This window comes from Enhydra lutris, unplaced genomic scaffold (genome assembly GCF_002288905.1).
Source record: "Enhydra lutris kenyoni isolate GAN:26980312 unplaced genomic scaffold, ASM228890v2 scaffoldscaffold12, whole genome shotgun sequence".
Classification (NCBI taxonomy): domain Eukaryota; kingdom Metazoa; phylum Chordata; class Mammalia; order Carnivora; family Mustelidae; genus Enhydra; species Enhydra lutris.
The window spans coordinates 52,905,121-53,027,016 of NW_019154096.1; the positions used below are offsets into that span (position 1 = coordinate 52,905,121).

At 53.0% G+C, this 121,896-nt stretch overlaps 1 protein-coding gene across 5 annotated transcripts; it reads left to right on the forward strand.

Moving 5' to 3' along the window:
• Nucleotides 1-43,427: 43,427 nt before the first annotated feature.
• On the forward strand, nt 43,428-121,568 carry LOC111145099 (paired box 2). Of its 5 annotated transcripts, none has more exons than XM_022499736.1 (11): nt 43,491-43,533; nt 47,027-47,195; nt 48,006-48,203; nt 74,391-74,476; nt 76,147-76,266; nt 81,835-81,903; nt 100,883-101,058; nt 103,459-103,585; nt 118,637-118,738; nt 120,864-120,950; nt 121,447-121,568. In XM_022499736.1, the coding sequence occupies exons 1-11, from the start codon at nt 43,491-43,493 to the stop codon at nt 121,566-121,568; spliced, it is 1,299 nt and encodes a 432-aa protein (XP_022355444.1). The 5 variants fall into 5 exon arrangements, with proteins under 5 accessions (XP_022355448.1, XP_022355444.1, XP_022355445.1 ...); XM_022499737.1 differs by having other exon boundaries at nt 121,428-121,504; XM_022499740.1 differs by lacking the exon at nt 81,835-81,903 and having other exon boundaries at nt 43,428-43,533; nt 121,428-121,504.
• The last annotated feature ends 328 nt before the right edge of the window (nt 121,569-121,896 follow it).

Here is a 121,896-nt window from a genome sequence, read left to right on the forward strand (position 1 = left end):
CCTAGGATTAAAGCACTAATGAGGGACATATCCAAGGCTTAAACTGAGGCATTCTGGCTCCAGAGACCTCATGAATTAACCACTAGGGTGTGGTAAACTGGAAAAGGGCCCCTCAAAGAAATCCTCCACCTAATCCCCGGAATTTGTGAATTTGTTACCCACCCAGTAAAAGGGACCTTTGCAGCTGTGATTACTTTAATGATCTTGAGATCTGGAGATTATCCTGGATTATCTGAGTAGGCCCAATGTAATCACAATGGCCCTCATAAGAGGGAGGAAACAGGGTCCAAGTCAGAGAAAACTGTGATGTGGTGCAGAGCCAGGAACCAAGGGATGGGGACAGCTTCTAGAAGCTGGAAAAGGCAAGGAAACAGATTCTTCCCCAGACCCTCCAGAAGGAACCAGCTCTGCCAATACCTTGACGTTAGCACAGTCTGACTGATTCTGGACTTCCGACCTCCAAAACTGTAAGATCATAAATGTTGATGCTTTAAGCCACTCAGTTGCAATGGTTTGTCCCAGCAGCAATATGAAACAGCCACAGAGGGCCTCTCCTGCTTAAAGGGAGCTGAATCCTTCCCATGGGCTCAAGCCAGGCCAGTCCCCCTGTGGTCTCCTGCCATGTTTCATGCTTCTCTGGTTCTTAGAAAATCTCTTTTCTCTCCACCTATTTAATTCATTTCCACCTACCTCTTGCAGGAAGTCTGCACCACTCACCCTCGGTCACACTGCCTTGTGCTCTCTCTACAGGGATCCAGGTTTTGCACCTTCTTACTCAGCACTCACTAATATCAGTGCTAATGCACTGGCAGGCAGCCCAGTGACATTTTTTATGAATGTGTCTCATCGAATCTGAGGACAGCAGGCTGGAGAGGCCCTTAGAGAGTCTATCCCTTCATTTTATGGATGATGAAACTGAGTCCCAGGGAAAGAAAGTCAGCTACCCAAGGTCACATAGCCCAGGCTTAAAGACAGGCCTGACTTCCAACTCATAAGCTCACTCAATCCACAGACGCTTACCAAGCCCTCCTTATAGGCCCAGCACTGAAGTAGGTGCTGGGGAATCACTAATAATCATAAACAGATAAGGTCTCTGCTCTCATAGGGGTTTCTGGTTGGTGAGAGAGAGAAACACTTAGAGAATAATCACACACAATTACTCACCATGATAAGCGTTAGCAAAGAATGTTCCACAGAGCAAGCTGTGGGAGTGTAAAGCATAGATGGGAACTATTTTAAGCTGGAAAATCAGGGCTTCTCTGAAGACTCAACCATGGACCCAAGACATAATGATAAGTACAGTTAACTAGGTCTTTCTAAGAATAGGGGGAAGGGGTAAAGTGTTTTAGGCTGAAGGGATGACATGTGCAAAGGTCCCGGGGTAGGTGGGAGCCGAATAAGGGAAAAAAGAAGGCCAGGATGCCTGAAGAGCCAGAGTGCTGGGGAGTAAGAGATGAGGTTACAGAAGTCCACAGAGTTCAGACCACAGGCGCCGGGGAGGTTGTGGTAAGGTTTTGATCTTTTTCCCAATGACAATGGGAAGCCATAGGAAGTTTTTAAGCAGGGCAGTGACATGATCATATTTGAGTTTTATGGTGTTTTTCCCCACCAGGGCCTTCTCTTATCTCTATAGACATGTTAGAGATCATTATTACAGGGAGTTTTATGCCTGTCTGTATTTCACTCCGTGCCTAGCCTTGTACGAAGCAGGTGCTCCATAAATATGTGTTAATTAACCTCTCAGCAGCATGTGACGCTGTTGATCATTCCCTCCTCTTGGAGCTCTCCTTCTCTGGCTTCTGTGCTGCTGTATTCTCTCCACCTTCTGACCACTCGACCCACACACCACCCCCATTCTGAGCTCCTCTCTTCCGTTCGGCTTCATCCTTTCTTCTTCGTCCACACTCCCCCACCTTCGTCATCCTGCTGCCTCCAACAGTATTGATCTCTTCCTTTTGGGCAGCATGTAAGGTCCACAAGGGCTGGAACTTTTTCTGTCTTTTCAATATTGTGTCCCCAGAGCCTGGCACAGGGCCTGGCATACAGCAGGTACCCAATAAATGATTTGGTGGGAGTATATTCTGTATAATTTTGTTTATATGAAGCACAAGAATAGGAAAAATGCATTGATGAGAATCAATGCAAGAATAGAGGTTACCTTGGGGAGACAGTGACTGGGAAGGAGCACAAGGGGACTCGGGGAGAGGGGCAACTGGGAATCTGAGCTGAATGGCAGCAGCCAGGTGTCTGCTGATGTTGAAGTCCATTGAGCTATAAGCCTAGGATTAATGTTCTTCATGTGTTGCCTATCTCAATTAAAAATTAAAAATTTGCAACACCACTGCTCTCCTGAGAGGGAATTGCTGATTTCTAACTGCTCTGTGTGCCCACCTCGATCTCCACCTCATAATCTTTCCCAGCCTCTCAAGTTAGGTCTCCTGCTAAGTTCCCATTCCTCTGTTGTCACAATTCTGTTCCCAGTAACTTAGTTCGCAGACCTCCAAGCCTTCTTGTCCCCATCCCACCTCTTCCTCTATCCTGCCTCACCTAGCATTCCAAGACACAGGAATCCAGGTGGTCCTGTGGTTATGCAGAAATGGAAGATGGCCCCATGACTTTTATCCCCCACCCCGGGGGTACTCCTGAGCTTATGTAACTTGGCAAAAGGGAGATTATCAAGGCGGGGTTGACTAATTACAGAGCTTGTTAAAAACAGTTTTCTCTGGCTGCTGGCAGAAGACAGGAACTTAGGACCTACAACTGCAAGGGACTGAATTCTGCCACCAAGAATGAGCATGGAAACAGATTCTTCCCTGGAGCCTCCAGATGAGACCCCAGACCAGGTGACACCTTGATTTCAGCCTCATGAGACTGTAAGAAAGAAATGTATCCAGCCCGCTCAGACTTCTGACCTATAGAACTATGAGATTAATAAATAAATAAATAAATAAATAAATAAATAAATAAATAAAGGGTGTTGGGGATGTCCGGTTGGCTCAGTTGGTTCAACAGTCTGACTCTGGCTCAGGTCATGATCTCAGGGTCCTGTGATCTGGCCCTGTGGGTCAGGCTCCCCACTCAGTAGGGGTCTGCTTGTCCCTCTCCCTCTGCCCCTTCTCTGAGCCGCCCCCTTCCCCGCTTGTGTGCCCATGCTTTCTCTCTCAAATAAATAAATAAAATCTTTAAAAGAAATACAAATTTAAAAATAATTTTAAAATGGGTGTTGTTTTAAGCCACTAAATTTGCAGTAAATTGTTACAGCAGCAATGGAGAATTAATACTTATCTTCAGTCCTGTCTGTTCACAGGAAGGTTGGTTTCCATCCCTTTCTTTCCATGACTTTGATCCTACCATGACCCAGACCCTCTGATCTCACTTCTGCCCACCTGAAATATTGGTCTCTGGGCCTTTCTCCCCAAACCCATCCATCTGGCTCAATACCACCAGATTAATTTTCCAAAGTCACACACCCCGATCCTATCTTTCTCCCACTCAGAAAGCTTCCACAACAGTGTACCTTGGTGGTTATACTCTGGAACCAGAATGCGGGGTCTAAAGCCCAGCTCTGCCTCTTAAGTAGCAGGTGACCCAGATCAAGTTGCTTAACCTCATCCATAAATTCGAAGGGAGAGAACCAACCTCACAGGCTGGTTGCAAGGGTTAGATGAGACACACATGCAAAAAATTGGCATGCATGACCCAGCACCACTAGGCACTCCAGGCTATGGATGCTGGTTGTTGGCATATCACTATCAATGACTCCAGGCTGCCGACTGATCAAACTCTTCAGCCTGGACTTCCATTCACACCCCATGGCTGTACATGCATGCAGACAGACAGACAGGCACACACACACACACACACACACACACACACACACACACACTTCTCTAGCCTTTTCATCACTCCTGTTAGTCCCAACCTTTTCCCTCCATGTTCATCACTGCCCCCCTCCTTCACACTATCCCCTTCTATTCCCGTGGTCTCACTGATTCACATACCTCCATTCTCTGCACCCATCAGGGACTGCTGAGAACACAAGCCTGGCCGTGTCGCTTGTGGGTTTAATTCCTTCCATGGCTCCCACTGCTGTCAACATAAAGTTCAAAATTCTTCCCCCAACAGGTGGCAGCCTGTCCTGCCAATACCTCCAGCCGCCTTCCCTTGCTTTCTGCATGTCTCTCTCATATTCACCAGCCCCTCTGCCATTGGGCCAACCACCCTGCTGTTCCCTCTTCCCCAAACATTCTTTTTTTTTTTTTTTAAGATTTTATTTATTGACGTGTCAGAGAGAGAGAAAGCAAAGGGGGAGCACCAGGCAGAGGAAGAAGCAGACTCCCTGCCACGCCAGACGTGGGACTCTGGGATCACGATTGGAGCTGAAGGCAGACACTTAACTGACTGAGCCACGCAGGCCCCCTTCCCCAAACATTCTTCTCTTCCCTCTTTGCCTGGTTAATGCCATTTGTCCTTGTAATCCTCAGTTTAGTGGGGAATTCCTCTGGGAAAACTTGCCTGACTCCCTGACTAGGACAAAACCTCTCTGGGGTGCCTGCGCGCCTTAGTCGTTGGGCGTCTGCCTTTGGCTGAGGTCATGACCCCAGGGTCCTGTGATCGAGTCCTATATCGAGCTCCCAGCTCGGTGGGAAGCCTGCCTCTCCCTCTCCCACTCCCCTGCCTATGTTCCTTCTCTTGCTGTGTCTCTCTCTGCCAAATAAATAAACAAAATCTTAAAAAACAAAAACAAAAAACCTCTCTCTCAGAGGCTCTCTGGTCCAGGGCTCCCTTGCAGACCTCACAGGAGAACTTACCTCCTCCTGTACTTATTCAACTGGCCTAAGGTACACAAGGCCTGGGGCCGTTTCTGTTTCTGATCACCATCGTGTCCCAGGTTAGAGCACAGTGCCTGGCCCAGAACCTCTCCTCAGCAAATGCAGGTTAAAGGAATGAATGAGTGAACAGAGTACAAGGACTCTGCTTTGGCTAAGCTGGATTGCTTTTCCCACTGATGCTTTCTTGTCTGCACACCCTGCTCACTCATGTTCCTCCACCTAATACGCTCCCTTGCCAACTCTGTTCTATAAATCCAGCCCACCCCTGGCAGTCTCTGCCAAGTAATCTTGCTCAATATATGAGCCTACAGTGGCTTCTACCTCCATCCCTCCCTCCACCCCACCAAAAGCGTCTACAGTTGGTATTCTTTCTTTCTTTTTTTAAGAAAATATTTTATTTCTTTATTTGACAGAGAGAGAGATAACAAGTAGGTAGAGAGGCAGGTGGAGAGAGAGAGGGAAGCAGGCTCCCTGCTGAGCAGACAGCCTGATGCGATGATGCGGGGGCTCGATCTCAGGACCTTGAGATCATGACCCAAGCTAAAGGCAGAGGCTTAACTCACTGAGCCACCCAAGCACCCCTGTATTATTTCTTTCTGATCATGAAACAAATATACGTACATTGTAGGAATTTTAGATAACACAGCTAGTGCCAAAAAATATAAAAGAAGAAAGAAAAACAATTCAAAGACCGTGACCCAGTGATAACTGCTGCTCTTGTTGGAGAGTCTGTCCACTCATTGTCCCTTTCCCAGTCATGGAAAAATGTGTAAATTTGTAACTCACAACAAATCAATGAGGTTCATGTTGATCTCATTTTATAAAAAAAGAAAAGAAAAAGGAAAAAAAAAAGGAAGGTAGAAGGTTGGGATAAGTTTACTAACTTGCTCAAGATCACACAGAACTAGTGAAGAACAGGGACGAGCTTGGGATACTCGCTGACCCTAAGCCCCTTGTTCCTACCCTCTGTCCTGCCCTGTCTCCCCATGCATCTCCTCTTCCTCCTCTTGGACTCCTGCTTTCTCCCTTCAGACCCAGAGCCAAACTCTCTCTGGCACATATCCTTTAAACCAGTAATTCTACTTCAGGGCTAGTCACGTTGGCATTCTTTGCAATAGTAGAAAAGTGATAACAAGTGAAATGTACATCCACGTTGGTTTGATTAGTCCCAGTACATCCTTGCCATGGAGTACTGCACTGCTGTTCTGAAGAATAAGGAAGATCTTCACGTATCACTCTAGAATAAGCTCTAAAATAATTTGTGCCCTGGTCCCCCCCTCTGGATGGGGATTGCCCAAATAAGGCTCACATTTTCCGAGACTGAAGACCTGGTCTCTTCCACCAGACTAGTAGGAATCTGTAGTCACTCCAAAGCTGGGGACTTTTGTTCCAGCCCTGGCTCTTGCATTTGCAGGACATATAACCCTGGACAAGTCATCTGACTGCTCCGAGGGTAAAGTCATTCCATCTTCTCCATCAGGCAGAACCAAGAGTTCTCCACCAGCCTCCTAACTTCCAGATCTTCAGTCTGTGCCCTCCTCCTAGAATATAGTTCTCTTCCCCCTCCCCTATCTTAGTAGTTCCTACCCATCCTTCAAGACTCAGCATTTATGTCACCCCTGAAGGAAGCCATCTCTGATCTCTTAGTCAAGGTCCTGTTCTTTTGCTGTGGACATCCCTATCACAAGCCCCATCACACTTAGCAGGACATGTCCAGGGTCACCTTCCTGGTTAGACTACAAGCCCCATGAGGACAGGAGCCGTACCATGTTTCTCAAACCTAGAACAGTGCATGGCAGACATGCGGGCTTGGTAAATATTTGCTCTGAGAGTAAATGGCCACGTTGCCTTTGTCCAGAGCCTCTCCTCAGATACTGTATCCTGACAGACTTTAGCAGCTTCCCCTGGGCCTCTCATGAAAGAGCATTGTCTTTGGGGATGTGTCCCCTCCGTTCCTATTTTTCTCCAAGGTCTCTCAGTCCCCAGGGGCATCAGAGCCTGAAATCTTCCCCACAATCACATCCTCAGTCTCCAAAGCAAGCTTCTGGAGGTGTCAGCCCAGTGTAAGTCTCTCCCTCAGGGAAAGGCCCACCCAGGCCAAGGCCGGGCCTCAGACCCGTTCCCCACCTCCAACCCAGCCTGAGAACACAGTGACCCAGCCCAGCCTAGCGGGCCTGGCCCATCAATCGTGCTCCCAGGGGTACAAACCAATTTCTCTTGCTTTCCCGAGCCCGTCTCCCTGGCGGAGCCTGGAAGAGCCTTCAATCGCATTAATCCCAGCCTGGCGGCGGTGACGAAGACGGATTTCTCCACCAAACGATCCATTTGTATCTCTCGTGCACTCACTTGGTTTTTTTTCTGTGCGGATGTTCAAAATATCATGAAAAAGGCGTTCGCTGGGTAGCTGCGGCGCAGCGAAATAATAGAGTGATCCGGCAATGCGCTCCTGACCTTGCAGGACAGCTAATCCATCCGCACATCTATCTTAATTATTCCCGGTTACAAAAGAGAAACTCCACCATCCATTCATTCCAGGCTGGCAATTCCATTTTCCACCCCCACTCACGCCCCATCCTTTCTCCACCATTCCCCTAGCCAGGGAGGCCCATTCACCAGGGTGAAAACAGACTCTCCCCATGGCAGCCCAGTCCAGCCAGGCCTGGGCCCGTTCCCAGGCCGCCCGACCCCTAGCCTGCTGCTCCTTGACATCACAGGAGAGGCCCCTCTGACTCCCTTCCCCAGATGGCTGACTGATGTCCACCGGAGGAAGACTAGCTACCAACAGGACTGAGTAAGGTATAGCAGGGACACACACACATATACACGCACACCCTGAGACCCTCACAAAGGCAGCCCTGTGTAGACTCAATGTCATCCAGACTCTGACATTCAGACCACCTTTCACACAGACACTAGCAGACAGGCCCACCCCCTCTCCACCCCAAACCAGATCATTTTAAGTCTCTTGCAGTCTTGGCACAGACACTGGGACAGATGCTAGGAGGGACATTTTGACTAAAGGGGGGGCTCCATGGGGAATGTCTTGGTCTCTCTGTCTCCCTCTCCCAAAGCCAGAGACCCCACCCACGTATCCTTTCAGGCCAGCTCAGGGGACACAGCCTGGGCACCCGGAGGAGCAAGGTGAAGCAGGGCAGATGGAAAATGCAAAAGAGGAGGAGAAAGAGGAAGGAGTCTGAGCAGTGGTCAGGCAAATGGGAGAAAAAGGAAGAAGGGAAGGGAGGGTGGGCATGTCGATTTGTGGAAGTGTCTGTTTGTGTAACACAATTTGAGCTAATTGTACCAGATTCACTTTGGGGATGCCTGTGTCAGTCTCTAAAGCCCTTTCTAATTCTACCCCTTCACGTACAATTTTCCGATCCCTCATTCTAATGATTTTAATGCAATCAGCAAAACTAAGCATGTAATTGTCTTGGCTCTGTGCTTGGCCATGGTGGCTCCAGGGAACCCCAGCTCCCAGTTCCCATGCCCTCCTCCACCAATTCTTCCCTGCCTCCTCTTTCACTCCTCTTTTCTGCCTTCAGTCAACAAGGGCACACTGAGGCTTCTCTGGCTCTAGGGGCTGTGAGAGAAGTAGAAGGAGGAGTTTTAGTCCCCTCCCCTCCTGAAGCCCAGATCTGACTAAGGAAAGGAGAAAGGACACTGGGGGTCTAGGCCTGAACTGGGCAGTGGGGACTGTCTGCTGGCCCAGCCTGGCCAGATTATTGGGCTTGGAGAGGGAGCAGGGCTTCTCGGGAGAGCTCCGTGGGCTCTCCCTCCCCTTCTCAGAAGCAGCAGGCAGCCTGGGCTGGGCCTGTGGGGCTGTGTGCAGGGGAAGGGCCATTTGTCCCGAGACAATGGCAGAGAAGGGGTCTCGAAGCGGCTGTTGAGAGCCAATTTGTAGTGGTGACGGCCGAGGTTGCTCCAAAGGCTGGGAACAGCTGGAGCTCCGGGTGACTGATGGGTGGGCCCAGGAGAGGGGCCATTGGTCTGGCAGACACAAAGGCCCCGATGGTGCGCGGATGGAGCCCGTCAAAATCATTAAGGGCCGAAGATGGGAGCTGTGGATTTCAGATGGGACCAGTGGTTGGGGGAAAGAGGTCAGGAGCCAGCCCCTCCCTCCCTGAAGCCCCTCCTCCACCCCCATCCCCTCAACCCCGCCCCGGCTTCGGCAACTCTGCCACCCACGCCTCCGTGACCATCTTCTTTGCACCGACACCTCACGCCCAGGCTCACGCTAAGTCCCTGGCCTCATTCCATTGAGAGTCCAGGTCCCAGTCCGATTTCGGCAGCTCTGGCTCTGGGGCCAGCCCCGCGCCTCTTCGGGGGCCTCATCCACCCTCGGGCACTGCCTTTTCTAGCAGGCGGCCTCATGCACTTCTCAGGAAACAGGACATCCTTAGTTCGGGACCAGGAAAGGGCCTTCACCCCACACACCTCCATTCCAAAGGGAAGAAACCGAGGCCCAGGGTGGTGCTCACTTTCGGTCCCTCGGTGAGAGATGCTGCTCCCGCCTGACCTTGCCCCAAGGCAGAGCGGGGCGGGGAGCCCGGGGGACCCCCCCGCCCCTCCCCCGGCCGGCGGCGCCCGCGGCGGGAGAGAAGCAGTGACCCGGCCAGGTGGCGATGACGCGGCCGGCCGCGCTGGTCACTCTTGGCCGCTCCCCGAGCGCAGCCCGACCCCCCTCGCACGGGTCACGGCGCCGGCAAAACTCCCTGACACAGAAACGCCGCGGGGCCTGCGCGTGTCGGGAACAATCCTCCGCCTGATGGGAAGCGACAGCTCCGCTCCGCCTCCCTCCGCTCCTTTCCCTCCCGCGGCTCCTCCCCTGAGCCTCGCTCGCCGCCCGCCGCGGCCCGGCCGGGGCTGGGGCGCCCCAGCAGGTGCCCACCTCCTACCCCCCACCCCGGCCCCTCGCTCCAGCCCAACAAGTCGCCGCCGCCGCCACCACCACACCACCACCACCACCACCACCACCACCACCACCAGCACGCCCTCCCCGGCGGGTCCTAGGGTGGGGGTGGGGAGGAAGAGGAGCCTCCCTAGGCCATGAGCCCTAGGGGCTGGGGTGAGGGGGAGTGGGGACTAGAGGGGCGATCCAGAGCCCTCCATGATGGCAGGGGGAAAACAGGCAGCAGGACCCCTTGTATGGTGCCACCCCACTTCTGTTGTGACCATGTTCGCCTAGAAAAAAGACTGGAAAGAAATATCTCGACTTTAGAGGGGGGTGTGGATTGACAGGCGGGGTTTCCTTCCTTCTTTTTGCTTCTCTGTATCTCCTGGGCTCTGTGTGTGCCAGTGTGTGTGTCTGTGTTTGTAATAAACACATACGGAAGCCATGCCAGGGCAGAGGGGCTGTTGGAGGGAAGCTCCTGCCCCGACTCCAGGCCCTCTTGAGGCCCGGCACTAATTCAGCCACAGGGAGGGAGGCTACTGGACTCTGGAAGGGCTCTGCCGATCAGACAAGGCCGGGGAATGACCTCTCACAGGGGACCCTGCACTTCCTCCCACTGCACCTGTGAGGCTGAAGGCCTGTGAGGAAGGGCCACTATCTATGGGAGAAAGGCCCAGAGGGACACAAGTCATCTCTCAGCATTTCCTCACAAACGGACACGCAGAAGCACACTGACATACTGGCAACACCCACGCACCTATACCACACCCTTGTAGTCACACCCAAGAACACACTCAGAGCCACAATGCTCTGGTACTCACACACTCAGCCTGCCCTTCACAACCCCAAGTACTACATCCTTCTCCAGCTGTTTTTCTGCTCACCCAGCCTTCTTCACGCTGCCGGTGGCCCTCTCCCTCTCCCTTAAGCTCCTACTCCACTTGGTTTTGAGATAAGAGGGAAAATTTGCCTGCTCTCCCACCTGCCCTCAGCCCCAGATTTGGTATGGAAGGAGCAGTGCCTGAGGGAGAAAGTGAGGGATTCTCCTTCCCCATCTTCCTCACACACCAATCCCGCCCCCACCCCCCACCCCGCAGATGAGGCCCTCCTACCTTCTATCTGTGAACCTAGCTCTACCACAGAGCCTTCCTCTTCCTCCCTTCCTCCTACCCATCCTTTATGGCCCAGCCTGGAGCCCAGGCTCTCTAGAAAGCCACCCCTCCGGAGCTACCAGCCCAAGGCCTGACACTTGGGACTTGGGAGTCCTGGCCCCCGACTTTCCCCTCAGTCAGGTGACATTCCTTTTGCGCCTTCACCTTTGATTCTCTCTTCATGGTTATGAGTCCTGGGAGCTCCTACAACACAGGGGTCTCATCATGCCTCCCCCCAACTCCACCGATCTGCCTGGCGATCTCTCACCTGACTCCAGGATAAATGAATGAATGAGCTGAAGGCTGTTTGTGAACACAGCTTGTCCGTGCCATTGAGTGTGACTGTGTGTGAATGAAGAGGAAGTAGGAACAGAGGCAGGTGCATGGGGTAAGTGCCAGCACCTGTTCCCTCTGTGAAAGTACCAACAACAAACAGTGTATGCCTCCCAACTACTGGACGTGGGAGGCCTCCGTTGGAAAAGGAAACAGACTCAGAGGGGTTACAGGATTTCCCCAAGGCCATAGCACTAGGCATGGCAGAGCTAGCCAGATTGTCAGACTCAAAGGCAGAGGATGCTAACTGCTTCTGCCTCCCTCCTCAAGGCCCAGGATGGAGTGATGGTGGCAAGGAGCTGCTTTCAGATAACCATCCTGCCCCACCCAAACTCTCCAGTGAGGGGCCTCTGGTCTCCTCTCCATCCCTTCTTTTTCCCCTTGAAACTTTTCTTCCCCACTTTCCACCCTCTCTATTACATCATCTCTGTTCAGGACCACCATCTCCTCAGTGTTCCTTTGGCCTTGACCACATCTCCAGGAGCAAGAAAATAGGGGCTACAGTCTCTGCTCCATCACTGATTAGCTGGTGGCCTTGAGCACATCACGATCACATGTCTTCTCTGGCCTGGGTTGCCCCAAGTGCGTGCTGTGGGATGGGGCTTGAGTAGGAGCTGTCTGAGGTCCCCTTCAGTGTCAATCTGTGTTCCAATCTCTGGTGAGAGCAGGGCACAAACAAGCCAGCACCTCACCCAGCCCAGTCCACCCCCAGGCCTCCCAGAGGGGCTTGGGCTCAAAGAGGGCTGGGAAATGCTGTGAATTAATTACCATCAGACCTCTGGCCGCTGTTCATCTCTGTAAACAAACATTTTAATATGCAGTAATTAATTACATCTGCCACACCAACCCTCCTCTCGTTCATCCTTCTTCAGCTTTTCTTCTGCTCACCCTGAACCAACCCCCTCCTCCCAGTTGGGGCCCTGAGAACCCAGGCAGGACCCCCTACCATCCTCCCAGCGTACCCCCTCCACCAGATGCGGGCGGGGGGGGGGGGCTCACATCTGCCACACTACTCTGCAGCTTTTTGTTCCTCTTTCTGTTACTCTAATACCTGTCTGTCTTTCTGACAGTCCTTTGTCTCTAGTTCTCTCTGCCTGGATTTCCCTCCCCAGCAAAGTTTGTTGCCAGGGACACATTCTGGGAGAGAGAGGAAAATGAGGAAGCCGGTGGATCTGCCTCGGGGGCCAGAGCACGTGAGCACAGGCTGGGACTCCTTCATGTTCCAGGACCAGGCTCATTTACAGGGATTATTGTTCCGGGGTACCCCTCCGGGCCCTAAGAGCTCCTAAGAGTCCTCTTAGCCTCCCTCCCTTCTCCTATCCCACTCCCTGCCTCCACAGCAGGTCAGTGCGAAAAACACAGAGGTGGCGCTTCCGCCCCAGCCCACATCACAGTTACTTTTTAACACCTCCAAGGACCAGGGATACCACCACTGGATTCCCCTTCCGAGTCACAGCCCGCCCCAGCCCTCCCGGTCCTCTGTCCCGGCCACGGAATATGAAAGATGCCCCTAGAGGGTGGAAGGGAGTGGACCCCTTTTCTGGAGAGGGTCATCGTGTCCTGCCTGCAGTCTGGATGGGAGCGGGAGTGACCGACACTGGATCAGAGGCGAGGACCCCAGATGAGAACGAGACGAGAGGGACCAGGCACCTATGGCTCGGAGCAACAGAAAGGGTGGCCGGGGAGGTCCCGCCCAGCTCGGCAGCGCTAGGGGAGCCGGGAGCGGGGTGGGCGGGGTAGGGCGGGCGCCACCAGGCGTGGCGCAGGGAACCGAGCAGAATGAAATGCAGATGCAAAACGTGCTCGTAAGAGTTTCCTCTCTCTCCCCATCTGCCAAAGCCGAGATTTTAATCTTTAATCCATGAGCAATCAGCGAGCAGCGGCGAATGGCACATTACAGATGTTTTACTGTCGCGGGCGCTCGCAGCTTCCGCGCTTCGCACAGGCGCGCCCGGCGCCCCCGCCCCGCCTGCCCCCACCCTCCCGCTGTGGTCCCTCTTCCTCTCCCTTTCCCTGGTCCTCTTTTAACAATATCCCCCTCACCTGCACGCTCCCGGCCTGCTGCGGAGGTGGGAGTGGGGCACAGGACCATTAACCTTTCCTAGCGGACCTGGAGCTCCGCTAGTGCGGGCACAGGCAGGGGCACTGGTAGGGCAGGGGAGGCACTCTGGATTGTGTCGAGGCGGATTCCCGGTCGGTCCAGATCCGGCAACCGGAGAACAGGGGCGTCAAGTGCCCCGCTAGCTGAGCTGTCCCACCCTCACCCCTTTCCCCGACCCCACCGACAGGGCCGCTCGCGGCTCCTGCGATTAGCGCTCCAGATGTTCAGCTGCGCTGGGGCTCCAACTTCCAGATGTTGGGCACCTCTGTTCTCACGCATGGGACCACGATCCCCTTAGCATGAAAAGGGAGGAGAATACTTTCGTGGTCAGATCTGGAAGACCCTAGGGAAATCTGACAGGATGAAGTCTTGAAAACCAGCTGATAAAATCCCACTTTGGTTGCGGCAGAAGTCCCTCCTACCTCTTGGGAGCTTAAGCAGGAGGCAGAAGAAGACCTTATCGGGCTCTGAGTCCAGTTTGCTCCCCATAACCCCACTGGGATTCCTGAAAGCCACAGGAATGTACTATTCCCCCAGCGCAGAAATCCTTAACAGTGATCCCAGTTTTCTAAGGAATTATTTGTGTGATGATTTGATTACTATCTGTCACTTCCACTAGTCCATCAGTTCCATGAGGTCAAAGATTGTGTTTTCACTCATCATTGTGTTCCCTGGATCTTAATACTGGGCCTGGCACATAGTAGATGCTCAATAAATATGTGTTGACAGAATGGAGAATTCATGAGGTCTGCTGTAGTCTTGGGATCATATTTTCTTGGGCCCTTATCAGTGAAGACAGGCCCTTCACCCCCACGTACCTAGCGCATGCTCCCTCACACCCCTCCAAAGACTTCCCAATCTGTAGCTTTCATCTCTTTAATTAATAGCCCATTTCCCTCCCCCCACCACCTTACATCCATGATGGGTCTTTAAAATTAAATAGAAGGGGGCTGCCAGAGTGTGTCCGACACTAAGTCAGGGCTTCTTTGGCAAGCTGCCTTCTCTCCCCAGACCCCGGGAGCCTGGGGTCCCTCCGATTCAGTCTTCTCCCCCTACTCTTAGACATCCTTTCCCTTTCCCCCACATGACTCCCTCTGTTTGCATGCACAGACACCATAACCTCTCTTGACATTTCCCTTCCCTAGTGGCCCCAAATGTACCCCCAGTCCAAGTCCAGTCCTAACCTAGTCCAAAACCCTATTTCACTAAGCAGGGTCCACCCCATCCTCGGGACCTCACTCTCTTGCCAAACAGCTTCTGGTCTTCTGAGAAGAAAAGAGAAGGGAAGAAGATGGAGACTGGAAATGCAGTGGTTAAAGAGGTGGAAAAGAAAAGCCTGAGAGGAAACCTAGACAGGTGGAAGAAGAGATCTGCAGCATAGGCCGGGGCAGAAAGGGGCATACTGAGAGGACAGAAGCACGCCTGAGAGAGGGAGAACAAGAGAGGCAGAAACAGTGATTGGCAGAGGTCTTGGGAGAGGCCCAGGCCTGCGTTGGTGGAAAGAGGGATGGTAAGGAGGGAGGGTGCTGGAGTCTGGGTGGGGGAGGGGAGGCTGAAGAATGGAGCAAGAGGAAGGACTCGGCTTCTGGAAGGAGAGCGCCAGGGCGGGAGAGCGGAGGGACCAGGGTCTGAGATGGGTCCATTCAGCCCCGCGTCTGGGCCTGCCCAAGCCGGGGTGCCGGTCGCCCGGAGCCTAGGCCGCAGGGCCCACAGGCGGCCCAGAGAGGCGGCAGTGGCGGTGAGGGAAGCCGGAGTGAGAGGCAGCGGAGCCGCGTGTGTGTTTTTATTATTATTATTTCTGATTAAAGAGGAATTCATCTCGTATCTGCCTCCTGCCAGGGGCCGAGGCGCCGCCATTGGGGTTAACGGTGCGGAAGAATACAAAAAAATTTCATTGAGGAGGATTATAAAAGTTACTAGCTGGAACATTAACAGAAGAGTAACTTGTAAAAAATGCAATATTACAATATTCACAAGGACGGCAGAGCGTGGTAAAGCTATAAAATTCAACATTAAAATCTTCCACAGCCTAGATAACCTAGTTAACAAACATGGTATTGGAACTACTTTTCTGTTGGGGCTGAGGGATACGAGAGCCGGGGGCTGATCACACCTCGGCGGCGGCGGGAGGGGCGGCCTGTGCTGGCCCCGCCCCTCCCCAGCCTCAGCCTCCTCCCCAAGGAAATGGGGATACCCCCTCCGTCCAGGGTTGGAAACGAAACACTTCACAACCTCGGGTAGGGCTGTACACTTATGAGGTTATTTTTTGTGTGAAGTGCTAATTAAAGCCAACTATTCACCATGGACTTAGTCCTGATGAATAGGATATAGGTTTCTGTAACTACAGAATGTGCGTATAAAATGTATCAAGAAAGAATTGTATGTGTGTATGAATATACGTATTTTACGTGAGATATGCCTGTGTTGGTGCAGGATGTGTGTCTTCAGAGTCTCTGTATGCATGCACATCATTCTGGAGAACGTATGAGTAGCATGGAAATGTGTACGTAGGTGGGGTATGCAGGGCACAGAGCTTTGGGGGTACAGGGTGCGATGTTTAAAGTGTATGTATGTCAAGTGAGTATGTAGGGTATATGTGTAGGTAAGATATGTGTCTAGACACCATAGGTATTTGCTAAGTATATGTATGTAAGTGGTGTATTTATGTATAGGACTTTTTTTTATGTATAGTGTCATTGCAGGCATATTCTATATCTTTGCAAGATGTATATTTATGAAAAAGATATATGTTTGCTTGGTTCTGTGTGCATGCATGTGCCAGGCATATACACGACAGGGCATTATGAGGTTGTGAACACAGAATGTGTGTGCAGATAGCAGAGAACATATAACACGTTTGCTGTATGTGCAGAGTATGTCCTTATGCATAAGCTCTGTAGGGACAGTATACATAAATGTGTTTGGGGCATGTGTGTACGAGTGCAGTATGAGTGTGTGTGAACAGAGGGGATGTCTGTGAATGTGTGTCCAGGTATTTTGTGTATATTCAATTATTTGCAGCTCATATTTATGTGAGCAGAATACATATATGTGGAAGGCATGCCTATGTATAAGTTATATGTTTGTGAACAATATATAGACATCATGTGAGATGTCTGAGTATGTGGAATGTCTATAGATGTCACAGGCCCCCGAATACTTAATAGACTTTGGAGACAGACAGATTGGGACTGAATTATAGCTTCATCATGCACCAAGTGTATGATCTTGGGCAAATTTAACCTTTGGTGGTGGGGCGCCTGGGTGGCTCAGTGGGTTAAAGCCTCTGCCTTCAGCTCAGGTCATGATCCCAGGGTCCTGGGATCGAGCCCCACATTGGGCTCTCTGCTCAGCAGGGAGCCTGCTTCCCTCTCTCTCTCTGCCTGCCTCTCTGCCTACTTGTGATCTCTGTCTGTCAAATAAATAAATAAAATCTTTAAAAAAAAATTAACCTTTGGTGGCCCTCGCTTCCCCAATGGCAAAAACAGGGATAGTAATACCATCCACTTCATAGAGTTGTTATTGGAATCAGATGAGTTAATACTTGCTGTAGCAGGCAGACTAATGGCTGGTTGCCCCAAAATGTTCATCTCCTAATCCCCAGAATCTAGGATTATGTTACCTTCCATGGCAAAGGGATCTTGAAGATGTGATTTTGTTAAGGATTTTGAGATGAGAAGATTGTCTTGGATTATCTGAGCAGGCCCAATGTCAACACAAGTGTCTTTACGCCAGGGAAGCAGGAATATCAGAGTCAAAGAAGATGGGAGGGCGGAAGCAGAGATCAGTGATGTGGCCATGAGCCAAGGAATGTGGTGGCTTCTAGAAACTGAAAAAGGCAAGGCAACTCATTCTCTTCTAGAGTCTCCAGAAGGAAAACAGCCAACCTATTTTAGACCTCTAACTCAAGAACTGTGAGATAATCATGGTGTTGTTTTAAGCCACTGAATGTATGGTACTTGGTAACAGCAGCAATAGGAAAGTAGCACACTTGTAAAGTGCTTACAACGGTGCCAAGTACACAGCAAGAACCTTGTAAGTATTTGTTAAATACATTCCTTGGACATGATGCTTGAGGCTGTAGGGGAAGCCGAGTGTGTTAGTCAGTTGACAGGTTTGCTATCCCCATCTAAGGCTGCCTTTGGCTACCCTGGGCCCTCCAAGATTCTGGATCCTGCCAGAGCCTTTGTTTTGCCAACATAGGCATGGAAACATTCATGGGGGTGGAGGGGGTGTTCCCTCAGTATCTGCCTGTTTCTTCTCCCTTAGTCATGCACCGGAGTTCAGGCTAGTACTGGGGATCCAGCCATGTGGCTGAGGGGGCAGGGGGAGGCAGGCTGAGAATCTCTGGTCTTCTCAGTGTACTTGCTCTTTGGCTCAGGCTTAGCAGGAGGACAAAGATGTCATGGGGGAAGAGAAACTTGTGTGGGAAGCTGGGCCTTGAGTTCTATGGAGTAGGCACATGTCCTTGGGCACAGAGAACTACACCAGGCCACTGGTCATACTCAGCCACCATTTTAGCCAAAGAACTCGAGCCATCAGTGAGGGAAGTTCTTGCTCATAGGCCCTGGTTGTCCCCTTACCTCTCTGCTTCTTTTGCTGTCTTTCTCCATCTCCAGCTTGGGACCCCTGGGTAATGCTCCCCCCATGGTTTCCAGATGGCGACAGGGATTGTGGAGACACTGCCACGAGATAATGGAGTAACTGGATTAACTTGCACCACAATATAGTTTTAACTCATACAAGTAGATGTGATGTATGCGTCTCAGTTTCCTCATCCACAAAAAGGGAACAGTAATAGTAATCCTTTCCTGCCTTCCTCACTTGCCGTTAAGAGACTTGAGAGAGAGCATGCTCTACAATCATTCCATCCTGCTAGTGCCTGGGGCCCTGGAGCCAGACTCACTCACATTTACTTGGAGAAAAGAGGCAACTCTAGGGGTGCCTGGGTGGCTCAGTTGGTTGAGGGACTGCCTTCAGCTCAGGTCATGATCCTGGAGTCCGGGGATGGAGTCCGCAGTGGAGCCTGGCTCCCTGATCAGCAGGGAGTCTGCTTCTCCCTCTGACCCTCCCCCATCTTGTGCTCTCTCTCTCTCTCTCTCTCAAATAAATAAATAAAATCTCAAAAAAAAAAAGAAAAAGAAAACAGGCAACTCTAGTTGCTCTTGGGCATGGGGCAGCGTATAAGGATAGAAATAGGAAGGCTGAGTCACAAGGGATCTGAAGGACCATTGTTGGCAGTTAGGCATCCATTTCTTCTCACCACGGAAGAGGACAGAGGAAGTCTGTGCAGATGCGTCTGGACTCTAGGAGCCACTGGACCCTTGTGACAGACCCGAGGGAGGTATGATAGAGCATTCTTGGGATGAGCCGACCATGGGTACAAGAACAGGTTGCAGAGTTCTCTATGTGTGTTGAGATGGTTAAACACTAAACTCTGGAATTAGAATAACCAGGTGAGGATCTTGGCTCTACCATTTCCTAGCCAATGTAACCCTGGGCACCTTAATTAACCTCTCCATCTCAGCTTCCACATCTGTAAAACGGTGTCTGATTCGTAAAGTCGCAAGGATTAAGTGTGACGCGAAATATTTATCACAGTGCCTAGTATGTAACAAATTCCCAATAAACATCGTTGTTGACAAAGATAATGTTAAGCATCCTTCTCCTCCCCTCTTCTGGAAGAGGCAGGATGGTGCTGTGGCCTATATGGCCTATGAACCAGAGGGACCTGGTTAGAATCGAAGCCCACCGCTAACTAGTTGTACGAACTTGAACTGCTCTACAACCGTCATCCAAAGGAGCCTCAGCCTCCTCATCTGTATAATGGAGTCAGTAATAACTACCTCCAAGGGACACACCATGAAGATCAGAGTTAATGAATATGTGACCCAAAAGCCGAAGCTGGCCTTTAGCTGGGTTTGTCCTGCATCTACTGTGAATAGGTAATTCATGCAGTTACTGCCAAGGCCAAAATATACTGAGCAGTACCCAGGGGAAAAGCCTTCCTTCCACCCCTGCCCCTTTCCTATTTCCAGTCTCTTGTATACCTTCCAGAGCTCGTCTGTTCCGGCACAAATGTGTGCATGCGTGTATATGTGTCTCTTTTTCTCTCAGTAGATGGTACCTTACACATTGTTCTATGCTTAACTTTTTCACTTAATTCACCTTGGAGATCTTTCCATTATCTTTTTTTTTTTAAGATTTTTATTTATTTGACAGAGAGAGACACAGCAGGAGATGGAACACAAGCAGGAGGAGTGGGACAGGGAGAGGCAGGTTCCCGTTAAGCAGGACGCCCGATGAGGGCTCGATCCCACAAGCCTGGGATCATGACCTGAGCCAAAGACCGACGCTTAACAACTGAGCCACCCAGGCGCCCCTTTCCATATCTTTATATATAAAGATTCACTTCATTCTTAGTGAAGGCTGCCTAATATTCCATTGAGTAGGTGTGTCATAAGTCATTTAAGTAGGCTTCTAATAATGGACATTTAGATTACTTCTAATCTGCAAACAATCTGTAATGACTATCTTTACACATTTGTTGTTTGCCTTATACACCATGTACCTGCTTAGGTTTTGTGTGTGTGTGTGTGTGTGTGTGTGTTTTCTTAATTTGTGATAGCTTCCAATGAATTTCAAATAAAAACCAAGATTCCTGGGTGCTCTCAAAAAATCAGACAACTTCGGGGCACCTGGGTGGCTTAAAAGTCTGGTTGTTAAATGTCTGCCTTCGGCTCAGGTCATGATCCCAGGGTCCTGGGATTGAGCCCCACATTGGGCTCCCTGCTCAGCGGGAAGCCTGCTTCTCCCTTTCCCACTCCCCCTGCTTGTGTTCCCTCTCTCCCTGTCTCTCTCTCTGTCAAATATATAAATAAAAAATCTTTAAAAAAACCAGACAACTTGGTATCCTTGGCCCCCACTTCTGCGTGGCAGGCACAAACATTAGAGGCCTCACCCTCTCCGTTTGCCCAGAACCCCCCACCCTGTTGTCTTCCCAACCATTTCTGCTCACACAGGCATCTGTGCTTATGAACCCCAAGTAAGGCTTAGGATCCATCATATGTAAATAGTGTCTAGCAGCCAAGAAGTGTTCGTGTTACCGATTCCTGGGGAAAAAGTCATCTACAGTCTTGTTCTAGGGACACAGGTTTTTGTAGTGTGCAGTGGTCCTAATTGTCGCAACAGGAGAAGGAGCCACACTCAGAGGCCCTGGGATCATACTCACAGGCCTTTCATGGCTCTGGGAGGAGGGAGGGGATTCCTTCCCACACATCCTGCCCCATTTAATGAAATGAAGACCAACCTGCCAAGAGATCTATCCTGGTCAATACAGTAGCCATCAGCCACAATTAAATTAAATAAATAAATTGAAATAATATATATTTTATATATAAAATAAAAAATCAATTCCTCGATTTCATGTGGCCCTCTTGGAGTGCTCAGTTGCCACATGTGGCTAGCGGTCCCCGTATTGAAGAAGGTAGGTATAAAATATCTATCCTATCACAGAACTATAGTTCTATTGGACAGCATTGCTCTAGACTGTAATCTCCATGGAGGCAGCACTGGGTCTCTCTTGTCCACCATTGTAATTCCCGTGCCAGGCCCAGAGCTGACAGAGGAGGCCCTCAGCAAGGGCTGTTGAATTAATGACTGAGGAATGGATGAATCCACAAACAGCCCACAGGACAAAGAGCCACAGGCTTCTCCACAGCGACCTACTGAGGCAGGCTTTTGACGGGAAAGTGAAGATGGGCTAGGTCAGAAGGAACCTCAATATGGCTGCCTCCAAGAATGCCAGCAAGGTCCCCTCAGGACAGAAGCCCCAAAAGGAAGCAGTCACCTACCCATGGTTGTTTGAGCCAGAAACCTGTGTTCTGAATGTTCGTTCCCTCTGTCACTTTTTGTGAGGTCTCCCTCCTTAGAATCTAAATATTCCAGTGTCTGAGCCAAGGAGACCTCACTAACCCTGTGGGTCAATGCAGAGCCAGTGCGGGTACAGGCTAAGACGGACAGAGAGGAGAGACATGAGGGAGCCTAAGACTCTGGGTGAGAGGACAAACCCCTGTGTGTTTGGAATGTGTCCTCCTGCACCTCTGGGCCTCTGTATGTGCTGAGGGCTGTGTGTATGTATGAGGGGTCTGTGTGTGGTATGAGGGGAAGCTATGTGCGTAGAGAGAGTGGCCCCATGAGTATGGTTAGGCTCCAATGTGGGGGAGTGTATTGGGGGTTGTGTGTGTTCGGGGCTGTGTGTGGTGGATGTGGTGTGGGCCTCTGAGTGCGCTGGGGTGTGTGTGTGCTAAGTGTGGTGTGTGTAGCTGTGTGTATGCCTTGTTGGGGGGGGGTGTTTGTAGTGTGTAGTAGACTGTAGTGTGTGATGGGCAGGAACAGTGTCTCTCACGGGGCCTTGCTTCATCTGCTCAGACACTGCATGGGCCAAGGGTGGCCCCTGAACTGACCTGGAGAAGACCTCCTCAGTCCTGGAGGAGGCTTCAAGCTGTTCTGTTACAAACTGCCCTTCTTGCTTCTTGGTTCTGGCAGGGAGATGGGGATGCCGCCTGGGGAGAAAGTGAAGACCGAAAGAGACAGGGAGACAGAGAGAGAAAGAAAGATATAGGAAAAAAGAAGACCTGACCAGGCCCTGGAGACCAGGTGAGGGTCTGGGGGTGGGGAGGAGGAGTGAGAGAGAGACGGAGGAAGCTAGTGGGGAGGGAAAAAGCAGAGACATAGTGGATCCGAGGCCAGAGGGAGAGCCAAGAGAGGGAAGAGAGCTGGAGAGAGAGGAGAGAAAGAGAGATTGATGGGGAGGGAGGAGAAAGAGAGAGAGCGGTGGGGTCCAGCCAAGGCAGGGATCTAAGACCAGAGTCGGGGCCCACGTCCTGGGGGGGGGGCGGGGAGAGGAAGGGGGGGGGGGGGGGGGGGCTCGGCGGGGGAATTGCCGGGCGGGCGCTCGGGCGCTCCGAGCCGCGAGGCTCCCCGGGGAGATGGCAGACACTTTGCGGAGATGTTACTCCGGAGTTGGAGACGATGATAAATATGATAATTTGTATAAAATCTGAATGGGTCTTGTTTTCAGGGAGAATGCCTCGGATGATGAATGGGCCCGGCTCTCAGATAGATGGCTGATAAAAAGTGTATTGGATTGTTGAGAGCGATTTTAATTCTCATTCTGTACCTGCAGATGCCGCGGCTGCCGCGCCCGGCCTCTTCCTCCCTCCTGCCCACCGCGCGGGGCGGCCGGCGGCCCGCGGCCCGGCCGGCCTCGGCGGCTCAGGAGGCTTCTGAAATGACTCTAATTACAGAGTTATTAATTTTAAGAGGAGGGTGAGCGGGGGGTTTATGATTATTAATCGAGCGCCGGCGCGCGGCGGGCGGGGCGGGGCGGGCCGCGGGCGAGCGCGCTCGGAGCGGGGAGGACGCGCCAGGCCCCCGGGCAGCTCCAAGCCCGGCGGGCTCCTCGGCGGCAGCGGCCAGGCCGGCGTCCATGGCGAGCTGCGGGCGACCGAGTCCTCCCGCGCGCATTCCGCACTTCTCTCCACCCCTACCCCTAATCCGACCGGGCTGTCCAACCTCTCCACCTGGCCCGCTCGCCTGAGCAGCCGAGCGCCGGGCTCTGCGCACCCGGGACCCGTGGGTCCGCAGCCTAAGGCCCGAGAGGCGCGGCTTTGCCCGAGGAGGCGCACCTCCCAGCTCTCAGCTCCCAGCTCCCACAGGTGCTGACGAGTCCCGGTGAACCCCGAGCCTGGGACTGAGGCAATGCGGGCTGCTTCGAAGGCCTCCGATGATAACAATGACATTTACGGGGGTCGCTGTGTGTGCCAGGAGCTGTGCCGGCGCTCTAATGCTTTAATTTCCCCGTGCAGAAGGGATGCACCTCCCACTTAAACTTGAAAAGTAACTTGTCTTTGGGAAAGGATCTATTTCCTTCAGGGATGCGGCAGGCAGCCGTCCCCCACACATCCCCTCTCCCCCCTCCCCCCTCCTAGCCAAGTACACAACTTTACTTGCTGAAGACCTAGGGTGGGGGACAGGAAGGCAGCGGCAAGAGAGACAGCTGCTCTCTAATCCATCCCGTCACCAGCGCTGGGGGGGCTATTGCCTCACACCCTGTCCATCTTGGAGGAAGGTTTTCAAAAGACTAGGCTGCAAACTGGAAAGCAGTCACCTAATAGTCCATAAGTGGCTTTGCTCTGTGGGGCTGGCACTTTGGCAATAGTATCTTCCTGGCTACAGTGACTATTTTTTAAAAACTCACAGGTAAGGGATTGGTTAAATTCCAGTAGAAAAAAAAATGTATATATAGGAGACCTCTCAATATAGGCTCAGACCTCTCCTCTCACAGGCACACATTCATCCCTGTCTCACTCTACCTGGATGGGTTAAAAGAGTGTAGATAGTTTTGACAGGCCTGGGGAATTCCAGAACTTCTTCAACTTCTGTCTTTTTGCAAAGATAACTCCTGCTCAGAGTGGGGAAGGAAAGACCTCTGTGGGCCTAGAGAAAGGAGGGACTGTAAGTAGTTCCCACACATAGCGGGAAGGGCAGCTCTCGGGCCACAGGAAAATCAATGCTGGGGACATCCACAATGCCTGTTATGGGGACCCAGAGAAGCCAGTAGAGAGGATGGGCTCATGAGCAGGGTCCTCTGCGCTTCTGTGCAATTCCCAGGGACACCTTGGTCCCCTGTAGGGGAAAACCCAGGTCAGTCCTGGAGCATGGGGGTGGGATGCCCTGGAGAAATCCTCTCACACCCATTCAACCTCTGAGCCACAGCCTACGTCCCTTCTCCCCCTGACTTCCTTGGGGACACTAAGAATATCTAGTACAGCCTGTGTTTAAGAATGTAGCTTATGGAAGCAATATCTGAAGTACAGATCCTACTTTTGCTATCTACTCACCCTGTGATTGTGGACAAGTTACTAAAACTCTCCGTGCCTCAGTGTCCTCATCTTTAAAATGGGGTTAATAGTAACAAATGTGAATTAACAGAATTAATATATGCAAAGCACTTAAAACAATGTCGGACACTCAGTAAGCCCTCAGGCATGGTTTGTTGTTATGATTAACTTTGCTCCAGTGAGGCACCTGGCCTTCCCTCTGGACTGACAATTTTTCCAGAGTATCTCCATGTCCCTCTTCCTGGTACCCCCTGACACTGGTGCCTGTGCAAGAGAAAATGCAGTATGAGTGCGTGCAGAGGCCTGGGTCTGGGCTGGGCATGGAGAAGGAATTCATGTGGTCAGACATCTATGGCTGGGGTTAATATACCCTTTGTTTAATACCCTCCAACAATTCTGTGAGGCAAATATTCTTGTCCCCATTCTACAGATTGTGGACATGTAGGCACAATGAGTTCAAGGGATATGCCCAAGATCACAGAACTAGTATGTTTTAGAACAGAAAAAGATGGGGTCAATCTCAGGACGACCTGGCTCCATTTTTCACTCTTCAATACTGCCTTCTTTGTCTTGGGGTTAGTGAGAAGCTACCCCCTTCTTGTTGTATGAGGCTGCCTGGTAAGGATGCATGAGGTGAGGAGGAAAGTGTTGCTTCCAGACCTGATATGTGGATTTCCACTTCTATAACCATTATGAGGGGGACGATTTAAGAAAGGGGGGTGGTGAGTGTGGGGAAGGGTCACAGTTGAGACTGAAGGTATTCAGAGACCTAATTTATCATTTTTTTCCATCACACACACACACACACACACACACACACACACACACATCCACTCTGTGCCCAAGTACTCACCATCCTGCCTCCATCTCTGACATCTCTTCTCTGTCTCCCTCAGACTCTTTTCAACCTTCCATCTTCTCTTGTCGGGAACATTGTTTTCTCAGTCTCTGCTGCTCTCTCTCTCTACCTCCAGCCCACTGTCCACACATGGAGATTGGTCTTTCCCCTCCAAATCAGATCTTCCTCCTTCCCTGCTTAAAGTCCTTCAATGGCATCCCATGGCCAAAAGGAGAAATCAGAACTTAGCAAAAGTGTTCCTTGATATAGGCCCCATCTACCTCCCAGTCTTATTTCTTTTGCCTCACCTCTGACGCCCTATTGCCCTCCCAGAACACTTAGCCATTCCCCAAGTAGGTGGGTTGTTGCCCCTTCCCCATGTCTCTGCCCCTGATCTCCTTGTGCCCGGGGAATATCCCACCCAGCTGCCCCCCCCACCTCTAGTGGACATCTAATCATCTTGCAAGATCCCATCCCCTTTATGAAGCATTCTCTGACATCCTCTGTGTCCTACATCTTGACACTTTCTGGAGTTTCTTGGCAAAGCTTTCTTTTTGCCACCAGATAATGTCCTCCTTGAAAGCAGAGGCAGTGTCTGACTTACTTCTGGAACCCCGGAGTCCATCACTGAGCAGATCAAGGTGGACTGACCAACTGACTGATGCCCTCTGAGCTGGTTTAGCTTGGTCACTGCCTCCCTACTTTCCCCAGATTGAAAGGGTTCTGGTTTAGGTATCAGTTTTGTCCCATCTCCCTACAAAAGTAGAAATGGACTGGACTGTCAATCTTCTTCCTGAAGGTCTTTTCCCCCAACTCCTTTAGTCTGGCTCTGTAGCTGCTCCGGCCTGCCAGAGAAGACAGAGGACAGGGCAAGAGGGAGGGGAGAAGTGGACTGGACTGGACCATACCCACCCAGAAATCCCAGAGGCTGGAAATTTTCCTGGTGCTAGTTTCCATCGGCTGCCTGGCAGGTGCCAGGAAACCTTCTTCTCCTCTCTTGGCCCCACGTGCACAGAGGCCCCCAGAGGCCCTGTTGGGGTCTCAGTCTCTAGCCCGACGTCTTGGGGGCGCCACAGCACAGGGGCTTGCAATGAGTGAGACCAGACTGGGAAGGGGACATCCCATCTTTGTCCGTGAGGTGACCTCGTCAGACCGCAGGGCGGCCGCTCCCTAACATCCTTGTACCCTCCTTTCCCTGCGGTACACATTTCCGCTTTTCATTCCTCTCTACTCTTCTGCTCCGCTACCCGCCTCCGCCCAGGTCCCCTCTCTTGTTCCTCCTTTTCCGCACTCTGCCCCTGGCAGCTCACGGCGGGGCCTGGCCCCTAGAGCGAGCGGAATCTGCGCAGCGCCTCTGTCGCCGCGGGGAGGCGGTTCGGGAAATGCGCCCTCCACTGGCGCCGGGGCGCGGTTCTCCCTGCGTTACTTTTTTCTCCAAGCTGAGCCTGGCGCGCCAGTCCGGGCGCTGGGGATCTGCAAGAGGGGGCCGGGCTGGCGAGTTCTCCGAGGCCCTGCTGAAGAACGGGGTCCAGGGGGTCCTAGGTGCGGGGACGCTGAGGGGTCTGAGCTAAGCGGCCGAAGCCCGCCTGCCCCGGGTCCCCGCCTCCCTTCGCGCCCGGGCAGGAGGTCCTAGGCTCCCGGGGCGCGCCCAAGAGAGCCTTGCGCTTTTTATCTCCCATCCCCTTCTCCGCCGTGGATCCAGGGTGACCCCCCCCCCCCCCCTACACACACACACAAACACCATGCCTTTCGGGGTCAGATACTGCGGACTCAGCCCCCTGGAACTTCACCTTGGAGTCGGAATCTGTGCCCGACCCGACCTAGAGCCCCGAGTGCGAAGGCTGCGCGGCCCTCCAGGGCCTCCCGGGTCTGCGACCCTGGCGAGGGATCCTTGACCGCGGCGGGGCGCGTTTTCACGGCCGAGCCTGCGGCAGAGGAGTTATTGTAGACAAACGCATTTGCTCTTTTGGTTTTCTTTTATTTTCTTTATTCTTTTGTCCTCACCTTCTTAAGCTCCCCTCTTCGCCCTCCTTTCTTCAACTTCCACTTCCCCTCATTTTGCCTTTCTTTTCGTTCGCTTTTAGTCCTCACTCTCCCCACCTCTCTCCGTCCGTCTTTTTCTGTATCTCCCTTGTTTATTTGTGCCCCTTCTCTGCCGCTGGGTCCCTGACTTTCTTTGGGTTTCCCTTCCCGGACCCTTCGCTCTCCGCGGACTAGGGTTGCGCCATCTCTCTGCCTCTTTTTTTCCCCTGACTCCGCACCCCTTTTCACTTTTTCGTTCTCCCGGCGGCCCCAGCCTGGCGGGCTCGGGTCCGGCTCCCCCGCAGCCGCCGCCACCACCGCCGTCGCCGCCGCCGCAGTGATTTATTCGCCTCACCCGGCGGAATCAGGTGCTGAACCGAGCTCCGGAACGAGGGTACAGATTTCTCCCAGGAAGGGTTTGTGAACTAAACGATGCTAATTACGGTGTGGGGGACGCGCCGCCCGAAGAGGGGAGGCGCGCCAGGCTGAGCGCGCGGGGCCAGAGGAGAGGCCGGGGCCCGGGCACGGCCCTCCCAGGCCGCCTCCCCGGCCTCCTCCCCTGCGGCTGTCGCCCTGGCTTTCGCCTTTCCCTGGGAACTTTCCTGTCTGAGTTAACTATTAACCGCTGGCGAGAGGCAATTTTCTTCGGAATTCAGCGATTTCCTTTCCGCGGTGGAGGCAGATTAACATGCAAATGCGAGATCCTCGGCCTGAGTCTGCGCGCGGGCGAGGATGCCTCCGTCCCTCCAAACAGTGTCCTTCGCGACCGCGGAAAACTACAGCCCCGGCCTCCGCGCCCCCCCTCCCCCCGTGCCGACGCAGGAAGCCGTGACCGAGCCAGTGCCCCGCAGGTGCCCGGTGTGAAGGTGGAAAAAGCCGAACGCTCGTGCTTGGGGGCGGGGTTGAGGGGGAAGCTTAACCTGGGCAAGCCCGGGGAAACTCAGACTCCGGGCTGGGCACGGCCATCCGAGGAGCCTGTGACCAACGCAGCCTGGTCTCTACTCGGAGCCCCGAATGCGGGGACGCTCCTGGGGTCGTTGGCAAACTTTCCCGCCTCCAGAACCCCAAGACTGCGCCTCACTTCCTCCCCCTTCGCCACTGACGAGCACCCCTACCCACATGCACACACACCCTGCTCTGGCTTGTGACCGCCACAAACTTTGTCAAACTTGAGCCGTTGGGCACAAACTGCTCGCCTTTTCCTCCTTTTCCTCTTTTGCCCGGGCCGCTCTTCCTGGTGCAGGACGGGAGAGGTTCTCGGCTTCCAGGCATGGGAGAGGACAGTTTATGAACGTGTTGGCCTGGCCTCGCTGGGACGCTAGCCCCTGCCTCTCCCCAGGCCGCCGGACCCCCAGCGCGTTCCACCGCAGAAGGCGCCGCGGAGAGACTTAGCAGGGCCCCCGCCGGCAGCCCCGGCCCACCCCTCACTATTGCGCCGCCGTGCTGGGCGTGGAGCCCCGGTTCAGGACTGCCAGGCCCTTGGCAGCCGTCCTCTCTGCGCTCCCAGTCTTTCCAGCTTATTTCTCCCCAGCCCACGCCCGGGGTTAGCTCTCTCCCGCCCGACTGGCCGGCTCCGTCTCTGGCTGGGCGGCCTCTGTCTCTCTGTCTCTCCCTGTCTCTCTGACTCTGTCTCTCTTGTTTGTTTCAACGCGCGGACACTGATTGCGCCTTATGAAGTTCTAACTGGTTTTGTGTCAGGAAGATCTTTCTCGCTGCTACCCAGCCTGGCGTGACGGATTAAACATCAACTAGTTAAATAAAAATTAATATCAACTGCCTCCTAACTTCTAATGTCATGTTGTTTATAACTAATGAACTGATTAGGGGATAAACACATCACGAAGACGTTCGGCTCTCCTGCCTGGGCTCCGCCGCCGCCCAGTGCCCACTCCCTGGCGCAGCCTGCGGGCTGCCAGGCCAGAAGGTGGGCGGGGGTCGCAGGGGCTGCGAGCTCCCGGGGGCTTGCTTCTCTGACTGCCTTGGTCTCTTTCCTGCTCTTTCCCTGTACATTCCTCTGTACATTTCTTTTTCTCAGGCTCTCCTCTTTACCTTTTCTTTCCTTCTTTCCTCTGTCTTCCTTCCCTTTCATTCCTCTCTGGCCTCTGCTTCTCTGCAAAGACCAGTCCCTCAGACTGTCCCTGGTTGTGTCTGTCTCTCTCTCTCTTCCTTTCTCTAGGAGGTAGGTGGGAGCCTACCTCTCTCTTCCCACCTCTCCCCCACCTCATTTGGATTCAATTCTCCCCCAGCACAGAGTGTAATGATTAAAAGTGTCCTCGTGACTGGGCTTCCGCCCTGCTACAAAGCAGGAGGCTGTCACCCCTCCCTCAGCACCTAGGGAATGACTGACACCCCCTTCTCAGCTATTTAGGGGAAAGAGAAGGGAGCTAGAATAGGTGGGGTTTGTTTTTTTTTAAATTTCTCTTCTATTTAATCTGGAAGAAGAGGGAGAAAATAAATGTGATTTTTAAAACTTTCACCTTTCCTCTTGTCCCAGAAGCAATTAATACAGGTTCAAGTGTTCAATTAAATATTCAAGGAAAGAAAAAGTGCTTTGGTGTTCTTCCTCGAGAGGCTTCAGAGCTATCTCAACACACACCCATCTCACCAACCCATCCCAGTCTGATCTGAGCAGCTTCCTGCAAGGCCCTTTCCCTAAAGATACTTAAACCAAATCACAATTGCCATCATGACAACAATAAGTCAGGAGAGCAAGTAATCACAGACCTGGCCTCAGTGATTTTTTTTTTTCCTAAGAAGCCACAACGTTTAAACTTGGTTTGCCCTGGACCACAGGGTCTGACAAGACAATAACAACAGAAAAGGCTTTTAAAACCAATTTAGCACATGTGAAAATGTAATTCTAATGAAGAATCAATAGACTGGTGGTTCATTTTTCCTGGGACTCCTTGGAGAACCTGAGAGAGACTTTCAATCAATGGGGCGCGCAATGAGCAAAAGGGCCCAAGAGACAGTGTGGAACAGGGGTGAGGGCTGGAAGACAAAGAGAAGCAGAGCCTGAGGGAGGAGGCTGGAGGGAGGCCGAAGTACAACTCTGGACCCTTTGACTGGCATCACTTTGCAGGCTTCCAGAGTCAAGGTATCAGAGCCAATAGCTAAGAAAGTTCCTTCCCCTTCTTGGTCTGCCACAGGCTACTTAGCACAATGACCTCAGCTGCCTTCCCCTGGGCTTAGGCCCCAGCCCTGGCACTGCCCCAACCCTGGGCCCCTTGTTCAGGTAACTGTGACGAGCTGGCTCAGGGGCAGGCAGGGACAGTGATCCAAGTGTGTGTGTCCCCAGTTCAAAACACCTGGTTCCCCAGTGGGTACCTCCCTGCTATGTGTGTTTCTGGAACATTGGGGTCTCAGTTCCTTTGTCTGATAATGCGGTAACAAGAGAAATGAACGTGTGTGTAGTCACACTTCACGTTTTATAAATCACTTCCACACAAGTTATCTCTGGAGAAACGCGTGAAAGGTGCAAGGTTTATGAGCGCAATCTTCCAGGGTAACAAAGGCACAAAGAACTGTGCAGAGAAGGTGTGACTCAGCAGGCCCTGGGTGTATGGCGGGGTGTGGTTCTGAGTAGGTGACAGGGTAAGAGGTTGTGTGTGTGTGTGAGCATTCATGAGTGTGTAAAATGGTGACCCCCATGAGTGTGATTTGTGTGTGTGACTAGGGTTTCATGTATGCACATTACTCTCCCATCCTTGTTCTTTGGAAATGAATGTTGCTCTGTGCATAACAAAAAGAAAAAAAAATTCCGTTAAGTTTTTGTGCTCTTGGAATGGAAAAATCACTGTTTAATTTTTTTAAAAAGAAGAGAGAAAAAAAACCCCAGCAAAGTCTGATGCTTGGAATCACAAATGTTGGTAAGATTTTGCCATGACTTTCCTGCCATGACTCTTCTGCATTTCCTAAAAATGCAGAAATTCTTGTTCCTGTAGGAAGATTTTTAGAAGTTGAGGAGCAATGATAAAGGTTTTTGCCCCTGTGCCACACACCCCACCCTGTCCCTGGTCACACCATCTTCCTAGAGGAACTTTCACTGAAATGGATGGGACTCCCAGAGAAGAACTTCCAGTTCCTTACCCAAGGGGGCTCAGTAGGCCCCACGAGCCTGCCCTTTGCTCGATGGCCTTCTGCCTGAGGCCTGGAGGTGTCTGGACAGGGGATAAGGCCAGCCGCAGACCCCTGCTTGCACATTGGGCCTTACCCAGCACTTTTCTTTGCAGCCTCTCGGTGTTACTCAACGCATGTGAGCAAGACTTTGTGAGCATGGGAGGCCCAGAGTAGGACAAGTAGGTGGAGTTATAGAGCAGGATAAATGAGAAAGGGGTACATGGGGGGCTAGAAGCAGGAACATTGTGCTTGAGGGGTGTGTGACTGTGTAAGTAGAAGTACAAGAGAGTGCATATGTGAAAAGTGGTGGATGAGAGGTTTGAGGGAGAATTTGTGACAAGGGTGTGAAGAGCAAATTCCAGATTGGGAGGGCATGATGTGGATAAAGCGAAAGTGAGACTCGGATCAGGGCTGAGTGTGCTTGGAGATGGTGTGAATCTGAGGGTGCAAGGGATTGTATATGCAGTAAGAAGACCAGACTATTTTGGAATACTGTGGCTCAAGTGGGGGTTTGAGTGTGGCAGGACCTATGGGAGGGGTCTGGCCATTTCCCCTTTCCTCCCTTTCCTGCGGCCCTGATCACCTCTTAAGGGCAAAGAAGCCAAGACTTTGCCCTTCTATTCTAAGTTAAAGGGAGGAGGAGGAGAAGAGGAGGAAAGGGGGGAGAGGAAGAGGAGGAGGGGGAGGAAGAAGAAGAGGGGGAAGCAAAGAGGAAGAAAAAGGAGGAGGTGGAGAGGGAGGAAAAGGAGGAAGAGGAAGAAGAAGGGGAAGAAGAAGAAAACGAAAAAGAATCGGCAACAGGAGAGCTTGTGAAGAATTTAGTGAGCAATTCCATAATGCATTGGTGACAAGGACCTTCAGGGAGCGACCATGCGTTCTGACAAAGTTGGGGTGCGTTTGCAGGGCCTGGAAACTGAGGCTGAGACGGGGGTTAGGGGGTGGCAGGCTGTGGAACCCCACATCGGGAAAGCGGAATGGGGCGAAGCTGAGAATGGGGGCGGGAAGGGGGCTGCACAAAGTGGGGGAGTGCACGAGAGTGAAGACGCCCCTGCGTGCGAGGCTGGGCGGCTGACGGGGAGCGTGTGACAGTGAAGAAGAGGGGGTGGGGTGAGAGGGTGTGCCGGCATCTAGGCTGGGGATTCGGTCTCTGCGTGCCTCTGGCAGCGCGGGCGCCGGCGTGCCGGCGGCTGGCTTGGGGCCTGGGTGCGTGTGCGCGCGTGTGCGCGGGGCGGAGAGCCGGGGGCTCCTCCGCGCGTGGCTGCTCCTCCGCGCGTGGCTGTGCCTCGGCGCGGCCGGCTGTGCGAGCGCGGGCGCGAGCGGACGCACAGCCCAGGCAGCGGGCAGCCGGGGTTATCTGAGCCGCTCGGTCTTGGGTGGCTGCGCCCAGATCTGGGGGCGGCGGCGGCACAGGCTAGACGCGCTGTCGGGCCGCGGCGGAGCCGAGAAGCGAGACCCAGGCCCGGACGGCAGCGGCGGGGCGCAGAGCATGGAACAGCGCACGGGCCGGGCAGGTAAGAGCGAGGAGCGACTGGTCAGCGCCCCAGGCAGGGGGTGGTGCGGTGGTGGGGTGGTGGGGGGGTGGTGGGCGGCATGTGGGAAAGATGGGGCAACCGGGCCCGAGGGCAGACCCCACTCCTTCTTCCTTCTGTGTTTGCCCCGTGGCGGGGGCCAGTGTAATTGCTGGGGACTGGGGCTCTGCGGCCCTCCTGTGCTCTCCCTCCGGGTGTCCTCTAAATCTGCTAAAAACTTTCCACCCAGAAAACGTGAGTTTTACAACTTCTCTTGGTCTCTTTACAGAACCGGGCTTTTCCATTCTGTTGTGCCTTTAGGACTTTATCTTTCCGCTTTGCAGTGTATAAATGTTTTGCACAACTTCCTCCAAGTTGGGTGCACAAGGAAGGCCTTGGTTTCTAGTGGGAATGGAGTGTGGGTGTGGGTGTGCATATGTGTTAGCGGATGGGGACACGCTGTGTGCACATGTCTGTGTGCACGTGTATGAGGGTCTTGTGTCTTTGAGTTTGAACTTAAATGTAAGCACTGATGTAGATGTGTCTGATGTTTGGAGAAAAGGCTCTGCCACCAAAATAAACTTAAGGGAGGCCTGAGGCAAGGGGAGGGATTGCAGGCCCCAGGGGACCCAGATGGAGAGCAGAATCTGAACCCATTGACCCACAGAGCTAAGGGAGTGGAGGGCTGCTCCTTTCCCCACCCCCCTTCTCTCTCCAGGCCTGCAAATTCAACTCTGTCTGCCCACTACGTGCCCTAGAGTAGCACGGGGGGGGGGGGGGGGGGGGGGGGGCCCGATGCGGGCCGGGGGGGGGGGGGGGGGGGGGGGGGGGGGTGAAGCCAGGTAGCCAAGTTTAGTTTTGGATTGGTGGGGAGGGACAGGGTTGGATCAGTTTCCAAGTTTTCCAAATAATTCCACAGAGGTCAAGGACCTACTCTGGGCCCTTTTTTGCTTCATTCTTCACCTTTCCCCTGTCTCCCCCACCCCTTTCGCCAGACCCCAACAGCTCAGGTTCTGTCTTTCAGCTGATAATCCAGTTTCCACTCTCAGGATTGGTCTTCCTCTAAGCTTCTTGGCCCAGTCCCTGGGCTGCCTCCATTCCCCCTTGGGCGCCTGTACCCATTAGGAAACTGGGGCCCCCAGGAGTGTCAACTGTGGTCTCCTGGGCTTTTAGGGCTCTGGGCCACCCCTCTGCACCAGAGGTTTAAGTAGGGAGATCAATAGCAAACAGTTGTAATGATCTAATTAATTATGGCAAAATTAAAAGCGAGTACAAAATCAATCTCTGATGGTGTTGAAGATGGAATTCAATTGAGAGCCCATCTGTGCACCCCCTCGACCGTATAAATATGCAGCCCAAGGACAGACCTAATGGCTGGGCCTTCCTGGAAACCTCTCTCCCCCTTTCTTCCTCTCCTGTCCAGGCTTCTCCCTCACTCATTGCATCTACTTTGCTTCCTACCACCTCCTGCCCCCACCCCTCCTTGTTTCCCTGTCCCTCTGCTCAGGCTCTCGACACTCCCACTCTTCTGTTTTCCCTCTCCAAAGGCGGCTCTTCCTGCCTTGTAGGCCTGAGGTGCACAGACGGGTTCCCAGTCCCGGCAAGTCTCCCAGCCGACGATGCAGCCAGGCCTCCTCCCCAAAGCCTCGGGAAGGAGAAAGCAGGGCGGGGTTGGGGGGGGGGGATCCCTGAGCTCTGTTAGGGCCCTCACTCCAAGTTTCTGAGCACGCAGGATACTCCAGAAAGGACCAGGGCACTTCCCCAAGGTCGCCTGCGCCTACCTGTGCCAGGCCTGGTAGCCACACTCCTGGCGCGGGTGGTAAAGGGACCGGGCGGACCAGCTGTGCACCGCACTCCCTTTCCCTTCCCTCCTTTTCCCGCTTTGGCCGGTGCGGGGATCGCAGTCCAGCCGGCGGCGGCCTGGGGGAAGAGTGGGGAGGAGCAGCGGAGCTGGGCAGGAGGCAGGGCTGTGTTTGAGAGAAGGAAGCCACCGTTCCCTTCGAGGCGGCCCCACAGAGCCCCGGAGTCTTCCGCCCTCGGAGCCGCTTTCTTTCTTTTCATGCCCCCTGCCCCGGCCCTAATTTCTACTTTAGGCACTTCTGGCCGGGGCACAGCTCCCCGGGGGCTCTGCGTCCCCCAGGCGGCCCCCGAGCCCCTTTGGCCTCATCCGGCTAGTTCAAAATGACAATGACACGCACGCGCGAGCAGGCGTGTCTGGCTGACGCCCTGGCGCAACCGCCGCAGCCGGGTTTGCGAAGGATGCGGGTTTTATGTAGTGTCGCTGAGCCAGATCTGGAGCAGCGAAAACCACCAGGAAAAGGCGAAGCATGGAGGAAGGAGAGAGAATCTGCAACTAGGTCAATTGTGGTCTTTGGCTTTCATCGCCTATACCCCCAGAATCATAAAAAATAAGACGTTTATTTGATGCCTGCCGGCCTGTCCTAGTTGGTTTTCTGGCTCTCTGTCCCTGGTCCCCTGCCTCTCCCTCCTGGGGCTCTGGGCCCACTCCCTGGCCCACACTGAGTTCCCAGGTTTCTTTCTGCCCTCAGAGACCCCTCCCACTCCCTGGTCCTCTGCCGGACCCTCAGAGCCTGGGGGAGACACAGCTCAACGCCTCCCCTCCCTCTTTTGCCAGGCCTCCTCACCCCGTTATTAATTGCTGTGTTGACCTGCAGGATTGATTGGCGGCCCCGCAGGAAGAGGCTGAGAAGGCCTTGGCCTTGGAGCAGCCTCTGCGGAGGGCAGAGGGAGGAGGGGGGGTGCTGGCTGGAGATGGGTCCTGAGCTCCTATCTCAGCCCAGCCTGGGACACAGCTGTTTGCCCAGACACCCTTCTCCATCCACCCACCCCCCACACACACACCTTCCACGAACCCTTACAACATTCTCAGGCGATCCCCTCACCAAGAGATGTTCAGCCCTCAAGGAGACCCATCAGAAATTCTCCTTAATTGATTTAGAAATGGAAAGAGGCTTCCTCCCTCCATTAGTCAGTTTCTTCAATCTGTTCGTTCGCCGCGGGTCTAGACCTCACCGCTGGTCCAGACACGACGGAGAAAACTACTGGGACCCAGGCTTTTTTCTGTCCAAGATTTACTTTGCGTCTCCCCCCCCCCCAGGAGCAGTTACAGAAAGTTAAGAAATAATCCTGGATTCAGTGACCTTTAGAGTCTCAAACCAAAGCACTTTTTCCAGGAAGAGCCCTTGTCCTGGCTCCTGAGGGATTCGGTGCAGCCCTTTTGTTTCAAGTTCGGGGAGTGGGTGGCTCTGTACCGCGGAGGGTGGAGGGCGGAGGCTTGCAGCAGCCTGGGGCTGGGGTCTAACCCTACAGCAGAGACCCTCCCTCCTCCCCCCACTCCGCCCCCCTCCCGTCTGCTTAAACCTTCGCGCGCGCGCACAGACACACGCGCGCACGCGCGCGTAGACACACACACACACACACACTCTCTCTCTCTCTCTCTCTCTCTCTCTCTCACAGGGCCCCCACAGCCACAGCAACACCCTTTGCCCCATCCCAGGCCACAGGCCCACGGGCCAGGCACCGGAACAGGAGCGAGCCCCCCAGACGTCCCGGCTCTGGGCTGGAGTGGGCGGAGGTGGCAGGAGAGCCGGTCCCCAGAGAGCCCCCTGTGCTTTGGTTCTCTCCCAGTTTCTATCAGCCCCACTCTTTTCCCTTCTCCCCTCCGCTCAGGTCCTTTGTCTCCAGCCACTTCGCGGCGCCCAGCAGCTTGTTCCCCGCCTTGGCGGCCCTGCCCAGCGCTTCCCTGTGTTCGGTTGGCGGGGCTCCCCCTGCCTTACCCGCTCCCGGCTCTGGCGCGTTCTCCGCCTGCTCCTCGCATCCACTCGGCTGCTGGGAGAGGAGGAAGGGAGGGCGGGCGCGCCGCGGATGTATCCGACAGAGTAGATTTGGTGCTTGCTCGCAACTCCGGCAAAACTCAGCCCTCCGGGGTGCTCCCGCCCCTCTCTAACTATTCCTCTGCGCTGCAGAGCCGCGCGCCCGCGTTTGGCCCCTTCCTTTCCTTGCACGTCGGCTGTGGCTCCTTCGCTCCCCTCTGGCCTGTCCAGCATCTGCAGTCGCGCTCTCCCCGCTGTCCTGCACGCCGCTCCCTTTCGGCGGCCCCCCAGCTAGCTCCCGCCTGCCCCCTTCCTCTGCAGCCCCCTACGTATCGGTGGCGGTAGCGGGGAGCGCCGGGGCGGTCTGGGGCCCGCCCGTACTGTCTCTCCCTCCACGCCAGCCAGGTCCGGCTGCGGGCTCCAGGCCCGGCTGAGAGCGGGTGTTAATCATTACTTGGCCCCCCGGCACAGCCTCACTCGCGCTCTCTCACCCGGGCTTGGGGAGGAAGGGAAGAGGTGTTGGCCGGCTGGGGACCCCGGCTACGTCCAAACCAGCCTCTTCGGGCCTTCCAGAGACAGGTGTCTTCTCCGTTCCCTCAGCACCCTTTTCATGTCCCTTTTCTTCCCCTCCTCTCTCCCCGCCTTCCACGACTCCCCTTCAGCAGTCCTCTCCCCACTGTCTCAGCTCCGCTCCGGCTTTGGCAGGTTGACTGAAGGTCCTGGGAGGACCAACTTTCTTTGTTTGGAACCAGACTGGACGGGATTTCCTTTCCCACGTCTCAGTGAATCGTCCAGCCACCTCCCAACGGTTTTGGCAGACTGGCCTGAAGGGGACCGCGCCTGAGGCTGCAATTAACCTGGCTGTTGGGGGGGGGGGTAGGACTTTAACGGGTCCTCTAGCATCTGCGCTGAGGCAGCAGGGTGAGGGTGCAGGAAGGAGTGAGAATGGAATGTCAGGAAAGACAGAGCAGAGTGGTAAACATGGACAGGGTGTGGTATAGTCAATGGAAGGAGGAAAAATCCTGAAAGGGGGGAACACACGAAGGGAGGCAGCAAGGAATCCTCTTGTTTCCTTTATAGGATAGAAGTTGGATGGAAAGCACCACCCCTTGGCTTGCCTAACCAGCTCAGATCCCTCCTTCCCTTTGCGGAAGGGTAAAGGCTCAGAAAGCTGAGCACTTGCTCCTTAACCTACCACAGAAATGTTTTGTTTTCAAAGTGCTTTGGTCCCTGGAGTAGGCAAGACAGGTAATCATCCCTATTTTACAGGTGAGAAAACTGAGGCCCAAAGAGGGAAAGGGACTGTGAATGTGGTGGCTGCTGCTTCTTCTGGGTTGTGGGGTGAGTGGCCCCTTTAGCTGTGCAAGTCCATGAGTGTCTGGGTGGGGGTGTGTGGGACAGGCTGTATGCAGGTCTGAGCTGGGAGCCTCACGGCCTCTGTGGGCCTCTTGGCTCCCACCCTCCACTTGTTTTCGGTAACACAGGGCTCTCCACTCCTACCCTGTAGACCTACTGGCCCAGTTTCTCCTGGCTTGACAATTTTTTCAGCTCCCCAGTCGGGTGGCCCACTGGCGGCCGCCACCTGGCAGGCCCGTGCCGCTAAGAGGCCGCTTTGGTGGCCAAGTGGCTTGCATTGTCGTTTTCCCTCAAAGGGGCTGCGAAGGGCCGGGCAGGTCGCTGGGACCTCTGGCGAGGAGCAGCCGGGTTCAAGGGGGAGGGGCCGGTGAGGATAAAGGCGCAGCACGTGCGCGGGGCCTCCACAGGACCAACAGACCGAGCGGGCGGGGCCAGCCGGGAGGCGCCCCCCCCTCAACCCGGGCTTCACACAGGGAGCCCAAATATTGGGAACAAAAGCGGGAAAAGAAGAGTGAGAGCAGAGGGAGGGAGGGAGCAAGGGAGGGAGCGAGGAAGCAGAAATTAGGGGGTCTTAGATGAAAAAAAAAAAGAAAGTAGCTTTAGGGGGAATGTGCCGTGGAGTGTGAAATTGCAGCCCATGGTGCTCCATATTGTACCAGAAGCTCTTCCAAAAAAAAAAAAAAAAAAAAAAGCCATCCTCCAACGTGACCAGAGGGCTAGGAAGGGGGAGGGGCGGGGAGAGAATGGGGAGGAGGAGGGGAGAGGGCCGGGCGGGAGCGGGTCAGGCCTAGCTGGAGAGGGGGCCGGGTGCGCGCGCGGGAGGCCTGGTTTCTGGTCGCGGAGAGTGGCGCCCCGGGCTGCGCCAGGACCCAGAGGGCGAGTGGGCCGCGGCCGTCCCACACTTGGATTGTCAACGAACTTTTTTTCTCTTTGCTTTTTTCTTTTTTTCTGGTGGCGGTGACTTCCAAAACCGGGACTAATTCAGGAAAGGAGCTCGGCGGCGAAGCTGCTGCTCTGCTCTACCTTCCCCTCTTCCCTCCTCCGTTTCTGCTTCTCATCCCTTCGGACTAGTTTTCTCCCCCCTTGGTTCTAAACAGCTTTTTTTCCCCCCTGAACTTTAATGCGTTTAATTTGGTCCGCGCAGTGGGGAGCATTTCCTAGGGAGATACATTTAATTTCGGAATTTCTAATCCCCTCCCTCAGAGGCCTGGCCCTGGCTCCCTTTGCCGCTCCCCAGGAGGTGGAAGGAGTGGAAGGAGGAGGACAAGCCCAGGCCAAGGGGGAGGAGCCCGGCTGGGAAGCTCCCTGGCTGCCCCTAGCCTCCTAGGGCCCAGCTGCCTGCCCAAACTGCTCCAGGTCGGGGTGGAGGTGCAGTGAGGGGTGAGTCTGGGCTCTGGGTCAGGGCTCTGCCTACAGCCAAGAGGTAGCCACCCCTTTGCCTTTCCTCACCCCGACAGGAAGCACTGGGCCAGGGAACGGGAAACCAGAAAAGGAGCAGAAGGGTGGAGAAGAGAGCTGGTGTAAGTGGGGGAAGCGGACAGGGTCTACACGAGCACTTCACTTCATGCACAGTCTGTCCAGAAACGCATCTGGTAGCTCGGAGCACTAGTCATGCTTGGCTTGGGATGCCTGTGCGTTTGTCCACTTGGGGTGCAGGGGAGGAAGTCAAGGGGGGTCCTGCTTCTCCCACACCTACACCCCGGGGGAGCAGATCCTGGACTGTGAGAGTCAGGCCAGCTGCAACTCAGCCGCCAGAAAGGAGGCAAGGGTTGGGGCAGTGGGAGAGCCTGGCAGGGAAGGGAGCGGAGAAGGCGAAGGAACGGAGATCCACAAGGAAGATTTATTGGGCAGATCAGATGCACAGAGGCGGCTAATGAAGCAAATCCCGAGATGGGTATCAGAGCAACTCCCCAAAAGTTTATTTGCCTTTAAATTTCCGCAGGGAGGCGGGCGCCTTGTTTGAAGTGTAAATGCCCCTAGGTTGGGGGGTGGAAGGGCCGCTTTGAAAACACCAGAGAGAAAAGGTTCATTTAGAGGCAGACGGGAAAAGCAACCAACCCTGACAGGTCGGAGCCCGGGTTGTGTTTGGGGTTGGGTTGTTTTCTTTATTTCTCTTTCTTTTCCTCTTTCCTCTACTTTCTTCTTCCCTTTTCCCCTTTCTTGCTTTTTTTTTTTTTTTTTTTTCCTCCTCTACTAGACTCTATAGAAAAAGAATGGGAAGAACAGGAAGGGGAACATCAGAGGGAGAGGCCAGTGCCTGGAGAGAAATCTATAGGCCAGCTCCGGAGCCAAAGGAGAAGGAAGAGCCTGGGCTAAAAGCATTTCTAATCATCAGGGATCATTGCTCTTTAACTTTCTAGACCCACGAATGGGCTGGAGCTGAGGAGGAAGCTGCCAGGGGCTGGATTGGAGGGAGGATGAGTGTCCAACTAGTGCAATGCTGGAGAAGGGGTCCCAGGAAGTGGGGGTGACCAGGGTGGGAGTGATTCTGGGACCTCAGAGGCCATCTGGGAAGTGAACTGTCACGGAAGGGTCTTCACTCCTTGGGGGGTACATGGGAAAGATAGGTGTGCGAGTATAACTTGTAGCACACTTGTGCATTAAGTTCCCCTTTCACAAAATGTGACATCCCTCTTGCCCAATACATGGAAATGCCTGTTGTCTGCATCCACACTTCTTCATAGTATGTGTAACATAGAGATATGTCTAGCTGGGTCTGGAAAAATCAATGAGTCTATGTGTGTGTGGGGGGGGACTGTCTACAGTCTTATTCCTCCTGTAGTTCCGACTCCCCAAGACTTAACTTTCTGGACCAATGTAGGGAAACCTGGGGGCAAAGGGGTCCTTGAGTTCTGAGCTCCTTTTAATAAGGATCCTTCCCCTGTGCCTTTCCCTCCACCCAGTCTTGGTTAATTACCTTCCTGAAGGAAGCCCAAGGCTGTACCAGGTAATACAACCTGAAAGCTCCTTTCTCCCAAGCCTGGGAGCCTTTCCCTTAGGCTGCCCGGACTGTGTTTTCTTTTTTTTCCCCGCTCCCCACACAAAGTTAGTGCGTGTACGTGGGGTTGGGAGGCCAAAGCAAACCCGGGAGCGCCATCTGCAGGTCTCTAGAGGAAGAGACTGACCTTCGGGGCTAGACCCTGCGCCTTCACCCTCCAGCCCCAGGGAACTAGCCTGGCCGCCCACGGGAAGAGGGAGTGAGGGTTGGGAGGGAGGGGGCTGGAGAGAAGTTTGTTTTTTTGTTTTTTGTTTTTCCCTCCCAAAAGTTACTCCGCAGGTGGATTAAGCAGATTAGGCTCCGGAGGATCCAGGAAGGGGGAGGGCAAATGTCCAGCTGAGTCAGCCCCCTAAGGAGTGGGTGGTTCAGAATCCTATAGGATTGAGCCTGGCTGGATCCCCGCCCGAGGATTAAGGGCATTCTGAACACCCCCCCCCCACCCCCTGGGTGCAAGAGGCCCAGTAGAAGTCTCCTGGCTGAGTGGGGTGGTGTGTCCCCCAGCCTAGCTGCTGCCTGGGCACTGGCCAGCGGGACGGCGTTGTGAGGCTGCGGCTCTTTCGCGGACGCCAGGGTCTGCAGTCAGGGGCCAGAGGCGCCCCGAGACCAAGCAGCAAGAGCGGAGCGCGGGCTTCCCTGAGCCGCCCTTTCGCAGACCCAGGGAAGGGGGGGGGGAGGGAGAATGAGGGAGAGAGAGTTAAAACATCAGCTGAAGTGCCAAGATGATTTATGAGACGAGGGAAAATATTTCATAAAGATCTCCCGGATATTCTGTACTTAACCAGTTAGGAGACAAAGGGCTTCTCCTGCCTGGTGCGTACTAGGGGACCCGAGCGAGCGCGGACGAAGGCTGCGGAGGCTGGGCCAGCGGCTCCGGCAAGAGCGGGGCCCGGCCGAGCGCGCTGCGCCTCCTGCGCTGCTAGCTCGGGATCCGTCAAGCTGGCAGCGGGCGGCGCTCAGCCTCGTTCGCAGCCTCTTCTCTCCAGCCGGGGAGAGCAAACCTCGGCTCCCGCGTCCTCTGCCGCCAGCGACCAGTCGCTCTGCACTGTCTCCCTCCCCAAGCCCTTCTCCCAGGCCACCCGAGGGTCCAGAAGCCAAGTCCCTGGCTCTCCCACCGTCCGCTGGGTCCCACTGAGGCAGGTGGGTCCTCGCTGGAGGTCTCCAGCTCCATCCTAAACCGAGCGTTCTGGGCTACCCAGACTCTTATGGCCAAGGGGACGAGGGAAGTCCTCCGCGCAGCTGCGCGTGGAATGAGAGAGGACAAACTGCCGGGCACTTTGCCCCTGAATGAGAATTGGGGGCGCGTGGGTGGGGAGGCACCTCAGGAGGGAAAGGCGAAAGGGAAGGACCAGAGAGAGGAAGGAAGACTCAGGAAGGAACGGAAGGGAACTCAGAGCTGAGAGGAGGGGGGTTAAGACTAGGGATGCGGACTGGGCTCCGGGCCGCGTGGCCCACGCGGGCACTGGCCGGTGGATGGCAGGGCTAGGTGAGTTGGGACTGTGAGCCTGGCTTCCGAGAGCGGCGCGCTCCGCGGCACTCGGTCGTTGCCTGAATATTCATTAGACTGGCCGCTCTTTATCCTTATCTAACGTTTATCTTATCGGCGAGTTTCGTTTCTCAGTGTAGTTTTAATCCCGGGCTCCCCTTTCCCCTCCCCCTGGCCCGCTCCCCTCCCTCCCTCTTCCTTCGCCCGCTGCTTCCTCCCTCCCTCCCGTTTCCCCCTCCCCTACCCTCCCCTCGCCGGCACCGGAGTGACAGGCGCGGGGCCCTCCTCGCCAAAGCTCGGGGCTCCGGCGCTGGCGAATCACAGAGTGGTGGAATCTATTGCCTTTGTCTGACAAGTCATCCATCTCCCAGCGCGGGGAGGAGGAGGGGGTCTGGAGGGGGCTTTGCAGCTTTTAGAGAGACACACACCGGGAGCGGAGGCTCCAGTCTCAGGCCGAGTCTTCTCGCAGCCGCAACCCACCTGGGGCCAGCCCAGTGCTGCCGGCGCTGCTCGGCTCCCTCCCTCCCTCCCGGCCCTTCGGCCGCCGCGGCGTGCGCCTGCCTTTTCCGGGGGCGGGGGCCCAGCTCGCGCTCTCCCCTCCCGGAGGCTCCCGCTCGGACATCCCGAGGATTGTTACTTCTCTGCCAACTTCGCCAACTCACCGGCACTTGGAGCGGCCCGGCTCCCCTCCCGGCGCCCTCGGGCCGCCCCAGCTCCTCGCCCTCTCCGACCGCCGCCTCTCGGAAGACCGAGTTCCAGGGCAGTGAGCGAGCCACGTCCCCCCTCCCAGCCTCAGCCGTAGCCTCAGCTGCCGCGCGCGCCATGCGCCCCCAGATCCCCCCGGCCCGGCCCGCCGCCCCGGGGCCGCTCTGCTGACCGCCCAGCCCCGCGCCCCGACGGTGGGAAGTTGCGGTCGCTGCGGTTGCAAGCTCCGATCCGCCCAGGAAGCGTCCCCGCGGGGAGCTCACCGCGGCGTCCCCCGCCCGCCCCGCCACAGCTGGGTGCCCGCTTACCTCGCCCCCCTCCCCAACGTCCCTCCCTTTTCTCCTCAAGTCCTGAAGTTGAGTTTGAGAGGCGACACGGCGGCGGCGGCCGCGCTGCTCCCGCTCCTCTGCCTCCCCATGGATATGCACTGCAAAGCAGACCCCTTCTCCGCGATGCACCGTGAGTACCGGCGCCCGGCTCCTGTCCCAGCTCGGGGCTCCCCGTCCTAAACCTCTGCCGTCCTGTCCCGGCGCGGCCCTGGCCCCCTGCGCTCAGGTCCCATTTTGGAGACTGCGCTGTCTTCTCCAGGCCCCCCCTTTCGTTATTCCTCTTCCCCTCATTTTCCAGCGTTTTAAAGCCTCCAGTTTCCCTCTTCTGCCTTATGTCACCAATACTTATCCCTCTACCTGCCTTCCTACTTTCCCTGGTGCCCATCACCTGTCTTCCTTTCTTCCACCTCCTCCTTCTGAGGTCATCAATCCACAGCCCCCAGCCCTGGCTCTAGCCATTCCACTCCCTGGTCACCCTCTTGCCCTGGACTGGGAGAATAATTGGCAGGCAGTTTTAGAGGGGTTTGTGTTGTGTTGTTTTCTCTGTTCTCTCCCTCTCCCTGTCTCCCTCTCACCTACCTACCTCTCTCTCTCTCACTCTCCCATCCCCCCCACCCTCCATTCATCGCTACCTTTCTCAAACTTGAGTGTACTTGTCCAGGAGGAGACTCCTAGCTCCGGCAGCTTCAGTGTCAGGACAATCAGGCAGAAGAATGTGGGGGTGGGGTGCCCCCAACTGACCCTCAGCTCCCAGCATCTCCAGGCCCTGGCAGCCTAGCCAGGGTTTCTTGTGAGCTGGCTTGTAATAGTTCCTCTTCTTTTCTTTCCTCCCTCCTTCCTCTCTCCTTCTCCTTCCCCTTCTCTTCTCCTTGAGTTGGGAGGCTGAGACTGGCGGGACACGGTGGTCATCTTTCTCCACCTCTCCCTGAGAGATGCTCTAAAAACAAAGAAGGGTTCCAAGGAGAAATCGAAGTCATGAAGAGATGGAGTAGAGGAGCCTGCCAGGCGGCCCCTGGGCAGAGCCAAGCTCTGCTTGCAGTTCTGGAAGCTCTTTGCTGGCCTCCCACTTCATGGTGAAGATAGTCCAGCCAGTGACCTGGCCAGTGGGTAGTCAAAGAGGGGGAAAATGAGGGGAAAAGAACAAAAGGAAGGCAAACGCCCAAGCTGGGGAGAAAGGAAAGAGAAATTTTGAAAAGGTGGAAGAAAATAAAAGAAAGAAAACAGAAAGGATGTTATCCAGGAAAGAGAAGGGGAGAAAAAATGAAAAAAGAGGAAAAGAGGAAATTATTTTAATGAAATTTGAATTTATCTAATTCATGTCCTATGTCTTTAGCTTGGAGAACAATTCAGAGTTTTTTTTTGGCAGTCTTTTTTTTTTTTTTTAGATAAATAGATTCTAAATAGAAAACTTCTCCTCTGTAGATTAATAATTGAGGATGATTTGTAACTTTTCACCGGGAAACTTTTTTAGCCCTGGCTTGGATCAGTGCTCCAGAAAAGAGAGCCAAGGAGGAAGACCTCTGTTTTTCTCTAAGCTTATAATTAGCATTACAGGGGTGAGCTTAAAAAAAAAATACTCCTGGGGTAAAATATATTTTTAAAAATAATTTCCAAGTACAGGTAATCCGAGTCAGGAGCCTCCGGCCGCCGCTGGTCTCCACCAGCTGAGCCAGAAATCCTGTCTCCTTTTCCGAGCGAGTGGAACCGGGTCCTCTCGCAGTCTTCGCCCAGCCCGCCGGCCTCCCTGCCCGGCCGCCTCTGCTCTCGCTCTTTGGCCGATTCCGTGGGGGATTTGCTGAGTCCCAGCCGCCCACTGGGTGTCACTTTGAAACCCAAAAGGGGGCAAGGCGTGCTGAAGGTGGTCGGAGGAAGGGAGAGAGCGCGGCGCGGGCGGGCGGGCCAGCAAGCAGCAGCAGCCCGAGTCCGCGCCGGCGGCAGTGGCGCATTCCAGGCCCGACTGAGGGGCGGCTCCCGGCCCGAGGCCCTGGACTCCTGTCGGGCCCCTTCCCATCCCCTTCCGTTAGATTGGGGACGAGGGGCCGGGCCCGGAGCCCGGGGGAGGCTGAATTATTCATCTTTAATCTGCCCGCAGCTGCCGCCTTTTCATACCGGTAACGCGAGTTCTCCCGGGGCCTAAATTATTGATGGTCGGGGTTTGGAGGGAAGGGAGGGGTGAGGAGTGGGGCTAGAGGTAGGAAGAGTAGCGGGAATGAGAGGCAAAAATAAGAGGTTCTAGCCTCCCCCAGCCTGCAGATCGGAAGCCTCTCCCCAGGGGTTTCACCGGCCCTTGCTCTCAGTACCCCCAGGAGGGGATGGGAAAGAAATGAGCTGAACCCAGATGTTCCCGCTTTCTCCGAAAGTCGCCTGAAGCCAGCAGGACCCGGGCTGCAGGTTCCTGGCCAAGTCAGGCCCGCCACTAGAACTCTGCGCTTGGATTGCTCAGGAACTGCGGCTCTGGGTGATTGCTCTGGGTGCAGGATTTCTAGACTGCTGTAGGCCAGGGAGAATGGGGCGCTGCGCAGCATCCTCGGGCCTGATATCTGGTGACCACTTTGGCTCCGAGGTTGGAGGACCCCGCTGGAGACCCTGCGCCCTCCTCCTGGCCAGGAGAGCAAATGCCCTTGCTTCGTGGTGTCCTGGGAGGTTGCCGAGGTCTAAGAGGTCGGAGGGACGGGAGCTGGCTCTGGCTGACAGCACGGGGTGTCCTGTGAGCCCTCAGCCTGTCTAGGCGACCTGCACCATGCTACCTAGGTGAGGCAGTGGCTTCCAAGCCTGGCTCAGGGCGGCAGCCTGTATTCTCTGGCTGCTGCCCATGGGAGCCCCGCGCGGCAACCGGCTGCTTCCCCGGCTCTGAGCATGGACACCGGACCCCTGCGTCTTCAGCCTTCCGTCCTCCACCTGGCTTTCTTTGAACTTTAGACACTAGGGATTCAAGTGGGAAATATGACCTCGAAATATCTAAAGATAGAAAACATAAAGGAAAGAAAAAATCCCGATCGAAAGCCAGAATAAAACAAAAACAAAAACACAGGGAAGGAGGCAGGAACACCAACTCTGATTAAAAATAGATACAAGAGGTAGGGAGCAAAAGGAGGGAGTCAGACATTTAGCCCCTCTCTCTGCTCAGAGCCCTTTTGTATTGAGTCAATCGGTCCCAGACCCCACGCCCCAAGTTATCTGCCTCCAAGCCCTAACACACACCAACGACTCCCCCTTGCTTGCGGCTCAGGCGGGATCCGCTTGGCCCTGCTTCTGCTCTCTGCTCCGCCCTTCTTTTCCTCTCCTACATTCTTTCCTGCTGGCACTAATTCCCCCTCTGCCCTCTTCTCACCCTGCTTCTCTATTCACTTTCTCCCTTGAGAGGTGCTGGTCTTAGAGCCGTGTTCTTCCCTGCTCTCAGCCCTGCGTCTGCGTTTCTGCGTCTCTACGGCCCGGCCCGTGGGTTTCAATCCCCAGTCGCCCTGCATTGCTCGGCAGCGGCAGACCACCGTTCTGCTGCGCGTCCCAGATCATGCCCCTCCGCCCTGCCTACTCCCTTTGCACGTCCTGGGCCGCGGACCCTGACTAATGGCCGGTCCCTGCTGTGTGTGGGGTGTTGTGTTTTTTTTCTTGTCTCTCCCCAGCAGGGCACGGGGGTGTGAACCAGCTCGGGGGGGTGTTTGTGAACGGCCGGCCCCTGCCCGACGTGGTGAGGCAGCGCATCGTGGAGCTGGCCCACCAGGGGGTGCGGCCTTGCGACATATCCCGGCAGCTGCGGGTCAGCCACGGCTGTGTCAGCAAAATCCTGGGCAGGTGAGGGCCTCAGAGCCACCCCTGGGAGAAGCCTTGCCTCCTCAGCCCGAGGGCCTGGGTCTCCAGACCAAGGACTTGGCTCAAAGTCCAGGATGCCAGTGGGAGACGGGGTATCTGGATACTGGGGGGAAGCTAGAGAGCTGCTCCTTTTGGAGAGAGTACTCAGGTGGTGGCCACGGGCCCAGGAGTAAGGGTGGAGAAGGGTCACTCAGCTCCTGCCCAGCTTTAGGGTTCTTGAGAAGAGGCTGCCGGATCCCAGACTTCAGACAGGGAGGGAGTCCTCTCCAAGCAGAGTTCATGCAGACTGGGGGGCTCAGAGGAACAGGGTGGGGAGCATAAATGGGTCCCCAAGAGGAAAGTAAAAATCAGCGCTGGGGAGGGGACAGGAGGGTCCTGGTTCTCACCAGGGCTCCATGCTCAGTAGGAAAGGGCTGGAGGTGGGGGCCTCAGCCCTGGTGGGCCTGGAGGCCTGGAGGCCTGGAATCTTGCTGTTCCTCCTGTTCTTTCTAAATAAAAGGCCGGGCTTTCAAACTCCCAGGGGCACCTATTCCCGCTGGTGTGCTCTGCTCTCAGTCCCCAGCATGACTGTCTTCCTGGAGGGAGTGTCCCTCTCATCCTCCCCTTCCTCCTTCGGTCCATCCCTCGCCCCAGCCAAGCACACCCTCTGGAAGCTGGCTCAGCCAGGCTGAGTCTTTTCCCTCCACGCTGCTGCCTCGGGTGGGAGCGTGGCTCCACCGCCCTGAAGCCTGCAGCCTCCCTGCCCCCTGCCATGGCCTGTTCTCGCTGACCCCGCCGGCCTTCCCGGCGCAGGTACTATGAGACCGGCAGCATCAAGCCCGGAGTGATTGGAGGTTCCAAGCCCAAAGTGGCGACGCCCAAAGTGGTGGACAAGATTGCTGAATACAAGCGACAGAACCCCACCATGTTCGCCTGGGAGATCCGAGACCGGCTCCTGGCTGAGGGCATCTGCGACAATGACACCGTGCCCAGCGTCTCTTCCATCAACAGGTGAGCAAACCAGCCTTCTACAGGGCGGGACTCCAGCTCCCAGCTCCTGCCCATCAGGGTGTCTCCCAGCTTGTGGTCTCTGTTCTTTCTCCGGCCCCTGCCTGCGCTCCAGGCTCTCAGCCCCCGAAGTCCTGAAGTCCTTCGGGCAGGGAGAGGAGACCTGGGAGGCAGAGAGACAGACAGACAGACAGAGCTGTCTCCAGCTCAGGGCTGGGTATTCCCTGCCAGGCTTCTCCCGCCGGCGTCCTGGAAATGAATCCAAGTGTTTGTGGTAATTAAGACTCCAAGATTACGTGCCTCGGTATCTAGAGACAATCACAGCCTAAGCTGAAAGCCTTTAAAATGACCAGTGTCTATTCATCGCTTCCAAACAGACTTCCCTTTCTAAAGGCATGCTCCCTTCCCCAGGGGCAGCCGCCTGTCCTGGCTTCCCCACCCTCCCTGCCAACTCCCACAAAGCTTGCCTCCCAGGAGCCCAGGCCTTGCTAGCCAGCTCCGCACAGATTTCCGGCCTATAAACACGAGTGTCCAGGCCTGAGAGCAAACGCTAGCCACCAGCCAGCAATTGGCAGGGAGCAGAGGAGCTGGACATGGAGTGGGACACCAGGCAGGCAGGGAGAGCTCTAGACCCCCAGGCTCCACTTTGGGATGCGTAGGGCTAGGGAGAGGTCTGCGCAGTGACAGGCTCAGGCACATGGGCCGACACAGGCTGGAGTTGTGCAAGGTAGCCTCCCACTCCCCAAGCCACTCCAGCCTGCTCTCTGGGACAGTACGCATGGACGCTCCACGTGTGTACACACCGTGCAGGTGTGCAAATTAGGCCTGTGTCAGCTAGAGCAGGCACAAGGAGCAGTGGGATGCAGGTACCCAGGATGGCTTCAGCATCGCAGAACTGTACTATCTGACATCAGCAGAGACCCTGTACAAGTTCCAGACAGCTTGGCCAACCTTTCAACCCCTGCCCCCCATTTTAGGGCAGCTTCCCAAGTGAGAAGAAGGCTGAGGGTTTCATACCCTTGTTATTCTTTGTATTCTTCATAGACTCATTATCAGGACAACTAATAATTCAGATGGTGCCTTTTTCTGAAACTGGCATCACGTATCAAGTTTTTTTTTAAAATATTTTGCAAATGATATGGAATTATCCCAAATCATCCTGAAAACAGCAGGTAAAATTAGCTGGTAGAATGTACCTTGGCTAAAGAAGATTCCCTCTGCCACACTCGTGCTGTAACGTACTGCGAGGCGACCCCAGAAATTATCCCAGTGTGTGCCATCTGTATTAAAATGGTTATTCAGTTATGAACAGGGTAACATAATACTGATCAGCTAATTATACACCCTCCGAAAACCCTCCAGCTCCCCGGGCCTGGCTCGCTAGGTACTGAAAGCATAGCGGTTTGACATTCAGACACCTTCGAAGGAGCTGGATTAAGACTCTGGGTGGTTTGGGAGCGGAATGTGTCTTTTGCATTTAAAAGCCAGAGGAGGCTGGGGAAGCTCTGGGGCTGGGACAGGATTGGTGGTTAGGAAAGGGCAGGGGACGAAGCATTTGTTTTCTGAGCCATCTGGAGATTCAGCCTCTTGGCTGTCTGCTGGTCGTGGGAGCGAGCTGGCACAGAGATCTGCATGATGAGGAACGATGTTGATGGGACTGGGCGCTGGGGTCCTGGGGGACAATCAAGAGAAATGCTTGTCATCAGTGGTAGGATTTGCAAGGCTTTGGAGGACCCCAAGACATGCACAGTTAAGGTGGTCTGTTTTTCTTGACGGCTGGAGGACTGGAAAAATCAAGGCACTTCTGGGGCCAGCATCCCTTACCTCCCATGCCCCCACTGCCTAGAACTCTGCCCTTCCTCTCCCCAACGTACACCTTCACTGGCTCAGATGTTTTGGGGACCTGACTCATGCAGGAGTTTGGGAAAGCTCATTCTGAAAAGCCACAGAAAGCAGGGAACAGGTGACCCCAGGATTGATCTCAGAAGCCTGGGGGTGCACTCCCCAGCCCTGGGGGAAAGCAGAGGGGTGGGTAGGGAGTAGGAAAAGAACGGCCTCAGCTTGGTAATGATGACAGCTATGGAATCTGCTCATCACGTGGAACCCCACCACCTGAGGGGCACCAAGGCTTCCTTTGGGTGTGTAGAAATGGCCCTCCATGGGCAGCTGTTGCTGGAGATGGAGAGGGAGTGGGAAGAGAGGAACAGGGAAGCCACTGGCAGCATGGAGAGCCAGCCCTGGGTCTGTGACTAGGCTTCCCGGCTTGCTTTGCCGACAAGGAGCAGTCAAGGTATTCTTGATTTCGCTCTGGGACAGTGTCCCACCATGGTTCCAATTTGGGAAAGAATTCTGAGGGCTTCCCCTTGTGCTGCTGAGTTGGGGCTGGAGGGATGTGTCTAGGCCCGCATGTCCTCGGCTTCATCCCTGTGGGTGCTTGGCTCTGAAGGGGGAAAGGTTTATCTGAGATTTAGTTTCACCCTGAAGCCTGATAAAGGCGGGATGTTTCTGTCAGCATTGGTGATTTCAGGAACTTTGTAAATTTTTACTCACTATAGGAAGGGTCTGGAGATTTTCCTCTGTGCAGGAAGTGTGGTGCCTCCGGGTGGTTCTTGAGTATAGGGCCTTACTGTTGGTGCGATGCCCACTTGTCTTTGGTACTTTTAACCGTCGTAAGGGTGTGTGTGTGTGCCGGTGGCTGGCAAAAAAGGAAGTCCACACACGTTCACCCACCTGAGCCAAATTGTGAGTTGTTTTTTTTTTTTCGTCTTCTCCTCCCAAAACAGATGTTGTTGCCACACTTGAAATGTGCTGCTGTGGTTATAAACGAAATTGCCTCCATGCCTTAAAATTGGTTTTGATTTTCTCTGATCCTGTCGTGATAAAGGCTTGGACATCCCGTCCACGTACTCCACTGGTAAATCCTCAGAGAAATACCTCTCTGAGTCAGCGGAGTGGGTCAGGGATGCCTCCCAAACACACTCCTGTCTCTAGAGACCACTGTTGAAAATCCAGGGGGATGACTGGATTGCTTAGTCTGTGGAATTTCTGTGACTCAGTCTCGATATTGGATTACTGACCGCTAAGCATGGAGTTGCCCGCCTCTCAGCTTAATTGCCGTCCCTGTAGTGGACCGAGGTTTATAAACAGGTGACTTGAGACTGAAACCTGGTGGGGGAAATGGCCTGGGGGCGGGGCGGGAAGAGATGGAGGGAGATCCATGCTACTGAAGGGGGAAAAAGTCACCCAGTTATGTCGCTGAGCAACTGACCAGGCCAGAAGGGATTTCCTGTTTATATGCCAGCGTCTTCTGATTTGGCCGTTGCTGTGGGCAGAGATTAGAGTTCCTTTGAAAGAATCAGTACAAACTCCAGGTAGAGTCTAGCGTTACCAAGGATCCCCCGAGGGGGATCTCTTAGAATGAGCCAACGGAAAGGCCATTGCTCTCTTAACTTTTCCAGCCTGCCCTACACTCTTGGGATCAGGGCCTTCCCTGCCCCTAGATCTTTGGAGTGGACTCTTCCAGAGTCAGTTTCTCACTGATCACCTGCTACCCACGCTCTCCCTCAGCCTGTTTGGCTCTAAGTAAGCATGTTCATTTTCCCAGTGGTGACAACACTGGCTTCCAGGCTGCAGCCCCGGTGTTATGCAAGGATTCCATCCTGTGTCATTCGAGGGCCTCATCAGAGGTCTGGCAGTGGGGTGACAGTAGTGGGTCAGCTGTTCATTGGAAGGCCAATCCAAAGAAGCTGGGAATGCTGAAGATATGTTCAGGGCTGGAGTTTATGTCTCTTTCTCTGAAACTCAGGTTCTAGAACATTGCACATTTGACTCTTAGACTCTTAGACCTGGCTTGGCATGAATCTGGGCCAGAAGGGTGGCTTTACCTGCCACATCTCCATGCCCTTGTAGCTGTTGGGCTGTTGGTCTCATGGCAAAGAGCCAAGGCAAGTTGGTGGACTAAGAAGGAGGCTCTGTCCTTAGAGGAGGAGGAGAAATAAGGACAGAGAACTTGCCTTCTGTGGCCCGGGGCCTACCAGACTGGGGGCCACAAAGAGCAAGCAGATGCACCAGATTCTGTCTGAAGAGGCTTGTTCACCCATCCTTCCCCAGAGAAGGCTCTCCTGCTGCCTAGATCACCCATCACTAGACTAACATGGGAACTGGGTACGACTGTTGATCTTACTTCTTCAAATGAGCTGGAGCTGTCCTCTTGAAAAGCCATTTTTTTTAAAAAGATTTTATTTATTTATTTGACAGACAGAGAATACAAGTAGGCAGAGAGGCAGGCGGCGGTTGGGGGGGGGAGCAGGCTTCCTGCCGAACAGAGAGCCCGATGCGGGACTCAATCCCAGGACCCCTGAGATCATGACCTGATCCGAAGGCAGAGGCTTAACCCACTGAGCCACCCAGGCGCCCCTTGAAAAGCCATTTTTAAAAAAAGATTTTACTTATTTATTTGACACAGAGAGACAGACAGTGGGAGAGGGAACAGAAGCACAGGGAGTGGGAGGGGAGAAGCAGGCTTCCCACCGAGCAGGGAGCCCGATGTGGGGCTCGATCCCGGGACCCTGAGATCATGACCCGAGCCAAAGGCAGACTCCCAAAGACTGAGCCACCCAGGCACCCCTTGAAAAGCCATTTTTGTTCCCTTAGTTACAAGAGAGGGAAACTCCTCCTAACTAACTAACTAGTGTCCCAACTATTTTGAGAACTCAATAAAACAATCACATCAAATATGAAGAGGCATAAATCTTGTGTCTGCACAGGTAACCTACTCAATTGCTTTTATTATCGTTCAGGCTGCCTCCATTTATTACCGTCCACAGCCTGGGCAAAGAAGGTTGCATGGAGGGTGGTCTCCGGGTGCAGTCCTCCACCCCGAGAGGCAACGATCAGCCCATAGAGCCAGGGATTTCGATGGAAGCTCAGGAAAGGCCCATCTGTCTGCATGAAAACCAATCAATAATTCTGTAACCAGAGCCCTTGTCACAGGGAAATGGACAACACAACAGTTCAATACAGGGGCCACAGGGGGAATTAGCCAGGGGAGATGGGGCTGGGCAGGAGCAGCCCCTGGAGAAGGGAGACAGGGTGCCCGGAGCAGGGAAGATTGGGGAGGGAGCAGAGCTATGTGTATATCAGCAGAAGGGGCCAATTCCTGTGCAAAGTAGATCCAGGGACTGAATTTAGCGTCGGAAGTTGGTGTGGGAGGGAACAGTCGGGAAACGGGCTTATTCCAGTGCCTGCAAGAGAGTGTGGTTGTACATGGGATGGTATGTGCTTGTAGACCAGAACATCACAGCTCCCAGAGAAAGAGGAGCCGTGGTAGTAACTGGTGCAGAAGATGAATGCCACCCCTCCCCCCACAAACCCCACCAAGAGCCTACACTCTGAAGAGGGGCTTGTTCGGAACCCACAGGGGATAGGAGACCTCCTTTCCCGGCTTGTCCGCAGGACTGATGAAGGAACACCCTAAGCCAAGAGCTCCATTTTCTGCTCCCAGCTTCCTAGATCTCCAGCTCTGTGACTTCCTCTCTTAGTTCTCAGGTTTGTCCTCAGTCCCTCCTTGTTGCTACCTGGAGTTGGAGGTCTCATAGTGAGAGGAAATGATGCCTATGTATTTCTTTTTCACTTCCTGTTCTTTCTTATTTATTTTTTTTTAAGATTTTATTTATTTATTTGACAGACAGAGATCACAAGTAGGCGGAGAGTGAGAGGGAGAGAAGCAGGCTCCCTGCTGAGCAGAGAGCCCGATGCGGGGCTCCATCCCAGGACCCTGGGATCATGACCTGAGCCGAAAGCAGAGCCTTTAACCCACTGAGCCACCCAGGCGCCCCTGTTCTTTCTTTTTTAAAGATTTGTTTATTTATTTATTTGAGAGAGAGAGAGAGAGAGATTGTGCCAGAGAGACCATGCAGGGGGAGGGGCAGAGGGAGAAGGAAAGAATCCCAAGCAGACTCCCTGCAGAGCCCAAAGTGAAGGGAGTGGGGTTCGATGTCACGACTCTGAGATCATGACCTGAGCTGAAATCAAGTGTCTAATGCTTACCCGACTGAGCCCTTCAGGCACCCCTTCACTTCCTGTTCTTTAAAAGAGTGCAGTGAAGGCTTCCAACCTGGCCAGCCACCTCTCTGAATCCCTGCTGTTTCCCCGCACACCCCACTCCAGGTGTCCAGAGTTCAGATTCTTGCAAGGGAAGCAGTTACAGGTGCAGCTGTGGCAAGTGCAGCGCACCTGGCCGTGTGGGTGAGTCCAGAAAGGAGAGAGAGGCCCCTGACAGATCTGGGGCATGGGAAACAGTAACTCACTAACCAATGTCCCTATCCCAAGTGAAATAAACAGCTGGGAAATGAAATTTACTAGTACACCATGGGGTTGAAAGTTTTCCTCCCGTGGAATCTGTTGTTTGGGTGCTGGCAAGGTACAGCCTGAACACGGTTCACAATGGTTTCTAGGCACAGAGGTTGACATTGTCAGTGTGTATGGCTGTGTGTGTGTGCTCTTTGGCAAAAAGGCTCCGAGGCCAAGAGGAAAGAGAGGAAGTTCTAAAGGATGTGTCCTGCAGTCACAGACAAAGGCTGGACACTTTGTGCTTGGCCCATCAGGTCAATCAGTGAGGCAGTCTTTGGGCCAGTGGGTGATAGTAGGGCTCAGCTGAAGATTCTTTGTTTCATAATTTGGGCAAACTGAAGTCAAATTTTCCTTCAATCTTTGTTTACGCTGTAATACTCCACGGTCCATTTAGCCCCCCAAAAGAGGGGCCTGGCTACAGTGATGTCACCTTTGTACTGGAGAGGTGTGAGGTCAGCTGTCCGTCTTCACTTAGACACTCACTTTGTCCCAGCCCAGTCAGCAAAACTAGTTAGGGACCAACTGTATACACAACTAAAAAGATGCTCTTCACAGTGGGTCTCTTTCCTGTACATTCTGACGCCGAGACCTACCAAGGGATATAGGTTCCCCCCGGCAGGAGGCGTGACAGCAGCACGGGAACACAGTCATTGGCAGAGCTCTCCCAAGGGCCAGGCCCTGGGCCCAGCTGCCATGTCCTCCCCCAGGAACCCAGGAGCTGAGGAAATAAGGAAGAGGCTCTGTGTAAGAAACACATAACTGGGGACTGGAGAGGCCTTGGAGACCAGGCAGGACATGAAGGCACAGGCAGATGCCTTGGGCTCCGGGAGCTGTCAGAAGTGGGAACGAAGAGGAGAGTGACAGGGCACTGGAGGAGAAGGAGCAGGGACCCATGCCATCCCCCGCAGTTAGGAAAAGGAGATATATAGAAGGGAAGAGGGAGACGGGAGAGGCCATGGAGCCAGGCTCCTCTTGTAGGTCATTCTCAACAACCACAAAAACCACAAAACAAACAAACAAACAAAAAACCAACCAACCAAACAAAAAACAACGGACTCTTTCTTTTGGATGTTGAGAGATAATATAAGAAGCAATTTTGTGTGTTTCACGTGAGAGTGTGAGAAACCGAGAGTGGGCGTTCTAGAGGGGTCAGGTTGATTGTAGGGACATGGAGGGAGGAAAGTGGGGCTGCGGGAGCTGGGACAGAGCTGGTGAGAGCTGGACCATAGGGCTGGAGTATGCGGGCCCAGCCTAGAGGCAGGAAGATTTGGGTTTTGAAAACTCCTCGCTGGCAGATGAAAACATGGCTTCAGGCCTGATTCAGTCCTGGGACCCCGGTCTGCAGCCCCAGTGCTGTGTCATCAGACTTGGCTTCTCTTCCCTGCTTCAGACCAGAGCTCTAACTGTGCAGGAGCGGGAGTATGGGGGATGTTTCCAGAGCCCCTTAGTCCAGGAGCCCCTGAGGAAGGTAAGTGGGGAGGGGAGAGTCCACTCTCTACTGTGAGGGCAAGGGAGGGTGAGGCACGAGTAGGAGGGGAGGATGGAATTCAGAAGGAGGGCTGAAGAGTGAGAAAGGAGGTGGGGAGGCTGAGGGGTGAAAGGGAGAGGCCTCGGAGCTGGCTTGGCTGGATGAGAATGGAGCGCATGGCCAGAGTATAAAGCAGGGAGCTCTGGAAGCTTTAAAAGGGGGTTGGATCCCGTGTGTCTCCACCAAGGGCCTCTCGTGGTGCTTGGAGGTGGTCAGAGGGAGCCTGAGCTCCGGGCAGCTGGTAGACCAGGCTGAGGGGGACTTCAGGGAACTCAGAAGGTGGTAAAAGAGAAAAGGGAGGCCAACCAGGAAGGACAAAGGGGGTAGGACATAGGAAGTGGCGTGGGAGGTCAAGTTGCAGGAGCTGGGGCTCGTGGCCAGCTGCACCCCGAGGCAGGCTGGTGTGGCTGTCGGGTCACTGCAATGTAGTCGCTGTAGCCTGGTCCCCAGCAGAGGGGACAGTCGGAGAGAGGCCAAGAGGGAGGGAGGGAGGTCCTCACTTCCTAGGTGTTCCAGATTTGAGGCCCTCTACCCGGGAGCCTCCAGCCACTCTGCCCTGGACTTCCTCCTTTGCCTGCCTGTAGCCCTGCCCGAACTGCTCTGCAGTGAGCTCCCCCAGCAGCCATTTGGGGATAGAGGAAGCCAGAGGGACGCTATAGGCACTGCCTGGCATGGGGAGCAGAAAGGCCGTAAGACAGGGCAGCAGGCTACGAGGGGAACTGTTCCTACCCGGTAGGCGCAGTGAGGTCAAGAAATCAGAGAGGAAGGGCTCAGAGGTTGGGGAGAGAAGGAAGGAGGGCAGGGAGGGAGGACGTCAGTGGCCACAGGGTTGGAGCCCCTGAGGCGGCCTTCCCCTGCCCTGATGCTCCCTCTTGGGGAGGGTGGAGGAAGCTGCAGGAAACCAGCAGCCTTGTAGGCAGTATCTCGCTTGACAGGCCACAGAGATGGTCAGGGAGGAGACACTGCTTCTACCTCTTGTGACTTTCCACCCTAATTTGAGAGGGCGAGATGGTGCCTGGCTGTGTCAGACGGAGAGAAGTTGGTGACCCTGCGTTGAGGGCCTCTGTGTGGCTCTGTTTTGGAAAGAGCCTGTGAAGTTTGGAAAGGACATGTGCTATCTATCTAGCTGAATCCAGCGTTCGTGTCCTGGGAAGCTGTCTAATTGGTCCTGGTATTCCAGGGAGTGCTTAAAAGGAGTCAGTCTTATCAAATAGAGGGCTAGTGGTTTGCTGTTCACAGAGTTTCTGGCTGAAGGGATTGTTTGGTCTCAGAATGAGAGCCTCTGCCATCGCGTGGGTGACCTATTTGGGACGTTAGCAAATGTTCTCTGGCAAGCGTGGGTTGAATGGACGATAGATCACCCGATGGGCTGACGAGTGGGGGTCTGGTCAGGTGCAAAGGTCCCGACACACTTAGTCTATGTGCACACACGTGGGCATTTTCTTTGCTAGAGGTGAGGGTGTAGAGTAGCACGTAATGGCCAGGCCGTGGGTGTATGACATGCCTACCAGGAGTCCTGGTAGCAGTACATGGTTTGTGTCTGTCAAGGTCCTCAAAGGGAGTGTGCGTGTAGGTGGGGACACAGGTCAAGCTGATTATCCCCTTTTATCATCTGCAGAGAGGACACCTCCCGTCCCTCCCCCCATCATTTACCTTTTTCCTTCCTCTCTCCTCCTCCTCAGGGTTGCTGGTTTGGGTTAGGGGGCCAATCTCTGTAGACTCTAACTAAAGAGCTAAGAGAATTTGATAAGATAAGGAAGGCCGTCCTTCCTCTGGGGACCAACAGAGGTTTCATGTTCCCCTACTCCACTCGGCTTCTCTAGGGAGCTCACACCAGGGCAGGCAGCCTTCCCACAGACTGGGACTGTCTGGCCTCTGGGAGAGACAGAGGAAATGAGGTATTCCTTGGGGTCAAGACTCGGGTTCCCTTCCCAGTCCCCATGGGTCTGGGTGGAGGGACAGTCTAATGGAGCCCCTGATGAGAGAGAGAGAGAGAGAGAGAGAGAGAGAGAGAAGGGGTAGAAGAGAGATGGTCTAAGACAGGAAGAGGGAACTGAGAGCCAGAGCTAACTCTGGGCCAGCTCTAGCTCAAACCTGTTCTTTGGGCCACAGAAGTAGACTGAGTATGTGTGTTGGGAAGGGAGGTCTTTTTTTTTTTTTTTTTTTTTTTTTTTTTTTAATTAGGGAAGAGGCTCTGAAACCTTTTGGCCAGTCTGCTGGGCTGAGCACTCAGCTCTTTGCAGAGGATACAGCCCTGGTTCGATCCAGTTCCCCCTAGAAATAGTGGCCCCCCTCACTCTCACACGCCCTGTCCTCCAGCCTCAGCAAGTACACATTGGCCTCTTCCCCTCCCTCACCTCCCCTTAACCTGGCCCTGAGGATCAGGTAGTTCCTGGCCCCAGGGAGGCCGCCCAGAGACTCCTTAGGAGATGACCTCCCAGGGTGGGTACAAAAAAAGTTGAGAGAAATTCATTTCATGGCCAGTGGCTGCTTAGAAAAGGCGATTCCAGCATACGAATGTGATAAATGTTAACTGAGCATTAATCGCATTAAAGAGGGCCCTATAAACTTTTCATTTCTAATTAAATTCGTCCAGTGATGCTGCCCAAGCGAGTACTCTGGGCCTTTGTTTATGTGGAAAATTAAAATGCAAATACAATGGGATTTATTTCCAGGAGTGGAGGGATGGGCCAGCCCCTCTGGCTACTGGCCTCCAGGCCTCTTGGGCCAGGTAACTGCTTCTTTGGATGTGCCAACCCCACCCCCACCCACCTTGGGACCCATTGTGGTGAGAAGGGAGAGGACAGAGTTCAAGGTCAAATAGAGTTAGAGATGAGGAGAGGATGTGGCAAAAATTGAAAAGAGGAAGAAAAAAGACAGTAGATGACCCCAAAATCGAAGAAGGCGCTGCCCTGCCCCGCTTCCCCTGCCCACTGCCAACTCACGGCTCTAAGAGAGGAGATCTCCCAGATCTGGCTTGTGAGTCGTGTCACCACAAGCTTCCACTGCAGCTCGGGGTTGAAGGGTGTGCATGGGAGGGGAAATTTGGAGGAATCAGCCCTGCGAGGCATAGGTGGACCTCCTCCTAAAAGAACCAAGCGGTCACCTGCAGGGAGGGCCCTGGATTTATCTCCAGCCGTTTGAGGGGCAGCTGCTGTCCACACCTTGGTTTCACCGAGCTCTTCCTACCAGTGCCCAGCAGCATTGACGCAGGGCAGCGGAGCCGAGAGGCACACTCTGGGGTCACCGCTCAGGCACACCCGCACGCACGCGGCCTTCTCATGTGTGGGGACAGCCGGTCACTCATGGGAGTAAACGACTGTCCCCTGCACGGAGTCCTTCAATGCCGGGATGCCTTTGATAAAAAGCAGTAACCCCAAACACTGTTGAATAGAACGATCTAAAGTTCCTATTTACCAACACATAAATTAAGTCGAGTGGAGAGAAAACACGGGTCAGAAAAATCATGTGGGTAGATCAGTGGAGACACTGAGGGATCACCGTGCTACTGTATGGATAAGGAAGCTGTAAACAGCATTAAAAAGGAGAGAGGGAAAGAAAATGGAAGTGGAGCCCTGATAAAAAGCAGAGCACTAAATCACACACGGGGGTACATGTACAAAGTCACAAACCAGATTTACGCCAAGCGTTGCAAGATCTACAGCTTGGTCGGACTGCACGTGGAGATACTCCGTGCCCCGGCGTGCGGGCGTCCACAAAGCGGATGAGGCCGTGTCAGCATGAAGGGAGTGCATTTGGCCGTAACCTGGGCCCTCCCTGTTTCCCCTCCCATGCACACCCTTCATCCCTGTCAGACCAGTGAGACTGACCCCTCAGCTCTACAGTGCAGGGATCTGATGGGGCCAGCTTTGCATACAGCCAAGGAAACAGCCTTAGGAGGTCTTTAAAGGTCTTCGAGCCCATGAATCTTTGTGAGCCAGACCCACGTTCTAATGGATGTCCAAGGCTGCAACCCATCCCCAGATGGAGTCTGCTTGACTAGTTTTGGTAGAGAGCTTGCTTTAGTCTCTTTTATTCTGAGTCATTCTCCTTTTTAGCGTTCACTTGTGTCTCTTAGAAATGCATGTGCACTTGCTGACAAAGAGGTAAATGTGACAAGTCCCAAACAGGACGAAAACCCAACCTGTAGGCAGTCCTCTGTGAGGGTTGTCAATAAGAAGCCAAATAGCTGGCGATTTAGAGACATCTGCATAATTGATCAGATTTCTTAGTTCTTATCTAGGCATCAACACTCATTTTCATTTCACTGGTGTTGCATTTCATTGGGAAACACCTGTTTGCAGAGGAAAATAGTCTAGGTGACAAAGCGTCGTGGTTAGAAAGCGTCTTTGATGCATTTGGGTCTGGTTTCTTGCTTACAAGGAGACGGGTCTGGACTTGAGGCAAGTGGAGAGTTGGTATTTAGAGAATTTGGTATCTGAACAAGCATAGCCAGTGGGTGCTCTCCCTGGAAAGCTGGTTGGGAGGGCAGATCACTTCGTTCAGATGAGGGTAAGCTGTCCGGTAGGCCTGGCTTCCGTAATGGAATCCACGGGACTATCTTAAAGAGAGTATTGGGTTCTTAGGAGGCATGGTCTTTCATTCTTTTATACTTTCATCTGTCCATTCAGAAACCCTTTGCTGAGCACCTGCTATTTGCCAGGCTGTTCACACAAACCTATGTAACCCAGACAATGTAAGAAAGTGGGCTCTGGGAGCGATGGCTGGAGTTCGAGTCAACTTCCCTACTGACTGACTATGTGGTTTTAGGTAAATCTCCTCTCCTCTTTGGACCTCGGTTTCTTCACGCATCTAACATGGGGCCCACCGTACAGCTCTCTCGTAGGTTCTCAGGAGGGTTACCCGAGTTAATCCACACACCTCAGCACTGCACCCAGCACCTAGCAAGTGTTCGATACATGTGAGTTGTTATTATGGCGGTCATAATCACCAAATGATCTTGCTCTGTGTCTGCATCAACGTTTGTGACTTCTGGCTTGTGTGTGCACAAACAGTGACCTCTTTTAAATAAACAAGCTTGAGCTGAAAGGATATTCTGTGAACAGAAATGTGTATTGTGAACGTCAGTAAGAATTATGGTCCACTACGAGCCCAGCCGGATTTAGGAAAGGACCTGTTCTATGTGTGTGCAGGGAAAAAAGCCCACGATGAGTCAGTTATCTGACCACTGAACAGAATTAGTCAGGTAATTGCCCCCTTTGTCCTCGTTGGTTGAGACCCCAGCCTCTATGGTTGTCTGTGTGTGTGCGTGCATGTGTGTGTGTATAAACTTCCTATGCCTGCACACTCCTACTAAACTACTAGTGGTTGAGGAGTTGAAGGTTGGCATTTTCTGGGCTTCATGACATTTTCATGGGTTGTGGTGCTTTGCATTTTGTCATTTTTTAAAAAAGATAAAGTGAAACAGTCATGAAAAAAAATCCTTATTTTATGGGTTTGAAGGGTTCCTCTGATTCTTAAATGCCATAGAGGGAAGAGAAGGAAGGTAAACAGAAAGAGGAAGGGACGAGAGGAGAAAAAGTAAAGGTAAGATAAAGGATAAAGAGAGAGGAGAGGGGAAGTAAGCCAATATTTGACAAGTACAAACCAACCTGCTACTCTTGTCCCACATCTCTGTATGTTTCAGGGAAGCGTGGGAGGTTGATAATCATTGCAGTTATTTTCGCTGTTAAGACCTAGAAGATTTTAAGGAGGAAATTCAGGAGAAAAATTTTACTTTGGGCTTAATGTATTAAGCGCAATAGCTCACAGTAACTAGACAAGTACAAATTCTACTTACTCTGCGCATAACAGGAGCAAAGATGAAAATGAAAGTTTTCCAAACTCACGATGATGTGCTCTGGCTCTCCATCTTTATGGGAAGGTCCATGGACTGAGCCCAGCACCCAGTCCCATTCTTGCCTATAGCTCTCCCTGCCCCTTTGGCCTGGGTAGGTAGCCAAGTTCAGCTCAATGGACTTTCGTAAGATCCACACCCAAATGCCTTCATATTCACTGATCTGATTCCTTTCTTACCCCTTCCTTATTTCCCAACTTGACCCCTTGATTTCATTATCCCTTATTTATACCTATTGCCCGACCAACGTTCTTCTTTTTTAAATTAGAAAGGAAATCTTTTAAATGAGCTAAATTTGGATCTTGAGAACTCAATTATCTTTGGATTTTTTTTCATAACTGTACAATGTTTAAGGGCCACCATTTTCCTTTCTGCCTATTCGTCCTCACAGGGCCGGATGCAACCTTGGTCTGGAGATGGGCAGTGGTGAAATCTATCATATCCCAGCTCCTGCCCCTGTCCAAATGGACCAGAGGGCCAAGGAGGGAAGCAGCCCCTTTCTCCATGCTACCTGACTGCAGTTTTTGCACTTCTCTGCTTAAACCACACACATACCTTTACTCATCTTAGGGTTTTATGTATATTAACACACATGTGGATGTGCTTGTACACATGCATAGGCAAATCTTATGGCTCCTTTACTTGGTAAGCCCTTATATTCATAATAATAGTAACTAACAAGTGCTTACTATAGCAGAAATCATTATAAGCATGTCGCATGTATTAATTGATTTAAGCCTCGTAAACAACCCCATAGGGCTTTATAGGATTGTTTGTAGATGAGGTAACTGGAATACAGTGACATTAAATAACTTACTCAGGTCACAGGCTAAGCAATAGAACTAGGATTTGAACCCAGGCAATACTGGTTCTAAAACCCATGTGCTCCTCCAGCACTCCCTACTTCCTATTACTTTTCCATCAGAGGAAGGGCAGGTATCTACAGTCTCTTGTGAGGCTCTGTATATCTTACAGCCTCATGCCCCTCTCTTGACAAGCTCAAGAACAGAGACCCCGCACCCTGGTAGGAAGCCACATCTATGAGGTGTTGCCATACTCTCCTGTGCTGTGGGTGTGGCCCTGTGAGTGCAGGGGATGCTGGGAAGGAAGAAGGTGCTGATGGCCAGAGTCACGGAGACTAGTGGACTGGGGAGCTAGAGTTCATGCTGGACTTGGGTTCACGTTCATTGGAATTGGGGAGTTTACTCCCATCCATCCTCCTCTTGTCATATCAGGGACCCAGACTTTCAGTAGGCACTGAGTCCAGCTTCGGGCTTTGACCCTTCAGGCAGATGTAGGCAAGGTGGTACCAGGACCTGTGTCAGAAGTGTTCATGGATCAGGGGCAGCTGGCTTCCAACAGGACAGAACTGTGCATTTGGTCCTCGAGAAGAGATCCCCCCCATCTCTAGAATCTTCCTTCTGGAAAGCAGCAGGGCAAACGACTAAGCTGGAGCAAGGTAAAAAAGCTAAAGGATGGGCCCTCTCACCCACCTCCCACAACCACACTGAGAAATCAATTACCGAATCCTACACCACCACCCAGATCCAACATCATTACTCAACCCACATCACCAAGGAGACACCCATTAACCTAATCTCTGAGACATACATTACAAAAAAAAAAAAAGATGCTGATATAATCAACGAACACAATAATTCAAAGCAGAAACCTAGCCATTGCTGCTAAACAATACCCACATTCCTCCAGCTCAGTGTTACACCAAGTGCCGTCACCTCAATACAATATCACAAAATACCAAGTAACAAACCTTAAGCCAGCTGCAGGAATGCATCGGGGCACAATGCACTACAGCGTACACCCAACACAATTCAAACTCTCCATCCCACAGGCACACCCATACACAAAGGCTGAAATCGTGTGGCTGCCAGAGCAACAGCAAAGGCTGGTCACGCATGCGCAGAGCTGGAGCCGGCGCCGGGCAGTAGAGCCCCCAGCCCCTCTGCACGCCCAGCAGAAAATGGTCACGGCCACGGCCTCCCCGAGCTCAGTGCCCAGCCAATCCCCAGGCACAGTGCAGCCTGCCAGAAAGCAGCAGCGCCATCCCGTCTCTCCAGCAGGTGGATGTGTCCAGACCATCACCTTCAATAAGGCCTCTGGGCTCTGGTTGCTAGTAAGAGAATAAACTGTCCCCTGAGCCTGCTTCCTGAGACAGGACAAATCAGCTCTATCCTGGCTGGGGTTTAATAAGACTTTGCTGTTACTGAAAATGACAGAGCTCCAGGGATGGAGGGGGGGGGGTGCCAGGAGCGGGGGCTCACCGAGCTGGGTGCAGGAATTCCCCTTCCTCCACCAAGCCCTGCCTTCGGTGGCCATTCCAGAGCCGAGGCCGTCTTGCTGGGTGTTCACTGAGTATCGATTCAGTCTGCAAGCAATTTTAATATTTCTTCAGGGACTTTCCAGCAACAGCACAAGTCATTAATTCACCCTCCCAAATTGCTTATTCAATAGCAGGAACATGGCTCCTGAATAAAGTCCCAGAATTTATGTGACTCGCACGAGTCAGGAGGTCAAACAACTGTTATGGAGCGAAGTTAAAAATCCAAATAAAATATTGACACTTTTTTGGGGAGGGGGGAGTAAAGGTATTTAAAATAGGTTTTTGTTGCAATACCCCCAGGATAAAGAATGGAAGGAGACTGAAGACAAGTTGAAGTTTATAAAATCAATGGAATTTATTGCACATCTACTTGGCATTTAATAATTCTCTCATTTCCACATCCACCCCTACCACGTCCTAGCCATAGACAGAAAGATACACATGTGTACAAGTGCACATCTATGCACATCAATACCGATGCATGGACCAATATAAAAACACAGTTGTGAGAATCCCAGATGCTCTGGAAAGGGACTGGTGCAGAATGTGACTGTGGCTTACATATTTGACAGAAATAGGCATAACTGGAGCAGAAATTCATGAAGTAGGTTTTGGCAAATATATCTAGTATTATAAATTGTGGATCAATGCATCAGAGCCGACATGAATATAAAGATACACTAATCACAGTAGTAGTTTCTAGAAACATAGAAACACTTCGGTGTGCGGTACCATTACACACTCACGTACTCGATTCGGAAACTAAATAAGTAGATAAATAGATACAGAGAATTTGGAAACTCTACACCCTAAACCTCCCAGTGCATATAAATACGGAAACCATAGCCACTTAACCTAAAATTGTGGTTCGTTTGTAACATAGACGCACTGCTCATCAAACACAGGGGAGAGGCTAAGCATGTTCAGAATCGCTACTATATGCAGTTTCTGTCCGTTGTCTACGCATACGTTTGCTCAGTTGTCCAGAACATAGATGGGAAAAGATGAGGCCCAAATAGTTAACAAACACAGATAACTATTAATAAAGAAATTCCCAGAAGAGGTCATATTGTTCAGTCTAAAGACATTGGAGTCCCAGGCCTGCACCCAGAGTCTGGCTCCGGTGTTATTAAGCACTTGACCTTAGGCAAATTGCTCAGCCACTCTTGTCTGCTTGGCATCATAGAGAACATGCCTGTTTAACAGAGTTGTAGCTAGGATTTAAATGAGCAGATGCATTTGTCACAGTGGCTGTCAGTTAGTGAATATGAAATAAGTTCTAGTTACTTCTTTTACTACTATTATGTGCAGCTCTTCTATCGGGCCAGCCTCTCCTAGAGTCTACCGTCTGTTCTGGGTATGAGCTATTCCACCCAGTGGTTAGCTAAATGGGTTCTGCAGCCAGGTTCCCCGGTTTAAATCCTGGTTCTGCTGCCTAACAGCTGTGTGCCCTTGGGTCAGTTACTTAACCTCTCTGAGCCTCGGTTTCCACATCTGTGGAATAGGGATAATAATCTTCCTAAGAAGCTGTGAGAAATAAATTAATTCATGTAAAGTGCTTAGCACAGTGCCTGGTACACAGTGAATGTATATTAGTACACTTCATTCCTGAAGATGTTATCCTTATCATTATTAATAATAACCTTCATTTGTTATTCAGCAAATAGTTTTAAAGCGCTAACATTCTGCCAGGCACCATTGCTAGGTGCTGGAAATACATTAGTGAGAGAAATGGTGTGATCTCTGCCCGTGTAGAGCTCAGGGTCTAGGGGAGGACTCAGTGTGAATTCAGTAAGCAAGGAGACAAGCTTTCAGCTCTGTGCTAGACCCTGAGGGCAAGAGGGGTGCGGAGAGAAAGAGATTGGAAAGCCAGGGCGAAGCCAGATTGGGAAAGATTTTGAAGGCCAGGCTGAGGAATTTTGAATTGATTCTGTTGGTAATAGGAAGCAATTGTAGGGTTTAGCCACGTCACATTCTTTCAGGAGACAGACCGATGGATTGTTTTCGAATTCTGGAGTCACTGGGCCAGAGGTGGGAGGGGAAGAGGCAAGGAGGTCAGGCCCCACCTCTGCTGCTGCTCAGGGCACTTCCTCCAGGCTTTCTTCTGCTTGCCTAGGGAGGAGGGCTTGCCAGGGAGGGACACGGAGCATGGGCAGGGAGGACTTGGTCCCAGCAGGGAGGCTACACGGCACCCCTTTCACTATTACATCCTGCCAATCTTCTAGCCTCTGGACTTCCCAAGCAGGATCATGGGGTGGACAGCTGGTGGACCCCAGTTCTAGCCCGGAAGCCCTGACAGATGAGGGCAGGGCTGGTGGTGAAAGGAGCTAGTCTGGTCACGCTCTGGGCTTGGCATGCACTGCAGACTGGTTTCCAAATGGTTAGTTAAACACATTGCCCCTTAATTTTTAAACCTATGCATATCTTGAAGTTAAATCAATCCATATGCTTACCATTCATCATATAAACCATCACTATTGCCCCCTTGGGCCAGCCCCATGGCCCATCTAGCTTGGTAAATTGTATCTGGCCTGGGCTCCCGGGGACACGTGGTGGAAGGATTATCGCCCGTAGTGCCAGTCTTAGAAGGCTAAGTTGATGTAGGATATCTAAAGAAATACTATTTAAGGTGAAAGCCAAGGAACCCAGTGGGAATCTAACATCTGGCAATGTACAAAAACCTATTTTGAAATTATTTTTATTTTTAACCTCTAGTTTAGTTTCCACGGAGGAACTGTGATAGCTTCTTGAGTTTTGCTTCCTGGGTCAGTGGGAGTCAGGATCAGCAGATGGAGAGAAATGTTGATGGACAGATAGGAGTAAGGAAACTTTGAGCCTTCTAAGATTTTCTCTCAACCCTCTCAAGGCTCCCCTATATTACCACAGGGGTGGTTTCTTCACCCCCTGGCTTAATCCAGTCTTCTCAAATATTATAGGATTTAAGAATAATCTGGGCAATTTGCTTAAATACAGAGTCCTCGGCCTTAACACCACCAGACATTTTAATCAGGAGGGCTAAAGTGCACCCCAGGGGATTCCAACGCAGGTGGTTCAAGGACGGTGGTTTGAGGAAACTCTTCTGCAAGCTTTTCATCTCTTGGAGCTCAGTCATGCCTTCTGAGAAGCAACAAAGGAGGCAGAAGCTCTTGGCGCATTTGCGGGGGAGGGGGGGGGGGGGGGCGGAGGGGAGGTGTTAAACTCAGAAGCCCAGCATTCCAGCTCTACCATGCTCTAGCCAGAACGGAAGTTCCTGCCGGGAAGCGAAAGCTTCCTGTCCGCGGCCATGTTCACGCACAGACCCTGCCCGACCTGTGGGTGGTTGTCCGCGCTGAAACCTGCAGGGGTCTGAGTGGGCATGGGCGAGCCACCCTGACCTGCACAGACTGCTGAGCAGGAGCCTGGGAAGATGACTTTGCATCAAGCATTTCCGGGCTGCAGTGGGGAGAGCAGGTTGGACGGATGCTGTTTCGTCTGCGAGGGGGCGGTCCTAAATGTGAGGGCTTTGGTTCCTGGGATGTACGGAGGGGAAATCCTAGTTCCTCAAAGTTCTCAGGAGGATGGGGAGGCAGGAACCATTTTTAGGGGAGGTGAAATTCTCCTGAATAATCTATGACAGTTCACTTGAAGTTCTGCCATGAAAAGTCTCCTGCTGTCTGTGCTGTTCCAACTTGACTCAGGGCTCAGCCTGGGACATGTACCCGGCAGAGGCAGTTCTCAAAGGCCTGTGTTGAAACAGTTATGTGCAAAATGTCCTTTGCTGAAGCAAATATCATTTTGTCCTCTGGAATGATCCAGCCTCTAATACCAGGAAGCCCGAGGGTGCAGAAGGAGACCCTGCCCACCACTCCCCTGGCTCAGTGGGCTGTGGGGCCAGCAAGGCTGAGACATTGTCGGCCCCTGGAGTTCCCTCGATTTACCAAATCAGGACAGACTTTCCCCCTGCGAGGAATGAAATATTTTCTGCAAAAACTCTGAAGTGGGCAGTCTACCCTAGGACAGTTTGAACTGATTTATACATGTGCATGGCGCGTGTATACAGACACCTGACTTCTTGCCCTAAAGACCCTTTCAGCAAACCAGTAACATGGCCAAGCCTGGGACCAACCTGCCATTCTGCTAAGAAGTAATTTCATCGTGGGGAATGCCGTCTGCTCCAGGCAGCCAGATAGGATTTTATGGGGACGTGTTTGGAGATCCCATGTATATATCACGTTGTCAGCGGCTGGTTCCTACAGGTGTTATTACTCCCATTTTAGAGAAGGGAATACTAACTCTCAGGGAGCCCCTACCCTTTGTTTCTCAGAACACAATAGAAGAGGCTGGAAATAGAATCCAGGAGTTTGGATTCTGGGCTACAGGGTATTTCTTTTCTGGAGATAGGCTAGCGTGGTGGTTACGGGTGTGGGCCTTGCATTTAGTTTCCTTGAGTTCAAAGCCCAGACTTGGCCATTTATTAAATGGGTGACGTTGGGCAAATTGCAACATGCCGTATCTCCAAAATGGGTTGTTGTGAGAATTAAGTAAGCTGTTTGGGGCATGTAGAGCATTGCCTAACGCATAGTAAATACTCAGTAGACAATGGATTTTATTCCTGGGGCTCCTGTTAAGGAAGCATTGCTCCTAGAAATCCTGACCAGCCTCGCCCTGGCTATGCTGTCACCTAACTCTCTCCAAGGTGAGCTGTCTGAGGTCACCTCAATGCTAATAGGACCTCTCCTCGTCTCCACCTCAGGGGGAGTTTTTGCACACCATTTATTATCATATAATACAATGCAATATAGTATCATACATAACATAACATAATATGATGGGTAGGTTAACTTGGAAACCCTGAGGCGGACCGTGGATGGATGGATAGATGAATAGATACATTTGTACTAAGTATACATACATTATATCATTCTATTGATTTGTAAAAAGTTCCCGGTCTGCCTGGCTGTAATGAGATTTTTGAACTTTGCGTGGCGATCAATGAGTGGAATATTATTGGCCTGGAGAATTGATATACCTGCTCTCAGTGGCTTGTTCTGCTCCTAGGCTGCCCCGGCCCCCCAGGTGTACGATTCCAGCAGACACTTAACCTTTTTTACAGTGTCATCAGGCTAAAAGGAATCTAATAGTGACACAGGACTTGTGCTCAGCACTCTGCCACTATTGCTTTCCTGTCACAAATAATTTATAGCCTTCTATTTCCATCCCTGAGCCTGCACCCCAGCCCTGCCTCCTGCTTTCCCCCAGCTCCCAGGAATCAATAACCTCACACAGCCACAGTGGGACTACGGGGTGCAGAGAGACAGACGGACCCAGAGAAGGGAGACCCGTAGACGGGCAGAGAGAGCCACGGGGCAGAGAGACAGAGAATGACACACAGAGGAAGGAAGGAGAGGAGGAAGAGGAAGTGGGAAAAGGAGGAGAACCAGAAGAGGAGGAAGGATTTCCTTGGTGCTTTTTAGAATGTTGAGAGCTCCTCGGTTTCTCCATGAGTTTAGCAAACTGTTAATAGGAGACTCATTACCTGCTTTCATTCTAACTCACAGAGCTGATGAAACTGTTTTGATCTCCAGCTTGGTGGGAGGTGGAGGCCTCCTGGGAATTTAACCAAGGAAAGAGTGACTTCACCTGCCTTGTCATTTATCCTTGGAAGCACAGTCACGGCCCCCTGGCATCTACTGGGCCCCGAAGAAACTCGGGCTCATGCTGTCTGTGGATCCCTCCCAGGGATCCTGGGTGGAGGGCCCTAGTCCGTCTCACTGAGCGTCTCTCTGATGTGCCTCTTTTGCGGTCAGGCTACGACAACTGCTGCTGTTGCTTCTTGTTTTCTCAGTGCTCTGTCGGGGGCCCCCATAGCGGCGGCACTGACCCGGCTGGACCATGTCGGCCTTCGAGGCCTCCTGCCTGCACCTGGCTCAGTCCCTAAATAGAAGGCAGCTGGTCCTGATGGCCACCCACAGGAACATGGCTACTCCTAGACGTTGTTATTATTATTAGCACTAGGATTTACTGAGCCAAGCATCATACTAACCATCTGACATGCATTATCTTATTTAAACCTCACAACAATCCTGGGAGGTGGACAGTATTATTATCCTCTTTTACAGGTGAGGGAGTAAGAAACTGCCAGGGGTCTCATTAGAGAAAGTCCCCTGAGCTGGGACTCAGACTCAGGCAGACTGGGCCCAGAGCCCACCCCTTCATCCCTTTACCCTAGTCACACCCTTGCCAAGCTCCTCAAGTGCCTCCTGCTGGGCTCAGGCCAAGCCAGGAAAGGTTGGGGAGGAAGGGCCCATCCCTGTGAAGGAGAATATGCTGGAAAGAGAAGTAGGGAGCAGGGGTCCTGACAGGGCCGTTTTCCCATGGCAACAAGAAATGGCACTTGCTAGCTGCCTAGTAGAGACATGGGCTCCCGGACTCCCCACTGATCCCCCAAAGATCTTTACCTGCACACTTGACTTGAGGGCCAGACCCACCTGGGGCCGTGGAGGACATGCATGTGTCTGGCTGTCTTGCAGTGCCAAGAATGAAAAAGATGGGGAGAGAATGAGGAGAAATGGGAAAGTAGTATCAGACAGTCACCCACAGCAGTCCTACACTTTTTAAGCTTTTTAAGATCTTTTGAAGCTCTGGTGATAATCCCCTGCGTTGTCAGTCATGTACGGGATTCCAGGTCAGCAATCAATAACCACCAGGTATCCACGATTCCAGTTCTTAAATTTCCCCAGATCAGCTCTGGAGTCTAGCAAGTGTCCACTTCCTGGGGGGGCATGGATGGACACCAAGAAGACGAGTAACTCACACAGGCGCCCTGCCCAGCTCCTCTCCCACGGATCCCCAAGCCGCTATCAGGGAGTAGTGATTTTCCATCACTTGCTGCCTCGACTAAATCTACACCAGTGCCCCAGGGGTCAGAGGTTCTTGGTAACAAAGATAGAAACTCCGCAAGGCAATCCAATTATCTGAGTCAACCAGCCCCAGCCCTGGGGTTTCCTTAGTCCAGGGCTCACCAACCTGCAGTCCAGAGCCCCCACACAGCAGGCCCAGTGAGATCCCAGAAGATTTTGCTGCAATGAATTCAGAGTGGCTGCTCTGAGCTGCACAGCCCCCTTCTAGACTTTTCCTATAGACCATTCTCAACGGGCCTCAGCTCCTGTCTGATCTTTCCCATTGTGATTATGCTCCAAACCTTCCCCCAGCTCTAGGAAGATGAACTTGCCTTTTGCTGTGCTGAGAGAGAGGAGCTGTAAAAGCTCCTTTTCAGAGCTCTTAGCCACCTCAAAATGCACCATCTCTCTCGCCAGCTCTTCCTGCTGCCTCTCCTTGCTCTGCCTTGTTCTCTCAGTCATCTGCATCCTGCCAGGCAACTTCAGGCTCTCCCCCTAGTTCTACCTCCTCAGCCTGCCAACGTATCCAGGTCCTTCCTACCTTAAATGGCCTTCCCTCCCCCTCAGCTGCCAGTTCCATCCACTGGTTTCCACACTTCCTCTCCTCTCCTTTCCTACAGACTTCTGAAGGCACTGGTCTACTTTCACTGCCTCCCTCTCCTCCTGTTCACTCCCTAACCTCTTTCTGTCCTGTCCCAGCTGCTTTGATGAGACCGCCGTCCCCCAAATTCCCAAATCTGTGCCTCTTCTTATTCCCAGTTCCCTCCAGTCTTTACATTGTCATTGATGCTGCGAATTATACTCTCCTTTTGGAAACATTCTTCACCAATGACTTAGGTGAAATGGCCCCATCGTGGTCCTGCCATTTCCAATGTGACCAATTCTGAGCCCTCTGCGAGGTCAGGTTCTTTTCCTCAGCCTGTGAAGGTGGGTGCCCTCCAGACACCCGCTCCTTAGGTCCCTTGTCTCTATCAATACCCTTTTCCTTGACAGTCTAAGATCTGTGTCTACTGTGCCAGCTGGACACTCCCTTACCACCCCAGACACTGCAAGCCTAAGACAAAACCAGCCACCTCCTTCCCTATCCTCTCCTGACAGCGGCACAAAGCACCAGCCTGCCTTGTCCCCAGAACTGAGGGTCTTAGGGCCGTGGTTGACTCCAGCCAGTTGCTAAATCCTGGTCATTCTGCTTTCACAGTGTCTTGCAGACTCTTTCCTTTCCTTCCTGAGACCTCGTGCCTGTGTGCTGCCTTACCCGGATCTCTAATTTCGAGATCACTCCCGGCTTGAGACTCACTCTAACCCTGGCTGCTGCGTGTTGACAGAAGTGTGACAAAGTCACGGAGAGCACCCGTTTTAGGGACGGAGTTCTACCTCCGCCTTCACCAACAGTGTGGTCTTGACTGAGCCACTTAACCTCTGTCAGCTTTGGTTTTCAACCTGCAAAAGGAGAATAGTATCTACTCGGGAGGTTGTTGGGAGAAGGAGCCGTCGTATGTATAAGTGATATAAATTGCATATAATTTGGGCACCTACTAGATGATGAACAGATGGAAAATCACTTTTACCATCATTACTTCCAAGTTTTCAGCCTTATTTCCTCTTTCTCCTTTACGTACCTCCACTGCTCCTGGCTAGCCAGTCTGGGCTTTAAACCCTAAAACTAACTTGGCTTCCATGCCTTTCTCCTCCCTTCCTCCAGTACCTGCTTATAATCCTCCCACCCTACCCCACCACAGCCGCTTTGCTTATCTTAGAACCGTAATATTTTTCCCTGGGAAGCAGCCCTTCAGGATCCTGTAGTCCCACCTTTTTACTTTACAGCTAAAGAAACAGAGGCCCCGAGAGACCAATTGATGAGCCCCAGAGCTCTTGTGGCTGTTGAGGGGCAGAGTCAGAAGCAGGACTCAGGGCCCCTGCCAGACCACCTGCTGCCCTTTCCACTCCTCTCCCTGCCCTCCTCCGTTCAGCCCTGCCCTCCCCTGAAGGTCTATCAGCCCTGCCCTCCCCTGAAGGTCTACATGAAGATCTACTTCCTCAGGGACTTCTTTCCCAGTCCCCCACCTGCAAGGGGCTGGGATCCTCCTCCTCCTCCTTCTAACGTTTACTCCCAGGCCCCTTGGGTCCCCTGAGCTTTTTCTGGATGTGTGTCCCCGCTCCATCCAGTTTTTCCTCTAGCACAGTGAGGCAGACGCCTTATCTCTGTTCCCGTGAGCCCTCACTTAAACCAGAGCGGGGTCTGCTCACGGCTTCTGACTCACCTCGCTGGTTTGGGTGAACTTAGCCCCCACGCTTCTGTGTAGGGAGGGGCAATGCCATGGGAGAAGCTGCTTTCAAGAGTACCTATTCGGACTAGTGGGCGGAGGGGAGCATTCCTTGGTCTTGGCATTGGTCTTCTGCATCACTGAGCCGTGGGCTCCTCAGATCACTGACAAGCAGGCTCATCCCAGCCCTGGGGTGTTTGATCCCACCCCCGCCCTCCCGCCAGAGCATACAGGGTGGGTGCCAGACTTCTCAACTAGGCTAGTAAAGAAGCTGTGATCCAAGTAAGACCCCAGAAAAGCAAATCAGTGGGCCAGCGAGCTGGGCAGGAGCTGGGCGGTGCATGGACACAGGAAGAAGCTTTTCAGGGCCTGGTATTTGGCGAAGGGACCATGAGCTGTGCTGGAATCCCGGGGACAAAAAGGACTACCTGTGACCCAGCCCTTTCCTGGTTATATTTTTTTAGCTCAAGACATAGGGAAATCTTACTCTGTCCCCCAACTCTAGAGGACTGTGGTACAGTCCCAATAGGAAAGCCAGTTCCAAAATGATCTCCAGACCCAGGGAGTCCTGTTCAGAGGAGCTTTGCATGTGGTCGAGGAGGGAAGGGTGGGCAACAAGCCAGCAGGGCCATCCCCACCCCCAGAAAAGGGAAGGATGCTGTGCTCCACTCACTCTGCTGCCCCCGTCCTTGCCACTGAAAATCCAGCTGCAGCTCAGACGATGCACACCGAGGGAGAGCATGCAGACGCCTCTGTCCAGCTGCACTAGGCTGGCTCTGCAGAGCCCTAGGGTGGGAGCGGGGGGGCATTGGCAGCTCATGCCTCACAGCAGTCAGCGAGGGGGGCACAGGGAACCAAGGGATGAGGAAGGAGCTGGGAAGCTTGGGAGAGGCCCTGTGCAGGGCTGGGCCGGAGCTGGTGCCGGCAGGAGTAGGCATGTGATGTGTGATGCTGTTTTGATGCTGTTGCAGGATCATCAGGACCAAAGTTCAGCAGCCTTTCCACCCAACGCCGGATGGGGCTGGGACGGGAGTGACTGCCCCCGGCCACACCATTGGTAAGAGGGCTTAAGGAAGGGAGGAGGGGGGGGCCCCACATAGGAGAGCCAGACACTCTCTCCTGCCGCAGAACAGTCCACCTGCCCATCTACCTGACGTCCAAGGCCCTCTTTCCCAGCCCACACTCTTCCTGAGCTACTAGAGGTCAGGATCTCCCCAAGAGACTCACTCACCAGAACTGTTCTCTGCCTTCTGCCCACATCTCCTTGCAGCTCCTTTTCTGTCTCTGTCTCTGTCTAAATCAAGATTTTCCTTTAGCTTTTTTAAAAAAATATTTATTTATTTGACAGAGAGAGACACAGCGAGAAAGGGAACATAAGCAGGGGGAACAGGAGAGGGAGAAGCAGGCTTCCCGCTGAGCAGGGAGCTTCATGAGGGGCTCGATCCCAGGACCCCGGGATCATGACCCGAGCCGAAGGCAGATGCTTACCGCCTAAGCCACCCAGGTGTCCCCATCCTTTAGCTTTTCCTCTCCCCCTTCCACCTCCTTCCTCATCTTTTGTTTTTATCTGATTCTGTCTCCACTTGCCTCTTTCTCTCCTATCTACCTTCTTACCGCATGTAATTTTTCAAATTCTTCTTCTCTTCTCCCCTCCTCTGCCTTCTCTCTTTTCCTTCCTCTCTCTGCCTTTCCCTTTCTCTGCATGTGTGACTCTGGATCTGTTCCCCCCTCTCTGTTCTGCTCCTCATGGCCTCTTTCCTCTTAACCCGTCTCTTCTTGATCTGTCTCTCTCCCCTCCCGTCTGTACTCTGCTGCTTCAGCCTCCTTCTGTACTGATCCTTGCTCATGGCCTCTAGGAGACATGACCCAGGCCCACCGCAACCCCAGCTAATGTCCCCTGCCATATAGTCTTCCCTTTGACCCAAGGGCGCTTGGTGGGGCTGTGGCCATAGATGTGGCCTGGGGCATAAGGGGCTGAAATGTGGTTCTACTTCTCCCACTGCCCCTCTTGGCAGCTGTCCCCTTCTCTCTGGACCAGCAGGAAGTAGAGTGGCTGGTCCAAGCCCTCCTGAAGTTGGCAGGAGCTGTAGTTTCTGAGGCCATGTTACAGCGTGTGCCGGGAAGCAGGGCTGGGCCAGGCTGTACCCGAGTTGATCACTGTACAGTGAGTGTTTTCACTAACCTGTGCCCTGAGGGAGAAATGAGGAGCTTCTCAAGTGATTTCAAGTCCAGAAGCAACTGGTAGAGAGGAGCCATGGCCTCTTGGGCAATATCATGCCCATTCTTGTATCTCCTAGAGTGTCAGAGACAGAGACTAGAAAGCCACTGCCTCTGAAACAAAGTTGGTAAAGGCCGACCCAGGAGCCTAGAGACCGTGAGCTGGGGTGTGTTTAGATGGGTCAGGCTGGCCCCAGGGGTGGCTGGCTATGCAGGGAGGCCTGCTAGGAGCTGTGCTTTCTGCAGAAACACCAAGTCACTCTTGGGATTGAGTCAGGGTTGGTGTTTCCCTCCATCCTCAGGAAGTGAGTTGAAGGGCCCAGAGGAGTCTCTGGGGTGAAGACCTGGGGCTGTAGAGCCCTGCGCTCCCCGTAAACCTCAGAGGACAAAGAGGACTATGAGCTCCCCATCCCTCTTACTGCCTCTGCCCCTCTCTGCCCCCAGCCCTGGGGCTTTAGCCTGTGATCACAGCTGTTATCCTGATGGCCTTTCCTCCTTACTCTCATCCAGTTCCCAGTACGGCCTCCCCTCCTGTTTCCAGCGCCTCCAATGATCCAGTGGGATCCTACTCCATCAATGGGATCCTGGGGATCCCTCGCTCCAATGGTGAGAAGAGGAAACGTGATGAAGGTAGGGAGGAGGGAAGAGGCTTGGCTTCCCTGTGCATGCTTTGTCCTTGGACTCGGAGCTCCGGTTTCGGCCCGGCCTTGCAGCTGCTCTGCTGTGAGATCAGTTTTAGTAGCAAAGCCCAGGTCCCCCCACTGCCCTGCTGGCTCCTGGAGAGGGAGGCAGGCTGCTGGCCATCAGCTTCACCATCTGCTCTGCAGCCTCAGCGGCCTCCTCTTCCGCTGGGACTGCCCCTAACATCCCAGCAGGGTGCAAGGGTGAGAGCATGAGCCGTGTATCTTGGGAGGTATCAGGAAGTTGGGGGACAGCTGATCTCTGACCCAGGGATTAAAGACCTATCTGCCCTTGTTCTTATCTGATCCCAACCCATCAGAAGATGGGGGCATGACGTCACATGCGGCTGACCCAGGTGTCCTTTCTCTGTGACACATGGATTCTGCACCACCACCACCCCCGGCCCCACTGAAACCACTCAGGGAGCTGGACATGGGCCTTCTGTACTCCGCCCTATGGGAGGAGACACCACTCAGGCTCTTGTCTGCCCCCTCCCCCCCACTCCCCGTTCCAGGTAATGCTTCAAGGTGTGGCCAAGACTGTTGGGCAGGGAGTTCAGGGGAGGGAGAAATGAAGAGGAGGAAGAGGGGAAAGGACTCAAAGAGGGAGTGGTGGCCAGGAGCTTGGGAGAAGGCGTTTTATAAATGTTGAGACATGAGGAGTCCCTTGGTGACCATCTGATTCTCTTCTGATGAGAGAAGGGCCCAGGGCACAGGGCCCACAAGCCCAGGCCGGTGGAGACACCAGTGTCTGGAGCCTGCTTCCTGTCCTGGTCTCATGGTCCCTGCTGGGGAAGCAGTAACCTTCTGGTCTAGGGAGGGTGTATGATTTTAAAGGTACCTCCCATGAAATAGAATCCTCTAGAGATGAACATAAAGGGGCACTGCATATCCCATTAGCCAGGACGGTCCCAATTTATGCTTTTTGTCTCTGCATCTTGGCCCATCGGCATCTCTTTTATCTCTCAAAAATGTCCTGTTTGGACAATAAATCACATGGCCATCCCAAGCATAGATAAGCCTTTGATTGGGGTAGCGTTCGAGGGTAAGGAATGGAGAAAAGGGACAAAAGTGAGATTCCCTGGGCCCAGGCTGAGGGCAAAGAGAGTATGAAAGCCCCAGCCTCCAGCGGAAGGGACGGAGCATGGGAGAGGCCTGGGTCTGGCAAGACAGTGATGACCTGGTGCTGGCCTCCTTCCAGAAGCCCTAATGGCCTCGTTTCACAGGGAAACAGCTTGTCTGGCTCTATTTCTCCTTCTTCCAAAATATCGAAACCCATTTGGCTGCCACGGCCTTTGCCACTCACTAAATTTCATTGTGGTTGTTTTGGCGGCAGCCCCTGATGGGCAGGGAGAGGCTTCCGGAAAGGTGCTAGGTCCCAGTTCTCCCTGGGGGCTTCCCACACTCCAGCCTTAGCCAGGCGCCCTGGCACCCTGAGTGGTTTGGAAGATTCTTCCCCAGGCCCCAAGGGTTCCCCCTTTCACCACCAGCCCCTGCATTTTTTAGAGTGTGAGATGTCCACCAGGCGGGGCCAGGGGAAGCCATAGGACCCCACTCCCCTGTGTACTCTTCCTTTTTGTCTGTGTTTGGGGCCAAACATGCGCTGTTTCCTGGGCTCCTGTGGACCTCCTGAGAGGAGGCCGGTGCAGGAGGCTGTGGCCACCCAGGGTTGGGCCCAGCCGCCCCAGAACAGAGCGCTCTCCTCCCTACAACTGCACCTTCATTGTTTCAAGTCAATTCAAGTCAGTGAACCTTTCTTGTGCATCAGCGGCAAGAAAGGCTCGGTGCTAGAGGACCCCAAAGTAGAACAAGATATGATTCTTGTCCTTAAGGAGCTTACAGTCTAGTGGGGCATGTAAATCACATGAGCCCAGAGAGCAGAAAGGCCCATCAGATGTGTGCTGTGATGGAGGTCTGGGCCACGCGCCATGGGAACCCAGAGTCAGGAGGGAGTAGCCTGGTGGGAAGGGCTGCACTTCAAGGAGGGGCTTGAATGATGGGTCAGGGGCATGTTCAGAGACAACGGCAGTGTGAAATTCTATCTGGTAGACTGTGCCTTGTGACCAGAAGGTGCTGTGGTGGGAAGACTCACACATGCTCTGGCAGGGCTGAAGCGGTGAGAGAGAAAGGCTGGGAGGGAAGGCTAAGGCTAAGTGCATGGGTTAGGGCCACAGGAGATCAGCCCGAGACTGGACCATGTTCTTCATTCTGCAGACATGAGTAGCCACTGTAAGTGTCTGAGCAGGAAGAGAGAAGAGCAGGGCTAGGTTTGGGAAGGCCATCCTCCGGCAGGGTGACTGTGATGGCAGCGGGGAGATAGCTCAGGAAGCAGTTGGCATCTTCTAGGTGAGGGCTAATGGGAGCTCTCGGTTTCCCCTACGGCTTAAACACCTACCTCCTGGGCCCAGCCAGGGGATAAGGAGGATCTGAGGCCCTACTTCTTTTGGGGTGTGGGGGGATGGTTCTCTTGTCTTGACTCCCGCTTCCTCTGACCAACCCCAGCCCAGGTGGAGCCGCCATTTCCCTGGTAGAAGGCAGCACCTGTGAGGGAAGCCCGTTCTCCCTGACCTGCCCCCGTGCCCACCCCCAGCTGCTTCACACAGTTGACCTGTCGGTGGGATCCAGGTGGAAGGGAGAGGAAAGGAGAGAGCAAAGGCAGACGTTTTGCAGCTCTGCCCCCTCCCCCATCCTGGGTGCCTCCAAGCAGCCAGGCCCAGTTTGCATTAGGGAGCAGCTCAGATGATTAAGAATAGGAGAGATAATTATGTGTCAAGATGATGTAGCCCAAGTGTGCGGTCAGGCCAAGGTAGCACAGCAGCTGGCAGGCCGGTGGCAGGAGGCAGCCTCAGGCACGGGCTGCAGACACCCAGGTGTGTCCTTCAGCCACCAGGCTTGCGGCACAGGCTACAAGGAAACTGACCGGGGCGGGGGGGGTTGCCCTGCAGGGCACTGGCATGGGAGTGGGGATGCATGCCAAGGGACTAGACCTCCAGGGAGCAGAGGGGCCCATCTCACTCCAGGAGGACCCCGCCGCACCTCCCTAGGCCCCACGCACTGTGGCATCTCTCTAGAAGTGCCGTACCCCGAGGGCAAGCCGTGAGCCTCTCTGTCCTCAAGGAAGCTGCTCTGGCTCCTGCCTCTGGATACAGCTGGGCCTATTCTTCAGCTCTAACAATGTCACGGTGGTGGGCATTAGCGAGGACAATCTCTGCAACGTGTGCTGGCATTACTGGAGACAATCTCAGCGATAGTTATTGGTGTTCACAGTGATAATACCCAGAGCATTATTGGCATTGGCACTCGGAATATGGACGGCGTTATTAGTACCTGCAACAATCATATCTGTGGAGATATTAGTAAAGGGCCGATCAGCTGTGACTCCGGGGAAAAGGGAACTGACAGTGTCTGTGAGCCTGCCTGAGATGCCTTCTCATGCCATTGGAGGTATGGGAAAATCCCTGGACTTTCCTTTGAGACATGTGCTAGTCAAGAAGCTTTGACACTGTCCACCTACCTGAGTCCAGGAGCTCCCAGAATGAGACAGGCAGATGGACCAAGGGTAGACGAGGAAGCTATGTCACAAAGCATCCAGAAGCCAGGCTCTCCATCAGTCGGAGAAGGTAGATCCCCAGTTAGTGCCCTGCTAAGTTCCTTACCTCTTTTTGGCTATGATTTCAGTTGAGTATATTAGAGTCCCTTGAAGGGACACTGCTTCCCTGAATACTGTATGCCCTGGTTTATGTGGCTGGAAGATAGAGACTCTTGTATTTTTTCAGGCTGGAAAACCAGAGTCCTTTGCCTTCACCCAGTTGCTTTTGGCCATAGCCTAAAGCATCGCTGTCCATGCGTGTTGTTGACGCACAGAGTAATTACATAACTTGTCCAAAAATCCAAATGAAGTCATATGGTATGAGGCTGGTTATCTGTGTGAAGGAAGGTGTGTTGGTATCATCCTTTGATGTGTGGGCTTGCAGGGGGCCCTGATTTTGCATTCCATTAATTAGGTACACATTGAGTTGCGTGGCTAAGAGGTGCCCAACCCCACGCAGGGGTGTATTTGCAGACTGGGCGGGTTGCAAGGAAATGGCTCAGTCCTGTCACTGCCTTTGATAGCTCCCTTCTGCTTTGGATGTAGCCATAACTGGAAAAAGAGCCTTGTTTCCTGAGTTAGTTAGTGTTGCTCAGGTTAGACATGGAGCAAACGAGGGGATTTGGTGGTGGCAATGAGCAGCGCCTTCCCGGTCCAGGGGCCCTGGCTTTGGGCAAGAAGAGGCTGCAGGACCCCCGCCCAGCAAGGAGGAGGACGAGGGTGCCAGGTGGAGGCAAGCCGGCTGTCCCTGGGGTGGCGTGGCTGGGCAGTGTGGCTCAGAGGGGAAAGGTGTGGGCCCCTGGAGTGAGGCACCCCCCACCCCAGGGTTGGAATCCCAGTGGCTCTGGCAGATTGCTCAACCTTGATCAGCTCAGTCTTCTCTATACAATGGAGATGGCATCGCACTCACTTCAGGGAGACTGTGGAGAGGACCACACAGAAGCACGGATACAGCGTTGAGCCAACTCCATCTTGGAAGGCAGGTCGTCGTGGGTCTGCGGGGGAGGACCTAATCGGCAGGTTTATACTTTGAAGGAAAGTGAAGTCATCTCAGAATAAAACCTATTTGGGCCCACGTTCCATTCTTGGTGCAGGAAACTGACACTGGGACAGGCTCACAGGGATGGGGCCAGGGAGTGAGGGAAAGATGTCAGCCACCCGTGTGTGATCGGGAGGACCTTTGTCCATCTCTGTGTGGGCATTTGCTGTGTGGTTATCTGGGTGGGCCATGTGTCCTCTCTTAATGTCCAAAGGCATTTTAGATGCGCATAATTAAATCTAGGACCCCTTCTTTTCTAACATGGAGGCATCCCTCCCTCTCTCCATTGCTGTGCATTTCTGCTCTCACATGTAAGTGTATTTATTTAGCTAGGGAAACGTGTGCGTGTTGTTTTATGCACACCATGTAATTTTTTACGTGGTTTATGCAAATATGGGTAAATGTGCGTTTTCCACCATTCTGAGATCTTTGGGTGAAAAGGGGCATGGAATGCCTGTACGGGGCAGGTGTGCAGTCTTCTGGGTAGTATATATACTTGAAGAGACAACCAGGTGTGAGCAGGTGTGTGTCCGCCAGCACTATCGAGCAGAGAGAGCTCTAGGCCAGGCCTGAGCCTTTGAAGCCTCCGCCGTCCAAGTCCACAGGTGTATGGAGTGTCACCCAAAAGACCCCGTAGGCACCACCTTGCATTCTGGAGGCAAAAGGATGGGCTGTCCTGAGCCTGCCTCCTGGTTTGCCTGGGGCCTAAGGCCGGGGAGACTGAGGCTGGGAACCCTTACACCCTCAGGCTGTGTGGGAGTTGTCACTCAGAAACCTCACAGCCCTTGCAGGAGGAGCCTGGTCTCCTAATCTCCGGGTCTTGTCCCCAGTCTTCTACCTGCCTGCCTTTCGGGATCTCTCAGTGTCTGTCTGTCTCTTATTTGCTCTAGTCGAGGTATACACTGATCCTGCCCACATTAGAGGAGGTGGAGGTTTGCATCTGGTCTGGACTTTAAGAGGTATGGGGGACAGAGGGAATATGGCGTGGGGGTCAGGGGACAGAGCTGGGGGGTGGCGGTTAGAGATAATTCAGAGGGTGGGCTCCTAAGAGCCAGGGAGTGGAAACGAGGAGGTGGGTCAGGCTTCCACTGGGAAACCAAGAGGCTAACAGAGTCTCAGGGCTCGGATCACTTAGGCCACGGGCCACTGCCGGGTTTGGGGGCTAAGGCCCCAGCAGCCTGGAGGGTCAGACACTCCGTGGATGGGGGGCACTTTTTCCAGCCCTTGGAAAAACAAAGAACAGATCGGGTAGTAAAACAAAAGCAAAGGAGACCTGGAAGCACCTGACAGCCCTAATTCATCACGGCCCAAGTTTTTTCCTGTGTTCCCATTATATTTGTTTGTAAAAGTGGAAATCAATTTTGAAGGTAATTTTCTGGAAAGAATGGAAGGGAGGTGGGAGGGCCGGATAAGGCAGAGATGGTAAAAGGAAAAATTTAGGCCAGGCACAGCCCAGGGGCAGCTCTTGGCAAGGTGAAAGAAAATTGCATATTCAATCTCCATCCATGAATCTCCCTCACTGCTGCCCGCCTCCTGCTTGAAAACAATGAAGGCTTTTTCCCAACGCTGGGCAGGGCCTCGGTATCAGCCTCACTTTAACTTCAGGGTCATTAATTCCCTGATTATTGAAGGAGAAGAGAGGGTTGCAGCATCGTCAATTTCGAAGGCACCCCCCCCACCACCACCACCGCCCTCCATGTGATCGGGCCCTGGCTGGGCTGGGCTGGGGGGCAGCCGGGGTGAGGTGAGGTGTTGTTTCCAAAGAGCAAAGGGGTGGGGAGGGAGGAAATGGGGAGCCAAGCGGACTGGGGGGAAGGCAGGCAGGAGGAGGGTGGAGGAAGGCAGTCATTACTGCATACCTCTGTTGTGTTGTTATTGCAAATTAAAAGTAGCATGTTCCACTCCACAGCTATCTTTGGGGAGGGAGGGGCACCAAGGGAGGTGGGGGATCTTATCATTGCTTCTTCAGCAGACCAGCCGTGGTGTCACCGTGTGAGGTGACATTTGAATTTACAATTCCGCTGAGAAAAGCCATTAATTCACAAATTAACATTTCTCCCTCTCCCTCTCTCTTTAACACTCTCTCCCTCTCTCACATGGATGTGCAAGCAATTGAAAAGACAAAGGAAATAGCCTTAAGGAAGAGACTTTACTGCTAGTCTGTCTGTGCTGAGATGGCTCCCCCTGCTTCCAGATAGATAAACCAATTACCTGAGCCGCCCTGCTCCTGGCCGCGCTCGCCTCCTTTTGTAGGCGGCCTCGGTGGCCGGACTACACTCAGGGTAGTTCATTAATGTAAAGCAGGCGTGCCCTGGTCCCCAGTCTCTCTTCCCCACTCTCTTTTTGGAGGGGCAGCGGGAGGAGTGCTGGTGTCAGAAGAGGCAGACGAGGAGGACCCCCCCACACACACCAGGGGAAGAGGAGAGGCTGCCTGGCCCTGGGACTTCCCCTGCGCCTCCTGGAGGAGGCCGGTGGGGGACGGCCGCAGGTGGGCTCTGCTTGGGAGGGTGGCGTGAGGCAGGAGCCAGAGCCTGACTCCCTCTGGCCTTTTGGTCCAGATGCCAAGGACGGCCAGAAGCAGAGAGCAGTCGGAGCGCAGCTTGCGTGGGCAGAACCTAGGGAAGTTTTGCGGAGCGTAGGCCCTGTTAGTGGGACAGGGTTCTCGTCCGAGGGAGCTGGGAGGGGCTGCCGAGGAGTGTCCAGGAGACACCTTGAGGCTGCACCGTGTTGCAGAATCCTTAACCAGACCCAGCACCTGGGTGCAGCCATGTCTGCATACCCCTTCCTCCTTCCACACCTACGTCCCCAGCCCTCGGCTTCCCTTCTCGAAGAATACCACCCCCTGCCCCACCAACCCAGGAGCACAGAGCCCAGAGCCCAGGGTGGTATGCTCTCGGAACCCTGGTGTCAGCTTCCATCCTGGGCAGGAAATCACAGAACCACTGTGAGAGCTTTCGCTCTCCTCCAGGCCCTGGCCAGGCACTGTAAGAAAACATTTTGCTGGCAGAGGGAAGCCGAACAGAGTTGGAGTTTCTCTAAGGAGAGGTCCTCTGTAGATTATGGCTGGAAGGATATGATTTCACATCCCCATACGACCCGGTCCAGGTCATAGACTCCGCCCCTCATGAGGCAGGTCCTGTGAAAGTCCAGAAACCAATCTACATGAAGGCAGTCATCTGCCTGGGCAAGTGTCCGAGTTTTACTGTATCCACAGAGCTCAACCTATGTTCCTTTTCCAACAAATCGTCAAAACCTGGCTAATGTCCACTCCAATCCGAGAAAGAGTTAAGACACTGAAGAAAAAGAGAAATCCTCTTATGAGCACACACTCGTTGTTATGATTCTATCTTCCCAGTAACCTGGGAGATCAGACCATTGGTACCCGAGAGGGGAGTTTCTCTGAGATGGATCACCTATTTTAGCCCCATTTTCTGGGGAATGTCGGCCATGAGCCTGTTGAACACTGATCATATTGTTACCCAGAAGTAGGGGTAGGTTATGTCGATATTTTATTTGGCGTCTGTGCACCCGTGGACTTGCTTTTGTCTGTGGGGAAGGACCAGGGTTTGGCCATGGCTCTGTGTACTTGGCCGGGGTGTGTGGATTCGTACGTAAATCTCTGCGTTCACCCCAGAGACTGGCAGCCAGATCACTAAGCGGTGTGGTTCCCCAGCCAGTTCATACCATTGTGAAGAGTTATATTATCTTGATTGAGGAAGACCATTGAGGTCTAGCACAAAAGAGACTTTTCTTCATAAGGAGCTGGGACAGACAGGTCGCCCCTGCGCCCAGGAGAGAATGGACAGATCTGCCGTGGAGGGGTTCCCTGTGTCCCTCCACCATTGGAAACCGGGGTGGGGGTAGCGTAGTACCCGAACTTTCCCAGCCAAGGCCTCAGGTCCTCCTGCCGCCCCCTACGTCCGTGCCCTCCTGCGCAAGTGTGTGCACACACCCATCTTGTCAGAATGTGTCTTCACCTCCTGTCTTCCCCACAGCAACCTCCTTCCAGCCCTGAAGGTAGGCATCAGTCTCCTTCCTCCACCGGCAAGGGCACCAGGCGAGAAATCCGCTGCCTCAGCTCTGCCCTTCTCCCCCAAGTGCAGGCTCTGGATGTGGGAGGGAGAAGCCGGGCCCTGCTGACCCTGGGCTCCCCTCCCCAGGCACCTCCTCCTCCTCAGCAGGCCAAGGGGCAGCTGCAAAGGGCAGGGGTGTGGGGGACACTTCAGGAAAAGGGCTTGGGAGGCAGGCAGGCCAGACGGCTGCCTGCCGGAGGAGTGGGTCTGAGCCTGCTGGCTGCACGGAGGAGCCCTGAGCTCAGAGTCTCTTCCCTGCCTGCCTTCCCCGGGCACCACGGTGGCCCACGCCCGCGGGGACCCTCCCGGACCCTCCCCATCCTGCCCTGGGTGGGGGCGCAAAGGCAAGGAGGGTGGGGGAGGGCTGGGCCTGGCTCTGGGGCTGGGAGACAGATCACGAGCTTCTAGCCGAGTTGCAGGAGAGCCAGTAATTCAAACCATCCTGACCCTTCGGTGAACCTGAACCTGCTGACCTTGACAACGCCAGACAAGGGAGGCCTCACAAACCTCAACCTGCACGAAGGCCTCGCCTTTGCTCCCTCCCTTCCTTGGAGCCCCAGGGCCCAGCCTCCAGGTGGCTCCTCATTTGGCTGTCCCCACCATTTGGATGTCCCCACCACACATCAGTATCCCTCCCTCCCCGAAGGACCCCCCCCCCCCCGCCTGCCTCAGAACGCTCTCTGTGCTCGAGGCTCCACTGGAGACCCTCCTCGCACCTCGCAGGGGGGCCCCCCACCGCCAGGCCGAGGGGTTCTCCTTTAAACACGGCTTTCACACCCTGCGCATTCTCCTTCTGCCTGAGCCTTGATCTTTTTCAGAAGTACTGGCTATAGTATGTGTGTGTGCGTGCACACGCAGGTGTGCGCGTGTGGGGTCTGGGTGCACACAAGGGCAGGGATAAAATGTGATCAAGATAGAGCGGGCAGAGGAGGGAAGAAAAGCCCAAGGAAAGCAGCCCCAGGAACCTGCATTAAGGTAAATGCAGTTTATGAAGTTTATGCTTCCCTCCTAGGGAGAGCTGGATTCCATTCAACAGCCTCTCAGAGCCCGGCAAACAGCTCCTGCAGCAGAAAGTACGGGCAGGAGCTCAGGCAAGCCAGTGACAGAGGGAGGGATGCATAGACACACTCACTCTCTCTCTCTCTCTCTCTCTCTCTCTCTCGTCCACGGGCTCACACAGATCTCCCTAGCCTCCAGCTGACTGCAAAGTCTAGATGGAGGGGGTGCAGATGGTGTGTTTGGTAGGAGTGACTCTAAGAGCTTCACTTTCCTTCCCTCTCACCTGCCCAGCACGCCCCCCCCCCAATCTTCTGCTCCTTTGGTGGTGTGGCCCACCCAGACACACAACCAGTGAGCAGACTGGTGGCGTGGCAAGCGGGACCGAGGGCTGCGTGGACCCCTGGGACAGCCAGCCTGTAAAAGCTGCTCTGTGTGAGGGGCAGTGGGGACGGTCTCAGGCAGATTGTTGTGGTAAAAGGGACCAGAATGTGGTCTCCCAGGAAGCTATCTTTTTTCTGACACTGGGATTCCTTTTCTCTGGTATCTTGGTCTAGGCCAGCTGGGTACCTTGTAGCTGCTGAAGACAGCTGTTGGAGTCTCTTAAGGAGAAACAGAGACAGTGTATTTTTTTCCTGGGACTTCAAAGAAAATGAATGATTGGCAAGATTAAGGATAAGGGCTCTCAGAGGGACTTATGAGCAAGGTGGGCTATCTGCTCTTCTGGGGGTTTCTTTGTGTGCACAAGCACATGGGTTCACGTGTGCATATACTAATCATGTAAATGGGCTGGAGTCATTGACTTTGGAGGAAAGGGGAGTGTGTAGTAAAGGCCTTCACTCCGACCCTTGGGGTTGACATTCCCTTGCTTCGGTGACAGGCCTTAGCTGGGGATGGGACACAGGGAGGGGAAGTCTGTCTCCTGCCTCTCCCCAGGAACTTGGTGTCCCTGTTCAAGTTCCACCAGGAGCTGGGACAGAGGAGGATAGCAGAGGTAGAGTCATGAAAGGCGGACTGTGGAGGGAAAAAGAGTTGAAAGAAAAGCGAAGGATGGGCAGAAATTGCTGATTATGGAGAATGCTCTGGAAGCCAGGAGATGCCAGGCATGGAGGGAGGCAGAAACTGGCCAAGGATGGCTTTCGCCCTTTCTCTCCCCTTCTCTCTCCTCTCCCCTCCCTCCCTCTCCTTATCCCTCCCCTCTTCCCGCCACACATCTTTATTGGTTCCGGTAAGAGCGTTGATTTGCATGTCAGGCAAAGCCTTGCTACACACACAGAAAGAAAACCCCAGCCTTGGAGGCCGGCAGTGTCAGCTCTCGCTGTTGTTCGACAGTGTAAAATTAAATTAATAAAGCCCCCAACACAGGAAAACATAACAGGAAATTAATGGCCTTTACTGTCGCTCTGATGCAGTCATTTGCAACCCTGCTTTCCGCACCAAAGACTTCATAAATGCAAGCAGTTTCTCTAAACAAGCATACTTAGGGCGGCCTGCTATGTAATTTTTCGCCTTGCTTGTGTCCTTTGAGCTAACAAAGCCCCCTTCCCTCCTGGCTCCAGAGAGGTTTCTAACTGGTCCTGGCCCCAGCTGGAACCCAGAACCAGGCAGGAGGCCCCAGCCCTGTCCTGAGAGCCCACATAGGGCTGGAGGACGACTCATCCCCACACAGAGAGACAGACGCTGGGCCAGCCCTCCTTCCCCACCGAGGGCCAGGGAGCCTGGAGCCCTAGCCTCTGCCAGCCGGCCAGCAGGAAGGCACAGCGCCCGCTCTCAAGCAGGAAAGTTGATCACTCTGGGGAATTCACCCGAACCCACCCAGGGCTCACCCTTCCCCTTTCTCTGTACAGTTCAGTTCTCTCTTCACTGCCTGTTCACTCCCCTCCTGTCATTGCCTCTGGTCACCCCTTCCCTCCCACTTTACCTCTGCCTGCTCCCCCTCCCACTTCCTAGATGGGTCACACGCACTCACGGTGGCTGTGTGTCAGCCGTGGGGGCTCTTGCCCTTCTTTACTACAGGTGCCTGGGGATTTGGGGACGAGGGTGGACTAGCTTATTCAGAAGGGGGGAGGTCACTGTACTGGTATAATTCTCTGGAGGTCTAGGTCTCCCCTCTACTGTTTGGTGAGGAACTGTGAGGGTCACGCCTCTGTCCTCAGGCAGATTTCCTATAAGCTGTTTCAGACAGCTGAGAGTCTGTGGTTTTCCTTTGGTGTGTAAATAGTGGAATATTGAGAAAACTTACATCTCTGGCGAGCTTTGTATCAGTGTGGGTTCAAGTGCCCACTGTGTTGGGATGTATGAGAGGAAAAAATAACCAGGAGGACATGAGTCTCCAGGAATTTATAATCTACTGGGGGAGGCAGGGCTATCACACATCAGACAATAAGCTATTAATTAAATGCTGAACCATGTGGCCAAGCATTCACTAGGCATCCAGGGAAGTGGCTAGAACAAGCGGGAGTTGGGACTTGAGCCCTAGAGTACCTAAGATGCGGAGAGACTGTCTCCAGAGACCCCTCCCAGGTGAAAGGAGATCATTTGCTGGGCTGAGGATGGTGACAAAGCAAATTATCAGATTCATAAAGGTCATCTGGTCTTATCCTTCACTCCCATAGAACTCTCCCTTCCCACAGTTCTGGCTGACGGGCCACAGCCCCTGCCTGCACATAGGACATACATGGACAGTTGTCGTTGTTAACAGCACTACCTTGATTCTGAGTCAGGGTAGTGTTGAGGGAAAAACCTTGGAAGCCAAATGTCTGGCTGTGGGGTCCATCTGCTCTCCTTACTGGTTGTGGGACCTTCGGCTACTTACATGATCTCTTTGAATCTCAGATTCCTCCTCTTTAAAATAGAGACAACAATATTCACCACTTAGAGTGATGGTAAAGGTCTCCCTTTGATGCCCTTTCTTCTCTCCCTCCTTTCCTCCCTTCTTTCCATCTGTCCCACCTGGTTTGCTGAGCCCCCGGGTGAATTTTAGTTTCTCACATGATGTGGTCCCTGCACTGGAGGAAGGCTTCCCACCATCCTGGTTGCCCATATCTGAATTCATTCTTGACAGTTAAAGTCTCTCCTGTGTGCCCAGTGAACCCTAGAGGCTGTCTAGCCAATGCCAAGAATGGTAGAACCATGGTCACTCTCCATCTGGAGATTCTGCCTCCATAACATAACCCAAGATTACATTCGATTTTTTTTTAGCAGCTCTGTCAGACTCAAGATCATATCGAGTTCGTGGTCAACGAAAACCTCGAGATCTTTTTCACATCAATTGCTATCAAGCCAGGTCTACCCCATTCTGCACTTGGATAATTGATTTTTTTTTTTTAACCTAAACATAGGGCATTCCATTTATCCCTGTTGAATTCCATCTTGTTGGTTTGGGCTCTTAATTCTACCTGCTTAAGATCATAAGGGTGTCTTCTGTAGCATCATCCTAATCGGGTTTTTTTTACAAGAATTATTTGCCTTGGGGCACCTGGGTGGCTCAGTCGGTTAGGTTAAGCGTCTGCTTTCAGCTCAGGTCATGATCTCAGGGTCCTGGGATTGAATCCTGCATCGGTCTCTCTCTCTAGCGGCGAGTCTGCTTCTCCCTCTCCCTCTCCCTCTGTGCTCTCTCTCAAATAAATAAATTTAAAAAAAATCTTCAAAAAAAATGATTTGTCTCTACAGTAAAGGAGAGACAGTGGCCCACCAGTGGAAGCTTCCCTCCTGGTTGCAGTAAATGAATGCTTTGGGTACTACTAAGCCCAGCAGCCATCAAGCATTTCACTTTTCTTCATCCTGCCCATAAAATTAGGAAGGGGATTCTCTGTGAAATGTTAACATTCACCACATCCACAGCATTTTCTCAATCAATTAAAAATACAACTTAAGTTGATGAGCAGATCGAGTGCCTGCTATGTATAAAACATGGCGGGACTGGTTTACAAAAGTAAATAGAATGCAGTTCTTGACTTTGAGAAGCTTCTAATCTAGTAGGGAGGTAAACATGCACATCATTATACAAGCAGAATGCGATAGATGCTATGATCAAGGTATAAAGTGCTATGATGAGTGTTTAAAAAAGAGAGCGCAGGGGCGCCTGGGTGGCTCAGTGGGTTAAGCCGCTGCCTTCGGCTCGGGTCGTGATCTCAGGGTCCTGGGATCGAGTCCCACATCGGGTTCTCTGCTCAGCAGAGATCCTGCTTCCCTCTCTCTCTCTCTGCCTGCCTCTCCATCTACTTGTGATCTCTCTCTGTCAAATAAATAAAATCTTTAAAAAAAAAAAAAAAGAGAGAGCGCACACAGTTGCTTCCAATCAGGGCAGTTAAAAGGGGTTTTAGTGGGGTTAGCATCTGATCTAAGCATTGATAGCTAATGAATGTGCCACAACTTCTTCTTGGTGGGTGCAGGCAGGTTCCGGGGTATCCCCATGTTTTTCCCAGGGCCCACACATTAACTGTATAACAATGTCTTCTAAAAGATTTCCTGACCCTAGCATTAAATTTATTAGAGCGTTATTTGCATGAACCCCCCTCCCCTTTGCAGGGAAGATGGCATTGGGCTTTGTCACTGCCTCATGATTTCATTGTGATTTCTCAAGGATTACCAGCAAAAATTTTAGGATCCTATCCACTTTCTCCTGGAGGGTGCCGGTAGATGAATTATCTGAGCCCAGGGAAAGTTAAGTACATTGAAATAGAGAAGAGTTACCTGGCTGGCCCCCTACTGATGTGGGCAACTCATGCTGGTCCAATTTTGAAGATTTTGCTTTGGTGGAGAAGAAGGCAAACAGAGGGAGGGAGGGTCGAGAGGTTCTGCCTTCTCCCCCCCTTTCTTCTTTCTTACTCCCCTTGCCAAGTACTGAACCTAAGCCTGCCTTCCTTTTTGTTCTCTCTTCAGACATAGCTACGAAAGCCCTTTTCTGTTGTCTCAGCTTGTTCTGACCTTTTGTCTTCCTGACAGGTTCACGCTACTCTCATATCCATCCTTGGTTATGGTCCCCTCCTTCCATCTGTTGTGTCCTTTTTAAAAGGGAAAAAAATAACTTTTGTCTGATAATGAGTGTCATACATGCTCATTGGAAGGTACTTGGAAGATACAGTAAATTTTTTTTAAAAAAACCACCCATAATCTCATCACTGAGAGAAGACCACTGTTAGAATTTAGTATAGTCTTTATGGTATTTTTTTTCCTTCCGTGCATATATAATTTTTTATCAAAATTGGAATGATACTGTATATACAGCTTGTGTCTTGCTATTTTCACTTAACATTATATAGGACCATTTTCACATATCATTAAATATTCTTTGAAAACATGATTTTTTAATGGCTGCATAATCTTCCACTGTTCAGTGTACATGTCCTTTTAAAATCTAGGCTCATCATATTTTAAAGCTTATCCGTGTGCAACAGCAATGATTTTTCCTTAAATGTCCTTCTCTTTCAACCCTTCCCCCACTCCAGTCCCTTTACTTTGTCAGGTTGATTATTTGAGCTTGTAAAGGTGGAATTTCATTTTTAGAGCACCCTGTCCTTACGGAATTATACTCCCTTGTAGAATCTCTTGCCATGGAATCACATGACCGTTCTTGCCCTCCCTGTGTAGCAGTTTGCTTTCCTTAAGTTGGATTCTGTCCAATGCCTCCTTCGCCGGCTACTGTCAACTCTAGACATGCTTGCTTTCTCCGCAGATCCCCATCACTTCCCTTTTATCGTTTTTTTTTTTTAAGATTTTATTTATTTATTTATTTATTTATTTATTTGACAGAGATCACAAGCAGGCAGAGAGGCAGGCGGGGGGATGGGGGAGGTGGGAGGGAGAGCAGACTCCTGGCTGAGCAGAGAGCCGGATGCAGGGCTCTATCCCAGGAGCCTGAGATCATGACCTGAGCCGAAGGAAGAGGTTTTAACCCACTGAGCCACCCAGGTGCCCCGCCTTTTATTGGTTTTTGTCTCTTGGTCAGAATTAAGCAGCTTGGAATAGTGAAAAGGGCATTGGGCATTGAGAACCTCGGTTCCCATCTTAAAGATCACCAGCTGTGTGACATGGGAAAATTACTCAATCTTTCTGAGCGTTTGTTTTTTTTTTTTTTTTGGTTTTTTTTTGGTCTCTAAGAGGGAATCCGATTAAATGATCATCTCCATGATAATTTGCAGCTGTAAAATGCAGTGACACTGAATCCAGAGTAGCAACTCACTTTGTTGTTTCTTTTTTCTTCTAAAAGGTAAACTGTTAAGCAAAGCAAGTTAAGAGGTCATCTACCTTTGCTTCTGGAATTCTGTTAGATGAACCAGCCAATATTCCTTTTTTTTTTTTTTGAATCATCTCTGGCCCTGTGCTAGATTTACGAAGATGAAAAAGATGAGTCCCTGCCTTTGAAATAGTCACAGTTTAGTGGAGAAAACAAACATTAAAAAAACAACCATAAGGAGCGCCTGGGTGGCTCAGTGGGTTAAAGCCTCTGCCTTTGGCTCAGGTCGTGATCTCAGGGTACTGGGATCAGGCCCCCCACCCCCACCCCCTCATCAGGCTCTCTGCTCAGCAGGGGGCCTGCTTCCCTTCTTCTCTCTCTGCCTGCCTCTCTGCTTACTTGTGATCTCTGTCTGTCAAATAAATAAAATCTTAAAAAAAACTGATACACATAGATTCTAAATTTGGCTCTGCCACTTACTGGCTGTAGTAGGTAATTTGGTAAATTTCCATCCCTTGGTTTCTCTGGGTTACGAACTTAAGCTGCCACCAGCATATTGCCTGTGTTTCTTCTGCCTCTTGCATCACTTGTTAGCTGTGTAAACTTAGGAAAGTTCTGGAACCTCTGCACGTCATTTCCTCACCTACGAAATGGAGATAATAATAGAAGCTTCCTGCTTAAGTTCTGGTGAAAATTAAATGAGTTAATATATGTACAATTCTTAGATGAGTGCCTAATATATAGTAAGCACTTAATGTTAGCCGCTGTTATTGTAAGGATTAAGTCAGTGTCTATATGTTACGCATAGTGTCTGCTACTGTAATAGGAACTGGATCAATTTCAGTTATTATTATTATTTCTACAATAGAGGTTTGGATAGATGGCAATTGGAACACAGAGAAAGAAGAAATTAATACTGCAGAGGGAGGAGCTAGCCACCCGCTGGTGTAACTTTGAGGAAACTCAATCCAGAAGAACTCATGGGACTTGGCCAAGGCCATGTAGCACGTGAGCAACAAAACCAGGATTTCAACTCGGATGTCACTCCTAGTCCAGTGTCTCGTTAGGATCACCAGTGCAGCTTAGTGTCCCTAAAGGCACATGGGTGTCAATGGACACAGCAAGACTGAGGTCAGGCAGGCCAGGCACCTGCCTTTTTCCCCCTACCATGAACTCACTGAGGAGGTGGTCTGGCAGGGCTAGAAGGCCAGGCAGAACCTAGTCTTGCTCAGAGCCTAAGCTTTGGGCCATGTTTCCAAGGGCTTTTTCATGCCCTGTCCTCGGCCACAGCAGACTCATAGGTTGTCCAGTTTAAGGATGGGAGGCACGGGGGAGTGTCATCCCATCTCCTTGGACAAACTGTGTTCCCACCAGTACACTCTCCAGCCTGGGCCTTGCAGCCCTTCCCAGCACAGGGCAGTAGGGCTTTCTTCCTCTCTCCTTTTCCTATTTCTCCTTTCCCCCAAGCTTCCCCTCTTCCTTTCTTCCTCTCTTCCTCCCTCCCCTCCCCTCTCCTCCCATTCTCTCCTCCCTCCCTTGCACTCCTTCCCTTTTTTTTCCCCATCTAGCCCCCTCCCTGTGGCCCGAATCCCTGCTCTTGATCCCCTGAGGAAAGCAAAGTAGGGGAGGGGGTGCCTGGAACCCCGCCCGCACCCCATCAGCTGGGAGGCCGGCGCGGCGTGGGGGTGGGGCCGGGCTGCACCAGAATGTCAAGCGGGGATATTGATCGCATTCTGAACTCAGCCCAGCCGATAGAAGGTAATTAATGACTCCATTTGCCTCAGTACCTAGGAGAACAATTGAGTTTGAAACTGCAACAACTGGCAGCTGGGGGTGAGCCCTCAGAGGGGGAAGGTAGTGTTAGACAAGGGGGGTGCGGAGCTGACGCCACCGGTCAGAATGGTGGGGAGCAGGCGCAGACATTAGCACGGAGCCCCCCACCCCAAACACAGAGAGCCCAGGCCCCTCCAGCGCCCCTGCCCCCTGGGGGCCGAAGCCCCTCATGCAATGATCCTACTTCCTCTGTCCCTTTTCTCTTTTCTTCCTGTCTCGCTTCCTGGAGTCATTTTCTGTCTTCCGATGAAGTAAGACTGACGTCCCCCCGGATTGCTTCCTCTCTGCTGTGTGATCTTGCGCATTTTTTTTTACCCTCCCTCGGCTTGTTCCCTGGTTTGTAAAACTGAACTAATGGTATCTCGTTGGCAAGTGTTGTGTGAGAACTGGAGATGCTACGTGTGAATCTTCTGAAGCCCGCCTGGGACACAGTGTCCATATGTGCTAATGACGATGATGGTGATGACCTTTGACATAAAAGGCAAATTTGGTGGCGAATTTGGAGAGGGCTTCAGAGTCAGACATCCTGAGTTCAAATCCAGCCTCTGCTGCTTAGTCCTTGGCTATTGTTGAACAAATAATTTTCCTGCTCATCTGAAAAACGAGAAGTACCTCAGAAAGTAAAGCGGATTTAATGAGTATATGTAAAAGCTCTAATGTCAGTTTCCCCAGAGGTAGACGTGTGTACTGGGGCTTCGAGAGCTGATGGTAGCATACTTCTTCCCAGTACTTGAAAGATCCCTCTCAAATGCCTAATTCTTACTTCTTGGATCCCACCTTGATTTTGTGGACTTTGATGAGCCTGGGTGTTTTCTGACCAAGGAAATGGCATTATTTCATTCTGTCTCTAATCATCCCCCACCCACTTTTTGGTCAGTGCTCAAAACTTTCTCCTGTCCTTTGCAGTGACTACTTTGAGAATTCAGGTAGAAAGTCATCACACAAGGAGGACGGAACACCTTTGTGCCTAGCCCTCACCTTTAGGATGTGGTAGTCAGTGGCTTCTCTCCTGTCCAAGTTGCTGGGCTCTCACTGGACAGCATGATTCATGACTGGCCTGGCCTGGAGTCAGAGAAGGTAGAGAATGTAGAAGGTAGGGCTCTGCTCCCAGCAAGCCCAGAAGAGATGGGGAGTGACAAGGCTAAGTGAGTGAGATCAGATCCTTTTGCTGGGGGAGTAAATGACATTTTTATTGATGACTCTAGAAGTGGTGCATGCTTATTGTACAAAGTCTGGACAATATGGAAAAACTTAGGTGAGAAGAAATGATCCAGATTTGCTCATGATCTGAAGGTAACCATTGTCAACCATGTTCACAAAGCGGCTCTACTTCTAGTCGAGATGATCTTTGGTTGTGCACCTGTCTTTGTCCCTGTGGAAACCGGGGCACCCCTGCTGGAGCCCCCGCTCTGGACACGGGCTGGGTGGGCTCCTGCTGCCCATTGTAGCTCCGTCCTCAGCTGTCCACAGAGCACCTTCCCGGCGCCAGGCTCTCCGGTGGACATGCCCTTGAGCTAGCATCCCACTAATCTCTACTTTGTTTGCTCTGAGCTCGTTTCCTCACCAGTAAATAGGGGATCATAATCCCTACCTACCTTGGAGTGTGGTTAGGAAGCCCAGATAACCTAAGATCTGTGAAAGCGTTCTGTTAACTGCTCAGCAAATAGGGAGCAGTCAGAGGAGAAGACAATATGAGCCTTTGTTCCCCCAAAAGAAAAATATTCATCAAAGTTTTAGCTCACGGTTTAATTTAATAAATTTATTTATATCCTGCCTTATTCCAAAAAGGACTTGTGGTAGCTCACTGTCCTTGAGAGTGCTCTTGCTGTAGTGGACAAAACACCTGGAATGGGGTCCAGTCCTGAGAGCCCTAGCACCGAGCTGTATGACCTCGAACTGGTGACCTCCCCCTGCTCGCTGCTTACCCCTCCTAGTTTTTCTCACTGTAAAATGAGAAATTTGGACTAAGTCTCCCCTAGTCATTTTCAAACAGTCTGTGCTCAGTCAGCAGAGGGCCACAGGCTGTGTCTTCAGTGTAGGGAGTGTGCAAGGCAGAGAAGTAGGGATGCTAGGAGGGAGACCGTACCCCAGATGGAGTCAAGTGGTCCCCATCTTGGTCCCTGGGTTTAGAACCTGGGCAGCAGGGTGAAATGACGTAGTGGGTAGGCTCTGGGTCAAGCAGACCTGAAGTCAGATCCCGACTGTCACTAACTGGCTGCCTACCCTGCCTACCTTGGCTAAGCCATGTAACGTCTTTTTGCCTCAGTTTCCCTCCCTTTCACATAGGTATCACAGTCCTGACCTCACAGGGTTGTGGGGAGGATTCAATGGCATGTAATAAGCTGAGTACTGTGAGCTGCTCATGGACGGTGGTTGGGTCGGGGACAGAAGGAGGACAGGGCTGAATCCCCCACACGCAGGGACTAATTAGCACACGGTCCCTTCCTTGCTCCAGCAGTGTGCTGGGTGAGGTCTTACTAAACCTACAGCAACCACATTTTCCAACCTTCGTCTAAAATAGGGCCTGGCAATGGGAAAGAGAATTAAAAATCAGAATTGTTCCACAAAGCCCAGGACGTGAGGCCACCATACTCCAGCCCTGTTCTTGGAATCCTGACAGGGGGTTGGCTTATCTCATCAAGATAAAGGCCGAGGGCCTCCTCCCATCAGTTAGGAAAGGACTTCTCTGGAACCAGCTTCCACCGTGGGCCAATAGACCCATCTTATCCCACCCCCGCTGTCTGTGACAGGGCCTCAGTGTGGGGAGTCCAATTCAGAGGTTGTCTCTGGTCCCTGTTCCCAAGCGACCTCTGCTGCCTTCCTTGGACGGTGGTTCTGCAACTCCCAGGTCAAGTGCTGCTCTTAACTGGGAAGACGGCGTTCTCTGTCCTTTGGGCAAAGGTACCATAGGTGGGCAGGGTGGTGTTGGTGAGAGGGCCACTGTTAGAAGCTTACCAGCAGTAGGGGTGAGTGAAGAAGGGGCATAAGCCCACCCAGGGCCCTGCTGTGGATCTTCCCACATCCTCTGATTGGTAGGGACCTGATAGTCGACTGGGTATTCTGGGGTGCCAAGCCAGTCAGGTGGCCAGTCCAGAGACCTTGGGCCAGGGGCCTGGGTCAGCCATTCATTCAGTCACTCATCAAACGCCTCCTCTATGCCCATGTCCGTGCCCAGCGCTAGAGTCGCAGAGTTGAATTCAGTCACGGTCTCTGCCCATGGGGAACTCATGGCCTGGCTCTCTGTTGGATCGGGAATCTTCTTGGAGAAGGATGCTCTCTAATTACTCATGCATTTCCTTTCCTGCTTACTCTGAAACCTAGATCAAGATGTGCTTCTGCCTCCTCCTCTGTCTTGGCCGGCTCTGCCAGCGAGCCTTGACTCCCCGGGGCCTAGCAGTGATGTCCCAGTGTGGTTCCATCCCTCTCCTTGTGTCCCCTCTCAGAGTCTCCCCTTGGGAAGTCCCACCCAGAGGGCTCTCTCGCCGTCATCCTCAGGAGGTCTCTGCCCGTGGGCAGTGCTGAGCACCACTTCGTCTTCTCTTCCTTTTCTAGTCTTTTCTTCCATGTTCTCTTTTTATGTCTGCTCTTCTTTCTCTCTTATCTTCTCTTCTGTTTTTCCCCTTCTTCTGCCTACCCTCCCCCACGCCCATCCAGGCCCTTCCACAGCTGGACACCCAGGTTCCCCGTTCAAGTGACTTCTCCCCAGCTAGCACAAGGCAAGGAGCGTCTTCCCTTCTTCCTCTGCCTGTTTTCTGCCTCTGCCTTTCCTCCTTTCCTGGACTTCTGCTTCTTGAACCTCTGATCCCAGGCTTCTCCCAACCACCTCTCCTCACTCCCTCTCACAATCTCCCCTTGCCTTCATCCTTTCCATCCTTCTCCAGCTGAAGGAAGGGTGCCACCCCTCCTCTGAAGAGAGCCTGCAAGAGCTTCTGGTCCCCATCCTCTATGGCTCCACTGCCCATGCCCTGTTTCTGCACCCCCACCCCCCACTCCCTCCAGAAGTTTCTTTGTGCTCCTTTGTCATTCATCATTACCGCTGCCTTTCCTGCCTCCTCATTGCCTTCTTCTTCCTCTGGGAGTTTCCTCAAGCCTCCTGTAGCCTCTCTTGGGGTTCTCTGCAGGCTCTCATCACACCACCTTGCTTTCCTGATCCTCCAGCACCTGCTTTCTCTCCCTCACCCCTGCGCCCTTCCTCCTCCTCTCCTTCCCTTTGCCCGCCTCCCGCTGCCACCTCTTCCAGTAGCAGGCTTCCCTTCGCCTTTCCGTCCTCCCTCCCCCTTCCACTGCTGCCTCTGTAACCTGTCTTATCACCAGGGCCTGAGTATACAATAAAATAAATAAATAAAAAGGTCAGTGAGTGGAGGGAGCAGCAATAACCCCTAAAACAGTACTATCAGTGGAACATGATTGATCAATTGAATTCCATAGCGGCTGAAAAATGTGGGATTAAGTAGTGTATTATACGCACAATGAGTTGAGGCATGATGTTCATTTCAAGTTCATTTCGCCGGCCTCTGCCACCAGATCAGGCAATCAATAGGGGCAGCAGATATCATATATCACCTCTCTGCGGGCTGGGGAGAGAGCACCATAATCTCTCGCAAATTTAGAGTGACAGATTTGTCAAGATCTGAAGGGCCCCTGAATAAATGAAGGAAAAGAGACTCCTCCAGCCAGTGACCTGAGGACAAAGCTTCAGTTCAGCCCCCATACACACACACACACACACACACACACACACACACACACACACACGGTGGAGTCAAGCCACACACAGGCTCAGACACACATCCACACAGGGGCACGCTGTGAGCCTTCCCACACATATGCACACACCCGGGCACTGAATGCGGGAGCACCTGCTCACAGACAAATGCACACCTTCCTTGCCGGGACCCATTTGGCGACACTGCAATAACCGCACACAAAGACACCGCCACCCCGCTCGGCCCGACAGCAGGGATTCCCAAAGAGGTTAGGAGGATTCCAGTGGGAGAGGGTTAGACACAATGAACACGCAAAGAGCTACAGGGGTGGGATCAGGAGGCACATCCTTGAAAGAAAAGCAGGCACAGAAGAAACACAGGGCACCTGAGCTCACGCTCCCCATGCGGTGAAACATGCATGTGTGCACACACGCGCGCGCGCACGTGTACTCGGAAAACAGCTCTCGTTCTGTCACTTACACAAACACCCACACGTACCTGTCTGGACGTTTACATGTGTACAAATGCGTATACACAGAGAATACCCACATGCAAGGAAAAACTAAGTGTGCCGCACCCTAACTTATGTAAGAGAGACACATGCAGTGTCTAAGACAAAATCATTCCAGAGGCTTGCACAGTAAAAAATACAACAACCAAGTTTTGTGCCCGTAGGAATGCAGGGAACATGGAAACCCCATGGAGGCTGGCCCTGTGTCTGTCTTTCCACCTCAGCCTTGATCCTGCCCTTCATTTCTCTCTCTTTCACATGCACGTGCGTGTGCGCGCACACGCGCACGCACACACACACACACTTTCTTTGCTTTCCCACCTCCTGAGGAATAGAGTACAGGGAAGGGAAGATAGCAGGTCCCATTTGGAAAGCAGACCCCATGATCCATCTGGGAGGCCAGAAGAGAGGATGGCTGCGGGTTGAGGTTAATCAATATGTAATATTTTCTATGGTCTCCCGAATGATACTGTACGGTGTTACTGTATATAATGCAATATTGATTATATCATATCGTATAATCACCTATAAACTGATATATATAATAGTCCCAGAGGAACACCCTGAGGCCTCCAGCATGTGCTGGCCCCAGGCCCAAGGCTCTTCTGTGGGTCTTGGGCTGAAGGAAGCCAAGGAGTGGCCACACTGGGGCTGGCGAGGACCCAACCTCGGCTTGGGGAGTTGCCACGTAGATGTTCACAGAGAGAGCCAGTGAGGAGACTCTTAGCTCACTGCGTGCTCTGGAAACTAACAGACAGGATGCAGGGGTGCAGGGATGGAGGGGGGAGGGGTAGCAGAAAGTCTGGGTAGAGCGGGACCTGGACAGAACTGGCCTGCAGCCCCAGGGAGCAGGCACGAGTGTGGCACCTCCGTGGCTTTTCCTTCACGGAGTGTCTCGGCTCTCTGTGACAACCACAGGAGGAGCCAGGCGCCCATGGGGCTGGCCCCTGTCAGAGGCCTGGCTGGAGTCCAGGTCGGAGACAGAGGCTGAGGAGGGCAGTCTGGGTATAGGAGCACATTCTGGGCACAAAGACACTGTCTTTAGTCTCTGTCCAAGGCGGGGTCTCACTCCTCACGTATCACCTGCTGTCCTCCTGCTCTGGTCTCTGTCCTGGCCCCACGAGAGCAGAATCCCTCAGCTTGACTTTCAGAGTCCCTCCTCCCTCGGTGGTGAAGTTAATTACTTCACCCAGTCTCCGTGTTACACTCAGCCTCGGAGATTTGATGATTTTCCACCCCTGGAGTCAGTGGAACTGAAATTCATCTCAGAGCCGAGTTCAATTCTCCACAGGCTCGGTAATGCTGGTCTGAGACACCCAGCTCCTCCCCCAGGCTGACCCAGGCCTGGGGACAGAAGGGGTTCTCGGAGACATTCCCTCAGGAGACCCCTTGGCTATAGCTCTGCCAAGTCCTTCCCACACCCCCGGCTGCCCACACTGGGACAACTTGCCTTTCTTTTCCCAGGGCCTTCAGAGGCTCTGGCTTCCCCAGCCAGATTTTGGAGGCATGGTCAGCCCCTGGGTCAGCTGCTCTAGCCTAGAAGCTGGGGGTGAGGGGTCCCAGCAGGGCTAGAAAGTCCCCTTGACCTACTATGCCTGTGCCAGCCTGCGCTGATGCCACCAGTGTCCATGTGTCCTCCAGATGTGTCCGAGGGCTCAGTCCCCAATGGAGACTCCCAGAGTGGCGTGGACAGTTTGCGGAAGCACTTGCGAGCGGACACCTTCACCCAGCAGCAGCTGGAAGCTTTGGATCGGGTCTTTGAGCGTCCTTCCTACCCCGACGTCTTCCAGGCATCAGAGCACATCAAATCAGAACAGGTGAGGAAGGAGCTTTTTTTTTTTTAATATTTTATTTATTTATTTGACAGTAAGAGAGAGCACAAGTAGGGGGAGCAGGCAGAGGGAGAAACAGGCTCCCCATTGAGCAGGGAGCCCAATATGGGGCTCCATCTCCGGACCCCGGGATTGTGACCTGAACTGAAGGCAGCAGCTTAATGACTGAGACACCCAGGCACCCCAGGAAGGAGCTTTCTGCTTGCAGAAGTGGACAGGGACGGGGCAGGACAAGGCATCTGAAAAACATGTGTACCCAGCATCACCCATGTGACATACAGGTATACCACATGCATGCCAAGTAGACATACTCACACCGAGACGCTATGGTAGTGTTCAGAAAAACCATTATGGTATATGGCAGTTAGAAATGATGAGTTCTGGGTGATAGGTCTTGGGTAAGTCTTGTTCCCTTTCAGAGCCTCAGTTTCCCCATCCGTAGAATGGAGGACTTGGGTAAGGTCTAATAGGTCGCTTCTGGCCCTGCCGTTCCATGCATGTGGCATAGAAGACCCAGGACACGTCCTTGTCCTCTTGCCATGTCCCTTGCCTAAATGCCTCAGAGGTCTTATAGAAAGTTTGGGCAAGACCAGGGTGCTCTTCTCGCCCTCGGGGCCTGCCTCCTGCTCCCAAGTCCAGCTGTCCAGTGTGACCTGAGGTCGGCTGATGGCCTACCCCTCTGCCCCCATACTTCGTCCAGATGCAGAACGGCCCTGTGCACCACACAGCCCACAACACACCCGCACAATACACAACGTAGACACATCTCCTAACTCCTCACATTTACCCTTGTGCACGTGTTTACACACCACCACAGGTACCTGCTCCCTCCCCCACTCACAGCTAACACTCCTGCTAGCACACGCCCCCCCACCCCATCTGCCAGAAGGGGGGCCTTCTCCCAGACCACAGCTTGGCACACCCCCAGCACCGGCCTCCACCCACACATCCAGAGGGGCTCCAGTGCACACACTCCCATTCCTCCCACACCTAAGGCCCTGGCCAGGCTCACAGCCACCGCACAACCCCGTCCGCTGGGCTTGCACGCGCACACGCACGCTCACGCGCTCTCACACCCGCGCAGCCCTACAGGCTCCACGCGGTGCGGTTCCGCTCTAGGACGCCAGAGGCTCCCAGCCACTCGCCTCTCTCTCCGCCCGTCCTTTTATCCCATAAGCTGTTTGTCTTCATAAAACAAAAATCAAAAGTCTTTTTAAGGTGCCCTGAGCCATAAACCAACAAAGGAGGAGCCGGCCGAGGCGGGCGGCTCGGTGCACCCTCCACGAGTCCCCGGCTGTATTACAATGAATAACCTTTATTTACTTTCATTAGACTATTAAACACCAGCACAGTCATTTTTCCCCCTGAAACTCGGAGCAGGGCCCATAAAGCAAATCCGAAGCCTAATTGAGTTCATTTTAATTTCTCTCCGATCACAGCGAATTACTCTGGTGATAAATCAGGGGGCAGCTTCACCCCCAGTAGAAGGCCTAATTTGCAGCTAATTACAAAACTGATTTCTACAGGAAGATCAATACGAGAAGGAATTGGAAATGACGAGGCAATCCCGGCCAGCCAGGGAGGGGAGGGGGCCCTCTGGGGGGGCCAGGAAGCGGAAGGGAAAAAAACGGACCCGAAAGAGCAGAAAATCAGTTTTAATTTAACGTAATATTAATCAGAGCAACTTTTCCGGCTTTGTGCAAGCTCCTGGTCGGCCCGGCTCTGGGGTCTGGCTGAGCAGTGACGGCAATAAAAAGGCAATTACCCGAGTGTTTCGGGCAGGACACCCTTTCAGAGGCAATGACTGGCCCCCTCCCACCCTTCTGTTAGCCATGTGGACTCTCCCCCTCCCCAATTTCATACCCCAGTGCACAGGCAGAGAGCGAGGGGCCCGTGGGGCTGTCTTTGTTTGTTTTTTAAAAAGGGGGCGCCAGCACCCGATCAGCCAGCCCAGCAGTGCCAGGCCCAAGGCCCCCCTGGGCCCTTCCCCCAGCTCCTGCCTCGGGGGGCCCATCAGGGTCAGCCCCTCCTCCCCAAGACTCCAGGGGGACCTGAGAACACCCCTTGCTTCTCAGCAGGGGGGCCCCAACTGCTACACTCCGCCCTTGGGGCTTTGTCGGCAGGAGAGGCTACAGCAGTTCAGAGAGGGCTGGGATCACCACCACCAACTATCCTCTAGCTACCCCCAGTTGGGTCTCCCCCACCCACACAAAACTCTCCGTCATCTGCTGAGCCCGCCCCTCCCTTGCTCCCCTCCCTCTGCCTGGCCATCTCCTTCGGCCCCATCTGGGAAGGCTCCCTGTCCCTCCCCCCCATCTGCACACTGAGCCCTCTCTCCACGTGTGCACATCAGTAGAGAGCTGTCGCTTTTCTCTCTTCTCCCAGGGGAATGAGTACTCCCTCCCAGCCCTGACCCCCGGGCTTGATGAAGTCAAGTCGAGTCTATCTGCATCCGCCAACCCCGAGCTGGGCAGCAACGTGTCAGGCACGCAGACATACCCTGTTGTGACCGGTAAGGAGGCTTCCAGAAGGTGGGGGGAGGCACTGATTTCAGTAAGGGCACCTCAGCCCATGCCATCTGGGGCCCAGTGGGACAAGTCGGCCCCTTGTCATGATATCTGCAGAGAGAGCGAGCCTCCGAAAACCAGGGTGCTTCCTGAACAGATGTGTGCAGATGTGAGGAGAAGAGATTGTGGTCAAGGTCTCTGTGTGCTTCCGCCTGGAAAGGTCGAAGCTAGGAGGAGCTCATGCTGGTTCCTTCTGCCCATCCTCTTGCCTCTCTCTTTGCCTTTTCTCTTGCCACCCCCAAGGTGCCCGGAATCAGATGCCTCTTGCTAGGATGTGCACAGAAGAGGGCAGAGGGTAAATAATTTAGGCCAGACTGGGGGGAGGAGGGCGGTGTCCAGCCTCCCTACTGCCATGCCTCCGAGGCTTCTCAGGGGTCCACCTTCCTCTCCTTCTAGGCAGCCTGGGGAGCTGCGGTTTGGGGCTTCAGGGCAGGGCCTCCACCTCCGTGGTTACAGAAAAGCACAATTATTCCAGTCGCACTCCCGCTTCCCAGAGAAATCACTGAGACTGAGGCTTGATTTCAAGGCCAGGCAGGGTCAGGCCTGTCCCACAGTCAAGTGCAGGGGAGAGGACATCTAATCCCGCTGCTCCCGTGGATTGGGAGCAGGAGAGGTGGCTGGAGGGGAAGCAGGCTGAGGTGTGGTGCAGCGAAGGACCCAGCCAAGGAAGCTCTAGGCCTCAGAGCTGCAGGCTAAGGAAGGCGCCTGGCACTGCAGAAGGGTTTCCGGGCCAGGAAAGTGCCCAAGTGGGAGAAACACACATTGAGGTGTTATTAAAATTCACCTAATTATTCTGGAGACACTAAAGCCAATGTGCCGTTTGTTCCTTGGGAGACAGAATGATTGAGAAGGGTCTCAGTGGGGATTGGGAGACACTGAGGCGTTACCTGCCGAGCGAGGCGTGTGGAGGCGGCCCGGGGACCCAGCGGCGGGCCTGTAGGCAGCCAGCGTCATAGCCGGTGGCAAAGGCAGGAAACAAGGCCCTGGTGCTGGTGTGGAAATGGTCTGAGCGGGGCTCAGGCCTGAGCTGGGCTGTGAGTGGCCATCCAGCTTCCACCTGCGGGCTTAGGAGGGCCTTGTCCTTAACCTTCCCAGGCTGTCCTCAAGACATGTCCTGGTACAGCTGTTTCTGGCCCAGACAGGGTTGAGCTCTTCAGCTAGGTGATCAGAGATGGAATTCTGGAAGTATCAGAGACCTGGACATTGCTTTTGGGAGTGACAACCTTGGCTGGGTCAGGGCATAGCCTATTACCAACTGGCCCTCGATAGGAGTCCTCCTTGGCCAACGTGGAAGCTCTCTGACCTGCTGGGTGTTCTGACCCAAGGCAGAGAGATGATACAGGCCAGGCCAACTTTCTGATCTGCTGAGAGTTTCAGTGGCCACTTCCTGAAGGTGGCCCAGCCCAGGCCAGGGACAAAAGAGAGCCCAGGAGACTTTTCCCTCATCCCAGCTGTGCTTCTCTGTGCCTGGGACCACACGGTCCAGAAGGCAGGAGCTCCCCGGGGTGGAGAGATGGATCTTCGGGTAGGGTTCCTGCTGCAGGAGAACTCGGGCTGGTACAGAAAAGTGCCTCCACCTTGAGCCTCCCCCGCCCACCTCCCCCCCATGGCCCTGGAACGGTCCCAGCTCAGCCTGGGAACATCTCCGGCTGATCCATCTGGATCCAAGTGTGAGAAAAGTTCATTTCAGACCCAGCTTGACATTCCCAGGTGGCAAGTTAGCACTAACATCTCAATCTGTATGCGACATTTCAATCAAGCGAGGAGTAACAAAAGCAGAACCATTAACATTCGGAGCTGTTCACCAGTGGTAATGACGGGAAACTCACTCAGAAACTGGAAATTACCAAAAAGAGAGAAGTGTGTGGAGAGGTGGGGGAGGGGAGGTGGGAGGAGGTGGGGGCAGGGAATGATTTTTCTACACTTAGGCCAAGATCCAATGTTTGGATTAATGGTGCCATTACCAAAGAGAGGGCTGCCGATTATGCTCATTCTTAAAATGTTTTTGCTGGCAATTAAACGGCTGGAGTTATTGATCTTTGTTGATTTTATGTCCTCCTAATTTGCATAATCTATTAAAGATGAATGATTCATGATGTGTTTATTATGGGGACAAACAGAATGTGCTGGAGGTACTACTGTCAAGGTGAGAAACGGGGCAGTGCCCAGAGACTTGATGGGCCACCTCGGGAGTGGGTCCAGCATGGTGGCCTTGGGGCCAGGACTTTATGGGTAGCAGTAAGCAGTGATGCAAGGACAGCAGACACAAGAAACTTGGACTTGGGCTAGGTTCTTCTAGAAAGATCTTGGCATCTGTGAAAACTTCAAGCACAGCTGGCATATGGGAGAGGCTTTGGGAATATTTGTAGACGTTCCCTTTGAAGATTCTTAAAAAGCATATTTTGTTGGAAAATATGAAGGACTTTGGTCAAGAAAGAAAAGGGGAGGCTCTTTCTGGGCAGGTGTGTGCTAACCGTGAGGGAGCAGGGAGGTCGTCTGTGTCCACAGCCTGGCTTGGGTGTGCTAAGGTGTTCCGGGCCCCGTCGTCATCCCCTGTGTCTCGGGCACCCGGCTCATCTTCCTCCCTGGGGACAGGCAGCTGAGGCTGTAAACCTTCAGGGATGAGTCCTGGGGAAACCGGCCCAGCAATGCCCTAGCCCAACCTGGAGAGCCGACCTTATTGATATTCCTGCCACCTCCTGGCACCAGAGGCTGATTTCAAACTTCACCAGCCACTTGATACAGCTGTTCCACAAGGTCAGGACTGAGAGGAGAGAGGAGCCCGGGCTATTGTGTGGAGGGGAGAGTGGGGCCCAGTGGGCCAGGACACAGCTAATCACATTGCAAGCAAGGCTGGCTGCCAGTGTCTGGGGCTTGGCCTGATAGTCTCCCCTCCCCACCTTCCATCTTGGAGCCAAGGAGAGAGACAGACTTTTCTGGGTGGTGTTTGCAAGTTCTGCCGAGATTTTAATTTCACTGCATCACAACTCAGCGAGCTGCCAAGTCAAGCTGGTTATTTAAATTTATCACCCACTTTCCCTTCCGCCGCTGGGCTGCTCGAGCTCAGTGGCATCTCTTCTCTCCAGCCCACTGCTCTAGGCTGCTGGTCTGGAACGGAGCCGAGTCTCTCCAAAGTGATAAGGAAAAGGGGACCAGCTAGAGGAGAGAGTGAGTTGGGGGTACTCTGGCCCCAGGCTGCCTCAGTTTGGCTGGTGGTGGCTGGTACCTTCTTCTATCAACTTCTTACCCTTCCAGAGGATCCCATGGGGGCTGTCATCAACCCCTCAGTAGTCCCAGGGACCTCTGGACCAGGACTTCAGTGAATACTCTTGCTCCAACTGGATGCTGGTGCCTTCAAGTCGCCCATCACTGGTAGAAAAGAGCTCTTCATCCCCATGACCTTCACCTTGGCCTCTCCCTTCCTGTGTCTGTCCAGGTCTTCAGCCATAGAGGAACATGAAGGGACACAGGCAGCCGTGTTGATCTGGGAGAAGATGAGTACTAGTTTCAGGATGCCCCAAGTCCCTTGGAGAGGCGCCTGAGCATTTAGAGGGTCCCTTGTCCTGGTGGAAGCACACAGTGAAGAGGAGCACAGGCTCCCTACCCTGGAGGCCACACAGAGCGAGACAGGGAGTATGTGGCAGCTCTCCACACTAACCCTAGCAGCCCAGGAATCCACCCGTCAGTCCCTGGAGCTGCTGCCCTGAGCAGGCTTCACTCGCCTCCGGTGGGCATCGCCACCGAGCGCTGGGAGAGCTTCGCGCGAGGGTAGTTCTTCCATCCTCCTTTTAGTCCCAGAGAGGTAGTGGAGGAATTGAGATCCATGTCCAGAAACAAGCGGGCTACACTCCCCAAAACCCAGCTGGATAAAAATGTAACAAGAATTGTCAACACACAACCAAACCTCATGCTCTGGTGCCAGAAGGAGAAGAAACTCAAAAGCCAGAGCAGTAGGTGAGAGCCCGAGGGTATCACCCTGGAGCTGGACCCTACCTGGGGGAGACTGCGGTTATAACACAGCAGACAGGAGCCACGACCTTGGGTCCAAAAGAAGCAGGAAGCCAGAAGTGAGGATCACCCTGCGTAAAGCCAGGAACAGAGCAAGACAATGCCGTGTGTGAAAGGGAAACACACAAATTATCCCAGTGGCCCAGGGAAGCAAGTGAGTGAAAAATCGTCTCCATGAAAAATGGAGTCCCCACTCCTGACCCTGGTTCAGGGTCCAAATTTATACCTGAGTATGTGGCAGGAACCCCCAGCCAAGACCTGACATAAAAAATTTGTCTAGGATAATAACCTACTCTGAAACCCCAGCAGGAACCAGGGCAAACCTTCTCTACAGAGACATTCCCGAACCTAGGGCACATGGAACCTCAGCAGTAAAGATGAGCTCACTACGAAAAATTACACCCCTCATGTAAATGCAAGCTATCATGAGGGGGAGTTAGCAGAAGCAAGAAATAGGACAATCAATACCCCTAAGAACTAGAGAGAATAGAACAGTCCAAAAGCAACTATAAAATAAGCATGTTTCATATTCCAAAAAAGATAACAGAAAAGCATCAGTTTTGTGTTTATCTCGGATCTAGATGCTTCATCCCCTCCGCAACCGCCCCCCCGCCCCCGGCAGCTCAGCCAATCTTCTGGTAATAAAAACCAAAAAGGCCAGGAAGGAAGACCACAGCTATATATAGCTTATTGTTTTGGGGTCCAGGAGCCTCAGGCGCAGCCCTGAGAGTAGAGCCTGTCCCCTGCTTATCCAAGCTCCCAGGCTCAAGTGTCAGCACAGAATCGTCCCTTTGGAAAAAAAGTCTGAACTTTGGAAAGCTAGGGACAAGGAAAACACAGTCCTCCTCAGTGAAAAAAAGAGCCTTCTTAGCTTCTCTACCCTCTGTGGATGGCAGTGGAGGGAGAAGGTGGTTTTATTCAAGCGTTTGGGAGAAACTTCTCTTGATGCCTTAAGGCTACAGCTTGGAAGGAATCCATAGCTGAGATCCAGGAGGAGGTGGGGATGCTTCCCAAAGGGGAGTGCCCAAGGGGGGAGAGGGAGCAGAAGCTTCTCCTGGAAGCTGGTAAGTTGGGGGGAGGTCAATAAGGCAAAGTTCAAAGCTGAAAAGCAGGGCTGACCCCCCAGTTCCTGGAGGCCTGTGAGAACCCTGCAGGCTCAGCTTCTGAGAAAGGGTTGGGAGCCCTCAGAAGCTCAGACTCCTTGCCCACATCTGGGATGGTCAGTGATGCGGCCTTTTAGCAGACAGAAATGTGGATCCTGGGAAACCCTCCTCCTCCTACTCAGGGAGTCCTGAGGACCTCCAGAAACTGCCTCTTTCCTGTAGTTAACAACCCCCTTCCAAGGCAACTGCACTTCCCTCCATAAAACAAACAGCTTAGCCCTTGGCCAGCCCCTCCGGGGGAGGAGAGGGCAATAAAGGCTGAGAAATGTTTCTAAAGGAGGCTGGGAGTCTCCTAGCCTTGTCTGTCGGCTCAAAGCCCCTGATTAGCTAGAGGAATTTAGGGCACTGACATCAGAGCTCCTCTCCAACCTTGAAAGGAGGGGGCTAGGGAAACTTCTGACATCTAGCAAGTCCGAGCCCTTTGCTGTGGAGGCCAAACCAAGCCAGAGGGCTTCCCCACACACCCGTGCGCCCTGGACCCTTCACTTAAGCCTGGAAGGCCCAAGAGTATGAAGCTAGCTTCCTTCAAACATCCCTAAGGCCTCCAGCCACATCCCCAAGGACCTCCAGCCCCCAGACCTCGGCTCTGATTTAATTACGGGGGCATTTCCATAGCAATGAGACATTGACAGATAATGTGGGTGCCCTGGGCTTGCAGCCTAGGGAGTCATTGGATCTGGGCTCTTTCCCTTCCTCCTTTATCCAGTTCACCTTTAGAGGGAAAGGATATTGAAAAGAAGGAGCACTAATCCACTCTAGGCCTGGGAGAGTCAGATCGGAATTGGAGCCAAATAAAAACTGTACCACCCCCAACTCCATCCTAAATCCACGTCCATGTCTGTGTCTACTAGCCATCCCCAGTGGTGATGGCCTGCCCATCCCAGCAGGGCACCTTAGACAGAAGCACATAGGGCTTCTAACGGAACTGCAGAGGGGAGCAGAGTCCTGGAGAAGATGAAGAAGGTGTGAAAGGCTCCCAGGTACTTTAGCAAAGACGCAGTACCGTGGCCGCCTAAGCTGAGCTCAGATGTGGCCCAATTCCTTGAGCTTTCATCTTGACTTCTCCCTTCACCTCTTCCCTCCACCCATGGGACCGAAAAACTGAGCACCCCAAAAGGACTGTGCTTAGTCCTCCACAGCTAGGGCTCACTGATCTATGTAGAGATCAGGGAGAGGGGCCAGTTTTAATAGGAATCAAAATATTTTTAAGAAATCAGTGATCTTTATTTCAAACACATATAGTAGCCAACTCAGGCTAGCGAAGGGTTGGTTGCCTAATAGCACTGGGTACCGTTTTCACGATTAGCTAGGTTATGGAGAACCTCTCAGCTCTTATTCGGTTGTTTAGAGATGCTTGGGGTATCCCAGAGGACATTTCTCCAAAAGGAGGGGGGTCCCCTGACACTGAGCTTGTTTACTCCATTTTTTGGCACTTTCTAAGAAGAAAAGTTTGGCTAAGTAAAAGTAAATCAGTCAATTCAATCTTTTCTGAATGACCAGAAATCCTAAATAGTGGTGTCCCAATGAATATTATAGGTATGCTTGGGACGAAGGGCTCAGAAGTCTCCTGGTGGCCTCAAAGGCCCCCAGATAAGACCCAAAGGCCTGTTTGCCCCAGAGAATCAACTAGCCCTCAAGGGACAGGAAGACACACACCCCCGCCCCCGCCACCCCCACTACACACACTGCTTCCCTAGGGGGATCAGAATCTTTCTTTCCCTGCTATCAGCCTCAGGACAAACAAGCCAGCCCTTTTTCAACCCTGAGCTTGGGGAGGCAAGCCCTGCCACTAGTGTTACTTCTGAGAGGGCTTTGCTCCCTTCAGCCTGGAATCCCCCCACTCCTCCACAGTGGCGGCTGGGCTGCCAGGCAGGGAGGGAGGAAGTCCGAGGGCCGCTCTCAGAGCGGCCTAATGCTCCAGCAGCTTAAGTGGCCCTTCTCTTTGGGATTAGGGTTTCACTTACACACAGCGCCTGAAAAACGCTGCGCTTTCGGAAGGATTAGAGGGGACAATTCAGTGCACTCAGGGAACAAAATAAAGCCGGAGAGGAACTGGGAGACCCGGAGTATCAGGAGACTGTGCAAACAGGCTTAACCTCTGCCCACCCAGCAAGAGGGTCTCCCGTGCTCTGAGCCCATCCGTGAGTCAGAACCGGCCTCCTCGGCACCCGCACCTGCCCACGTGCGATTTGCTCTCATTGCTAGAGAAGGCAGCTTGGGAAGTGAAGGAGGAGAGGGCTGGGATGTCGTCCCCTCTCTCTGAGCCTCAGTTTCCTTCACTAAAAAATAGCCAGACTCCCTCGCAGGCCTCTGCAGATGTGATACTGGCCCTCACTGCCAAGCCTTCTCCCAGGATCCCGAGGCTATGGCTCTATCCGCCATACGGCAGAGTTTAAAGGAAGCCACCTCTTGGGGGGCCTTAGGCCAGCAGGCGACCATGGCCCAGAGAAGGGCAGTGTGCTGGAAGGAGAAGGAGCGGGAACAGCCTAACTGGTTGTACCCAGCTAGTTGGCTGTCAGGGTGCAGACCTTCCCGAGCCCACCCAGCTCTGGGCGGCTAAAGGTCCAGCTGTGGGGGAGGCAAGAGCAGCTGGGAGAGCAGCCACCTGAGGTGGGGGCACAGCCCCCTCTGCTGGAACCCAGGGCAGACAAGCCTCAGAGGAAGCGCTCTGGGGCCAGCCCAGCACCTGGGACTGGCAGCTCTCACTCAGGCATCCCTGCTCTCCCTCACCCCCAACCCAGGAGAAACCTTGGAGAGGATTCAGAAACATGGGAAATAAGAAACCAAACGAAACATGTAGAAAACTCTTTTCCTCTCCTTTAAAAGCAGCTTTTATGGATTTAAAGTTTGTGGCTTCAGTATATTATGTAAATTTGGATTGGTCATAAAGTGATCATTATTGATACAGTCAGTATAAACGTACAGTATATGTAGACAGTAATTACAAATTTAATAACTGTATTCTTGGAAGTATTATAAATGCTTGTGTCAAAAACAGGCACAGACTGCCAACCTTGGAGCGATCTAACGTCTTCATCTTCACCACCTTATGAGAAGCAGACAAAACTTGAGAATAGGATAGTAAAACAAGAGTTATGTTTTCTGGCCTTAGGGTCCTCCATAGTGTCAAGTGGAGAGCAGAAGTGCTCATTTTTAGAGAACGATGCTGAGGAAAAGCATCTCCACACTCACTGAATAGAACTTCTGCTGTATAAATCTACGTCTAATAAGTCTTGTGGTCTGAGTCATCACCGGGCCACGCTGGTGGCTGCCTTTGTGTTATTTCCTGGGTCTTCTGGATGCCGACGTTCTCGCTTGTGATCAGCCTCTCTGCCCCTCCACCTGTTTATTTGCTGTTCTTTGTGTGAGCTCGTCCGTTGGTACAATTCAAGTGCGTTCAGACGAATCGGTGTCTTTCTTATGCCAAAGAACTGGTTCTTTTGGTTTGGGAAAAAGAGTGTTTATCCATCTTGGAGTCGTGAATACTTCTGAGAGTATGATAAAAAGCTGTCTAGATATTATGTATGTGTGCCTATAACATTTGATGTATGGCTTTATATGGGCTCTGTGAAGCGAATCCATAGAGTCCTATGGGATCAGTGAACCCCAGTTTAAAATCCTTGCTGTAGAAAATGGAAGAAGTCAAAACATGCAAGCAACAAGAAGCAACAGGATGTTGTTTTAGGAAGGATTCCCCTAGCATAACCCCAGGTTACTCTCCTGGACCAAATACCTATTATCTGAGTCTGTAATATTCAAGGACATCATTCCAGAATCAATTCCCAAGTATACTGCTTGTGCTGTTCATCCAGATTCTGCCCTCTACTCTCTGTGGAATCTTGAACATAACACTTAGCCCCTCTAGGTTTCAGTTTTTCATCTATACTGTGGGGATTAAAAACAGATCAGCATCATTGGTTGATACAAGGATCAAAAGAGATAAGACATAGAAAATACTTGGGATGGTGCCCAGCTGTAGTAGGTGCTCAGTGAGGGCTAGCTTAGTCTAGCTGAAGTAGAAACGCAACTCTGCCCTTGAATCTTAGAGCTGACAAAACAGCATAAATTGTCTGGGGGCTGAAATTTTCCAATTTCTTAATAAAGTCATTCACTTTGCTGTTCTCTGTACTTGTAAGAGGAACTGCACTTAGATTCTCCAAAACCATTGATTCGATCTGGCCCATTTGCTAAGGAATGTCTGACAGAAGTGCACTGTCTGATTCAGATGCAGTGATTGCTGTAGAAATCGGCTGTAGACTCTTTGGGGACTTCCGCAGTTGAACTGAGAAGACATCTTCATCAAGTACAGTGCTTCTCACACTTCTGGGTACTTTAAGATTCCCAACTACTGCTGTTTCTTGAAGAGCCTCTTTGTTTTTTAGAAGACTCTCCAAGGAGATTAATACTCCACCCCGTGGAGTTTTGTAACAGACTTTTTGTGTCAGTATTTTATTCTTTATGTTTTTTTTTTCTTGCCTCGTCTTAATGATGACAGTGACGATATGAGATTTTTGCTTGTTGGATGACTTCTTTTCCTTTCCTTTGGCTCTTTTGGGGATTATCTGGCTTCATGTTGTCATTCAAAGGCAGTGTGCCACAGACATAGCTTCGAATGTGGGCTCTCTGGTTTACTAGCTGTGCAGCCATGAGGAAGTCATTACACTCTGCGCCTCCATTTTCTCAACTTGGAGACAAGGAAGTTAGATCATCTTGAAGGTTCATCCATCTTTAAAACTTTGTGACCTTAGGAAACAAGTGTCCCCCACTAAATGCCCATCCCCTGGTAATATGTGGGGTTTTGTTGGTTTCTTTTTTTTTTTAAGATTTTATTTATTTATTTGACAGAGAGAGCGAACACAAGCAGGAAGAGAGGCAGGCAGAGAGAGAAGGGGAAGCAGGCTCCCTGCTGAGCAGAGAGCCCGATGTGGGCTCCATCCCAGGACCCTCGGATCATGACCAGAGCCGAAGGCAGAGGCTTTAACCCACTGAGCCACCCAGGCACCGCCCCCCTTTTCTAAGATTTTACTTATTTTTTTTTGAGAGAGAGAGGGCATGAAAGGGGGGAGGGTCAGAGGGAGAAGCAGACTCCCTGCTGAGCAGGGAGCCTAACGTGGGTCTTGATCCCAGGACTCTAGGATCATGACCTGAGCAGAAGACACTCGCTTAACGAACTGAGCCACCCAGGCACCCGTTTTGTTTTGTTTTTTTTTTAATTCATTTGTGATTCTTGGTGCTGTTATCACATTCCTGGGATCATGGATAAGCAAATCACCTTGCCACTTCCTGTCTACTGTTGGGCGGCACATACTTTGTAACTGGTGTATTTTGCTATGTCACTGTTTTCTCCTCTTCCCGTGCTTCTGCTTGTTTGTTTTGAGGGGGTGGTTGTGCTGACAGTCTTGGAGCCCCTCTGCTCTCCTCTGTCCATCCGTCGGCAGGGCTCTGTTGATTATCCTTGCACACATTCCATTACCCATTCATATCTCTCACTAAAAGAAGCTTGCTCAAAGAATGCTGCTGGGCAAATGGCATGATGGTCTTAGTAATTTGAAAACTTCCTGCAGTATGTGTTTTCCATTATTGACAATGGCGTTCCAGAAAAATATATGGCTCTGGCAAGAGTTTGGTCAATTTTTTCCTCTTCTTCAGGTGTCCCCTGTGTACTAATGAAGCCATTGAGAGTGCTTTGTATGCGGCGGTGGCTTGTACCTCTGTTGGTTCAGGGGTCCTGACGGGCACCTCTTTGTGGTGATACTGATGTCACAGGAGACAGCGGCACAGCTGTGTGCGGAACACCAGGAAGCCAGTATGCTTCTTCCTCATCATGGGCCTCTTATCTCACATTTTAAAAATGTCTGAATAGCACTTCCCAGATTCAGTTTTTTTTTTTAAATGATAGCAAACCCTGATTTCAAGGCACACTTCTTTTTTTTTTTAATTTTATTTATTTATTTGACAGACAGAGATCACAAGCAGGCAGAGAGACAGGCAGAGAGAGAGGCAGAGAGAGAGGAAGGAAAGCAGGCTCCCGGCCAAGCAGAGAGCCCAATGCGGGGCTCGATCCCAGGACCCTGGGATCATGACCTGAGCCGAAGGCAGAGGCTTTAACCCACTGAGCCACCTAGGCGCTCCCCAGATTCAGTTTTTTAACTAGAATTTGGAAATGTGTCTTTCAGTGAACAGTTCTCTAGGCGACTTCCAGCATACAGAAGTTTCTGTATGCTCCAAGTTAGCCTGACTGTTTTGCGAGAGGAAAAGCCGGTAGAAATAACCATCGTTTATAGAGTAAAATCCAGGTTAGCTGGAGACACCTTTCCGGGAGTCCGACCTTTCTTCCTCTCTCCTGAAGCCAGGTAGGGAATCGTACGACAAAACCTTAGATTACAAGGAATTCATCTGTGTCATGTTGTAGGAACCAGGCAGCTGAAAATCGGAATTTGGGTACATTTAAATTCCTGTTTTTAAAGAAAGAAGCATCCCGAGTGCCTGGGTGGCTCAGTTGGTTAAGTGACTGCCTTCAGCTCAGGTCGTGACTCTGGAGTCCCAGGATCTCTGGAGTCCCAGGATCGAGTCCTGTATCCATCGGGCTCCTTGCTCGGCAGGGAGTCTGCTTCTCCTCCTGACCTCTTTCCTTTCATGCTCTCTCTCTCTCTCTCTCTCTCTCATTCTTTCTCTCTCTCAAATAAATAAATAAAATCTTTTAAAAAAAAAAAAAGAAGAAGAAGAAGAAGAAGAAGAAGCATCCTTCTTTTCCTGGCTGTTTTGTAGGCATTAAGATCAGGGACCAGGAGGAATTGACTTTCTATATCTTTCTCATTGCAAAACCTCTAACTCTTCCCCAACTCTCCTTTGTCCTGGGGGCTCTTGTCTAATAAATGCCATTATTCATCTCTCAGGGAACTGATAGATATTGCTGTCCTCATCCACTTCAGACCCACACCACTGAGAGACGGACAGGAGGAATGAAACTTTTAACAACAATAGAAGTCAGTGAAAGAAAACCCACAACAATGCAGATGCAGATTCTTTCCTCTGTCTCCCTAGGAGTCTGAAGTGATCTCTTGTCTGATGGTTCTGCTCTGTCGTCTGTTCTTGAATTCTAGGAAATGTAGGATCTTTGTTGTATTGGACAGGTATCAAGGAGAACCATTCTATCGCATGATAAAATGAGTCGCAATAAGTTACTGTCATCTCTCTCCATCCTATAAAGATTCATGATCCCTTGCTCAAACTGTTTTTAGAGAAAAAGCAGATCTCAGCATGTGCATTTTATCCCAGCCTTTACCTCTTCAAAGGAGACCAGCACACATGAAACAATTAGAAAACTGTACAACCCACCTGGAGTTGGCTAGAAGTCCAACAGAGCAATAGAGAATCAATCAGTAGGGTATTTACTGAACATCATTTATTAATTTCTCAACTATGCAAGACCGAACAGAAGACGGGGCCCTGCCCTCAGTTTGATTATGGTCTGTTTGAGGAAGTAAGCCACCATACAGAACAGGTCCAGTGCCTTACAAGAGATAATGACATGGTCAACCAAGCAGCACAGACATTCTAGAAGTTTAGAAGAAAGAAACTTCCCTGAGGGGTAGAATGGTAGGCATTTTAAGGCTGGAGGTGGAAAAAGAGGGAAACTATGAGGAAGAAGAAGAAAATCAAACAGCGAAAGCACAGAGATGTTCCACAGCACATACGCTTGTGAAAACAGTCCAGTTGAACCAGGCGGAGTGAGAATCAGCGCTAAGTCAGGTGGGAGAGTACCCAGGAGGCTTTGAAAGCCTGGCAGGGTGGAGGTTCCAACTGTGGCCTACAGAGAATCAGCGGTGGTTTGCACAAGGGCAGTGATATGTTGAGAGCAATGTTTCCTGGGTACTAGCCAGACAGCCACAAGTGGGATAGACTGGAGGGGCAGGAATGTGCGTGCAGGGAACACCAGCAAAAGCACCGTTATGGCAGACCAAGGGTGGGGGTGGGGGGCTCAGGAGCTGAGCTCTGGAGGCTCTAGAGGAAATGGAGATGGGACCAATGGAACAGACATTGCTCAGGGGAATCGGGAACACCTGGTGACTGACTTCATCCAGAGCGGAAGGACCCATGCTATATCAAGAAGGACTTCAGGGAGCCTGGATGGCTTGGTTAGTTAAGCGTCTGACTCTTGATTTCAGCTCAGGTCATGATCTCAGGGTTGTTCAGGATTGTGAGATCAAAGCTCTGTGTTGGGCTGGGCATGGAGTCTGCTAAAGATTCTCTCTCATGCTCCTTACCCTCCCTCCCCCCTCACCTCCCCCCGCTCCCCACCGCTTGTGAATGTGTGCGCTCTCTCTCTAAACAAAAGAGGATTCCAAAGATTTTTGGTTTGGTGGTCTTCAAGAAGGTCTTCAACACACCTGATTGGGGGGGGGGAAGATGAGTTGGCTTTTATTCCCCTTAGGTCTGAGGTGACAGTGGGACAGCTAATGAAAATGTTCAGCAGGCAGCTGGAAATACAGAAACCTGAGCTGTAGCTCTGTATACTTAGGGGATGATGAATCACTCAGATGTGTTAAGGGAGGAATGAAGAAACATCTCAGAAGAGTAGGAGATGAGGTGAGATTCAAGGAGAGAGTGGCAAGGAGAGCCGGGGTGTTTTGGAATAGCCATAGGGAGGATGAAGACCAGGGCAACTGAAGAAAAGAAAATGTACTGGGCCAGATATGCAGAGTTCTGTGACTTCTCGCAGCCACCCTTCGCCTTCTCAGGGCCAGACAGAGGCGCTACAGTGGGGGAGTGGCATAGGCTGAAGAGGAGGATGAGGGGGATCTGGAGAAGATAAATGGGACCCAGGCACCACGTTTTCTCTAGCGCATGGAAGTGTGGGAAAGGGAAGAGGGCAAATTATTGTCATTAAAGATTGGGACATATATTGTAAGGCAGGTGGTGGTCCCTTCATGGTGATGGAGGGGACAGGCAAGGAAAAGAGGCCACGCAGGTGTAGCTGTGTCCCAGAGAGGTCTTTGGACTCGGGTGGTTCCCTTATATTGGCTTGCCTTACCTTCCCTCCAGGACACTGCTAAGGGAAGTCCTGCCCTCCACCCTCCAGACTCTAGCCAGTAGAAGTTTCCAGAGACAAAAGTCCAGCAGCTGGTGGGGGGGGCACATTTTGCTCATTGGAACTTTATCCAATCCACTTGAACTGTTGGCTCAAAGCTCCCGATTTTCACTTCAGAGATGGTTTTCTATTGTTTAAATGCCATAAACACTAACAGCAAAATAGCTCCCTAGTGGCACAACCCCTCCCCCTCCCACCGCCCCCGCCTCAACCGCCTGCTCGCCACACCTGCCAGGCCCTGCACCTGCAGCTCTACTTAGAGAGGACAAGGAAGACCCATCAGCCCCAGCATGGGCTGGTGGGGGGGTTATCCTCCAAGCCTGAAGGGAAGACGGGGTGCTAGAGAGGCGAGCAAGATGATAGAGGTCCATTTGGTTACTGGAGAAACCACAGCTGACTGTCTTGCCAGAGAGGAAGAATAAAAGCAGGTCGTCTCCCTCCCTTCTCCATCTGGGTTTGGGCTACAAAGGGACACATGCAAAGCTAAAAACACAGGCATGTAAAACACGCAGAGAGACACAGAGCAGAGGTGCACAGCCCGTCACAGGACATTTGGGGAACAAGCTTAAACCCGTGCAAAGGCACACCTGGACCCGCTCATTCAGACATTCTCCCACGTATCTGCACACAGCTCTGTCCTCTCCAAGAGTTTCCTCCCCACGAAGTACCCTGGTGTGAGCAGAGGCAGGCCTCTCTCTTCCAGGCCTCACCCCTTCCCCTTTGTGTTTTTCCAGGTCGTGACATGGCGAGCACCACTCTGCCTGGTTACCCCCCTCACGTGCCCCCCACTGGCCAGGGAAGCTACCCCACCTCCACCCTGGCAGGAATGGTGCCTGGTAGGTGACAATACTGCAGCTGCCCAATTTAGGTGTGGGTAACTAAATTGTGGGTGAGCTGCCGTGGGCTCAGTAGCCTGGGGGTGGGGGGATCCAACATCCCTTCCCCCCAAAACCAGTGCTGTTCCGTCCCTTTGTCTCCCTAGAGGCTGCAGTTGGTCCCTCATGAGCAAGCCAGGGAGGGAGTTTGCAGAAGTGGCTCTTGTGTGCTCCCACTGTACATCACGGCCCCTCCACAGGGCCCACCCACCTGAGCCTGTGCCCCGGGAGCACTGAGCCTCAGCTCCTCTCTCAGCGCCCCAGCCCACCCCCAGCCAGCTGACACTGCTTGGAAGAGCCTGCCCTGGTTTCCATGGAAACTTGGAGCCAAGAACCATTTCCAGGGGCATTGTCAGTCACTCAGACAAAGCCACCCTGGTCCACACCAACCCGCAGGGAAAACCAGTGTGGAGAATTGACCCCACCCCAGGGAGAGGAAGGAGCTAGACCCTAAGGAAGTAGAACAGAGAGGACAGGCTATGGCAGGACCCAAAGATACTGGCTTCAGAGAGACAAGCTAGAGCACCACATCTCCTCAGAGGTACTGGGGCCCTCGTTCCTCCTGAGGAGCTGGGTCTGAACTGTGTGGATCAGAGAGGTGGAAGCCACACTTAGGGTCTGAGGAGCCCAGCTGGAGGTTGTGCTCTTCCCAGCCTCTCACCCCTGATTGAGAGCTGGGCTTGAAGCCACAGAGTTGAAGCTTCTATTAGCAGAAACACCAACAAACTCTTGTCTTAAAGAGGGTGAGACTCGCTGGACCTGCAGCCCACCCCTGCTGGTGGCCCTCCCCTCATGCACAACCCTTATGGTGGGGGAGGATGAAAGAGGGTGACTGGCCCTATTCCTGGATGTCCATTCAGGGACAGCCCTGGCTAAACAGAGCTTGGGGGGATGGGCAGTGGCAAAGAGGGTGCTGCACCACAGGGGCTGAAGGGAGTTAGAGGGCCTGGCTAAGGAGAGCTGGGAGGTGTGGGGGAGGGGATCCCTGCCCAGATCTGGAGTGGGGGCAGAAGTGTTGGGGACAAGGAGTGTCTTCTGGGAAGGTCCAAGCAGTGAGCAGGTGGAGGCTGGAGAAGGTCTTAGGTAGGGGTGAGGGAGGGGGTGTCTGCAAGGAGGTGGGGATGAGGGGAGCAGCAGAGAGCTCATGGTGGCAAGGGGGGAGTCGTTAAACAGAATCTAGTGCTGATGAGGAAATTACACTTGTTTCATTAGCGATGGGGAAGGAGATAGCTCAGTTCCTCTTGGTCACAGTTGAGCTCAGAAGCTCATTATCCTGCTGCACGCATGCTTTCCCTCCTCGTCAATAAACAGGCTTTCCAGTGGCTGCATCCCCCACCCCCACCCCAGCTCCCTCTCGGAGAGGGGCCCCTTCTCCTCTACTTAACCCGCGGTTAGGGATCACTGTAAACAGTCTGGGGTCATCACACAGGAGAAAGGGCGAGGGGGAAACCCGGAGGCCTGGCCTTTCTCCCGCGGAGGGAGGGAAGCTGCTTCCGACGGCTCCCAGCCCACGGGGCCCTCGGCTAACCGCCCGTGGACCAGCGGAGAGTCCACCTGCTTCCCACCGCCTCCTCCTGCTGCGTGGCCAGCGTATCCAATCCCTCGAGGGAAAGGCGGAAGGGGGGTGTTTCCCAGCAGAGCCCCCACCCCTTGCATTGGCACCTTGCTGAGATGCCAGTCTGAGGACTTTCTGGGACAAAGTGTCCCAAGGGCCTTCCTTCACCACCTTCCCCGGCTTCCATCCCGTGGGGCTATGGTTCCTAGAACCAGAGTGTCCACGCCCCCCAAAGCAGCGGGGTAGGCGCACAGGGACCAGAACAAACCCTTCCTGGATGGCCCAGAGTGCCTCCTTGGGGGAGCCCCAAGCCCCCGGGCCTGTGTCGGTGCTTCTGCACCCGCCCCACGACGGGCTCTCCCCACGCGGACCCGGTGGACTGCTCTGCCTCTGTCTGCCCTCACAACTTCTGCGGGGTCGCCCTGAGCGCCGCACCTGCACCTCGGACCCGGGGGGAGGCCGCTGACCGGGCACGTCGGGTCCGCCCCGGCGTTGGGCTTGTCTGATCTCCACTCCCCCACCCTCCCGCAGGGAGCGAGTTCTCCGGCAACCCGTACAGCCACCCCCAGTACACGGCCTACAACGAGGCTTGGAGATTCAGCAACCCCGCCTTACTAAGTGAGTACGCCACCTGGCTGGCCGGCGGCTCAGCGCGTCCGCCCGTGGGCCAGCTCAGCCGGGCTGCCTCCCGACGCCGGTCTGACTCCCCGCGACCAGACCTTCGGGTGCCGGGCGGACGCGGGCTCGTTAGTGCCGCTCTGAGGTCCCGGGATGCCTTGAGGACGCCCGCGCCTCCCGCCCCTTTCCTCCTTTTCTCTCCCTCCCCCGGGGCTAGAAAGCTCTCCGCCGCCTCCACCCACCCTGGCTCCCTCTGGAAGGCCCCCAGTCGGGCGGCAGCGGTCACCGATCGATCGGGTCCCTCTCCCACCGGTGAATGAAGCTCTCCCGGGGGCGACCGGCCCCGTGACCCAGCCAAAGTGTCCCTGCCCCGAGTCCGCCAGACCCCAGCCCCGGGAGGTCTTTGCTTTTCTTTCCTTTTTTGTTCTCCTGTTTGTCCTCTCACCCAGCCCATTCTTCTCCTGTGTTAACTTCCAGGTTCCCCTTATTATTATAGTGCCGCCCCCCGGGGCTCCGCCCCTGCCGCTGCTGCCGCTGCCTATGACCGCCACTAGTTACCGCGGGGACCACATCAAGCTTCAGGCCGACAGCTTCGGCCTCCACATCGTCCCCGTCTGACCGCCCACCCCGGAGGGAGGGAGCACCGACGCCACGCGATGCCTCCCGGCCACCGCCCCAGCCCCACCCCCATCCCAGGAACCCTGCAGCCCTTCACACCACCCAGTCGAAGGCCGGACAGGACGGGTGGAGCCGCGGGCGGGACCCTCAGGCCCGGGCCCACCGCCCCCAACCCCGCCCGCCGCCCCTCCCCGCCTGCCTGGACTGCGCGGCGTCGAGAGGAGGGCGCGCCCCAGCTCGCTCCGGCTAGGCCTCAGCAGGCCCCGGAGCGGACCAGCCACACCGCCCGACCCTGGCCGGGCCCGCCGCTGCGCGCCGGGGACACGTT

Excerpts from the sequence above, each read along its gene's own strand:
- LOC111145099 (XM_022499736.1), top strand. The coding sequence starts at position 43,491 with ATGGATATGCACTGCAAAGCAGACCCCTTCTCCGCGATGCACC. Across the intron at positions 47,196-48,005 it reads GTCAGCAAAATCCTGGGCAG|GTACTATGAGACCGGCAGCA; the intron begins GTGAGGGCCTCA and ends TTCCCGGCGCAG. Across the intron at positions 48,204-74,390 it reads AGCGTCTCTTCCATCAACAG|GATCATCAGGACCAAAGTTC; the intron begins GTGAGCAAACCA and ends ATGCTGTTGCAG.